This window comes from Mirounga leonina, unplaced genomic scaffold (genome assembly GCF_011800145.1).
Source record: "Mirounga leonina isolate KUSES-001 unplaced genomic scaffold, KU_Mleo_1.0 Mir_151, whole genome shotgun sequence".
In the NCBI taxonomy this organism is placed as follows: Eukaryota; Metazoa; Chordata; class Mammalia; order Carnivora; family Phocidae; genus Mirounga; species Mirounga leonina.
In genome coordinates, this window is record NW_023270377.1 from 43,123,598 (window position 1) to 43,267,776 (window position 144,179).

A 144,179-nucleotide genomic window follows, 5' to 3' on the forward strand; every position below is an offset into this window, starting at 1 on the left:
TTAAATATGCTTTATAGAGTTTTTGAAATATGATTTTTAATGGCACTTTAGCCAAGGCCTCTCGGGTAAGGGTCAGCAGGAGCGCGGGCCGCGGGCAGCTCTCACGGCCTTTCCGGACTCGGTCATGCCCTTCCTCAGGCATACCGAACTAGATCGAAAGTCACCAGTTGCTCTCGCATAGGTCAACGCCGCATGCCTGCCTCTGCCACAGCTCACAACCTGAAATCGGCTGCTGGACACTTGGTTTTGACTAGCTCACTGGATTTTAATGCGTCACGCAGCATTTGCCATCCACGGATCTTCCGTCAGGCGTCTGTAAAGATGACTTAACTGTAGGATAGCATGTAGTTAACAAATAGGGAAAATGGAGGTTACCCACACAAGGAATAAATTTGAATTGATTTAGTTGTAAGAGATTCCTAGCACTGTATTGCATAATCTTATTTTTGTGTTCCTTTTAAATCATTAACTAGTATGAGTTGTTTGTACTTGTCTTAGAAAAGATTGAACAACCCTCGTGAAAACAAAGCATGTCTATGACTTTTTTTTAGATCTGAGGTAGAAATCCTTAACATTTGTGATAGAATGTTACAACTTCGTGAGTTTTCCTTCAGCTACAGTGCAAACTTACTGAACTATATAAACTAGTGAGAACTGGATAGCTATTGAGGCTACAAGTGGCTGAGGTATCAAAAGCAAAGGATAACTTTTCAGAACAAGTCATGCAGGTATATTTATAGGCATTTTCCAATGCATGGGCATATAGGCTTCTGCCTAACAAAATTTTTGGGCTTAAGTATTTACCTTCATTCTATCACTACACACACACACACACAGAGTGTATATATGTTCATAAAATGGGAATTATATGTATTCCCACTTACTTTTCCACAGACATGTTGCTAGATGTAAAATATAGTAATTGTCAAAGTCTTGAAGTATATGGATCCTTAGGGTCTCAGCTCCCCTCTATCTCAATTAACGCTGGATTAAATTAAATTAAATTAAATGCTGGAATCCGAGAGCCAAAAGTTCAGGGAAGGGACACTGGATTGCCTTCTCCTGGGCTTCATTTGAACATTGCTTAGTGAACTGCCCAGCCCAGCCCCTGCTTATTAGGTGTACAGTGTTCTGCTGTTCAGCACAAAGGTTACCCGCTGGAGCACGCATATTATCAATGAGTCATTTCCTCCAATTCTTAAACTTTCCTGGATATTTTCTTGTTTTCTTTAGCTATCCAGAGAAAACCTAAAATCAACTTACTGTTGGATCTTCCGTGATACTCTTTAGTTTGTAAGATCATTTTATTGCATACTTTGTTATCTCAGAATATTTACATCCTGATTGCTTATTCCTTTTGTGTACTTTGCTTTGGAATAAGTTTGCCTAGCTTTATTTTTAGAACTGTTAACAATTTCATAATTATATTTTGGATATTACATGACAAGGATGATTATGACATTCATTTCATAGGGAATAGGACATTAAACATCTTTTAATTTTTTAGGCATTCCGTAATAGAACTTTAAGAGGCTTCTTTAAAATGTCTAACACCCAGAATCAAGTTCTTTTCCTAAGCCACACCCATATTATCTGCTCCATACATCATATTACCAAATCATTCTGGTAAAAACTTAAGCCAACATGAGACTGGAAAAACAAGAGGAGACAAGAAGTGGATCTATCATATGCTGATTATACTGGGTTTTTAATTTGTTAAATAACTTCTTTCTCTGATATTTAAGTGCCTCATTATTTAGGTAATATTTGGAGACCTATATTTGGGCACATGGGACTGTGCTATGACTCCTAATACCTTACAACTTAAAAATAATCCTAGCTTTTAAAATGTCTTCACAAATACTAAAATCTGACCCTAAATGATTTTCACAAGCGTTTTTATAGAATGTGCTGACACTGAAATGTTTGCTTACTGTGACTAATCTCGAGTTTCCACAAAAGAAATGTTATAAATGGAAAGAAAACCTTGGAAAATTAGAAAGAACATACATTTGTCTCCTTTTTTTTTTTTTAAATTTATTTCACAGTTTCTTTCTTCATGCAGATTTTTCCCCCTCTTTTTCCACAAGAAAAGTTAAATATATTACCTGGCAAATACAGTTATATTTTATCTTGGAAATAATAGTAAATGCAGTTCCACAGATGCCTCTGTGAGGACCAGTGAGTTAAGTGAAAGGGGCAGATCATTGCTTGACACCAAGATGAGGAAAAGGAAGTGAATTCCCAGCCACCACGCACTTCTCCACGCCATTTCTGGCCTCCTGGCTCTCCAACACCTTTCAAGTGAGTGTGGACGTTCTGTCCTAACACACTCTAGAGTCTGCGAGCAGGTCAGCATACTGCAGCAGCTGTCTCTAAGTTGTTGTCCTTGGAGTCACAAGTTAAAACTTGGAAAAAAAAAAAGAAATCTTTGATGTTACCATTTACCATCATTCTTTGATCAGCTGCAAATTATTTCCTATTTCATCCACTCTGAATCTTAAAAACACATACCAAACATTGCTGTCTTGCCTTCCACCATCTGTTTGCTCTAAGCAACTCTCTTGCTCCTAAATATAGGCAGAAATTTCACAAATTTCCGTTGATTTTACCACTAATATCATGGGATGAGTTATTTTTGTTTTTTTGATTTAGGATTTGGAGGAAAGAGCCTTGAAGGAGGGATTTTGAGCATTGTAGCTGCAAGAATACTGATAATTACAACTTTCTTTCCTTAGCTCTTAGGGAAAGTGAATATAGTATTAAGAACATAGAAGTCTCACCAGCTGAGCATCAGAACAATATAAAAGTGACCCTGAAAAGGACTCAAAGCTTTCCTGTATGAGTGAAAAACCGTATTATTTTGACATTCATTTGATTTATTTCTCCTCCCCAAAAGAGATACCAGATATTAGGGAATCTAATGTTCATCAGAGGAAAGTCTATGCATACTTTAACACAAATTTTAATCTACTTACATTTTTATAATTATTATTGCTATGTATGCATACATACAAACAGTTTTAGGGAAACCCAGGAGAGTTTAAAGGCCATAATTGTTACAAAAGATCTTCCTGATTACACAGTTCCCTGTGGGACTTGCTAACATCACAGAATTTGTAACCCAACTTACCAAATTTATGACAGATCATTTACTCATTTACTCATTTCAGGAGGTAATTTTAAATATATATTGCTAAACTGAGGTCCTCAAGACTGTACCTATATAATATACATATTTTTAAATAATGAAGATAATTTGACATTGTGTATTAGGAATATGCCAGTTATTAGAAATATGCAAATAGACACTGTGCTTTTACTGTGTATCAAGGCCTATGTTTTTTGCATTCTTTACAATGTTAGTATTACATCTTATGTTGTGTATGTGTTATGTATATATTCTTAATGAGAGATATAATTTGACATGAAATATATCAGAATCAAGAGAAGTATTAAAGCTTTTTCTTCTTTTTAAAATTTTCTTATTTTTTAAGTCAAATGCAGTAGTGAGATGGGGAAAGAGTAGAACAAGGAGTTTGATTTGTAACTTGACTATAAACAATTGAGATAACTCACTAGCTTCAGACCAGCCGTATTAAAGCTTTTCTAACAATTTTATTTGGAGAGACTATTTTATGGAAAAAACATAAGCCTTTCAGTCTTTTTTTTTTTTTTAAGCCTTTTAGTCTTCTTTGATATGGTACATTCACCACCTGGTGGCAACTCCCTAGAAATCCAGTGCATGTAGTAAAGAGAAAACTTGCCCAAAAAATATTTTGAGAATTACTTATAAAGAAAAGTATGGTAGGTTTTATGAGTATTTGTTATTTCCTTAAAACTACTTTTTAAAAATAAAACAACTGTTCTCATGAGAAACAATAGAAAATATAAACAATTATAGAAAAGTACTGAGTCATCCATATTTTCACCACCACCTAAGGTTAACTGTTGTTAACATTTGGGGTAGATATCCTTCTAGAATGTTTCTGTGCACATTTTTTTTTCTTACAGGAACCATTTTTGTTTTTAAACATTTCTATTTTATTAATGGTCCTATCTTTATCGGCTGCTCTTTGAATCATTACTCTGGGCATGGAGACTGGTTGATGATCTGAGAAATAAGCCATCCTTCCCTGCCAAACCCACATAATCTTGGAAGCCATGAACATCCCCAGTATTCAAATAGATGATTAAACCCTCTCCCCCAATCCCTTATCCAAGGTGGCACATTCACAGCTCAGAAAAGTTAAGGTAGGCTAATCAGATTGCTCTGCTGAGTTCAGAAAATGAGAAATAGATTGGCTAGTTAGCAAATGTGACAAAAGCAGAAGGAATATGTAAATAAATAGCTATTAAAAGCTGTATTGTGAGATGATGTCATGAAATACAGTTGGGATCAGACAAGCCAGGGCAAATCAAAACTTCTTGCAAGTCAAGTAAGTATGAAGGTGCAGAAAAGATATAGGGAAGGGTGCGGGGAGCCAGACATGTTTTCTCTGATCCACTGGCTGTACTTCAAAGTGATACTGATAGAACTAAAATCTGATTATGTCATATTTCTGCTTAAATACCCTTTAAAGGTGGCTTCATGAGCCCTTCGTGATCTGATCCCACCCTACCTCTCTAGTGCCACTATCAGAATCCTGGAGTTGCATGCTCTGTTCTATCTATGCAGAGTTTCCTATGTCTCAAACAGTCACTCTGAGAAGCCTTCTCTGATTTCTAGATTATAACAGGTGGCCTTACTAGGTGCTTCCATAGCACCATGTAATCTCCAAGGCTGCAGGGCCCAACACCTAACATAGTACCTGGATTATAATAGGCCCTCAATGACTAGACAAAGCACCAGGAGAGAAGCAGGCATTGCACAAGTCTGCATGAGATTGCATGTGGCCAAGAAAAGGGAGATAGACAAGAAAGGGCACCCAGATGTGGTTCTACTTCTGAGATTTTTCTGATCCAGCTTTGGTGTATGTGGTCCTTGCAGTAACCGCACTATGATGGGCATAGTCCAGTCCCGTTCGTTGGGTGGCATGCAATGCGTAGCACAAACGTACAAAAGGGCAAGGGTACTGGTCAAGATATGGCAGAGCTATGGTGCACTGCAGCGCTGTGAGGGCAGCTCTGGGGTTAGCCTGCAGCAGGTGGTCTCAGCCAAGGGACGGGCAGCCTGATGGCCACCAGGCACATGCCTTCTGGTACACAAGCACTATTATCTTCCCGAAAAGGACTTGGCTCACTATGAACACATGGCAGTGCGGTCTAGTGTGGACAGCTGTGGTCTGCTGGCTGGCACGTGCCAGGTTGGTTTTCTCAGTGGCGCCCACCTGGGGTTCTTGGGGCCAGATTGACCAGATTCGCTGACATGGACAGTGGGTGTTTATTGATTGGTTTAGAAGTATTTCAATGTCTTAACAATCATGTGGCCATACTGATGCTTATTTACTGAATATTAACCTTGCAGAAGGGCTTATTTAACTTACACTGGGCACTGAGCAAGAGGAAAGGGAAGGGACCCAGATTTCATTATTCAACCTTGGGCATCTCCAGAACTCTGAGGGTCTATGAGGCCACTCATCCTGCCTATAGTACAAGGGAGAAAATGGTTAACTACCTTAAGAGAAGTGATCTTGGGTCACAGGCTCTACCGTATCTCATACTGTTCATCTTGTTACATATAAGAGAGAATGTTGATACCCTTTGGGATCAATAAGTTGAGATCAGCATGATCATTGGATCAAGATCTGTTTTCTGCCCTGCTTGTTAGTAATAGCTGAGCAATGCCTTGCTTCTTGGCCTCCAGTTGTATGACTCAATTCCTTTTGTTTGGGAAGACAGCTGAGACTCTGTGCAGGTGGCCTATGTGCTATGCCTCCTGTGGTCGGTGCTGGCCAAAGGGTTACACTGAGACCATTACACTTACACAGCCTTGGGTTGGGATCAGTGAGATCGTTCTAGGTCAGGCTTTTTCCCTGGGGCTTGGCACAAAACAAAAACAAAAACAGCGTTGGCTCAAAACACTCTTCCCACAAAAGGCCACTTTTCAAAATTTTCGTAGTTCAGGAATGAAAAGAAGGTGAAACGAGTGGGTTTCAGTACTCTTCCAAGAGGTCTGATAGAAAGGGGTGGAGGATTGAGCCTTAAGACTTCCTACGTAGCTCATGGGTAACGGAGCAGGGTAGATCTGACCAGTTGGCACAGCCTCAGGCTGGTTAGAGTTAAGAAAAGGTACAGCTGCGGAGGCTGTCCTAGAAGTGAGCTATTGGGACGGTCAGAGTAAGCAGCTCATCTCTGGCATTGAAGAGATCTTTGTCTAGTGTCAGGAGTGAGGGGTGGGGGCTTGGCGTGCTGAGGGACCCCAACCCAACAGTAGTGACCTTTTGGCAAGCTTTTCAGAGCCTTTCATTGATCACCAATCATTGTTTCTGACAGGAAAAAGCAGGAGGAGTCACTTCCTTGTCATTCAGTGCTGGTGTTGGCTTCTGGATAATTGCTCACATGTTGCGGGTACTTAATTTGTCTGCGAGGAGCATCTGTGTTTTGACAAATAAATTTTACAACCTTATTTTTCCATACCAGTGCCAGGTTTACACTGATCAAAATACACACAGAGTTATTTGTATACAAAATCTCTTTCCTAATTAGTTAATTAGTATATCAAATTTGTATGGCTGTTTATCATGTTTCCAACACTAGGTTTTTGAAAAATTCAGACAACATATAAGATACAGTTTCTATCCTCAAGGAATGTATAATTCGAGAGAGAAAATTAGCATTCAACAAATAAGCAAGAAATGAGTGATGAAATATGATGCTGATTAGAAATATAACTCAAATTCAGGGAAAAAAAAAAAAGGAGCCCAGTACAGGTTAGAATAAGAGGCTATTGCAGGAAGATAAGACTCAAGATAGGTCTTCAGGATGGAAAAATTTTAGAAGAGGATAAAAGAAGAACAGCTTTCCTGGCCTGAGGAATCACGTGAGCCAAGGTACAGAGGCAGGAAATCAACATTATGTCCTTGGGGACATCCAGGAGAGACTGTGACAGGAACGAGGAGGGCAGGTTACATGGGAAATAAATTTGGGTAGTTAAGGCAGAGCCCTGTTTCTGTTGCCTCAAAGGTCAGTCAGTTTGAACTCAATATTACAGACCACTGCTGTTCAATAATAATGCCACATATGTAATTTAAAACTTTCTATGCCACACTAAAAAAATAAAAAGAAATGGGTGAAGTTCATTTTAATAATATATTTTCCCTAACCCAATATGTCTAAAATATTACCATTTTGACATGTAATCAATATTAAAAATGTTTTATACTGCTCCAGTTGTTAAATTTAAATTAAGGAAAAATTTAGTTCCTCCATTGCATGGACCACAATTCAAGTGTTCAATAGCCACATGTGTCTAGTATTGGACAACATAGCTTTGGACAATTGTGAGATGATTTAGCAGCTGAATAATAAGCCAAAGATACATGGATTTGTTGTCAGTGAATTGAAGGGTGTGATGATTGTGGGAGAAGAGAGAAGTTAGATCTGGAATGAGTTTCATGTGGGTACTAGAATGGTAGTAGTGGGGCATTAAGAGGATGGGGCAAATCTGAGAGATGCTTCAAGAAATAACTGGCATGCCTTGATGACTGTTTGGTAATGAGAAAGGAAAAAGAATTCGAGAGTAGTAGCCAGCTTCCAAACAGTTCTCAATGATCCCAGCCACCTATTCATACCCTGGTGTAGTCCCCTCCCACGCTGTACCGGGTGTGGTACACGTGACCAATAGAATGAGGCGGTGGTGATGCTCCATCACTTCCAAGATTAGGTTATAAAAGATACTATGGCTTCTGTTTTGGTGGTTCTCTCTCTTGGATCACGCACCCTGGAGAAATGGAGCTGCTACACTGTGAGCAGCCCTCTCGAGAGGACCATGTGGCGAGGAACTGAAGCTTGCCAATGAGCCCATGAGTGAGTTTGGAAGGGGGTCCTCCTGCTTTGGTTGAGCATTCAGATGACTATAGTCCCAGCGAACACCATGACTGCAACCTCAGGAGAGACTCTGAGCCAGAACCACTTCTCAGCCTCTCTCTGATTCCTGAGTCTCAGAATCTGAGAGAGATAATAAATGTTTATTATTTTAAGTTGCTGAATCTTGGGGCAATTTGTAACAGCATTAGATAATGACTACATCAAACAACAATAAAAAGATGACCTAATTTAAAATGGGCAAAAGAATTGAATAGCCACTTTACCAAAGAAGATAATAAGCATACAAAAAAAGTGTTCAATATCATTAGACACCAGAGAAATGCAAATTAAAACCACAGTGAGACACAAATCAACAGGCTAAAATTAAAGATGGACAGCACAAAATGTTGATGAGGATGTGGAGCGACCAGAATTCTTTTATTTTATAATTGAGATCTAGTTCACATACCATACAGTTCACCCATTTAAAGTATATCAATTCAATGGCAATCATCACCACAGTACATTTAAAAATATTTTTATTACTCCAGAAAGAAACCCAGTACCTCTTAGCTGGTACCCTCCAATTATTCTACCAACCCTTCTGACCCCTAGGCTACTTTCTGTCTCTATACATTTGCTCATATTAATGAAGTTAGCTGTGGTCTTTTGTGCTTGGTTTCTTTCACTTAGCGTAGCGTTTTCAAGGTTCATCTATGTTGTAGCATGTTTAGTTTTTGTTCATTTTTTTCATTGTCTAATATTTCATTATATGGATATATCACTTTTTTTAAAAAAGATCTTATTTATTTATTTGAGAGAGAGAGAGAGAGCACAAGCAGGGGGAGGGGCAGAGGAAGAGAGAGAAGCAGACTCCCCACTAAGCAGGAAGCCCGATACGGGACTCAATCCCAGGACCCTGGGATCATGACCTGAGCTGAAGGAATATGCTTCACCGCCTGAGCCGCCCAGGCACCCTGGATATATCCCTTTTTAAATTATTTTTTTATTTTTAATTTTTTTAAAAAAATATTTATTTGAGAGAGAGAGAGTGCATGCAGGAGCAGGGTGAGGGGCAAAGGGAGAAGCAGGCTCTCCGCTGAGCAGGGAGCCAGACGTGGGGCTGGATCCTGGGACTCCAGGACCATGACCTGAGCCGAAGGCAGATGTTAACCAACTGAGCCATCTAGACACCCCAGATACATCACTTTTTAAAAATCCATCAGTTGATACACATTTGAGTTGTTTCCACTTTTTTTTATTTTTTATTTTATTTTTTTTAAAGATTTTATTTATTTATTTGAGACAGAGAGAATGAGAGACAGAGAGCATGAGAGGGAGGAGGGTCAGAGGGAGAAGCAGACTCCCCGCTGAGCAGGGAGCCTGATGCGGGACTTGATCCAGGCACTCCAGGATCATGACCTGAGCTGAAGGCAGTCGCTTAACCAACTGAGCCACCCAGGCGCCCTCCACTTTTTGGTTATTATGAGTAGCTATAAACATTTGTGTGGACTACTTTCATTTCTTTTGGGTATGTACATAGGAGTGGAATTATTAGGTCTTATGGTAACTCTATATTTAACCAATTGAGGGATTGCTAGATTTTTTCCAAAATGGCCATAAAATTTTACATTCCCACCAGCAGTGTATGAAGATTCCTATTTCTCTACATCTTCACCAACACTTCCTATTTTCTGCCTTTTTGATTATAACCATCTTAGTGGGTATGAAGTCATATCTCATTATGGTTTTGATTTTCACTTCCTTGATGGCTAATCATGTTGGGGATTTTTTCACATGATTATTGATCATTTGTAGATCTTCTTTGGAGAACTGTCTATTCAGATCCATTGCCCACTTTGAAATGGAATGATTTTTTAAAATTATTGAGTTGTAATAGTTCTAGGTACAAAATCCTTATTAAATATATCATTTGCAATTTTTTTTTCCTATTCCGTGGGTTGTCTGCAACTAGAATTCTTAGTCCAAAATGATATGAACACTTTTGAAAAACATCTTGGGTTATATAATTTGCCCAAGGTCACTAAACTATTAGCATGCTAGGGACAGGACAGGACCGACTACATAATTTGTAGACCTGTCTATAGCAAAAAGAAAATGTGGGACACCTTGTTAAAAAATTGTTAAAAGTAGAACAGGGCCCTTGTAAGCATGGGGCCCTGTGAGTCGCAGGTTCCATGCACATGAAGCTACAGGAACAGGGAAGATTTGAATCTTGGGCTGTTTAACAGGAAAGCTCATGCTTTCCAGTAAACCATTCTGGGTTGAATGATCCGTTCATTTTTTGGGCACGCTGAATGAGACATGATGGCAATGTCAGATGCTGATGTCAGATATTGATGTTCCAGAGCTGGTTAAAAACTGAATTATAGGTCAGTAGTTCCTTCTCTGATGCCTGTTTGTCTTCTGTTCAGTGGGCATTTTGTAGTTATATTTGACCTAAGTTAGAAAAGTAATTTTTCATCAAAGTCTTGATAGTATCTTCTTAAATGTTAACTTGCTAAGACTAATTCCTTTTACTTCCCTCCCTCTGAAATTCTTCACTGAATTCCTTTTTTCTGACAAATGTGTCAATACTTTAGTGGTGATGGAATGTTTGCTGCTGGACATCTGGGTGTATCTGGATACAGAGAAACATTCTTCTGAATCGACTCCTCATGGATAAGATAAATCTTGATTTAAGAGTAAGCTACGTTTGGAATATAATTATGCTTTCACTGATAACAGTAACTTTCAGTTTGTTGGTAAAGATTTATTTATTTATTTGAGAGGGGGAGGGGCAGAGGGAGAATCTCAAGCGGACTCCCCAGAGAGGGGAGCCCAAGATAAGGCTCGATCGACCATCCTGATCCCAGCCAAAACCAAGAGTCTGATGCTTAATCTACTCAGCCACGCAGGAAACCCTCTAGAGAACAATTCCTTTTCTCCTCTTCAGCCGGCTCCCGCTCCCTACCGCTCCATTAGCCCTGCCCCACCTCGCCCTCCGCCTGCGCCTCAGCCCCGCCCCCCAGCCAAGCCCCAGCCCATCCTCTCACTCGCCCTCAATCCATTTCCTCCCGCAGCGGTTCTCGCCCCGCCCCTCAGCGTCGCGCCGCTGAAAAACATCCCGTCTAGGGCCTCTCTGGCCGCCTGGAGGACTTGTCATCTGTGTCCGGCGGCGCTGGGAGGAGCGGGGCGGCTGTGGGTGGGTCTGACGTGAGGCTGCACGAGATTCTCCTGCGCGCCGCTTTCTACTACTTTCGGCTCGCGGGTGTCTTTGCCATGGGGCTGCCGCAGATGTGGAGGCTCGTGTGGAGGTGAGTGAGCGAGCTGTCTAGCGCAGGCTCCTGGGCTGCCCTCGCCGAGGTTGCAGAGGGTCGTGCGCCGGTGGGGACGGTCTGCCTCGAAGTTTCTAGTGACGCTTGGAGGCGCCCCTCTTAGAGCTGAGCCCGGCCCCTCTCTGTGTCTCGCTCTGTGTTTAGCACCTTTGCAGCATCCCCTTCGTTTTCTGCCCCTCTGGCTCTTATTTAGCCTTGACGCCCCCCCCCTACTTTATGTACTTTTGAGCCCCATTTCCTTTCTTCAAAGCTGAGTATAGTTTGGGGGACAGGCAGGGTTTCAACGTGGAGGAATTTTTTGTTGTTGTTGTTAAAGATTTTTTATTTGAGAGAGAATGAGAGAGAGCACGAGAGGGGGGAGGGTCAGAGGGAGAAGCCGACTCCCCGCTGAGCGGGGAGCCTGATTCGGGGCTCGATCCAGGGACTCCAGGATCATGACCTGAGCCGAAGGCAGTTGCTCAACCAACTGAGCCACCCAGGCGGCCTCAACATGGAGGAATTTTGTGGCATGTTTTGTGCAGCTAACAAACGCTCCTACTTTGGCAGTTGTTGCACCTGCGCTCGTGGTGTGACTATTGTTCCGCTCTGTCGGATGGCTCCAGCCTTAATCCAGGTGTGTGGAACTTTCAGGCTAGTGTTGTGGACACACAACGTGGCTTGGTGGAGTGTGTGTGCAAACATCGTGTTTAACTTTTGAAAGTGCTGCTGAATGCTGCTTGAGCTCTGCAAAGGAAATCTGGTAGTAATGAGTTTAGGAAGTTAGGCTGCGTTAGTCTTGAGGCCTACTGCCTGCCCGTGTGCATTCAGGTGGCAGCTGTGACCACTTGAAGGGAGAACCGTGTTATTTACTCCATAACTTCAGTTGCTGAGTTCTTTAGCCTTTAAGTTCGCCTTGGGGGAAAAGGATGGAAATGTTTCTTTGGTTTAAGAAGAACAGTCATTTCTCTAGAGATAAGCTCTGGTTGTTTAACATTGTATCCACAGACCTGGGTCTCAATCAATGAAGAAAAATGGAAGAGTTGCTTTCCTTCATTTTTTTTAATACCTCGAAATTAGCTGTTCCTGTGTCTCTGAACAGCTCAGAGAGAGACGGCAAATACTAAGAAAATCACATGTCATTGCTGCTGCTTTTTGAAGTTGTGAGTAAATACCAAGTTATCTGAGAAACAAATTGGGAAGACCTGCTAACAAAATTAACTGACTTGGGAAAAAATCTGTCATCCCCAGAATTCAGGCTGGCTTTATTCCACCCCTCATCTTATGGTGCAGACTGATTAGGCGAGTCCTGGACCAGTTTAGGGGTTTGATGAGGGATGCCTTTTTCAGGGCTTTGGAGTGGGTATTGCCCTAGCAAAGGAGAGACCTGAGGCCAGTGTCACCTAGTCTACAATAGCCTAACCCACAAGTGTATTAAGGAATAGGGTGCCACAGAGTGTTTTGGAGAGGAAATAAGGCCTCTGTGCTGTGGTTGACACTGTTGGGCAGTTCCTCTTGAACTCTGGTCTCCCTTGGCTCTCTGGCACTGTCTTCCCCATGTACCTCTCCACTAATTCTTGTCTTGTCATGGTACCAGTACAGACCCTGGGCATTTTGGGGGGGGAGTTCCCAAATAAAGTACCTCTCTGAAGAGAACTCTCAAATTTGTATGTCTAACCTTGATTTATCATAAATGATAGTGCAAGTCACAACCACCTGAATGTCTCATTTGCACCTCAAGTGTTAATTTGCACATAAGTGTAACCCATACTCATCTGCACTTTCAACTTCTTGGAACTATTATTCTTCTAGATTTTTAAAGTTATCTATGTTCTTCCATACTCCCAATCCTTATGTCTTCGTGCTGATTCGAATTTGAACAGTCCTCTCAAATTTTTCAATTGTTCATTTTGCAGAAACTTGATGGTGGATTTCTTCCCAATTTGAATAGCTTCTGCATGCGACTGCCAGGTTAATCTTGCTAAGTTCACTTCAGGGCCTGCCATTCTTCTCCTAAGAAGTTCTTAGAGGTGTCTTCCTACTTATGGAATTAAATAAAAATTTCCCAGCCTGATTTCAAAGATTTGGCCCTAATTTACTTAATGAATTCTATAATACTTAGTGTTATATTCTAGCTTCTGGGAGTTCTAGGCCCTTTTGTTACCTTGTAGCCAAGCTGGACTACTCGCTCTTGTTTCTTATTAAGGCCTTGAAGTCCCAAAAGAAAGCAGACAAGAAACAAATATTTAAACAAAAGTAATACTTAGTTACAAACTCTGATAAGTGTCTTAAAGGAAAAGGACAAGTAGGAGAGATTTAGAAATGAAAGAAAGGGGTTGGGAAGCTCTTCAAAGAGGCTGATCTTTTAAGTTGTTAGTAGTGCTCCTTGCTTTCTCCATCTGCTCTATAGTGGGCTGAACTACACTGTTTTGGTTCTTCTTGAGCTGCCTCTTTTTCTTCTACACAGTTGTCTCCGAAGGCTCAATATTTGATTTCTCTGTTACATTTTTTCTGTGTTAGGAGTCACAGCCCCAAATGCAGAGGCTAAGAAGGAAGCATCTGGTAATGCTGGCTAGACAACAGCAGTGGGGACTGGTAGGAAACTTGTGAGCTAGAGAAAGGGCTCTGTGTAAAGGAGCCAGCTTCTCAGCCCCAGGCAGGCGTTGTTGCCATTATAGAATGTAGACCCAAGGTTTCTATGACTACTACTTTTTCTGGGAAACTGAATTTTTTGGTGAAGTCTTTTGATTTTAAATGTCTGGTTTTAAAACACTGCTGACCAGACAAAACACATCCACTAATTTTCAGCTGCAGCTTTTTCATTCCTCAAGGACAGCTGAGACTTTCTTATGCCTCAGTGATTATCTGTGCATTTAACTGTGACATAGCTTCAGTTCTGACTTTTCTTTCAAACTCCAGTCTCTCTGCTTGCTGTTGAATGTTTCCACTTATGTCAATACAGGCTCAAGAAACTGAAAATGGACTTTATATTTCATTCTACAAACCAGCTAGTTTCCTGGCCAGCTTTTTCAGTACCTATAGCGTCTTAGCTGCCCTAGCTTGAACTCTTAGAATTGTTATTAACAAAGTTCTTTTCCTTTTCATTGAGTTTTAACTTCATAATATCTCCTAAAAATCATTCCTTTGTTTCTGCAGCTGCTGTTCATCAGTTCATGCCTGAATTGCTTGGCCTTGGGTTTGATTTTTCTGTTCTGTTCACCTTCTATCTTGCCTACTTCTGCTGTAATCTTCATTAAGCACCATTTTCATTATTTCGTCTTAAACAGTTCAATGAAAAGTTGTTTAATTTTGTAAACTCGTGTGTGATTTATTGGAGGATTGCAGAAATCTCCTAAATGATAATGTTCTCATCCTTCCAAGACAGTTGTTTTTAACTTCAGCATATATCAGACTCACCTGGAGGGTTTGTTAAACACAGATTTTTGGGCTCATCCCACAGTTTCTAATTCAGTACATCTGGGGTGGGGCCAACAATTTGCATTTCTGACATGTGCCCCTGGGATGCTGGTGGTGCTGGTCCAGGAACCACACTTTGAGAACAGCTGCCCCCAAGCAGATAAGTTGACCCTCACCTGAAGGAAGTAAGTCTAAGAAAGTGATTTAGTAAATTAGCAGTAGGTGGAAGGTGCATGTCCTCTTCCCCTCCACCAGATGGCAGTCCTGGAGCCAACAGGAAGGAAAGGGAAGACCTTCAATTCAGAATTATTTGGGGACTCTGAATACTCAAATACATTTTTGAGATGTAAAAGTTAACAGCAGATTTTAAATAACGGTTGAGTAGAAATTGGAACAAATAAAGTTAATATGATTATAGAGTCTGGTAAGGAACTTAGTTGTACTTAGGTTTTTCTGTTTTTTAGCAATTGGTCCAGAGCTTTTGGGATCTTTAAAATACTGTGCATGGTGCTGTGCACTTGCATTTGGTAGGTTTACATGAACTTTCTTTGAATGAGCTAAAATTCTATCTCACGAATGAAAGTAGGACTTGAAGTCAGGTCCGTGTGTCTCTATGCCATAGGTGGTGCTTGAGCTGTTGGAAAAGACTTGCCAGTCTGGTAGCATGATCTTTAACCTTGAACTGGCGTTTGGGTACCGGTCTCATTAGGGAATTCTGGGTTATTCTGGATCTAAAGAAATTAGTGCTTAAATTTTTCATTCTTAATTCAATTTTATCTTTTCGGAAGTTTTTAAGTTCAAAAAAATTTTTAAAAAAAGGTGCTTCAGGATAAATATAGCTCAGATATTAAAAGTCTATATGAAATCCCTATTTAGAAAATACCCCAAATAAGCTAGTATCTGTCACTTCAGCTTAATTTTTATAAAATATTGATTTTAATGACAGCTTGTTTGTGCTTTGGAATCATTTGGGGGAGCTTCAAACAAAATACTTATGCCTGTGTCCCACCTCCAGAGTTTGAGTTAACTGGTCTTGGGTGTGACCTGGGCTTTGGAATGTTTATTAGAGTTTCCAGGTGATTCTAATGTGCAGACAAGTTATGGAATTACTGGGCTAGAATATTTTACTTGTGGTAAGACAAATTCAAAATATGCTAGTCTAGAAATGTGAAGTGTGACTGATTTAAACAAATCAGCGATTTCCCTTTTTGGGGGGGGTAGTAGTAATCAATTTAAATGTAATATAAGAGGAAAGTAAGACTCCTGGAAAGATGTATTACAAATATTTTTATAAATTCAGTCACCTAAAATGTAGCTACAATGGTGACAATGGGCATATTACCTTTTTTTCATGGCTCAGCTAAACAGTTGTCCCTCAACTCTCAAAGTAGCCTTGAAAAATTAGTAAATTGGTGATTTATGAGTTCCCTTTGATAGTATGTGTATCTATACATGTGCATGGTCCTTAACCAGCCTGCTGCTGCTACAGGTTCCACCTTTGACTTGACTTCATACATCTCAACTTTCACTTGTTTAGCATGCATCCCAGTATATCTTAATAACACTATTTTTATATGCATCTCTCTTCACTATACTTTGAGTCGCTTGAAGGCAAGAGCAATATCTTTTGGGGGACTTTTTAAAAAGGCCTGAATCGTAGGGGCACCTGGGTGGCTTAGTTAAGCGTCTGCCTTTGGCTCAGGTCATTATCCCAGGGTCCTGGGATCAAGCCCTGCAATGGGCTCGCTGATCAGTGGGGAGCCTGCTTCTCCCTCTCCTGCTCCCTCTGCTTGTGCTCACGCTCTTTCTCTCTGTCAAATAAAATCTTAAAAAACCCGGAGCATAAAAATACAATTTGATGAATTTTCACAAACCGAACGTATCCATTTCACTGGCACCTGGATCAAGAAAAAAATGATAGTACCAGCATCTCAGAGGCCCTCCTCATGCCCCTTCTAGTCACTGCCCACCCCCATGCTGCTTTTACTTATTTAATTGTAATGTACATGAAGTACTGAAATGTACTATTCTGAAGTCTGTAGCTCAGTTAACTTTTGCATATGTATACAGTCCTGTAACCATCATCTGGATAGAGATAATTTCTGCCACTCCAGATTTCCTCCTGCCCGCCCCCCCCCAACTTCCCCCATTCTCCACCATTTTGACTTCTATTATTACCGATCACTTTTGCCAAACTGTGTCTTAAGCTTTGTATGCCTAGCCTAACAAAACTTAGAAGTGTGTTATATTTTATAGCTTGCTTTCTTTTGTAATTTCTATCATGACTACTTTCCATATCATAAGTAGTATTTATATATTTTTAAATAAATATTTTTATTGGCTTTGTATTGGTTTTGTATAGATGACCGTTTATAAAATATTACTAGAGGCGACTGGACCAAGTTGCTGCCTGCACCCTTTGCCTCCCCCATCCCCAACCCCACCAAGGTCAATAAAAAGGAACTCAACTTCAACGACAGTAGAGCCCATGAGACCTCGGAAAAATAACAGCAAGGAGCAGTTGAATACATTAATGAAGTACAGAAAGCAGTAGACTTGAACAAGCCAATGAGATTTTGAAAGTAGAATAGACATACAACACTGCTGACCACTTTTTTCAGAAGAGGTTGGAATTGATTGTCCAAATCCTACATTTTTGGGTTAACATTTGTCACTCATCCACAACTGTCTGCACTGCATTATTTGACAAGAGTTGAAGTGACAGAATTTGAAGATATTAAATCAGGTTACAGAATAGATCTTTATTTTGATGGAAAACCTTACTTTGAAAATAAAGTTCTTTCCAAAGAATTTCATCCAAATGAGAGTGGTGATCCATCTTCAAAGTCCACTGAAATCAAATGGAAATCTAGAAAGCACCTGACAAAATGTTCAAGTTAAATGCAGAATAAAGCCAGCAGGAAGAGAGAGCATGAGAGACCCAGAGAGCTCTTTCTCTGGTTTACTGATGATTCTGATGGAGGTGCAGATGAGTTCAGGAGAGGTCATCAAAGATGATACTTGGCCAAATCCATTATAGTGCTACTTGGTTCTTGACATGATGATGAAGGAGATGAACATGATGATGAGTGGGAGGAAGGAGAGGAGGATGAAGGAGAAAGGATTAATGGAACTCTAATGGATTCTAACCTTTTTAAATTTTCTCCAGGCCCCTGGAGCAAGTTACAGTCTTCCCAACTCCCCCACCTCTTGTGTTCAGTTGCTCTGTTTTTTTTTTTGAGTTCCCTTCTCCTATCTTGGTTTTCAATTTATTTTGGGGGAAAATACCTTGAACAGAATACAGTGGGAAAAGAATCTCTACCCTTTTTTGTTCCAAATTCATTTTTTTTTTTTGTAATACCTTTTAGAAGAGGCTAGAACAAAAGGAAATATGGTATTTATACATTGAGACATGACTACCAACGTTACTGTGTTCATTGTATTCTACATTTATTTCAGGTTTAATTCATTCAAAAGAACTGATATCATACTGCAACATTTGGTAAGTTTGGATTTTGTTTTGTTGGCATTGTTAGATTATGATGTGCAAGGTAAAATGTCATTGTTAGGGAAGTAGAGGAATACTGGCAGATTTTGTTGCCCTTCATGCACCATGGTTCCCAATTTTATAGGTCAAGACTTGACACATAACTAGGAGATGGTATAAGGTTATGAATAAGAGCATGGACCTTCAAGTCAGAATGCTTGGGTTTAAATAATGGGTCCACTACTTAATCTTGGGTAGATTACCTCACCTCTCTCAGCTTCTTTTTGGACATGATAAGATGGGGATAATAGTGTCTATCTTAGAATGCTTGTGAATAATACATATTTCATTTAAAAATCTAGCACCAGTGCTTGGCATGTAATCATTTTATACTTCCTAGCTACTATTGTACTTATAATAATATTCTTCTAAAGCTTAGATGCCTTTAGTACCCTTTCAGAGCTTAGATGTTTTTAGTTTACCATTTTGAGAGGAAGAAATAATTTTTATTCATTTTTGTATCTCTGTGCTATGGACTGAATCTTTGTATCACCCCAGAATTCATATGTTGAAATCTAATTCCCAATGTGATGGTATTTGGAGGTGGGGGCCTTTAGGAGATGATTAGGTCAGGAGGGTGCTGTTCTCATGAAAGGAATCAGTGACCGCATATATAAGAGAGACTCCAGAGAGCTTTCTCACCTGTTTTGCCTTGTGAGGGAGGACACAGTGAGAAGACAGGCTTCTGTGAACCAGGAAGAGGGACTTCATGAGGCACTGAATTAGCAGGTGCCTTGATCTTGGACTTCCCAGCCTCTAGAATTGTGAAAAGTGTTGTATAAGCCACGCAGCCTGTGATATTTTTCTTATAGCAGCCTAGATGGACTAAAATACTCTTGTGAGGCCTGACAGGTACCTTGCACATAAAAATAAGTTACTCTGATTTGCGCTTACTGTACGCCAGGTGCTCTTCCAAGTACTTGGTATGTATTAGCTTGGTTGATTCTCATTATGGTCCTATAGAGTAAATGCTACAGATCTTTTTTCTACAGTTCTGAAACCTCAAACTCGGAAGTTTGTGGTTAGTTTGTGATAAATGCATTTTGTGACAAAAATCTGACTTGAACGTACTTGAAGCTCTTTTTTCTTTATCCTAACAAGTGCATATGTTCATAGTTTGATGCAGAAGTGTGAAAGCGTTTTATTGTGTGCTGACTAGATTCCACTTGGGATTTTTTTTTTAATAGTATTAATATGTATTGTGTTACCTTTCCAAAATCTAGAAAATTTTCTGGATTCAAACCACATCTTGACCCAAGGGTTTTTGGTTAAGGGATTATGGCCTTACCCCTATTTAATGGGTCAGAAGTTGAGGGTCAGAGAGGCTATGAAATATGCCTCAATGTCATGCAGCTGGTAAATAGGACGTGGGATTTGAATCCAGTCTGGCTCCATAGACTTTCCTACTGTGCTGTATAGCCTGAGGCAGAGTGGGTGTTAAGTAGCTATTGCAGAATGTGTCTCAAGCCTAAGTGCAGATGAGCAAATGAAGACTGTTACCACCCTTCCTACCCTTAATTATTTTAGTACATTCACATGGGATCTGAGGAGTTTCCTGGAAAAAGAACATGAAACAATGTTGCCGATTCATATTTACACATATGTCCACAGGTAGAATAGAAAGATAAGACAGAATCCAGTTCACCTGGACTATGGTTACCTAAGGCATCAACTATATTGAGGGAAGGAAGGTAAGCTGAACTTTCATCAGGGTCTGAGGGCTGAATCGTCTTGTTCCCAGTGTTGGCTTTTAGATGCACTTCAGAGATAGGCTGTTTCCCAAGCAGTCCTTCTGTGACCCTGATGTCTGCGTCTCTATGACTCTCAAATCTGTTTTCTGTTGTATAATATGCTTATTCTAGGTGGCAAGAATGGTGACACAGGAGAATGGCGGTTACATTCAGGGCTTTCTGAGTATCCGTTATAAGGAGTGCTATGCAATGGTAGGCCTGGAGAGTTTACCCAGGATTGGATGTGGAGAGACTTGAAGCCCATGCCAAATAACTTGGATGTTTTTGAAGTTGATAGCAAGTCATAGACCATTTTTGAATGACAGCGACAGGATTAAAATTGTGTTATAGCAACATTTCTCTGATGGCAATGTGAAGGATAGACCATTTGGCAGAGGTTCTGGAAATCTGCCAGGAAGGAAAATTGTAATAATCCTGCATGGCTACAATATAGGAATAGAACGGAATGGATAGATAAGAGAGTCATTTTAGAAATAGATTTTCTGGTACTTGGTAACTGCCTCAAATTGTTGGCAGAGAGGGGAGGAGAACAAGTAGGAATCAGAGATAGCACCAACATTTTGAGTTTGATTGAGAAAATGGTGATGCCGTAACCTTTTATAGGGAACAGAGGACGAGAGACAGATTTGTTGGGGAGAAATTTGTTGGTAAATTGGTTTTTACCAAATTGAGCATGGGGCACATGTAGTTTCTCCTGTAATTCTAGTAGGCGGTTGGAAATAAGGGCCTGGGCTTCTGGAGAAGTAAAGATATAGATGAAGGTTTGAGCCAGCAGCTTAGAGGTAATAATTGAAGATACAAAGTAGAAGGTATCACAAAAGGTGAAAGAATAGAGCACAGCTCTCTAAAGTATTGCCATGTGGAGGAATTTACTGACCCAGTTTGAAGTCAGGAAGGATTGAGTGAAGTGAGTAATCAGCATTTATTAAATGTTGTTTGACACTAAGAATCTTGTGCTTTGGTGTCCTATTTGGGACATTCAACATTAGCTGGAAATTGATGTAAATCTTAGGAGTGGGAAGGATATGTGATTGGATAAAGAGGAAAGTCACCTGTCAAAAGAAATCATGTTCTGCTTAAGGTAGAATTTTTTGGGGGTCTGTCTTTGGGTTGCAACCTTGTTTGATGGCAGCGGATGTTACATATAACGAAAGGTGTATACTTAAGATTGGGATTTGGGTATCAACAATGTGCAGCTTGCTTTAGGCTTGTGTTATAGCAGGACTGCATCACTAGAATGATGGATTGTTCATTCAGCTTATTAAACATTTTTGGGATACCTGCTGTGTACCAGGTATTGGATTTTCCTCAAAGGAAAGGTTCATTTCTCACAATGTTTATGAAGGCTCTAAAGTGTTTTCCAAAATGCAGCCTGCCAAATACAAATCCCAAGAGGTAAATATTCCATGAAAAAAAAAAAGTTTAATCAAATAAGAAAACTGCTCATTGTATTTTAAAAGTTTACATTTAATATTTGCATGTTAAATACAAAAAAATGTCTTACAGGAAAGAAACTTATTTACGTTGGTTTAAGTTTTTTCCCCAAGCTGATTTGACCATGAGTCCTTTTATCCTTCTACATAGCAGCGGTAATCATCCTTTTTCACACTTTGGGAAATGTTGCTACTATGGATTTTGCCAGAATAGTTCCATGTTCTAGCAGAGTAGTTACTCTAAACTTGTGTGTGTTTTAGGGATTTTATTTTGGCAGACTTCATGTATTCAGTTCAGTAGAGCTGTGTGTTGATGGTGTTCATTCATTTTAGCAAGTTTCCTTCATTTCTCTTTTGAATAGATGTAAATAATGGGTCACTCAGGCCTTACAGGAGTGGAAAAAGTTCTGTGGAGTGGGTTAAAGTGGGTGAGATGATATCATTTGAAGAAGATAATTGGGAGAGTCAGTTTAGGGGCTATAATGGTTAGAGCATTAGTTCTAGAATGAGATAAACCTAGGTTTGAATCTTGGTCCTGCCCCAAAGCTGTGTGATTCCAGGCAAGTGATCTAACTTCTGTGGGCCTCAATTTCCTTATCTGTGGAAAGGAGTTCTTGGTATATAACTCATTAGGGGGGTTTTGAGGATTAAGTGAAGAGTTTAGTCAAATGTTTAGCATAATGTCCATGGAAAACTTAAATAGCAAGTTGAAAATAGGAACAGCTTTTGCTGATTGCCTAAGAAAATATTTGAAAATAAAAGTAAACGTGAACCTGTTGTCTTTTCTGGATGAACAATAAAGATTTAAGGAAGTTCTAATTCCCACCTTAAATTGCTTTTCCTCCTCTAAAATAGCTCTGGCAAGAAGCATTTCTTCTTTCCCTTCTCCGTTCCTCTTTATCCCTTCTGTCTCCCCCTTCTCCCTGCCCCCCAACTTTGGGTTGTATGAGAATTTCATTTCTGACTCTAGTCTCTGTAATCTTTCCTAATATGATAAATTTTTCTCCATAGGAACCTTTTCTAGGTTTTAGTTAAAAATTTGCGATATTTTTGCAAAAGGGATTTTTTTCTGCAGAATTAACATAAATTATGCTAATACTGGAAAGTTCATCTTTTTTTTCTTCTATCCTTTTGCTTGAATGATTTTGATTAATGCATTAATAGTTGTTTTCAGGTTTTGAGAAGGCCATGAATTTTTTCAGGTAGGAAAAAAAATCCTTCTATTTATTCATTTACATCATTCCAGTGGCATTACCAGGAGATTCTGGAATATTCTTTGCTCAAAGTCTGACCCTCTGTAAATGTCCTGCAAAAACACTTGGAGATCCATGCTTAAAAATATTCCTGCATCATTGTAATAGTAAAAATTGAAAATTACTCAATGTTTATCAGTAGGGGGACTGATTAAATTGATACGTAAGAATGCACAGCTGTAAAAAAATAGGTAGCATGCATGTGCAATCAGCAAAATCCTGGGAAATTTTATAGGTTAAGTGGCCTGTTGTTTTCAACAAATTGTAAGGAAAAGAGAAGGATGAAGGGAGAACTTGTAGATTAAAAGACTTGAAAAACAGGGGTTCCTGGGTGGCTCAGTCGGTTAAGTGTGTGACTCTTGATTTTTGTCTCAGGGCACGATCTCAGGGTTATTGAGCTCAAGCCCTGCATTTGGCTCAGAGCTGGGCATGGAGCCTGCTTAAGATTCTCTCTCCCCCTCTCTCCCTCACCCATTTCCCTCTCTTAAAAAAAAAAAAAAAGTTGAAAAATATATCCATTAAAAAAACAGATGGTATGTTTTTGCATGTACACTTTGTGTTTACTGTAAAAACCAGGATAGTTATATTTTTATAGAGAGGGAGAGGGCTGTGACTGGGATGGAGCAGGTGGAGGGCCAAGGGCTTTTGGGGCTGGCTGGACAACATTGGGTTTGGGATTTGATTTTTTTACCCAATTACAAACTAATAGTTAGCCTTTCACTATTTTATGGATGCTGGCAGAAGATGTAAAACTCTTGAGTTAGAGACCAAGGATTTTGTTATTAGTGGCACATGGGGCAGCGTTGAGCATCATGTTTGTATTGGTTTTCCCTTGCTCCCCAAGTTCCACGGGGGGTGATAATATGGAAGGCCCAGATGAATGCTTGCATATGCAGCAGATTGCATTACAGGACAGCAATATTGAATATGGGGAAACTGTTGGTTTGTAGCAGTCTGTAAGCAAGCCTGCTCTCCTGTCCCAGAGGGAGACATCATCTTTTCTTTAAAGTTGCTTGCAGCAAATACAACCCTGAAAATGACCCAGGCAAAGAGAGGTCAGGCCCTTGGGTTCATGACATATATAGCATTAAAGTACAAGGAAACCTCAGGGCCAATGGCAGATAGCTGCTTCTAACAGCCAAGTTAGAAATAGGGTCATTGCAGACATAAATAATAAAATGAGGTCATACTGGAGTAGGGATTACTGGACTAATCTAATATGACCATTGTCCTTATATAAAGGGAAAATTAGGAGATTGGTATACTGGGAGAATGCCATGTGAAGAGTGGAATTAGACTGCTACAAGTCCAGGAACTATCAGAAGCTAGGAGACCAGCCTGGAACAGATCCTTCCCCTAACCATCTTTAGAGGAAATATGGTCCTGCTGATGCCTTGATCTCAGACTTGTAGCCTCCAGACTGTGAGACAATAACTCTGTTGTTGAAGTCACTTAGTTTGTGGTACTTGGTTACAACAGCTCTAGCAAATGAATACAATTCCCATGGTATGTTTGTCAAAATTAAGAACACTGTTATATTATTATTAACTTTAAACTTTATTTGGATTTCACCAATTTTTCCCTTAATTTTCTGTTCCAGGATCCAATCCAGAATACCATATTGAATTTGTCATGTCTCCTTAGTCTTTTCTGGTCTGTGACAGTTTCTGAGTCTTACTTTTTATGACCTTGAATGTTTGGCGGTGGGGAGGGTAGTATTAGCCAGCTAGCCTATAGAATATCCTCTAATCTGGGCTGTGTCTGGTGTTTTTGTTTTGTTTTTAATAATTAGACTGCAGTTAAAAGTTTTTTGGAGAGCATATCACAAAGGAAAAGCCCCCATCTCATCACAGTGTAACAGACAGTATCTGTGGGTTTTGATGAATGTATCTGGGATGGATGACAGTCACATAACATAGCTGGTGATGCTGACCTTTATCACTTGGTTTGTTGGGTTTCTCCTCACTAAAGTTATTTTCCCCTTTTCACATTTTGTTCTTTGGAAGCAAGTTCAGCCCACACTCAGAGGGTGAGAGGAGTAAGCTCTGCCTACTGGAAGGGGGATTTCTACATATATTATTTAGAAATCTTCTGTAGGGAAGATCATTTTCCATTTATTCAGTTATTTATATCAGAGTGGACTCATTGATATTTTATTCTTTGGGTTATACTCTAGTATCACATTATGTTGTTACTCAGATTCTTCTAGCTTTGGCCATTAGGAATTCCTTCATTTTGGCTCTTGTGTCCTTTTGATACAATCCTATCCTTTTAATATATATGTTTTTAACACCTCCTTACTTTTTGGTACTAGAAGGTGTGCTCTGGGCTCCTCATGTTTTTCTTATCTGGAGTCAGCCATTTCTCCAAGGAGCCCTGATTGTCTTTATTGGAGAAAAGCATTTAGAAATCAAGATCTGAGCTCTGGGAGTGCTCTTTGATCCTGGGGGAGAGAGCTAGGGTAATGTATGTATGCATAGCAGAATATATAAACACTGTATACTAACCCATGTATCTATCCATATTTATGGTTGTTTCTCTATTCTGTGTATATATAGATAAGCTAAGCATGAGTTCATGCTGATGATGTCCCCAGTCCCACAGGGCAGAGTTCATTATAGCTTCCCTTCTTGCCTATCTGTAACTTGCCTCTTACTTGTTTCACCTCAGTGTACATGCAAGGCAGTTTCAGAATTGTTATCCACCCCCCATGAAAAAACGAATCTACCAACTAGAGCACAGTATTGATGACAGTTCCTTTTGTATTCCGATGACTGTTTTCCAGAGTCACTTAGGCCAGCTCCCCTGCAGCTACCACCACGATTGCTCAGTGAGGTCATGTCCTACATGTGTAATTCAATTAGATTTGTCACAGTCTGCATTCCGTGTTGGAATCCCCTGACATCTTAGCTGTCTTCAGTGTATACAGGCTATACAAAAGAAAAAGGTTTACTTTTTGTGATGTACATGTCTGTGGGTTTTGACAGATGCATAAATCATGCCACCACCCCAAGACCATATAAGCAGTTCCATCACCCTAAAACTTCCACTGTGCTTCCCCGTAGTCAGCTTCTCCTACCCCCAACCACTGACCTGTGTTATACCTCTATAGTTTTGTCCTTTATAGAATGTCTTATGAGTGGAATCATACAATATATAGGCTTTGGGGTTTGGATCCTTTCACTTGACAAAATGTATTTAAGATTCATCTATGTTGTGTGAATTGATAACTTGGTCCTTTTTATCACCGAATGGTATTCCATTTTGGCATAAATTGTCCATTTCTGTGTTGAGCGTTTTGGTTGCTTTCAGTTTTTATCAATTATGAGTGAAGCTGCTAAACATTTTTGTACAGGTTTTTGTGTGAACATAAATTTTTAATTCACTTGGGTAAATACGTATGGTGCAACAGCTGGGTTTTATGGTAAAATTTATAAAAATTTGCCAAATTTTCTCCCAAAGTGGTCATATGATTTTACATTTTCACCAACAAAGAATGAGCGTGTCTGTTGTTCTGTATCTTTGGCAGCGTGTTATTGCCTGTTTTTGGATTTTAACCATTTTAATGTGTGTAGTGGTATCTCATTGTGGTTTTAATTTGCATTTTGCTAATGATCCTGTAATTTTTGAGCATTTCCTGTGTTTGTCATCCTTCTATGTTTGGTGAAGATCCTCAGATTTTTTTTGCCCGTTTTAATATTGGGTTGTTTTTCCTACTGCGGTGTGTGTTTTTTTGTTTTGTTTTTCAAGAGAGCGAGAGGGGGGAAAGAGTATGTGAGTCCGTGGTGGGGAGGGATAGAGGGAGAGGAAGAGAGAGAATCTTAAGCAGGCTCTGTGCCCTGCATGGATCCTGACACGGGGCTCAGTCTCCTGATCCTGAGATCACGACCTGAGCCAAAATCAAGAGTCAGACGCCTAAGTGACTGAGCCACCCAGGTGCCCCCTTTTTACAAAGTTTTAAGAGTTGTTTATATATTCTGGATGCAACTCCTTTATGAGATACGTGAAAGTCAAGTATTTTCTTCCAATTTCTGGCTTGTCTTTCATTCTCTTAATAGTATCTTTTGCAGAATGGAAGTTTTTAATGTTGATGAAATTCAGTTTATCAGTGTTTTCCTTTTATGGATCATGCTTTTGTTGTTGTATTCCATTAAGCCTTAATGTTTGGAAGGCACTGTGAACCAGAGTTTCAGGGATGTGGCCCTCACAAGTGTTCCTGTCTCTCCTCCAGGGATAGGCTGCTTTTTTCCTCCTTTTCCTTTGCCCCCTGTTTCTTTTCCCCAGTTGTGGTTGGTAAACACTGAAGTCATTGGCAATGTTTTTAAGGTGCTTCTCCCTTGAGATTAAGGCTTTTATTTTGTAGGCTTCCATATCCTTCCCCCACTTAGTGAGGCTCCACCAGAACCCTGGGCTACAGGCTTTGAAGTCCTTCCTCACTCCCCTGCAAATTTAGCCTTTTGTATGGAAGATGAGGGGAAAGGATTTAGCTGTACCTGCTGTTTCTCTACCCCATCCAACACCACATAGAGGTGCCTTCTCCAGTCTTCCCTGGGAGAGCCTGGTTGGGTTCCAGGAGGAAAAGCCAGCCAGAATGGAAATCCCTGCATAACTGTAACCCCCAGGAGCTTCATACTATTACATTTGCCCACACTTGGCCTCTAGCAAGTTATCAAAAATTCAAATTAATCTTCCTGAAAGCTTTTGCCTTCTCCCTGAAGGCACCTGTCACTCTCCAGATTTTATTGCAGCCATTTGCCCTGTCACCTCAGTTCTCTGAGTTTACCAGAAACCATTACTTTGCAGTCTGTTCAGCTTTTTTCTTGTTACAAGGTCAGGATGAGCATCTTTTCAGCTCTCAACATCTCTGTCTTTTCATCTCTTAACATCGCTGAGCTGAAACCAAATAATAGAGTTTTAAAGGATTGCCTCTGGCATTGTGTGATAATTTATATAAACTGTTCAGTGAAAATGATCCTGAAACATTTTTTTTTTTCTTTTTGGGCAGGGGGCTGGTAAATCTGACTTGGTTCAAACAGAAATTTAATTAGTATGGAGAGAAAGTTTATTAATACTTGTATTTAACATGTTTATATGATATGAAAACTTTCATCTGTATTTTAAGATTTAGAATGATGTGGGTATCTAAAGTGCAGCTTTTATAGTGTATCATCTGTCTTTTCATATGAGTAAGGGTTAATCCAGGAAATAGAACCACTGTGGGTATTGAAGGAAAGCAATTGCCTCTTCCTTTGAACACAGCTAGGTATCAAATCATTCCAAACACCCAGGAAGTCCATCTGAAGACTGAAAGAACAAACTGCACAACCAGAGGGAAAGGAGAGGCCACGTAGTGGAAGATAGGAGGTGTGGAGACCTGATTTGGGGGAGAAAAGAATCATGGGTGCTTTGGAGGGGAGGGGGCCCTGATTAGGGAGAGAGGAAAGAGACTGAGTGCGAGTGCAAGTGTGCACACAGGGCACAGGGCATTGCACAAGAAGAGCACTTCCCCAAAACAGAGGGGCTGATAATCGCAAGTTTTTTTTTTTTTTACAAGCAGCAGAGCTCAAAGTCTGAAGTTGTAGAAGTTCGTGCCATCACTGGGGTGGAGCCTGGGGGGTATAGAGGTGCTATATGGAGAACGAGGGCAGAGGCACAGGAGAGGACAGCGTGGTCTGAGGATCCCCTGGGTTGCACTGGGAGACAGTTCCCCTTCTTGGGGTGTATTTGGGAGACATGGCACTGCCTCTCCAGGGACAAACGAGCAGTAGGCGCCATTGAGCTGCCCTGTTCATTAGCATAGGAATAGAGACAGCTGCTGAGGGCAGCTAACCTGGAGGTCGGCTTTTTGCTGCATTTAACCATAAACTCCAAGCCCCTGTGCATTCATGCAACTGTCCTTCTGGGACAAACTGGCACCAGCCACAGCCCAGTGAGAACCTCACCCAGAGGATCAGCGCACATTGGCGCCATGCTGTGTCCCTAAAATGTGGAGTTTTGAAACCCAGCCAGCATGCTTGAGATAAAACGGAGCACTGGGCCACCGGGTGGGCAGACAGCTTGGACAAAGACAGGGTGAAGGCAGGGATCTGAGGGAAGCCTGGGATAAATGAGGGGAGACTGTTTTCTCTTTTGTGAGTGTCTGCTGAACAGAGGCAGGCATGAGCTCCCCTCTCTGAGGTCAAGAGAGCTGGCTGATGTCATTTTCACCCCCCACCCATCAGCACCGACGGGCTTCAGTGAGCAGCACAGTGCCCACAGTGGAGGCTTGAGCCGCATACACCAAGCCTCGCCTCCCTGCGCAGTGCTTTTTTCACTAGGGCAAGTGTGCCTGAGAGAGCAGCAGTGAGCCCCTCCCCAAAAGACCCCCCCCCCCCCCCCCCGCCTCTCACCTCCCAGTCTGTTGACCATAGAGTGCTGCAAAGCTTCAGCTCTAGGGGAAATAGGATCTAGCTGCTTTTAAGAAGCAGACCAAAACACATCGAGTTAAAACTTGCCACACAGTGGACGAAGTCCGAATATTCCCCACTGTAGGCAAGGAGAAACTCTGCAGAGGACTGACCTGAAGAAAAGAGCAGTGAAAACACAACAGCAGAGTGCATACAGCATATACCAGAAACCCTTTCTGAAGTGTCTGGCCCTGGGCAGTATATGACCTCTTCTTAATAAAGCCATTACTTTCGGGAGCAGAAAGCATAACAGGCTTTCCTAACACATACACAGTTACCTAGACAAAATGCCAAGATGGAGGAATTCATCCCAAAAGAAAGAACAAGAAGAGGTCATGGCCAGGGATCTAATAAAAACAGATAAAAGTAATATGCCTGAACCAGAATTTAAAATAACAATCATAAGGCTACTAACTGGGTTTGAGAAAACCATAGAAGACTCCAGGGAGTCTCTTACTAAAGAGATAAAAGACCTAAAATCTAGTCAGGCCAATATAAAAAATGCTATAGCCAAGATGCAAAACTGGATGTAATGACCACAGGATAGAAGAAGCAGAGGAATGAATAAGTGATATAGAAGATAAAATTATGGGAAATAATGAAGCTAAGGGGTGTCTGGGTGGCTCATTTGGTTAAGTGGCTGCCTTTGGCTCAGGTCATGATCTCAGGGTCCTGGGATAGAGCCTTGTGTTGGACTCCCTGCTCCGTGGAGAGTCTGCTCCCTCTCCCTCTGCCCCTCCTCTTGCTTGTGTGCACACGTGTTTGTGTGCTCTCTCAAATCTTTAAAAAAAAAAAAATTGAAGCTGAAAAGAAGAGGGAAAGAAAAATATTGGATCATGAATGTAGACTTAGGAAACTCAGCGACTCAATAAAGCTTAATAACATTCATATCATAGGAGTCCCAGAAGAAGAAGAGAGGGGAAAAAGAGACAGAGGTTTATTTGAGCAAATTATAGCTGAAAACTTCCCTAACCTGGGGAAGGAACATATCCAAATCCAGGAGGTACGGAGAACCATCAAAATCAACAAAAGCAGGCCAACACCAAGACATATCGTAGCAAATTTGCAAAATACAGAGACAAGGAAAGAATCCTGAAAACAGCAAGGGAAAAGAAATCCTTAACCTACAGGGGAAGATAGATAATGTGAGCAGCAGATCCCTCCACAGAAATTTGTCAGGCTAGAGGGGAGTAGCATGATATATTCATTGTGCTGAATGGGAAAAATATGCAGCCAAGAATACTTTATTCATCAGGGCTGTCATTCAGAATAGAAGGAGAGATAGAGTTTCCCAGAAAACAAAAACTAAAAGCATTTGTGACCGCTAAACCAGCCCTGCAAGAAATATTAGAGGGGACTCTCTGAGTGGGAAAGAAAGACCAAAAGCAACAAAGACTAGAACAGAGAAAATCTCCAGAAACACCAACTTCACAGGTAATACAATGGCACTAAATTCACATCTATCAATAATCACTCTAAATATAACTGGACTAAATGCTCCAATCAGACATAGGGTATCAGAATGCATAAAAAAATAAGACCCATCTAAATGCTGCATACAAGAGACTCATTTTAGACCTAAAGACACCTGCAGATTGAAAGTGAGGGGATGGAAAACCATCTGTCCTGCTAATGGACATCAAAAAAAAAGCCGGAGTAGTCATACTTATGTCAGACAAACTAGATTTTAAACCAAAGACTATAACAAGAGATGAAGGGCACTGTATCATAATAAAAGGGTGTATCCAACAAGAAGATCTAACGATTGTAAATATTTATGCACCCAACCTGGGAGCAGCCAAATATATAAATCAATTAATTATAAGCATAAGGAAACTCATTGATAATAATGCAATAATAGGGGACTTTAACACCCCACTTACAGCAATGGGTAGATCATCTAAGCAGAAAATCAGCAGGAAACAATGGCTTTGGATGACACACTGGACCAGTTGTACCTTACAGATATATTCAGAACATTTCATCCTGAAACAGCAGAATACACATGCTTTTTGCATGCACATGGAACATTCTCTAGAATAGATCACATACTGGGTCACAAATCAGGCCTCCAGTTCAAAAAGTGAGATCAAATCATGCATACTTTCCAATCACAACGCTATGAAACTTGAAGACAACCACAAGAAAAAATTTGGAAGGACCACAAGTACATGAAGGTTAAAGAACATCCTACTAAATAATGAATGGGTTAACCAGAAAATTAAAGAAGAAATAAAAAAAATACATGGAAACAAATGAAAATGAAAACATGATGGTCCAAAATCTTTGGGATGCAGCAAAAGTGATCATAAGAGAGAAGTATATAGCAATACAGGCCCACCTCAAGCAAGAAAAGTCTCAAAGGGGAGCAGAATATACCACCCTTAAAATCTGTCACTTTGGCATGTGAATTATTTTGAGTTGAAGGCAATCAAGATCCAGCAGACTCCGGAAACACTTTTTCCCTCCCTCTCAACTGCCTAAAAGAAATTAGAAAGGAGGATTGTACCAGGAGGATAGCAGGGATACACATAGTATAACTTATCTGCATGGCAGAGCAAATATTAAATAAATATTAAACTAAACATTTGCTCTTTTTACTTCCTGGTGAATTGCTTTCCTACCCCTTTGAAGCCCCAGACCCTGTTTCTTTCCTTAGCTCAGGATGGTTTATGAGCCTCAGTTGCTTGGCTGCCTTTGGGTCTCACATCTTTGTGGGGCCCCCTTAAGAAATGAAAATTTTCTACTGTTAATCTGTCTTTATTACAGGGGGGCTCTTAGCTAAGAACCTGGAAGGGTAGAGGGAAAATTATTTTTTCTCCCCTACAGTTTTATGGAATAAAAGGTAATGGGGATAAGATCTTCCACAATACTGACAGAAGGTATGAAAGGGTCTAGAGGAGGAGTAGGGTCAGACCACAAGTGGGTCAGTAGGAACTTGGAAGAAAATCTGAGAAGCCAGGCACTTCCAACTGGTAGAGTCGGACTGTGAAAGAGAAGGTGATAGTGAAGTCTGGCGGAAGGCTTTGTCTGCTTGTGGACTTGGTATCCCTTTTGGTCTGGTTTCTTTTGTGATTTTTGTGTATAGTTTTCTTTTACCACTTTTTTTTTTTTTTTTGTACCAATAAGGTAAGAAAACAAGTCATATAGCTTAGTACTTTTTTTTTAACAGATTAAAAAATAGACTTATTGTTATTTCTAAAAGTCAGAATTTAGAGGATGAATAAACACAACAACAGATGTATAAGAACATAAGTAGAAACACTGTTTTACAACAGTGTGTACTGAAACACATTTATGTACTGGAAACTATGAAAAATAGCTCTCTTTAAATGATTTAACATTTGCTCTTCCTTATATACAGTTGGATTTCCAGTGGGAGAACAAATATGCTCATGGCTCTCTGGGCCTTCCTTCATGAAGGAAGTTGACTCCATTCATTCAAAAATTAAAAGATTTAATTACTATGTGTATACTTTGTATATACTGTGTATACACTTTTGGTATGTATATTTTGCTTATCTACAGAATCTAAATAATTTTAGAAATCTTTGTTGGAAGTACCTAGTAATCCATTTGATGAGTTACCATTGTGTGAAAGATTTGCATCGATGTACAGGCATATATCATATTATTGTGTTTTGCAGATACTGTGTTTTTTACAAATTGAAGGTTTGTGGCAACCCTGCATCAGTAGAGCAAATCTATTGATGCTATTTTTCCAATAGCATTTGCTCACTCTGTGTCTCTGTGTCACATTTTGGTAGTTCTCACAGTATTTCACATTTTTTCACTATTGTTTTGGTGAACAATGATCAGTGATCTTTGATGTTACTGTTGTAATTGTTTTGGAGGCACCATGAACCGTGCCCGTATAAGATAGTGAACTTAATCAATAAATGTGTCTGTTCTGACTGCTCCATTGATCTCCTGTTCTTTCATCTCCCCCTCCGTAGGCCTTCCTATTCCCTGAGATACAACTGCATTGAAATTAGGTCAATTAATAATCCCACTGTGGCCTCCAAGTGAAAGGAAGAGTCACATGCCTCACACTTTAAATCAAAAGCTAGACATGATTAAGCTTAGTGAGGAAGGCATGGCAAAAGCCAAGATAGGTCAAAAGCTGGGCCTCTTGCACCAGTTAGTCAAGTTGTGACTGCAAAGGAAAAGTTCTTGAAGGAAATTAAAAGTGCTACTCCAGTGAACACATGAGTAAGAAAGTGAAATAGTCTTTTGCTGATACGGAGAAAGTTTTAGTTGGGATAGATCAAATCAGCTACAATATTTTTTTAATCCAAGCCTAATCCAGAATAAGGCCCTCTCTTCAATTCTATGAAGGCTGAGAGAAGTGAGGAACCTGCAGAAGAAAAGTATGAAGCTAGCAGAAGTTAGTAACATGAGGTTTAAAGAAAGGAGCCATCTCCATAATGTAAAAATGCAAGGTGAAGCAGCAAATGTCTAAGATGCAGCTAGTTATCCAGAAGGTCTAGCTAAGATAGTGAAGGTGACTACACTAAACAAGATCTTCAGTATAGTTGAAACAGGCTTCTATTGGAAGAAGATGCCATCTAGGCTTGCATAGCTAGAGAGGAGAAGTCAGTGGCTGGCTTCAGAGCTTCAAAGGACAGGCTGACTTTCTTGATAGGGGTTAATGCAGCTACTGACTTTAAGTTAAAGCCAATGCTCATTGACCATTCTGAAAATCCTAGGGCCCTTAAGAATTATGCTAGATCTGCTTTGCTTTATAAATGGAACAACAAAGCCTGGATGACAGCGTATCTGTTTACAACATGATTTACTGAAAATTTTAAGCCTATTGTTGAAGCCTACTGCTCAGAAAAGAAGATGCCTTTCAAAATACTGCTAGTTGACAATGCACCTGGTCAGCCAAGAGCTCTCGTGGAGCTTGCTCACACAGCATCTGCTCTGCAGCCCTGGGTCAAGGAGCAATTTTGATTTTCAGTCTTACTATTTAAGAGATGTATCTCATAAGGCTATAGCTGCTATAGAGAGTGATTTCTTTGATGGATCTAGGCAAAGTAAATTGAAAACCTTCTGAAGAGGATTCATCATTCTAGATGCCATTAAGAACATTCATGATTCATGGGAAGAGGTCAAAATATCAGCATTCACAGGAGTTTGGAAGAAGTTGATTCCAATCCTCATGGATGACTGAGGGGTTCAAGACTTTAGTGGAGGAAATAACTGCAGAAATGGTGGAAATAGCAAGAGAACTGGATTTAGAAGTAGACCTGAAGATGTGACTGAATTTCTGGCAACTTCATGATAATTTCATTTAATGAATGAGAAGTTGCTTCTTAGGGATGAACAAGGAAAGGGGTTTCTTGAGATGGAATCTACTTGTGAAGATGCTGTGAAAATTGTTGGAATGACAACAAAGGATCTAGACTGTTACATAAACCTAGTAGATAAAGGAGCAGCAGGGTTTGAGAGGATTTTGGAAGTTCTACTGTGGGTACAATGCTATCAGACAGCATTGCATGCTACAGAGAAATTGTGAAAGGAAGAGTCAACCAATACAGCAAACTTGACTGTTGTCTTATTTTAAGAAATTACCACAGCCACCCCAACCTTCAGTACCTTCCACCCTGATCAGTCAGCAAACACCAACATTGAGGCAAGACTCCACCAGCAAAAAGAATCTGACTCACTGAAAGTGTAGATGATGGTTAGCATTTATTAGCAATAAATTACTTTTTTTCTTTTCAGAATGTCACCTTTATTCAGTCATAAAGCAAGGTTAACGTAATTATCAAGCAGGTTCTGACTTCCAAAATTGATGATATTTTACTGCATGTTTAACTTGGCTGCTTCTTCAATGTGGCCTCTTCTCTCCTTTTAGTTATGGAGTTTGTTCTCTCAGTCTTCAGGTTGATTTCTGGGGTACTTAGAATGATTTGATTATTATCTAGTTGTGTTTGTGGGACAAGATGAGCCTAGGGATCCTCCTACTCCATCATCTTCCTCTCAATAAGTTACTTTTTAATTAATATATGTACATTGTTTTTCCAGACATGCTATTCCATACTTAATAGACTACAGTATAGCATAAAAGTAACTATGTGCATTGGGAAAACAAAACAAAAATCATTTGACTTTATTGCAACATTTCCTTTATTGTGGTTGTCTGGAACTGAACCCACAGTATCTCTGAGGTGTACCTGTATGTGGTTTGATGTTGGCTTGTGACACAACCTTAATGCATTTTATCCTAAAGTTTTTCTTTTTTTACACAGAGAATGTCTAAGCACACGGAGGCAGCAGAAGTACTATTGGAAAGAAAAGGTTGTGCAGGAGTGATAACACTAAACAGACCAAAGTTCCTAAATGCACTGAATGTTAGTATGATTCGGCACATTTATCCACAGCTGAAGGTTTGTAATTTCCCTAAAGAAATTATATGGATCCTTTTAGAAGTGTATCTCAATAGAACATTTCTGGTATTCTCTTCCATAGAATATCTGGGATCAGCACCCAAGCCCTGTTGATTTCTTGTCTTCTGTGCTTTCCCTGTGTGATTATCCTGGAGCCTCCCTAGTGACAGGGAGTTCATGGCTTCCTGAGATAGCCCCTTCCACTTTTACATAGCTCCACGTTTCTTTTCTGTGTTTTGCCACTGTACTTCTCTGACCTTTTAACCAGTGGTACTAGTTCTGCCTCTTGGGATATGAGTATACAAATCCAATCTTCTTACATGTGACAGCTTTTTTTTTTTTTTTAAATTTTATTTGAGACAGAGTAGAAGAGCGCTCACAAGCAGTGGGGAGAGGGAGAAGGAGAAGCAGACTCCTCGCTGAGCAAGGAGTCCGTTGTGGGATTTGATCCCAGGACCCTGAGATCAGGACCTGAGCCAAACGCAGATGCTTAACTGACTGAGCCACCCAGGCGTCCTGATCGTCCCCATGTGACAGCTTTTTGACAGCTGTTTTTGAACTGCTTGGCCAGCCTATCTTAGAGGCTATAAGCTTTTCTATTCTAAGTGAACTACATGGTGCAGTGGAAAAGCATGACTTACAGTCCGACTACTTTATTTAAAACTTGGATTTCTTTTTATTAACTGTGTAGTTTGGCAGTGTTAATCTCTCTGTTCGTCATTTTCCTCAGCTGTGAAATGGGGATGATTATATCGAACAGGACTGTTGTGGAGATGAAGTGAAATAGTATACCTCACATGGTCAGCCACAAAGACTAACTCTCCCCTGGTTACCAGTTCCTTAATTTTCATTGATGAGTCTCTCTTCCATACTGTTATGTCTGTTTGTGACACCATATAATATGTCTTTAAATGTAATAAAGAGAAATAAGCCAAGTGTTTCAGATTGGAATTAGACCGTATAGTGGAGGAAAGTAGAAACTTCCATGTTAGAATTTCATATTTCTGTTAATGTAGTCCAATATTGCATTAGCCTTTTGGACAGCCATATCTGTCCAGCTACATCTCTTCCAAGTAGGTTTATATTTCTATTCGCAAGTGTAGAATTTATAGAGCTCCTGTTGATTTTTTAGTCTGTTGTTGTCTTTTGAATTTCCATTGGGTCTCTTGACTCTTTCATCCTACTTATTTATTAGCTGTCCTTAACCAACCTCAAATCACTTCAAGATTTGATCAGTATAAGTGGTTTCACTCGATTGCTTATAAATTTGTGAGTAGGACAGAGCCCTGTATCACCGCAATAGAAAGGTTCTTGCTCTGTTTTTTCACCAGATATATAAGCTTCTGTAACATATTTTTAAGCCCATATTTTTTTCATTTTGGTCTCAAAGTTGTCATGGCAAAGATTTCAGATGCCATCCATGCAATTTGGATCACAAGATATATTCATCTAGCAACTTGTTGAGATAGTGTCTAATTTATGTCAGAAAAGAAAATGAAGTTGGGATCCATTCTTCTGGATGTACTTTATAAAGCTGGTACTTTATATGTATTGATACATATCTATCTATATAGATGTATATATGTACATATGTATGCATATATATGCATATAGATTTTTTTTGTAGTTAGTATTTATAATATGCTTTTACCATCTTTTACTTTTTCTTTTGGATAGAATTGGGAACAAGATCCTGAAACTTTCCTGATCATTATAAAAGGAGCTGGTGGAAAGGCTTTCTGTGCTGGGGGTGATATCAGAGGTAAAAACTACCCCCCCCAACCTAAATGTTTCCCTCCCTCCAATAGACTGATTAATAGGAAATTTTTGTAATACTTTGTAATTTGCTTTACATCTAAGAATTTTTTTTTGTTATAATGACTTAGCCATTGTAGTTAAATATTAGAAAAATGAGAATAGCTTTTTTTTTTTTTAACTACATATGTGCCCTTCATATATCCTGTCTTTCTCCCTGAATCATCCTAAACAAAATGTCCTGTTATGTGAGTCCACTTTTTATTTTAGGTTAGCTGATGTTCAGTTTAATTTGTCCTATAACCTGACAATCTGGCCATGTTGAGTGACTTGTCATTCTCCAGATATGACATTCCTTCACATGTTTCCTTGACCGTGCCTGTGCTTTCCCCCAGTGCATGATCCCAAAGCAAGAATGTACTTAATTATAGAATTCATCCTGTTGTTAATATATTTTTACAGGTGTTTATATAAACATGCCGAGATGGGATAAAAATAATAAAATAAAAATAGTTTTATATTTTTTTTATAAAAATATTTTCTAGTTCTTTAGTTCAATCTGTATACATTTAACTATTAAAGACAAAAGAGAGAAGAAATATTTGGTCTCAGGATCAAAGTCATGTACCTCTCACCACTGGTTGTCAGTATTTTATATATACTGAAAACTGTTTCTGCATTTTGTATTTTGTTTGTTATGGAACTGATTAGAGTCCAGGGATGGTTTTTTCTTTGTGTGTTTTTTTTTTTTGTATTTGTATGTGTGTATATATGTGTATGTGTATATCTATATATCTCTATACACGTATATATAAATATATATATATTTTTGTATTGTGTTAAAGGCAGTATGGTTTGGATTGATCTATTTTCCAAATTTACAAGTTTACATAAACCATTATATTTGGAATGGGAAGAAACAAGCTTGATTTAGGACGTAATTTCAGATACCTATTAAATTTAAAGTAACTGAATTTTAATGTTTTAATTCTATCAATTTTTATTCTATTTTTAATTCTTAAATTTTTTAATTGCTTAGATAGATTTGTTAACCGAATTGTGTTTGGATTTGTTTTGCCCACAACATGAATATTTTTAAAATATTGTTTTCCAGCATGAAGCTAACCTTTCTTCTGGAGTTGGGTCTGTGATCTTGTCAGTTTACGGATGGGCAGAGCCTTATGTATTGTTTTTAGCTTCTTCTGTGAGCTATTTTTGCATATAGGTGTAACTTTATATTGATGTTTGGAAACACAGTTACAAATTACAGATTTATTTTAGTTAATGTGTATAAAGCAGTGGTCTTCAATTCCAGGAAATTTAGTTGCTTTAAAGATCATAGTCCAAGATGATAAACGGGCACTCAGAAAAAAATTTTTTAAATGTGATTATGAATGTAATTTATTTTAACTTCTGTGGAATTAATTGATTAGAATAAAAGAGTAAATCAAAGAAGATTTTTGAGGTAAAAGAGCTTCATTCCATAGGCATTATGATTTGCACTCTTGTCCTTTTAGAATTGCTAAGTAGTGGTAAGGACTGAATAAGAAACAATAGATATGAGGGTTTGGGGGTGTACATATATCGGTGAAATCCCCAGAAGGACAAAAATAGACACCAAATCTTTCTTTTAAAATCCAGGAAAAGAAGTGAACATTTGGAACATTTTGAAGGCTGATATATCAGACTTCTAAAATCAGTCTAAAAATCTGTAGTCAATAATTTTTATGTAACTATTTCCCATAGAAGAAGAAATATGTTTATATTTTAATTTGTATTTTAATAGATAATTCTCCTAAGATTTAAAGACAGGAAGGATATGAGCTTGCAGTGTATGGGAGAGAATGGTTTGATAGTAGTCATACCATTGACTGGAATAGGAATACAGTAGATGCTCAATAAATGTTTTATGGTGAAATGAATGTGGCAGAAATACTTGACTAGATGGAATATATTGTGGAGCTGGGAGTGTATGTACACACATGCACACATGTACTTATATTTTTCTGTATGTATAATGTGCTTTGTGTTAAGCCATATTACCACTGAAATGTATATCCAGCAAATGTTTATTCAAGTGCTACAGAAAAGAGTCAAAATGAATTTTGTAGCAATATATAAGTTCTAAATGAGGTATAACACTTTTTAAGAAGTCCTTAAGAATTTTTGCCTTGAAGTTTTGACAATGGACCATGGATCTAGGGCTAACTGTGTCTGTGGCATGGACACTTCAAAACTTTAACAAACCATTCTAGAGTTTCCCCAGGACTTAATATCACAAGATTTTAAATTTATTCTCTTTGTATTAACTAGAAAGCACTTTTTTTAAAAAAGATTTTATTTTTAAGTAATCTGTATACCCATCATGGAGCTTGAACTCACAACTCTGAGATCAAGAGCTGGCATGCTCTACCAACTGAGCCAGTTAGGCGCCCCACTAGAAAGCACTTTTTAAAAAATTTGTAATCTTTCCTTCTTCCCCTTCGTTCCTTCCTTTTTTTTTTTCTTGTAGCGATCTCCGAAGCTGGAAAGGCAAACCAGAAGATAGCTCAAGATTTCTTTAGAGAAGAATATATGCTGAACAATGCCATTGGTACGTGTGTTCCACTGAGAGCTTTGAAAATGGAATCAAGAAATAAGCTGCATAATATTAATTGTTAAAAATATCAGACACTCTTATTTACTCTTTTATGTACTATATGTCAGGCATAAGTAAAGCTGATTATTCGGCTCATTCCAGGACAATTCACACTTAATATTAGTAAGCTATACTTAATTACTATTTGTCCTACAATCAATATGAAAACATGGATTCTGATCATACAACTGGCTTTTTTGGAAAGCAGAAAACTTGGGTCTCAGTTTTCTATGTAAAATGAAATACCATTTCTTAATTCTTGAGGAACTCTGGGATGAAAGTGTCTTCATAGTTGATGTTCCAGATTTCACTGGAAGTGAAGCAGTACTTTTTATCAAACGTGTTTCAAATGTTAAATTGCAGGGAATAAGATAATAAATAGTTATGTTCCCACCAGCCAGGATGAACAGATATTAATATTTTATTTTTGCTTGATGTTTTAAGATTTATTTGAAAGAAATATAACACTACAGGTTTTAAACTTCAGTACACTTTGTTGCTTTCCTCAGTGCCATTTTTTTCCTCTCCCCAGAAGCAACCATTATCTCTCCTTAAGAAGTAACCATTGTCATTAATTTTTAGGGTATCCTACTAGACCATACTTGGTATTTTTGCTACATATTTAGATTTTCTTCTCATTCTTTGTTCATCTTTCTGTTGGATTGTTTGTCTTTTTCTTATTGATGGTATAGGTCTTTATATATTCTGGATTCCTCACTTTTGTAGATTATATGTACTATAAGAACACTTCTCTTTGCTACTTTATCTTTTGGTATATACACGTTCTTATTTGATGAGTTGAAATGTATCCATTGTTTTCCTATATGATTTCTGCTTTTTTGCATTTAAAAAAACCCACTTAGTAACACTGAGGTTATTAAGATGTTCTCATATTTTCTTTTAATAGCTTCGATATTTTGCTTCTTTATACGCTAAGTCTTTAATGTACTTGGAATTGTTTTTTGCATGTGACATCATTTAACTTTTATTTTTCAGCTAGAAAGCCAGATGTTGTAATGCCTTTTATTATAACGTTCATGCCTTTTTCACTGATTTTAATGATACCTCTGTCATATATCAAGTTCTTATATGCGACTTGGTCTGTTTCTGGGTTACTTTGTTCACTGGTCTGTTTGTACTTAATGATGAAACTACAATGTCTCCCTTATTACAGCTTTAAGATATGTTTCTATCTGGCAGTGTAAGTTGCTCTTGTTTTCTTTTGGAATTGTCTTGGCTGCTCTTGGGCTTTTGATCTTCCATATGAGTTTTAGAATTATTTTTTCAGGCTCCACAGAAGATTCCATTGAGGTTTTGATTGGAATGACAATTATAGATTAATTTAGGGTGAACTGACATCTTTCATATTGAGTCTTCCTATCTATGCATGTGGCATATCTCTTTATTTATGCAGACTTAAAAACTTGCAGAATCATAATTTACATACCATAAAACTCACCCATTTCAAATATATAATTCAATAACTTTTAAGAGTCTCATGCTCTACTGACTGAGCTAGCCAGGCACCTAATTCAATAACTTTTAGTAAACTTGTGTAACTATCACCCTAAACCAGTTTGGAACTTTTAATCAGATTTGAGTTTGTATGTCCTTTAATAATGTTTTGTAACTTTATCCATAAAGATGTTGCTGCCTTTTTTTTTAAGTTTTATTCTAAGGTAGCTTACTTTTTTTATTAGAACATTTAATGGTAATTTTACTGTTAAATTTTGTAATTTACTGTTTTTGGCATATTGTAGAGTTTGTTCTTCTATCCTGCAACCCTGCTGAAATTTGTTATTCTAATGATATTTCTGTAGATTCTCTTGGCTTTTCTACATAGGCAATTATACCATCTGCACATAATTTTTTTCACTTCTGTCTCTCCAGTCTTTATATTATGACTTTTCTTATATTTTGGCTGGGACCTCCATTGTAATGTTGAATGATTATATGTTGTCTTATTTCTGATGTCCATAGGAAAGCTTTTAAACTTTCAATTTTTAGTATAATCATTTTGTAGGCACATTTTTACCAAGTTACAGATATTACTTCTATTACAAATTTGTTAGGGGAGTTTTTTTGTTCTGTGGTAGTGGTGGTGCTTATTATCTGCTTGAGCATCCATTTTCTTTGGCTTTTTCTCTCCCTTTCTTGGAAGGAATTTATTCACTTCCTGGCTCAGCAGATGGTTTTTCTAATCATGTTTTGTGAATCTAATAGTTCCCAAGAATGAACTTTTATGCAGGTAGTCCATTTCGTAAGTTATGTGGGCCAGAATTTATTTCTGACTCAAATCAAATACACGTTCACTCAAAGTCACTGGCTGTAGCTTCACTCAGCTATTGATTTTGAGTTTATTCTGGCACTGGTGGATTTCCTTTGTTTGGCTTTGAACTTGGATGTACATTTAAAAAAAATTTTTTTTTTCATAGAATTACTATGTATTTGAAGTAGGCATGGGAAAAAAGGCTACTTCTTGATTTAGCTCAGTGAGCCAGATTGAATGGATATCTCTCACTTCTTTAAGTCTAAAATTCTACGTATCAGGTTTACTTAGAGTGGCTTATTCATGTGGCTAATGAGAACTTGAAATGGGGCTAGTGTGAGCAAGAAATTTAATTTCAATAGCTACATTTGTCTAGTGGCTACTATATTAGTGCAGTTCTATACTAAATAAAAGGAGATGGGAGAAAACCTCTAAGGAGTTTAAAGAGTTTGGTTAAATATTAATATACAGAGAGAAAGCCTTCAAGGTTTAATTTCTATACATTGTAATGATATATTGTGTTTAATAAGGCATTTGACAGATTCTGGCTTTATTCCCTGCATCAGTTAGCTTCTAATATTTTATATCTGAGATATATATATATATATATAGCTGAAATGGGGTGTGTGTATGTATCTCCATCCCAATCAATAGAGAAATTTCTTTCCATAGTTTCTAGGGAATTATAGTTTCCTAGGGAATTACAGTTCAAGATTGAAGGGAATTATAGTTCAAGATTGAAGGCTATAGACGTTGCAAACTGGCAAATATGAGTGAAGCTCATTCTAGAATTGTGACTTGATGGCTCATTTGGCAAGCTGGAAATACAGAACTGCTAGATGGATTGAAACTGCAGTTTTATCCTTCCACATTGCATGGAATATTACTCAGCCATAAAAAAGAATGAGATCTTGCCATTTGTGACAACACGGGATGTATCTAGAGGGTATTATGGTAAGTGAAATGAGTCAGAGAAAGACATACCATATGATTTCACTTATATGTGGAATCTAAAAAACAAATGAATAAACAGCAGAAAACAGACCTGTAAATACAGAGAACAAACTGATGGTTGCCAGAGGGGAGGGAAGTGGAGGGATAGGTAAAATGGGTGAAGGGGGGAGTGAGCAATACAGTCTTCCAGTTATGGAATGAGTAAGTCACAGGAATAAAAGGTACAGCATGGGGAATATAGTCAATGGTATTATAATGGCATTGCATGGTGACAAATGGTAGCTACACTTGTGGTGAGCATAACATAATGTATATAAACTTGTTGAATCACTATGTTGTACACCTGAAACTGATGTAACATTGTGTCTACTACAATCAAAAAAAAAAAAAAAGTCCAAAACAGAAACCCAAAAAACTGAATTTTTATATTGGTCTTCAGTAAGGAAGTCATATTGGCAACAAGCAGTAACAGAAGCTCAGTGATTTACATTTTTGTTATGTTATAAGCAACTCCCCCTCTCAGAGGAAAAAGAGGAAAAGGAACACAGTAAAATTTTACAGAACTTTTGAGCTGAAAGGCACTTCTGAGACCGTATATTTAATCTCATTATTTAATAGATGAGGAAACTTACCTATAAATCATATACATACATATGATATGCACATATATAATACATTAACGTGTGTGTATAAATGTGTATATACCTAATGCTAGTATATATATTGAATTGCCAGTATTTGCGTGTGTGTGTTTGTGTGTGTGTGTGTGTATATCTCATGCCAGTATATATATTGAATATAGTTGATTTGCCAGTTAATGACAAAGATGAGACTGGAATCTGGGTCTTCTAACTCCCAGTCCTTGCTTTTTACTGTATGCTGCACTTCTCTTTGTATTGAAAACAAATTAGGTTCCTTAAAATACAACTGTGTACATAACATCCATGGCTTATAAGGTAAATCTTAATTATGTTTTTAAATAGCTGAGTTATAAAAGGCTTTCATTGAAGTTGAAGTGTTGAGTTGTTAAATGATAATAGACAATCAGGATTGTGTAGGGATTGACATTTTAAAAAGAACGTATTTTAGAAGCCATATATTTAGCCACTTTGGTATTTCTTGCAAAAATTTCCTAAAGAAATTATTCAGATTTCATGTAACATGAGATTTTTGGAAAAGTGAATGTATTTTAAACATTGTAATTAATTATAGCTCTGTTTTTTGTTCTGTTTTGTTTTGTATTTTAGGTTCTTGCCAGAAACCATATGTTGCACTTATTCATGGAATTACAATGGGTGGGGTAAGTAGGCTACCTTACTTTCATCATTGATATGTGAGTTTACTAAAAATAATCATTATTGATCAGAAGTGAGGCAATGAATGTAATATAGTAGAACTCATTGAAACAAAATCCTGTTTGGATTTTGGATCCTTGCAGGTTTAGGATATAGTATTTGCTTATAACACTTTTAGACGATCTCCACCCAAAAGAATATGTCCTTAATTATGTTATATACTATTTTAGCTTCTTGAATTAGCAAGCTTTTTTAACCAACAGAATGGATTGAATTTTCTGTTGCTGTTGTTACATAGAGCCCTTTTTCTACTTAAAAGTAAACTGATTGCTTCCAAAAGCTTCAGAAAAGAAACTGGAATGTTAAGGGATTCTTAGACTGAGTCTTGGGGATGTGTTTGCCTAAATTGTATCTATTACACAAAATCTCACCTTAGTGAAAGTGTCTGGATACTTTATGAAGTTCTCTGAAAATGCATTTCTTATTAATTGACAAAGTATTTTATTTCTGTGTAATTTCAAAGAAGTGTTAAATGTTTCTGGCCTTGAATAACTTGATGTAGAGTTGGAAAAACATGAAATCATAACAGAAAAGGGGAAAATTATATGACACTAGCTATACCAAAGACAAGCCTTTAAAGAAGTGAGAGGTCAGAATGGGTCTTCATGGCAGGAAAAGGTAGGATTTAGGTAGGTAGTAGGAGGCCGAAGGGAAGAATTTCAAAGATACCACGTTCAGGGTTTCAGAGATTTAGTCATTGGGAGTACAAGAAGCCCCCCTCTTTTTCTGATAGAACCAAACTAGATAAAGCCTCTTGGGCACTGGGAGTTGCTTAGATCTTGCATGTCATTTTGGGAAGGGATTCCACTAGCAGCTGTGGTTAGAAAGCAGGATGAAGGGGCAACGTGTACCTCTTGACTCGTTAACATTTACTGAACATGAGTTGATTATGCTTTTTTTGTCAAGGAAGTGTTACCATGAGGAAAATACTGAAAAAAAAAAAAATCTGAAAAAATATTGCAGAATAAGGGGAAGGAAAATAATTGAAATGTTGAAGGAAGAGCTGCCCTGTGAATGTGAAAGGAAGCAGGAAAAATGAAGATAAAAACAACATTGGGCATATTTAATAACACTTAAAAAGATGTAGCTCCCATGAAATAGGAAGGACAGCCCATCAGGAGACAATAAGCTCAGATGAAAGGGCAACAGGCAACATAAGGAAGGGTGAGGGGAATAGCAAAACTGACGTTCCCCTTAGGGCAATAGATTAGAAGGAGTTGAATTTAATATTACAGATAATGAAGCTGTATCTGTGGAGGACAAACTTGAAAAGCACTAATCGTAAAATGACAAGAATGAAAATGATGAGAAAAAACTTTTGAGGTAATTAAGGCGAAAGAAGGATACTGGGAACCCAACAAAGGAATGATATTTCATGGAAAGTAAATCTAGCACTTGGAATAAAAATAATGGCCCGATATAAAGATGACTTTCTTTAATTAAAAACAAAAAACTCTCAAACTTGTGGTATGTATAATTAAGGGAAACACACTCTTTCAGATAAAATCATTGAAAAGAGGTCCACATCTAGATAAAAGCTTAGGTAAGTTTTTCTAAATTACAAGTTTTGAGGAAAAAACTGTAAGTGTTCAGGCTAGGGAGTAGGGGTGAAAGAGTGGTTAGTGAATACAAGTTATATACCAAGGAATGTAAATCAGTTCTGGTTTCAGAGTTTGTTAAGTGCCAGAAGTCAATGGATTGAGAAAGTTGTGAAATCAAGTCGTTAAGAGTTTCCTACCCAACCAAGTTGTCATTTAGTATAATTGTAAAAGAAAAATATTCTCAGAAATGAAAGGGCTTAGAAAGTATGTTGCTGACATACCATTATTGAAAATATTTCAATAAATACTTGGTCTAGTTGACCAAGAGATCACTCAAGTTTAATAACACAAGACTAATTTTGATATGAAAGTATGGGTGAACTGCCCTTTTTTACTATCAGTGAGCAGAAATTCCACTTTTTCATAGGAGCCTGAGAAGAATTATTGCTCTAGCATACTACATTTGAGTGAATTGACTGCCTTTTGGCCTCCATGACATGTATGAGTTGGTACGGTGTTTGCATACATTCCTATGTATGTTTCAGTCAAGAATACTCCATTTATTTCTTCAGAGAAGAGTGCAGTAAAACATACCAAGATGTTGCCTTGAATGGAGGGAGTAAGGGCGATGCTGCTTTTTTCTACTGGTCTGTTTTCTGTATTTAATGAGTGTGAATGACTTTCAAAATAAAAATGAAAATATACTTTATATCAGCCTTAATGAGAATACCACCAGAGAATTAAGTCTTAGTGCCCTAAGGCAATGGTTTTCAAGGTGTTATTTTTGCACTAACAGTATCAGCAGCATTTAAGGATTTGTTAGAAATACACAATCTGGGGCCTTACCTCAGAGTCAGACTCTGAGGGTGGGGCCCAGCAGTCTGTTTTAACAAGCCCTCCAAGTGATTCTGGGTCATGTTAAGTGTGAAAACCATGCCACAAGGCATCCATTGTATGTAATGAATTAACTTCTCTTATATCTGTCTTGTGTTTCTAGAATGGTACCAGTTATGTACCATCCTTGGGAAAATTGACAAAATAGTCAAGTCATGAGAAATCCCTCAGTGAGCAAGGTTCTTTTATGTTACATTATTATCAGTCCCCTCCCCCTCCCCCCAAAAATCCAGCAACCCCCTATGTGTCTTTTCTCCCATCAGGTCTGCCCACCTACGTGCCTCACAAATACTCTTTATGTAATTCATTCTTTTTTTTTTTTTTTAAAGATTTTATTTGACAGAGACACACACAGAGAGAGGGAGCACAAGCGGGGGGAGTGGGAGAGGGAGAAGCAGGCTCTCCGCCAATCTTCCGACGTTGGGCTTGATCCCAGGACCCTGGGATCATAACCTGAGCCAAAGGCAGACGCTTAACGACTGAGCTACCCAGGCACCCCTATATAATTCATTCTTAAAGACTGAAGTTCTAATCTATTTTTTGACAGTCTTAAATACTACTATGATTAAATGTGATTTCTTCTTCCATTGACTTCTGCATTCAATCTGTACCTCAAATTTGGCATTTATACTTTGTTACTTATTATGAAATAAGCCCAGGTATATTAGATGGTCTATAAGGGCAAAGGCTATCATGTCCTCTTTTTTTTTTTTAACCCTCTCAACAACCAGAAATGTACAGTATGTATTTTCTTATGTAGCCTTTGAAAATGTAAAATTTACAGACTTGAAGTGAACCAGTTCTTTTTTTTTTTTTGTAACGATATTTTGAATGTATCTTGGTTTTGAAGGCTAGCTTTTCATGTCTCATTTCAAACTCCACTTAACTAAGACTCTTAGTGAACTCTTCCTTTTGAAAATACAATCCTCTAGATACTGGCTTTCAACCTTGGCTGCATTTTAGAATCCCTTGCGAGACTTACAGATTCCATTGTCCAGGCTTTACTCACCTCACAGAACTATTAAATCAGGTACTGGAGTGGGACCAAAGTATTTTTAAAGCTCTTTGGTGATCCCAGTGTGTAGCAAAGGTTATGAACTACTGATCTGCTAGTGATTCTTGAGAGAGCTTGTTTGGAGGTTCTAGCAGGGGAGCGCAGCTACTCGTATACCCTTGACCGAAGAACGGTCCTCCTCTATCGGGGAAGGTCGTCCTCTTCGACCGAGCGCGCAGCTTCGGGAGGGACGCACATGGAGCGGTGAGGGAGGAAGGGGACACCCGCCTAGCCAGCCAGATCAGCCGAATCAACCCTGGCGATCAATGGGGTGACAGATGTCGCAGCCAGATCACCCTCACATCCATCTGCTAGTGATTCTTAACTATTACCTGTGGACCTTTTTCAAAATCCTGTGGGACATGGTTTTTCACGGGTTAGCTTGTATCAGAATCACTCTGAGGGCTTGTTGAAATCAGACTCCTCCCACCCTCACTTCAGTTTCGTCCATTTGAAGTGTGGTCCAAGAATTTGCATTTTTTTTTTTATGTTCAGTTAGCCACTGTGTAGTACATCATTAGTTTCTGATGTAGTGTTCAGTGATTCATTAGTTAAGTATAACACCCAGTGCTCATCACAGCACGTGCCCTCCTCAATACCCATCACCCCAATTTGCATTTCTAACAAGTTCCCAGGTGATGATGCTGGTGATAGTGGGGGTAACTCACTTTAGGAACCACTACCACAAGGTGTTGAGAACATGTAGTGTGTTACTTAAAAAGGCTTTATTTTCAGAATTGTTAGTAGAATTTTAATATTATATAAAACTATTCAATATAAATATATCTTAAATCCTAATACAGAAGTTTAGAATAAGATAGAGCAAATATGGCTTAAGGTGTACAGATAGTAATTGTTTGTTTTTATCTTGATACTGATCCATAAATTGTTTCTTATAATGTAAGAAGGAATTTTGTTAAAAAACTTGAACAGTCCAAAAGATGGCACCATAGAGCTTGTTTTTGTTTTTATATTTTTTTTTCTTTTTACTATAGAAAAAGTTTTTTTCCATCAAGGACAAGAACAGCTTTACCATCTTTTGTTATCTATCGTGAGGAGTAAGTAGCACAGCACTTTGTAGAAGGTATGGCTAGATTCCATTATGTTTTAGATTTCAGATTCGACCATTTACTCAATATTTTGGTCTTTGGTAAAATAAAAATGAATGTTTCTGAGTGTTTCTTCACTTGGCTGATCAAAATTACTTGAGATTATGTCATTCCAATGTTTCTGTAAGAGATAAACAATTTTTTAATGAATAAAAATGTGAAAGAATAGTTCATTGTATTTCTCAGAAAGATTTTTAATTCCTTTCCCCTTTATTTTTAAATATCTGAATTCATATTTTCTCAAGTTAATATATATAGAAAGACAAATTATTAAAAATCAATATTAATTTTTAGTAGATATAGAACAGAACAGTCTTTAAATTTTTACTCTGTATGTGTGGTTCCACCCATATTTCCCTCTCAACTGAACTGGGTTTAAAGATATTTCAAATTTCTTTCTTCCTTCCTTTCTTCTTTTCTCCATTTCTTCTTTTCTCTTCTCCCCCAAAATGCATTTTACAACAGAGATGAGGTTAGCTCCCCCAAGCCAACTCAAAATATGAGTGTAATATGGCATTGTTGTGTGTCTCAAAGTAGTAAGATGCTGCTAGCAAAAGGTTTTGTAATCAAAATAATGGAAAATTTAAAGTTGTAAGGCATACTTTAGAAAGGGGTATGTTCTAATGAATAGAGAAGTGGGCATTGGAATGGGAAGAGTGAGTGTAGACAATACCCACGTGACTTTGTGGGACACAAGCTAGCCACATGGAAAATTGACTAGTGCTCAATTACTGAATCAGATTAAGTTTAACCACTCATAAATGTCATTGAGACATGTCCTTTTTTAATGAGAAGAATTAACAGCCCTCAAAGATTGAATTATATTAATGTACTACAAAGGTCTGTGAGATAATAGTTGTATCTTCACTTTTAAAAAGTATTGTTTTAGTGATAATTGAATAGATGACATTTTAAGAAACCATTTTTTTATTATAAAATACTGGTTTTTTTGTAATACTCATTAGTTACGTAAGAACCTGAGACTTTATGAAAGAAGAGATGCAATGATTTTATTAGCTAAGCTAAAGAAGTTTTTTTTGTTTTTTTTTGTTTTTTTAAAGATTTTATTTATTTGACAGAGACACAGCGAGAGAGGGAACACAGTAGGGGGAGTGGGAGAGGGAGAAGCAGGCTCCCCGCTGAGCAGGGAGCCTGACACCGGACTCTATCCCAGGACTCTGGGATCATGACCTGAGCCGAAGGCAGATGCTTAACGACTGAGCCACCCAAGCGCCCCAGTTAAAGAAGATTTTTAAAGGAACTTTTGAGTTCAGCTTACTGCCCCCCACCACATCATTTAAATCTCTTGATTTTAAAAAAGTTATAGTATTCTTTAATGTGTTTACATTGTTTAATGAAAACACAGAGACAAGCATAGGCCATGCCTTTTTCTTTTTTCTTTTCTTTCTCTTTTCTTTCTTTCCACACTTAGGGAGGGGCAGGGCAGAGGGAGAAAGAGAACCTTAAGTGCGCTCCATGCCCAGCTCAGAGCCTGACATAGGGTTCAGTCTCACGACCCTGAGATCATGACCTGAGTGAAAATCAAGAGTCGCATGCTTAACCAACTGAGCCATCCAGGCACCCTTGGGCCATGCCATTTTTATTTATTTAATTTGTATATTAATTTTTTAAGATTTTATTTATTCGAGAGAGAGAGAGCTAGAGAGCATACACAGAGGGAGAGGGAGAAGCAGACTCCCTGCTGAGCAGGGACCCCCCAGGGACAATCCATTTTTTATTTTTATTTATTTTTATTTTTTTAAATTTTATTATGTTATGTTAGTCACCATATAATACATCATTAGTTTTTGGTGTAGTATTCCATGATTCGTTGTTTTCATATAGTACCCAGTGCTCCATGCAGTATGTGCCCTCCTTAATACCTATCACTGGGCTAACCCATCCCCCTCCCCCCTCCCCTCTAAAACCCTCAGATTGTTTCTCAGAGTCCATAGTCTCTCATGGTTGGTCTCCCCCCTCCAGTTTCCCCTCCTTCATTTTTCCCTTCCTTCTCCTAATGTCCTCCATGTTATTCCTTACGTTCCACTAATAAGTGAAACCATATGATAATTGACTTTTTCTGCTTGACTTATTTCACTTAGCATAATCTCCTCCAGTCTCATCCATGTTGATGTAAAAGTTGGGTATTCATCTTTTCTGATGGCTGAGTAATATTCCATTGTATATATGGACCACATCTTCTTTATCCATTCATCTGTTGAAGGGCATCTCGGCTCTTTCCACAGTTTGGCTATTGTGGACATTGCTGTTGTGAACATTGGAGCGCATATGGCCCTTCTTTTCACTGCATCTGTGTCTTTGGGGTAAATACCCAGGAGTGCAATTGCTGGGTCATAGGGTAGCTCTATTTTTAATTTTTTGAGGCACCTCTACGCTGTTTTCCAAAGTGGCTGTACCAACTTGCATTCCCACCAACAGTGTAAGAGTGTTTCCCTTTCTCCACAACCTCTCTAACATTTGTTGTTTCTTACCTTGTCAATTTTTGCCATTCTAACTGATGTAAGGTGGTATCTCAATGTGGTTTTGATTTGAATTTCCCTGATGGCTAATGATGATGAACATTTTTTCATGTGTCTGTTAGCCATTTGTATGTCTTCTTCAGAGAAGTGTCTTTTCATATCTTCTGCCCAGTTTTTGACTTGATTATTTGTTTTTTGGGTGTTGAGTTTGAGAAGTTCTTTATAGATCTTGGATACCAGCCCTTTATCTGTAGTGTCATTTGCAAATATCTTCTCCCATTCTGTGGGTTGCCTCTTTGTTTTGTTGACTGTTTCCTTTGCTGTGCAGAAGCTTTTTATCTTGATGAAGTCCCAAAAGTTCATTTTTGCTTTTGTTTCACTAGCTTTTAGAGATGTATCTTGAAAGAAGTTGCTGTGGGTGATGTCAAAGAGGTTACTGCCTATGTTCTCCTCTAGGATTTTGATGGATTCCTGTCTCACATTGAGGTCTTTCATCCACTTTGAGTTTATCTTTGTGAGTGGTGTTAGAGAATGGTCGAGTTTCATTCTTCTGCATGTGGCTGTCCAATTTTCCCAGCACCATTTATTGAAGAGACTGTCTTTTTTTCCATTGCATGTTTTTTCCTGCTTTGTCAAGGATTATTTGACCATAGAGTTGAGGGTCCATATCTGGGTTCTCTATTCTGTTCCATTGGTCTGTATGTCTGTTTTTGTGCCCGTACCATGCTGTCTTGGTGATCACTGCTTTGTAATATAGCTTGAAATCGGGTAACGTGATGCCCCCAGCTTTGTTTTTCTTTTTCAACATCTCCTTGGCCATTCGGGGTCTTTTCTGATTCCATACAAATTTTAGGATTGTTTGTTCCAGCACTTTGAAAAATGTCATTGGAATTTTGATCGGGATGGCATTGAAGGTATAGATTGCTCTGGGTAGCATAGACATTTTAACAATGTTTATTCTTCCGATCCATGAGCATGGAATATTTTTCCATCTTTTTGTGTCTTCTTCAATTTCTTTCATGAGTGTTTTGTAGTTCCTAGAGTAAAGATCCTTTACCTCTTTGGTTAGGTTTATTCCGAGGTATCTTATGGTTTTCGGTGCTATTGTAAATGGAATCGTTTCTTTAATTTCTCTTTCTACAGTTGCGTTGTTAGTGTATAAGAAAGCAACTGATTTCTGTGCATTGATTTTGTATCCTGCCACATTACTGAATTGCTGGATGAGTTCTAGTAATTTGGGGGTGGAGTCTTTTGGGTTTTCCACATAAAGTATCATGTCGTCTGCGAAAAGAGAGAGTTTGACTTCTTCTTTGCCAATTTGAATACCTTTTATTTCTTTTTGTTGTCTGATTGCTGTTGCTAGGACTTCTAGTACTATGTTGAACAACAGTGGTGAGAGTGGGCACCCTTGACGTGTTCCTGATCTTAAGGGAAAGGCTCTCAGCTTTTCCCCATTGAGGATGATATTCGCTGTGGGTTTTTCATAGGTGGATTTTATGAGCTTGAGGAATGTTCCCTCTATCCCTATACTCTGGAGAGTTTTAATCAGGAAAGGATGTTGTATTTTGTCAAATGCTTTTTCTGCATCAATTGAGAGAACCATATGGTTCTTCTCCCTCCTCTTATTAATGTGTTCTATCACATTGATTGATTTGCGAATGTTGAACCACCCTTGCATCCCGGGGATAAATCCCATTTGGTCGTGGTGGATGATCCTTTTAATGTATTGTTGGATCCTATTAGCTAGGATTTTGTTGAGGATTTTGGAATCCATATTCATCAGGGATATCCGTCTGAAATTCTCCTTTTTGATGGGGTCTTTGCCTGGTTTGGGGATTAAGGTAATGCTGGCCTCATAGAATGAATTTGGAAGTTTTCCTTCTGTTCTATTTTTTGAAACAGCTTCAGTAGAATAGGTATTCTTCTTTGAATGTTTGGTAGAATTCCTCAGGGAATCCATCAGGCCCTGGACTCTTGTTTTTTGGGAGGTTTTTGATCACTGCTTCAGTCTTGTTACTGGTTATTGGCCTATTCAGGTTGTCAATTTCTTCCTGTTTCAGTCTTGGCAGCTTATAGGTTTCCAGGAAGGCCTCCATTTCATCCAGATTACTCAGTTTATTGGCATATAGTTGTTGATAATAATTTCTAATAATTGTTTCTATTTCCTTGGTGTTAGTGGTGATCTCTCCCCTTTCATTCATGATTTTATTAATTTGGGTCCTTTTTCTCTTCTTTTGGATAAGTCTGGCCAGTGGTTTATCAATCTTATTAATTCTTTCAAAGAACCAACTTCTAGTTTCATTGATCTAATCTGTGTTTCTGGTTTCTAATTCATTGATTTCTGCTCTAATTTTAATTATTTCTCTTCTAATGCATGGCTTAGGCATCATTTGTTGCTTTTTCTCTAGTTCTTTTGGTGTAGAGTTAGTTGGTGAATTCGGGATTTTTCTATTTTTTTGAGTGAGGCTTGGATGGCTATGTATTTCCCCCTTAGGACCGCCTTTGCAGTATCCCACAGGTTTTGGACCGATGTGTTTTCGTTTTCATTGATTTCCATGAATTGTTTAACTTCTTTGATTTCTTGGTTGACCTAAACATTCTTGAGCAGAATGGTCTTTAGCTTCCAAGTGTTTGAATTTCTGCCAAATTTTTTCTTGTGATTGAGTTCCAGTTTTAGAGCATTGTGGTCTGAGAATATGCAGGGAATAATCTCAATCTTTTGGTATCGGTTGAGACCTGATTTGTGACCCAGTATATGGTCTATTCTGGAGAAAGTTCCATGTGCGCTCGAGAAGAATGAGTATTCTGTTGTTTTAGGGTGGAATGTTCTGTAAATATCTATGAGGTCCATCTGGTCCAATGTATCATTCAAAGCTCTTGTTTCCTTGTTGATTTTCTGCTTAGATGATCTCTCCATTGCTGAGAGTGGAGTATTGAGGTCTCCTACAATTAACGTATTGTTATCAATATGACTCTTTATTTTGGTTAACAGTTGGCTTATGTAGATGGCTGCTCCCATGTTGGGGGCATAGGTATTTACAATTGTTAGATCTTCTTGTTGGATAGACCCTTTAAGAATGATATAGTGTCCTTCTGTGTCTCTTATTACAGACTTTAGTTTAAAATCTAATTTGTCTGATGTAAGAATTGCTACCCCAGCTTTCTTTTGAGGTCCGCTGGCATGGAAGATAGATCTCCATCCTTTCACTTTCAGTCTGGATGTATCTTTAGGTTCAAAATGAGTCTCTTGTAGACAGCATATGGATGGGTCCTGTCTTTTTATCCAATCTGCAACCCTGTGCCGTTTTATGGGAGCGTTTAGGCCATTCACGTTGAGAGTGATTATTGAAAGATATGAATTAATTGTCATCATGTTGCCTGTGAAGACATTGTTTTTATAGATTGTCCCTGTAAATTTCTGTTGTACATCACTCTTGGGGTCTTTCTCCTTTTATAGAACCTCCCTTAATATTTCTTGCAGGGCCGTCTTAGTGGTCACATATTCTTTCAACTTCTGCCAGTCGTGGAAGCTCTGCATCTCTCCATCCATTCTAAATGAAAGCCTTGCCGGATAAAGTATTCTTGGCTGCATGTTCTTCTCATTTAGTACCCTGAATATGTCTTGCCAGGCCTTTCTGGCTTGCCAGGCCTCTGTGGGTAGGTCTGACATTATTCTGATGTTCCTCCCTCTGTACGTAAGGAATCTCTTCCCTCTAACTGCCCTTAAGATGGTTTCCTTGGTTCTAAGATTTGCAGGTTTTACTATTACATGCTGGGGTGTTGGCCTGTTTTCCTTGATCTTAGGAGGGGTCCTCTCTGCCTCTAGGACTCGAATGTTTGTTTCATTCCCCAGATTACGAAGTACTCAGCTACGATTTGCTCAAACACATCTTCTAGTCCTCTCTCTCTCTCCACTCCCTCCGGGATTCCAATTATTCTGATACTGGAACGCCTCATGGTGTCACTTATTTCTCTGATTCTATTTTCATGGATTCTGAGTTGTTTTTGCCTGGCCTTCTCTTTTCCCTTTTTATCTATTATACTGTCTTCTAGATCGCTTATTCTCTCTTCTGTCTCAGTTACCCTAGCTGTTAGATTATCTAGATTGGATTGGATCTCATTGATAGCATTTTTAAGTTCTGCCAATTCACCTTTTATTTCTGCCCTTAGAGACTCTATGTTGCCATTAATTGATTTCTCCATTCTAGCCATTGTCTTCACAATTGCTAGCCTGAATTCCATCTCCGACATCTTGGTTATATCTGCATCCATTTGTAAATCTGCAGCATAAGTCATAATCTCCGAGTCTTTTCTGTTTTGGGGGCTCCTCCTCCTAGTCATTCTGTTGATGGGTGTTTGAGGGAATGTATAGAGTCCAAATTATTGACCAGAACCCAAGCAAGATGCACCTGTTTTCTTGGGACCTTAGGGTTGCTGGCCTCTTGTTTTCCCAGCCTGTCTTCTGCGGAAGGGGCCTGCTGCGCTGTTACTCAGGCAACCCTGTTTGGGCGGAGTTGCCCTGCCCCCCTGTGGCGGGGGATGGGCTCAGCGGGAATCAGTCTTTGGGGCTTTTGTTCTCTGGCGGCTTTCCCTGGTGGCTTTCCGGGTCTCTTCCGAGAGTCAGAGCAGAAGAGACTGTTTCCAACCCTCCTCCTCGGAGCAGAGAGATCGCAGTCTGTCCTTCAGTGAGCTTCCAGGCCACACTATCTCTGTTTCTGTCTGTGCTGCTATAAACTGCAGCGTCCTGGGTTGTGTGCCCCTCAGCAGCGCTCCCAGCCCTCACCTCCAGGTCGGAGCACATCTCTGCCCTTTGTGCTTCTAAAACCACCAGCCGCCCCCAGTTCACGCACGTGGCCCCGCTGCTCCAGGTTTCCATCTGAGGTGCTGCCCTAAAGTCCTTTCCCCGCTGCTACCAGTCTGCGAGTCTGTGCCCCCGTCCCCAGCGCGGGAGGCTATCACTCACGGGAGGTGTAGGATCCCCACGACCAGGCTCCCTTCTGCTGCCGTTTATCCTCTGATATCTTCCCAGGGAATCACGGCTCCCCGCTTCGTACCTCGGAACCAACTGCCTGCGATAATTCTGTTTGTAGAGATCCAGCTCTATCTACTTACATGTCAGGCTGATTTCGTGGGTGTTCAGAGTGGTCTGGTAGACATCCAGCTCAATTCTGGGACTGGTTGGAATAGGGTCCCCTACTCCTCCGCCATCTTTCCCCCACTCTGGGACAAGCCATTTTTAATGGAATATCCAAGAAGCTTTCAAAAGATCAAAATGAATTGATTAACAAAGCCTGATAATAGGCTTATATGTATGCTAAGCTACTCTCTCTCTAAAAGAATGATTTTAGAATGACCAGCCTTTCTTTGTCCAGTGAGTTGGAATATTTTTATGAGAGACATAAGAATCATAATTATGATTAGACATAATGTTTAGTGTTCTTTTTCTTCAGGTTTTTATTGAGGTATAGCTGACAAGTAAAGTTGTAATATATTTAAAGTGTACAATGTGATGATTTGACATACGAGTACATTGTGAAAGAATCCCCACCTCAGACCTTATTCATCTTGTAACTGAAAGTTTGTACCCTTTAACCAGTCTCTTCTTATTTCCCCCATCCCTCCAGTCCCTGGCAATCACCGTTTTACTCTCTCTTTCTATGAGTTAGACTTTACACACATATATACACACACACATATATAAATATATATATATTGGATATATATATATTTATATATCATCACATTTTGTTTATCCATTCATCTGTGGGTAGACCGTTATTTTCATCGCTTGACTATGGAGAATAATGTTGCAGTGAGCATGGGAGTACAGATAACTCTTGGAGATGATGATTTTTTTTTCATTTGGATATATGTCCAGAAGTGGAATTGCTGGATCATATGGTAGTTATATTTATCCGCTGATGGACATCTGGGCTCTTTCCATATTTTGGCTATTGTGACATTGCTTCTATAAACATTGGGGTGCATGTACCCTTTAGAATCACTCAGACCTCAGAGGTTTAATACTAACTAAGGTTCATTATGATTTTAGCTATTATTTGAGATTGTTCTCAACTATTTCACCCAACCATTAAAACTTATTGGATATGTGCTATGTGCTAGATACTGGTTAGGCTCTGGGGGTAAAATAGTGAGCAAGGCAGATATGTTTCTTTCCTCATGGGGCCTCTTGTATAGAGAGGCAGGTACAGGGTATTCTGGAAATACACAAAAGAGTACCAGTCTCAGCTGTGTTAGTAGGTGTGAGTATTTTATTGAAGGGGATAGTGTAGGGGAAGCATCTTGGAGGAAGTTATATAAGCAGCCAGGAGGGGCGCCTGGGTGGCTCAGTTGGTTAAGCGACTGCCTTCGGCTCGGGTCATGATCCTGGAGTCCCGGGATCGAGTCCCACATCGGGTTCCCTGCTCAGCGGGGGGTCTGCTTCTCCCTCTGACCCTCTTCCCTCTCGTGCTCTCTGTCTCTCATTCTCTCTCTCAAATAAATAAATAAAATCTTAAAAAAAAAAAAAAAAAAAAAGCAGCCAGGAAAGAACAAGTTGGGAATAGTGGAGAAATGTGATATGGTTGCTGTTCATGTGCAAGGGGTTCATGCAGTATGGAAGGACAGTGTGCAAATGAGAAGATATCAGCCTGTGTGAAAATGAGTTGAGAAAATGAATGTATGTTTGGGTAAAGTTCAGTATGCCTGGATTTTGGAGTATGAAGGAGATAGTGGTTGAAGTCTAAGGCCAGAAAGGTAAACAAGAAACCAGATCAGTCCTCTTATATAAGATATGTTGAGTAGTTTATCCTGAAATCAGTAGGGAGAGCCTTTTAAGTGCTTTTAGGTAGGGAGATGGCTTGAACAGACTTGCATTTTAGAATGATAAGTCTTTTGTGTGAAGAACAGATTGGAGGGGGTTAGAATTGAAAGTAAAGAGATTGTTTAGGAAGTGATTGCAGAGATCCAGATGAAAGATTGTGGTGATTTTGAAGTAGGGTAGAGATAATGAAGTAACCAAATATTAGATTTATGGGAGATATTTAGGAGGAGACTTGGGATATGATGAGGGATTGGACATGGGGGATAAAGAGGAGAAGGAAGCAAGCATGACTTCCAGGTCTAGACTGGGCACTGGAATCAGTGGTGGACTGTTCACTAAGATTTTGGAGGAAGAATGGCGGGGGTATGGGCTGGGAAGGGTAAAGGGAGATGAGTTTAATTTTGGGCTTGTTAAATGTGAAATGCCTGTGAACTCTCCACGTGGGTGTGTTTTGTCTGAATAAAAGTGTTGGTTATGCAAGTCTGAAACTCAGGGTGTTGCCTGGGCAAGAAGTGTAAGTTTGGGACTCGTGTAGGCACAGTATGCTTGACAGTGTGGGCTTCTGTAACGTGAATTAGCTCATAAGGGATTGGTAAATGGTGAAATAATGTTAGGATAATGTAAAGGTGTTGGTTCATATGCAGTTTTTTTTTTTTCTAGGCAAGGGGAGATAGGATAAGTGGCAATAAATATATAATCAACTGGGCAGAAAAAAGTGCTTAGCTCTGTTGATGTACAGTGAATAGGAATTCTCTTGTCTGTATTTTAGGAAAATTAAATACCTCTTCTTTGGGCAACCTCTAAGATGAACTCCCTACACCTGACACTTGGATGTCTAAGGGCAGAACCCCGCAGACTTATAGCTGCACTTCTACCTGCTTTGTCTCTGCACGTGTTGGTCCTGCCCTGATTAAAGTATTGCCCTTCTTTCCACTTTATTTTTATGCCTTTTAAATATCTGCTGTGTCATTCTTTGTTCATAATGAGATGCCTGCCTAGGTTGTCTAAATCAGGTCTCTGGGACCATATAGTTTTTATTATCACTCAGATTACAAAGTTACATAGGTTTTGAGCAGACTGCCCAAACTCTATTTTTCCTATAAGCTCTGTGCAGTTTTGCAGAACCTGAGGATTTTTTCATGAATTCGTTATCTTACAGCAGAGATGCCTTGTATTGAAAATTAGTCAGTAGAAAAGATTATGCGAGGAAATGTGACAGAAATAGAGTAACAACCAAAATAAGTCCAGAATGGAATCCTAAAAACAAAACAAAACAGGGACACTTGGGTGGCTCAGTCACTTAGGTGTCTGCCTTTGGCTCAGGTCCTGATCCCAGGGTCCTGGGATCGAGTCCCAATCAGGCTCCTTGCTCAGCGGGGGAGCCTGCTTCTCCCTCTACCTGCCACTCCTGTGCTTGTGCTTGTGTGCTCTCTCTCTCTCTGACAAATAAATAAATAAAATCTTTTTTAAAGATTTTATTTATTTGTCAGAGAGAGAGATAGCGAGAGCAGGAACACAAGCAGGGGGAGTGGGAGAGGGAGAAGCAGGCTCCCCGCCAAGCAGGAGCCCGATACGGGGCTCGATCCAGGACCCTGGGATCATGACCTGAGCTGAAGGCAGACACTTAACGACTGAGCCACCCAAGCGCCCCAATAAATAAAATCTTAAAACAACAACAAAAAACCCCACCCAATGTCTATTGGTCAGCAGCAGAACAGGAGCCTATAGGAGACCCTGGAAAAAAAAAAGGAGTACAGAAGAGGCAAATCAGAAGAGTGGGAACCTTCAAGTTGGTTTCTGTGCCCCAGAAGTCTTTGACAGTTTCTTTGCTGTGTGGTAAAGAACATATCCTAGGTTCTTCTTGTATGTTGTGTTCCCCAGACCTACAAGTCAGCTGTTTCTCCAAGACAGCCGTGATTACTTTTAGTAGAAAATGGTAGTTAGCAATAACAGTCTGGGCACTAGTTAAGTTGGTAATTGTTTCTACACCTTTTCAGTGAACAAAGCTAAGAGTATAGATCTTGTTTTTAAGAAAAGATAGATCCTGAGTTTAATACATCCTATTCAAATTTAGATTTTTACTTCTTTAATATTTGTATCTTTTTATGTTGAAAAGTTTGTTTTTTAAAAAATAACATTAATATTGTTTCAGATTTGCTTTGTCCTAATAAATACAATAGTTTTAGGATAACAATAACACTGTTTTTACTAAAGATAAAGCCACTGAAATAGTTGCTGTCTTTGCCCTATACCAATTTTTTAGTGACTTGTCTTTTTCATATTTTTTTTCTTTTTCATATTTTCCTATTCAACCTGGTTCTCACTGAAGCAACTCTATTTTTTATACTCCTATCAGTTTATGATGAATAATATTTAAAGTACATACTTACCATAACAAGTACAACTGAAACAGATTGGAAATACCTCTAACATTTGGTAAACTCTAAACTCAGCAGATCAGAAAAATATACAGTTGTATCAAAAAGTAGCCAGAGAGTAGCTTTCAGGATGCTAGTTAATACGGACATTAGTTAACATATTTTACAGAATTAATGAAAATCTTTGGTAAGTCAGAGGTGGATTAAGAGTATTCCTATTATAATAATACTTTTTGTGTGAGTATATGATATAAAGCAATGGCTTCTTAAACTCCTTTTTAAACTTAGAACTCCTATATTTAAACTATAAATATATATATTTAAATATAATAGGTGATATGTATGTTATAGTTGGACACATATACATATATAATTGTAAATATGCTTATATTGGGGGTTGTGCTCATTGAGGTAAAAAAACCTTGAGTGTGAATCTAGGAGATGTGTATTTTTAAGTTATTTCGAATTTATGCTTTAATGTATGACATACTAGAATTTTTCTATTCCCTGGATTTTAAAAAATTGAAATATAATTGACCTATAACATTGTATTAGTTTTAGGTATGCAACATAATTATTTGGTATGTGTATATACTGCAGAATGATTACCACAATAAGTTAACATCCATCACCACACATGGTTAACAAAATTTTTTTTTTGTGATGAGAGCTTTTAAGATTTATTCTTTTAACAACTTTCAAGTGTCCCCCTGGCTTTTTTATTTAAAACTATACCTGAAGAATGGTAAGCTGTTAATATATAAATAAATATTTCTACCTCAGTTATTTGTTTCTGCTGAATATCATTTTCATCCAAAAATAATATGAATTATGCATCAAAAGCAGGGGGGAATTTTTGTTTAGTGCTGATCTCTGCAGTCTATTAAAATACATTAACATTATATAATCAGTATATTAGTATCATTAATACGCAATACTAGCCTATTAATATTAATGTGAGAAGCATAATAAAGTCTTTGTTTTTACTGTGGAGACTGCTGATCAGACTGCTAATCTAATGCATGTGGTCCCACAGAGACATTATGAAACTTTATAGTTATGATATTAACTTTTATACTGTAGTGAAATAATGTATGATGAAAACCTATTTGAATTTCTAACAAAAATGTGTACCTATTTCAAAGCACTGTTTATAATCCTGAATGATGATGAGCGAGGACTCTCCTATAACTCTGATACTGTGATGCAGTGTTCATTCTGGGCAGGAGCTTACTCATTCTCCCTGATTAGAATTTAAATCTATGACTCTCTGTGTAAACATTAGTCACATCTCCCTGTTGTATGCCTTTCTGAATTAGTTGCTTTCTTAACTGTGATTGTTGGCTCTGTTTACTTTGTAACATTTATTTTTATTTTTTTAATTAAAAAACCTTTTTGTGAAACAACTTCAAATTTTACAGAAAAGATGCAATAATAATACAGAGAACTTTTATATATTCTTCACATTCCCTGTTATTTCCACATTTGTTTTATCATTCTTTCTTCCTCTCTCCTACATCTATGAAGAATTTCTTTTTCACGATTTGAGAGGAAGTTGAAGACGTGATAACTATTGTTAAATTGTTCAGCGTTTATTGTCTAAGAATAAGGACACCAAAATCAAGAAATTTAACACTGATCCAATACTGTTATCTGGAACATTTCTTTTTCAAGTACCAAATTGTTCCACAGGTGTCCTTGTTTGCTTATTGGGGAATTAATCTTGCCATTAATATAAATCTTGGCATGGTTGACTATATCTTAAGTTAACTTTAAATATCCTTAAAATTATCAGGGCACCTCGGTTGCTCAGTCGGTTAAGCATCTGACTCTTCATTTCGGCTCAGGTCATGACCTCAGGGTCATGGGATCAAGCCTGTCCACGGGCTCACTGGGGAGTCTGCTTGAGTTTCTCTCCCTCTGCTCCTCCCCCCTGCCCCCTGACATTCCCCCTGCACATGGGAGCACGCCCGTGAGCTCGCTGGCTCTCTCTCTGTCTCTAAAATAAGTAAATCTTTAAAAAATCTTTATCCATTTTTTTAAAATGTTGCTTTTTGTTTCAAATAGTATATTATCTGGAAATATAGAAATGCTTATTTCAGTGGGTAATTAACATATTTTCATTTTGAAGGATTTAACTGTGCTTTTAAAGTAATTATAATAAGATCTTTTTTAAAGTCTTAAAGCTACACCAGCCTTTTCCCTTTACTGAATAGTCTAAAAACTCATCTGTGTCTCTTAACCAAAAAACAGTCTTAGATTGCCTAAATTTTACCTTTAAGGGTTATAAAATTAAGTACATTGTCATTCTTGTGACAGTGTGAGTTTAGCTACATTCATATATTTTAATTATTGTTTATCCATATTAGAATTTTTATACTAGATTATAAAAATGGATCAAATTAATTTTACTTTATCAGTTCAATGTTAGCTCAGTCCTGCAGTGATGATTGTTTACTAATAATACAAGTAAAGAATGTCCCCCCCCCCAAAAAAAAAGAATGTCAGTGCTTGGGACACCATAAATAAAAGGAACAGAAGAGTTAAATGTAAAATAGAATGATACCATACCAGCAGTAAACTGAAAGAAAGCTGATATATTTTAATAACAAATAAGGTAAATTTTATGACAGACTTTAATATAGAAGGACATTCCATAGTTATAAAATGGTTAGCTCTAATAAATCTAAATTTGTATGCCCTATGAATCTATTGTGTATTGTTTCTCTTTGGTGTTAGCCCTGTGGTATATGTTGGATTATTTCGAATCAGGTGCTAGTTATTTCTGACTGGCTATTATTTGAACCCTAGGATGGCATTATCTTCCTCAAAGGAAGTACCTTTGTTTCTAGTAGGTGTCTAGGCGGAGGGCACTAGTAATTCCAGATCATCTAGATCCAGTTGGGAATGGAGGGATTTGTAGCTGAGCTTCACTTCAAGTGAGGCCTGGTCTGAATTCAGGGCATTCTAACTCCTAGGGTGTAGCATTTGGGGGCCCAGTTTGGCAAGCCCTAAATTCCATTATTTGTTCCCTTAGCAGGGAGGGTTTAATTCAGTCTGTTAAACTCTGTTCAGATCTTCACCCTCTTAAGATCACCGAGGTCAGGGGCACCTGGGTGACTCAGTTGGTTAAGCATCCGACTCTTGATTTGAGCTCAGGTCATGATCTCAGGGTGGTGGGATAGAGCTCTGAGTCGGGCTGCCACTGGGTGTGGAGCCTGCTTAAGATTCTCTCCCCCTGCCGCTATGCTCTCTCTCAAAAAAAAAAAAAAAGGTCAAAAAGATCACTGAGGTCAGATTCTGAAAATTTTATTGACCTCAATCGACTGTAGAAAGATAGTTTATAAATATTTGTTTGAAACTCTCAGTTTATAACTGAACATGAAGCTAGCTGAACTGAATTAATGAGTTCCAAAGCATGCAATATGACAGTAGTGCTAAAACTGAGAAACTGTGGGAACAAACCTCTATCTGAAATAACTCTACTGGTGTGATATTGTCAAACATTTAAAAATGTTTGGATCTATGCAAAAAAGTAGAAAGTCCTAAAAGGGGAAATAGACAAAACCACAATCCCAGGAGAAGAGTTAACATGCTTCTTTCGATAATGGAGCAGACAACTGCTCAGTGTAAGTACATATACATGTACGTGTGTGTGTGTGTTTATACACACACACATTTTTCATGCGTACACATAATTTGAACATTGTCCAATAAACTTGATCCAATTAACATGTACTCAGTAATTGCAGATATGTTCATTTCATGTGTGCATGGTACATTTACCAAAATTGGCCACAGAATTAGTCTCAACATAAAAGGATTAATCTTGGGACGCCTGGGTGGCTCAGTTGGTTAAGCGACTGCCTTCGGCTCAGGTCATGATCCTGGAGTCCCGGGATCGAGTCCCACATCGGGCTCTCTGCTCAGCAGGGAGTCTGCTTCTCCCTCTGACCCTCCCCCCGCTCATGCTCTATCTCATTCTCTCTCTCAAATAAATAAATAAAATCTTTAAAAAAAAAAAAAAAGGATTAATCTTACAGACTGTTCTCTGGCCCCAGTGGAATTAAGCTAACAATCAATAATAGTAACTAGAAAATTCTGAATGTTTGGAACATATACTTATTGGCTGTGCCTTGAGGGTAGGGAAGGATTACTTTAAATAGTACAGGGGCGCCTGGGTGGCTCAGTCATTAAGCGTCTGCCTTCGGCTCAGGTCATGATCCCAGGGTCCTGGGATCGAGCCCCACATCGGGCTCCCTGCTCTGCGGGAAGCCTGCTTCTCCCTCTCCCACTCCCCCTGCTTGTGTTCCCTCTCTCTCACTGTGTTTCTCTCTCTGTCAAATAAATAAAATCTTAAAAAAAAAAAAGTACATAAATGCGCCATAAACAAAAATGACAAATTAGACTTAAAAACTAAGAACTTCTGGGGCGCCTGGGTGGCTCAGTCATTAAGCATCTGCCTTCGGCTCAGGTCATGATCCCAGGGTCCTGGGATCGAGCCCTGCATCGGGCTCCCTGCTGTGCGGGAAGCCTGTTTCTCCCTCTAACTCTCCCCCTGCTTGTGATCCTGCTCTCACTGTGTCTCTCTCTGTCAAATAAATAAATAAAATCTTAAAAAAAAAAAAAAACTAAAAAACTAAGAACTTCTGTGCATTCTTGACATCCTTGAGAATGAAAAGGCAAACCATGGACTGGAAAATAAGTCTTGGAATGCATATATCTGAGAAAGGAATCCTATCCAGAATGTATAAAGAATTTCTGTAGTCCATACAAAAACCCAGTGGAAAAATGAACAGTAGATGAGAGTAGACATATTACAGAGATATCCAGATAACAAATATAACAAAACAATCAACTGCATTAGTCAAGGAAATGGAAATTGAAATCACAATGAAATACTAACATATACTCATTAAAATGGCTAAAATTATGAAAGACAAGTTCAAGTATTGGTGAAGATGGGGAGTAACAAACTCATATAATGCTGGTGGAGTAGAAAATTGGTACTACTGCTTTGGAAAATTGTTATTTTTAAAAGTTAACTGAATTAGTTTCCTTTGACCCAGTAGTTTTACTCCCTGGTATATACCCAAACAAAATATGTGCACTTATGCACCAAAAGACATGCATGAGAATGGTCATTGAATCATTATTTGCAGTAGCCCCAAGCCAGGAAACCTAACTAGCTATTTACTGTAGAATAGATCAATAAGTTATTTGTACAAAGGAATGCTGTATGATGAAAAAAAATTGCACACAACGTGAATGAATCAGCCATAGAGTTGACTGAAAGATAAATAATATATACTCAATGATTCTAATTATATCAAGATAAAATCAGAAAGCATAAATCTTATTTTGTTGGAAGTCAGGATAGTGGTTGCCTGAAGGATGGAGGGAATGATGACTGACAGGCACATAAAATAATTTCTGGTAATTTTTATCTACATTTTGGTTACATGAGTCTGTTAACTTTGGGGTAATTCATTGGACCTGTATACTTACCATTTGTAACTATTTGTATATTTTTGAATGTGTATTATATGTCAATTAAGAAAATTTTTTAAAAAGCCAAGAAGATGTGGTCCATATATACAATGGAATATTACTCAGCCACCAGAAAGGATGAATACCCAACTTTTGCATCAACATGGATGGGACTGGAGGAGATTATGCTAAGTGAAATAAGTCAAGCAGAGAAAGTCAATTATCATATGGTTTCACTTATTTGTGGAACGTAAGGAATAGCATGGAGGACATTAGGAGAAGGAAGGGAAAAATGAAGGGGGGAAATTGGAGGGGGAGACAAACCATGAGAGACTATGGACTCTGAGAAACAATCTGAGGGTTTTAGAGGGGAGGGGGGAGGGGGATGGGTTAGCCCGGTGATGGGTATTAAAGAGGGCACGTGTTGCTTTGAGCACTGGGTGTTACACGCAAACAATGAATCATGGAACACTACATCAAAAACAAATGATGTGTACTGTATGCTGACTAACATAAAAAAAAAAAAAAAAAAGCCAATGTGGCGGACCTGAGTGCAAGTGAGGAAAGTGGAGAATGGTAAACTCCAAGATCAGGGAGCTAGAAAGAGACCAGATCATGGCCTTATCAGCCATGGGGAGGAATTTTGGTAATATTTTAATGTAATGGGAAGTCACTGGAGAATTTTGGGCAGGACAAAACCTTAACCGAGTGACACTTAATAAGCTTACTTGGCTGCTGGGTAGAGAACGGATTGTGGCAAGGACAGAAGCAAGAGGGACTAGCTTAGGCAGGAGATACTTGTGACTTCAACTAGGGTTGTAACAGTGGAGATGTGAACAGTGGCCCGATCCAAAGTATATTTTGAGGTTAGAGCTGTAAAGACCCGTTCATAGATTAGATTGGGAGATCAGAAAGAAGATGCTGCTGAAGTTTTTGTCCTGAGAAGCTGGGTGAATGGTGGTGCTGTTTACTGAGGGAGCAGCACATTTAAAGAGATATCAAGAGATTTACATCTGATGTATGAACATTGAGAAAGATATTAGATATTTAAGTGGAAACATTAAGTAGGCAGGTAGATATAAAATTCTAGAGAAATCAGGATGGGGAAATGATTTAAATCATTAATGTTATGGTGCTTAAGTTCCTGGACTCCTGGAAGACGTCACCTAGGAGGCGAATGTAGAACGAACAGAGTGTAGGTGAAGTGGAGTAGAGGGATGACACCTGATCATTGGTGGGGGCAGATCAACATTTGGATGTCAGGGAGAAAGGAAAGAGCAACTACTAAGATAGAAGGAAAACCAGGAGGGTATGGTGTCTCAAAGTTAGGAGAAGTGTTTCCTGAAGTAGGGACTAAGCAACTCTGCCAAATGTTCCTGAGATATCCAGTTAGAGGAAATGAGATTTGAATAGTGGGTTCGGTAGGATGCAGGGAGAGTATTTGAGAATTAGGAATTAGAATGACATCTTACATTTGGGAAATAAATCTATATAGTATAACCATTAATACAATAAAACTTGAAGACTTTGAAGCCGTTTTAGTCTAGCAAAGGGTACCAGCTCAGGTTAATGGTTAAAAAGTATGTAACATTAAATTTTGAAAGTTTCAAGGGGGACTTATTGTAAACAACCTGTAATGGATTCTTTTATATAACATACAAAAATTATATCTGAATCTGCCATGAAGGTGCTACATCCTTTTCAGTGCTGATCAGCATTTATATTCTTAGTACTTCCAAGTGCAGTGGCTTGCATTTTTTCCAGCCTTCCTCTTAATTAAAAGGTTTTTAAAATTGGCTCTTAATGGTACTTGTGTCAAGCATCTCTTATTCTGAAAGCTTATTATTAATAAGTTCTTCCTAAAATCTTGAAGTCTTTGATTTCATTTTATCAGCTATGGGTGAAACAAAATATATTATGTAATACAAGATAAAGAACTGAATCAGTGAATATAGGATCTGTAGTTTCTTTGTCAAAGAATATGGGGCTCATAAATTTCTCTTTGGATTTCAGGAGGTAGATAAAGGCCCTCTATAGAGAAGTTGGGCTGTTAAGTGGTTCTCTTGTCAAGTAAGGAGGATTTCAGAAGATGTAATGGAGTGACTTGGATGAGCAGTGTTTGCAGGAAAAGGCATACAAGGCAGCTTATATTGTGTGATGCTGAAGCATGACAGGATGTAGATCTGGTTCTAATTGAAAATGTAGCAAGAGACTTTTTTAATTGAAAAGAATATGGACTCAAACAGATCCAGAAAAGAGAATGGAGCAGTTATTAGACAAATGTGGGGATCAAATGGGAATCCCTAGACAAAAACTGGCAGCATTGCTTGTCTTCCTGAAAATTGAACTGCCCAAGCTATCTCTGCTGTTTTTTGTAGGTTTGCTTTTTTCTCTGTGCTGTATATGGGCTGCATGCAGCCTTCTCAGTTTATTCATCATCACCCTGTATATTTCTGCTTTAACTTGGCTGTCATGTCTTCTTTGGCTCAAATTTCAAATGACCTTTAAGCTTTGGCTGTCATCAACTCACAGCAGCCCACTGTGTTTTAGTTTAAATACCTGAGAGTAAGAATCTTGTCTAACACGCTTTTCTTTCTCTCCCTTTGCTCCCTGGGCCTTAGAGCTCTGGTTAGCCTTGATTGGCTACCCTTGGGTGCCCATCCCTAGTTCAGCCACTGCTCAGGGAAGGGCCACGTCTTTGGGTAGAGAAAGGGCAGTGATGGGGCAGACTGTGGCCTTCTCTCAGTGTGTCTTCCTCACTTTAAAATTGTATGATTAATTGAAATTGTAAAGTCTTGGGATTTTGGAGAAATGGCATGAAGGCACTATGGTTGTTGGAATAAGCATGGCAAGAGTAGTGGTAGAGGTAGGCTGGGCCAGACTATGTAGAGCCTTGCATGCTATGAATGAGTTTGAAGTGTGTGTTTGTGTCTCATAAATATCCGCGTTTGTTCAAATATGTGTTAGAGATACATAGGGAAAAATCTGAAGTGTTACATACCAAATTAATAATAACTGTTTCTCTGGAAAGAGGGAGGAGACTAGGATTGGGGTTGTGGTCAGATTTTAACCTTTATATATAAATATTTGGTAAAGGGGGATATAGTCATTGCTGTTTGTGGAATTCAGAGTTAATTAAAAGAGGTAGGAGGCAATGACCAGAGGAGTATGGTTTGAAGCAGGTTCAGTCTGTGAGGCCTGGAGATCTACCTACTATGCAGCCCTAGGGAGGCAGTTCTGAGCCCTAGGACTCTAAAGAACAAAGTCGGAAAACTGGGAATCCAGTCCAACTCTAAGTTCTTAGCAAGATATTCCTGAACATTAATAACTCTGAGCTATAATGTGACAAACTAAAAGTTAGAATATGAATCAAGGACCTCTAAAATAATGTAATAAATTAATACTAAAACTAGTAATGCTCTCTTCATTAAAATTTGTAAGATTTCATAATCTTGAAGTATATACAGTCGAATTTGGGTCAGTATTGTCAGTTGAATGTGTCATAGTAGAATACCTATAACATGATATTTGCCTGTATGAAGAATATCCCAAACATTGTGGTTTTAACTTATAAGTGTTGACACCAAAAGATGTATGTAGTGGCTGAAGAATTTTATTCATTTTCATGTTTATTTACATGGTCTTCTAAAATTTAAGTTTAGCATATAATATATAAAATTTATAAGAAATTGCATGTGTGTTTTAGTGTTTCTTAGGAGGGTTTTAAAGTTTAAAGAACTTTTTTTTTTATTATTATTCTTAAATATTTTTAAGTAGTCTCTACACCCAACATGGGACTTGAACCCACAACCCCAAAATCAAGAGTCACATGCTCCACTGACTGAGCCAGCCAGGTGCTTCCCCACCCCCCATCCTTTTTTTTTTTTTTTACAGATTTTATTTTTTATGTAATCTCTATACCCAATGTGGGAAAAGTTTCAAGAACTTTTAAATGGCTGACCTGAGTATGAAAACACTTGAAAGAGTTGAAGAAATTGTAATGAAAGATTAGAAGAACAAGATACAAATGAGGCCCTTTCTGTTTAGTTAATGCTTACAGAACTCTGAAGTGCCTGATACTGCCCCACTTTATACGTTTTTAACTCATTTAATACTGTGCTGACAAAGATAGACTACACTGGTTAAAAAGGATCAAGAATGAGAAACTAAAACAGTCTGACAGAAGTTCTGAATAATGTGAAAAGAACATAACATAGGAAATGCATGTTACAGTGTGAACATTGGTGTTAACTGGATACTTTGTCATCACATGTATACCTCTTATTTCATTTTATTCAAATATGTTTTTTTCAAATATGTTTATTCAAAGATGGCTATTAAGTTTTCCCTTTTCAGTGACATGCAACAAATTAGAGATAGAGACTTTCAGCCAAATCTTATTTTCTAAAACTTATGTTTAGTAATTAGTTTTTAAGAGGTGTACAGTTGGCCCTGTTAAATGTTGTATCTGAGAAAAATGATGTTACTAATGTTATGAACTGTGTAATAAATGATGAAATATGTGAATAAATGTGTTAATATTGCTATTCAAAGCCACTGAAATTAGCTAGAATGGCTTGATTGTGCTCTTTTGATGACTTGTTCCACTGATGACAATACTCAGTGGTTCTGGGAACAGTCACTATTCTATAATGCTGTACTGGACTTGAAATGAGAGGGAATGGGGGAAGAGGACATTAAGTGTAACACAAAATACTGATTGAAAACATCTTAGTTAAAACAAATCTATTCCAGATACCCGGGATACGCATATATTTTTTGTCCAGTACTCCTGAAATTATGTGTTTTAGGGTTTTTCTCCAGTGTGTCTCCTAAAAGAAATTCTTGTAGAATATAAAGATAATTTACTTGGTTTAAAATGTTTGTGTGTGTATGAGTTTGCTTATATTTTTTTTTTTTACAGTATTTTTAAACAACTTTTTGCCTTATATTCCTAGGGAGTTGGTCTCTCAGTTCATGGGCAATTCCGAGTGGCTACTGAAAAGTCTCTCTTTGCGATGCCAGAAACAGCAATAGGTAAAAACCCTCAATTTTTCATAATCACATCTAGAATTATCTTTGGATGCATTTCAGATTACACTGTTGTTAAAGAAATTGCTGGAATCTTGCTGAGATACAGCAATGAAAGAATTCTTAAAAAGAAATTAGGAAGATACCTGAAAGTTATATTAGCTCAGTAATTGTATCTGAAAACACAAAAGAATATTTAACTGGCAACACTAACACACTGGTCATTAATTTTAGATAAAAGATTATTAGAAAATAGTCTTGTTTTGGGCGCCTGTGTTTTGGCTCAGTTGTTAAGCGTCTGCCTTCGGCTCAGGTCATGATCCCGAGGTTCTGGGATTGAACCCCGCATTGGGCTCCCTGCTCCGTGGGAAGCCTGCTTCTCCCTCTCCCACTCCCCCTGCTTGTGTTCCTGCTCTCGCTATGTCTCTCTCTGTCAAATAAATAAATAAAATCTTTAAAAAAAAAGTCTTGTTTTCAGATCTCTGATCCATTTTGATTTTTTTTATTTTTTTATTTAAGAGAAAGAGTGTGCCTGAGTTGGGTGGGGAGGTGCAGAGGGAGAGAAAATCCCAAGCAGGCTCCATGCTCAGCTTGATCTCACAACAGTGAGATCATGACCTGAGCCGAAATCAGTAGTTGGCCACTTAACCGACTGAGCCACCCAGGTGCCCCCATTTTGAAATTTTTGTACATGGTGTGAAATATGGATCAAAGGTATAGATCAAATTTTATTATTTTGCACATGGAGATATAGTCATTCACACACTACATTTTGAAAAAGCTGTTGTTTCTCCACTGATGGCTTTTGTACCTTTATATGTGTTATATTGGTGCCAACACTACAGTCTTGATTATTGTTGCTTTATTGTAGAAATCAGGTAGCAATAATCCTCTCATTTTGTTGTTTTCCCTAACTTGTTTTGGCTATAAAGATCCTTTGTATTTCTATATGAATTTTAGAGTCAATTCTGAATGATAGCCTTGCTGGATAAAGTATTCTTAGTTGTAAGTTTTTTCCTTTCAACACTTTAAATATATCCTGCCACTCTCTTTTGGCCTGTAAAATTTCTGGGGAAAAATCAGCTGATTGTCTTACGGAGTTTCCCTCTTATGTGACTATTTGTCTTTCTCTTGCTGCCTTTAAGATTCTTTATTTTTAAGTTTTGCTATTTTTAATTATTATGTCTTGGTGTGGGTCTCTTTGGGTTCATCTTGTTTGGGACTTTCTTTGATTCTTGGACCTGGATGTCTGTTTCCTTCCATGGGTTAGGGAAGTTTTCAGCCATTATTTCCTCAGATAAGTTTTCTGCCCCTTTCTTCTCCTAGGGCCCCTATAACATGAAATATGTACACTTGATGTTTTCCTAGAGATCTCTAAAGCTACCCTCATTTTTTAAAATTCTTTTTTCTTTCTGCTGTTCTGATTAGGTAATTTCTACTATTCTGTCTGCTAAATGCTGATTTGTCCTTCTGTATCATTTCAGTGATTCTTCAGCTCTGGTTCTTACATTTTCTAACTCTTTGTTCAAGTTCCTTCATTCTTAAGTGCAGTGAGCATCTTTATGACTATTACTCTGAACTCTTTATCAGGTGGTTTACCTGATAAATTACTTATCTCTGTTTCATTAAGGTTTTTTTCCCTCCCTAGGGTTTTATCTTCTTTTGTTTGGAACATATTCCTCTGTCTCCTCATTTTGTTTGACTTTCTGTGTTTGTTTCTGTGAATTAGAATAGCTGTCTACCTCTCTTAGTTTTGAAGGAGTGGCCTTGAGCAGGAGCATCCTCTGTATAGACTGGTATGCCTGGCAGCTTTGGTTGGTTGAGCTGGAGCAGAGATGGGCCACGAGTATGCTGCTCTGGGGTTACCTTGACAGGACAGGTGGGGGGATGGGGTGGGCACCTTCAGCAGATAGCTAGAATTCATGTGGGCTAGGGATCTGGGACTTGCTAGGGCAGCCCTATAGATTGACTAGAGTGCCTGGACCCTGCTCCTGTCTGCACTGTGAAGGTGGATTGGGTTGGGGGGAGGGGGGGTGCAATGTAAAATGTGATGCTTGTTGGCACCTCTGACCCTAGAGAGTTCCAGCAGTCCCTTGCCCATTTGGTGGGATGCTGCAGGGTTAGTAAGTGGATTTTCCTCACATTCTAATTGCTCTTTAAAACAGCTGTGTTTGTTTTGTTTTGTTTTTTTCCACTGTGCCCAGAGTCGGTGAGTCTGTGCAGGGGCCCCTCAGTGATATCCCTCCTTACTGTAAGGCATCACATTGGGAGTGGTGTTTCCGTGGTTACTGCCTGTATCTCTGTCTCTCCTGCTGTTGTATATGTGGTTCCCCCCATCACTTTATGTGCAGAAGCTGTTCAATTGGTTCTCAGTTCTTTTTCAGCAGGAATTGCTCTCTATGTAGATGTAGATGTGGTGTATCTGTGGAAGAAGGTGAATTCAGGGTCTTCCTAAGCCACCATCGTGGACTGCCACCTGAAGTACAATTGATTCTGTATTGACTTTGTGTCCTGCAAACTTCCTAAACTCATTTATTAGTTCTAGTGGATTTTTTTTTTTTTTTGGTAGATTGTACTAGGGTTTTTTTGGTATAAATAATTACATTATTTACAGATAAAGTCACTTTTACATTTTCCTTTCCAATCTGGATACTCTTTATTTTTCTTGCCTTACTCCACTGGGTTAGAACCCCCAATACAATGTTGAATAGAAGAAGTATTGAGAGTGGGCATTCTTGCCTTGTTCTTGATCTGAGGGAAAACATTCAGTCCTTCAATTAAGTGGGACGCTGGGTATAAGTTTTTCATAGGTGCCCTTCATCAGGATGAAGATGTTTTCTTCTATTTCTAAATTGCTGAGGGTTTTTATTAGGAATGCATTTTGAATCTAAAAAGCCAAAACCTTTTCTGCATCAGTTGAGGTGATTATTGGTTTTTCTTTTTTAGTTTGTTAACATGGTGAATTACTTTGCTTGATTTTTTCTAACATTAAACTAGCCTTGCATTACTAGGATAAATCTCACTCTGGCATGAGGTGTTATACTTTTTATATGTTGTTAGGTTTGATATACTAAAATTTTATTTGGAATTTTTGCATCTGTGTGTTCATGAAAGACATTGGTCTGTGGTTTTCTTGTAATGTCCTTGCTTCCTTCTGGTATGGGGGTAATGCTGGCCTCATTTTCTGGAGGAGTTTCTGTAGAATTGGTATAATTTTTTTCTGTGTTTGGTAGAATTCATCAATGAAGCCATCTAGACCTGAAGTTTTCTTTGGGGGAAGGTTTTCAACTACAAATTCAAAGTCTTTAATATATGTAGGGCTATTCAAATTATCTCTTTCTTGCACAAACTTTGGGAGGGTGGATCTTTTAAGAAATTTGTCCAATTTATTAGCATCAGGTTCTTCATAAAGTGAAAACTTTTGTGGGGGACACAATTCAGTCCATAACAGGGACTTATCAGCATATAGATGTTATCTAGAGCCATAAGTGCTAAGGAGATGTGTGTGTAGGGATAGCCTAAGATCAAGCCTAGGCACAGCAGCATGTAGAGGTCAGGCGAAGGAAGCAGACCCAGCAAGGGGGAATGGAAAGAAGCAGCCATTGAGACAGGGGCAAAAAAAAAGAGAATGTAGTACCCTGGAACAGAGGAACATATTTCAGGACAGACTGTGTTTTGACTTGGGCAGAGTGCTGCTGAGGCTGTGGGGCAGGTAGTATATAGCGTAGAATGCATGTAGAGTGTAGAATGTTGGGGAACTGAAAGAAGAACAGAGGGGCTGGAATGTAGTAAATGAGTAGTAAGAGATGTACTTGAAAAAGTGATTGGGGGCCTTGAAGACTTTGATAAAATGTTGGTTTTAATCTAATAGAAATAGTTATGGCATAGTTTGGAGCAGTAGAAGGCAACACTCTTATCAAGATTTGTGTTATTAAAAAGATCACTCTGGCTATTGTATGGAGAACTTTCAGGAGAAGGAATCAATAGGTCATAGTCACTGGTGGGTGTTAAAAGGGTGGTATGAGAAGAGGATGTTAAGACTGGATGGTTGTGCACTTTTTGAGGTAAGTGATACTAGAAGACAGACGATAGGAGTCTGGGGAAGTCATTAGTTCAACTTTAGACCTATTAGAATGCTGCTAATTCTTTCAAGTCTAGGAACTTTTTGTCAAGTAGAACTGGAAAGAATTTGAACGCTTGTGTTTTTATCTCAATTTCATTAAATGAAGCAATCTTAGAATAGATATCTGGATTATAAAACTAGAGGGTCACAATTGTTTAAGGAGTTCTTAAATACCAAAAAGTAGTGTACTGGCAAGTATTTGCATATATGCTATTTTCAGTTGTTACCACTAGAGAGAGTAAGGGAATTTAAAAAAAAAAAAAAAAAGATGGCTAAGAAAAGAGTAAATGCAAGTGATTTTATTAGGTATAAACATTCTTGGTGTAGGACGAAAGGTTATTGCATCACTTTAAATATCTTGAATATTAGATAATTGATTAACAGAATAGACTATGATTTGAATGGTAATAATGAATTTTCACATAATACAGCTTTAGATTATGCATATTTTTATCATTTGAAAGAAAACATTTTTTTTAATTTAAATTCAATTAGCCAACATATAGTGCATCATTAGTTTTTGATGTAGTGTTCAATGATTCATTTTCATTGTTTACTATTTCAGAGATTATTAAAAATAGTGATAAGGAAATTTTAGGTAATATTTAATGAGTACAACTTATATACAAAAAGTTATGCCATCAAATACTTTATTGACTTCTATAGAAATGAGACATGAAAATTTTGAAAAATACTCAAGTCAGAACAATTTAATAACAAGTCTTTTGTGATACTGATTGCACTGGAAAGTACTTAGTAATATCTTTAGTATAGATTCAAGTAATAGAGAGAAATGGCCATTTGATCTCAAAGAGTTATAGTCATCTTTTTAATTTGAATCATTATTATCTCTTTTCATTATTTAATACAGGACTATTCCCTGATGTGGGTGGAGGTTATTTCTTGCCACGACTTCGAGGAAAACTTGGTTATTTCCTTGCATTAACAGGATTCAGGCTGAAAGGAAGAGATGTGTATGCAGCAGGAATTGCTACACATTTTGTAGATTCTGAAAAGGTAATTACTTGGATTATTGCATTTTGTGTTATTGGAATAACTCCTGTTGCATGGGAAGGCAGTATAAGTGGTTGGGATCCCAGGCTTTTGGTTAGATGTGGGTCTGAATCTGGGATCTACTGTTTAAAGTTGTGTGACCTTTGGAAAGATAGTTAAGCTCTCCAATCATGTTTCCTCATGTGCAAAATGGAGATAATTATGTCTGGATTCAGGACTGTTTTGCCTGGCACCTTCAGTGAATATCTTTTCATGAATAATTACACTTTGGTTAAAAAAATACCTACTTCAAGAAAATCTAATATATAAGAATCTAAATTTATATATAAAAAGATAGGCTTTTATTTTACAAAAACATTTTTGAAAGGTCCTCTTGGTTGTGAGTTTCCCTACTAGTGCATTTAAGAGTTACATTTGTAAAATATGGTCTTAAAAACTTTTCTAAAGGCTGTTGCAAGGGACACATATTACTTAGCTTTGTCTTTTTTTTTTTTTTAACAGAAAATTTAACAGTTTTCTTAGCACAGAATAGCACAGTGGCAAAGAACGTACAGACAGACAGCTTAGGTTTAAATACTAGCTTGAGTTTAGCCTCTTTATCCCCTAGTTTGCCCATTTCTATATGGGGATGGCAGTTCCTACCATAGTAGTTGAATATTTTTGTGGTCAATGTAACAGAAAATCCAGTTCAAGGTGATTTTGCCTCAGAATTTCCAGCAAGAAACTTGGGATTTATTCTGCTTCAACTGGGAGCTCACCCTCCTCGAACTGGCTTATATTACCCTTGAACCCATGAGCCATTTAGCCTACATCAACTAACCCACCTTGCTAATGTGTTCCATATCTGGAAGTATGGGGTGAACTTAGCTTTCTAGGAGGAAGCACATAGATCTCCAGATGCATATCTGATCTTGAGAGAGGGATGTTTTGGGATAGGAGGAGGAATGTTACAAAAAAGTATGAGAACCTTCTATCACATTGCTTGAAGTTTCAGATCTTTCTCCATGTTACGGGCATCCACAGTCACACTGAGTAGGTGTCTGTCCCATCCTTCCCGTGAGCTGTAAGAGGAAGCAAACATGGGACTCCATTATGTACTCTTGAGGGACACCCTTTGTTAGAGTGGAATTTAGTTAAGAATGGGAGAGAGCGCTGATCCACAGCTTAATTCCCTTCTTTGTCGGCCTGCTCAGTAATAATTTCTACAGTGTGTAGGCTGCCATCCACAGGACCTGTACAAGATAACAGAAATGAGTAATGAATGTTGGGGTTGAGACTAGAGGGGGTACAAAAGATAAAAGATTAAATAACCATCTGTCTCATCTGACAAAGTAGAATATGAGAAGTGTAACAAAGAATATAGAGAAGGTACTCAATGGATTGAAAGGAGGGAAAACTTAAAAGGCTGGAAGTTTTCTCGTAGAGGTTGCAGTTCAGCTGGGCCTTCAGATGAGTACTGTCAGGAAAAAGCATTCTAGATAGAGGAAACATGTAATGAGCAAACCAGCGGGCAAGAAAGCTTAGCTATGTTTTGGAAACAATAAAAAGTCCCATTTGGCTGAGCATAGAATAGTATGTGAGGGATATAGATGGAGATTAAGTGTGGTTATATTATAGAGCTGTGCACTGACCATAGTAACCATTAGTCACATGTGGCAATCTTAAAGTTAATTAAAATAAAATTTATAATTCAGATCTTTGTTGCAGTACTGCATTTCAAGTATTTAATAGAGAGAAACAAAGATGAATGTCTCTCCTCTTTAGTTTCTTCCATCTTTATCTAATTCCTTGCAAGGCAACATTTGCTGTGTGGGAATGTGTGTGCATTCAACTTCAGAGAAAATTTCCTTCACTGATTAGCTGAAGAGAGCACATCATAATTTTAAGACAAGTATTTTTAAAAAGAGTATATAGTTTCTTTAAAAGAAAGTCCTGGTGCAGCCACTCTGGAAAACAGTTTGGAGTTTCCTCAAAAAGTTGAAAATAGAGCTACCCTACAACCCAGCAATTGCACTACTGGGTATTGACCCCAAAGATACAAATGTGGTGATCTGAAGGGCTATGTGCACCCCAATGTTTATAGCAGCAATGTCCACAGTAGCTAAACTGTGGAAAGAGCCAAGGTGTCCATCAACAGATGAATGGATAAAGAAGATGTGGTATATATATACAATGGAATATTATGCAGCCATCAAAAAACCCGAAATCTTGCTATTTGTGATGACATGGATGGAACTAGAGGGTATTATGCTAAGTGAAATAAGTCAATCAGAGAAAGACATGTATCATATGATCTCGCTGATATGAGGAATTCTTAATTTCAGGAAACAAACTGAGGGTTGCTGGAGTGGTGGGGGGTGGGAGGGATGGGGTGGCTGGGTGATGGACATTGGGGAGGGTATGTGCTATGGTGAGTGCTGTGAATTGTGTAAGACTGATGAATCACAGACCTGTACCTCTGAAACAAATAATACATTATATGTTAAAAAAAAAAAACAAGGTAGTAGGAAGGGAAAAATGAAGGGGGGGAAATCAGAGGGGGAGACGAACCATGAGAGACTATGGACTCTGAGAAACAAACTGAGGTTTCTAGAGGTGAGGGGGTGGGGGGATGGGTTAGCCTGGTGATGGGTATTAAAGGGGGCACATATTGAATGGAGCACTCGGTGTTATACACAAACAATGAATCATGGAACACTACATCAAAAACTAATGATGTAATGTATGGTGACTAACATAATAAAATTTTTTTTAAAAAGCCCATGTTTGTATTGGGGTTCAGATCTGTTTTCTTTTTTTTCCTCTTTTAGTTGGGCATGTTAGAAGAAGATTTGTTAGCCTTAAAATCTCCCTCAAAAGAAAATATTGCAGATGTCTTAGATGCTTACCATGCAAAGGTAATCTTGTCAGTATTCTCACTTCAGATTTTAATTCATGGGGAAGGGGAAATGATTGAAAAATTAGCAATTGGTGAATGTTATAGTTTGTGGATATAAAGATGCTGGGATTTATTAACTTGAAAGCTTGATGGAAAGTCAGAGCTTCAGAATTGTTAGGATAGCCATCTAAGAAGATGACTTCTTTGCCGCACAAGAACACAGCTTATCTTCTCATTGCTGGTGAATTTCAGCGTGTAGTTTTGTGATTGGCCCTTGCAACAGCTTTTTGCAATGCACCATGACATTTCTGTAATGGATGGTTCAATGTTGACCCTGTTGAGCTGCTAAAGTGAAACTCTGATGCATATCTAAGTATAATGATAAAGTATACTGCATAATGATAAATTATATATCATATATAAGATAAAGTATATATTGTTCACTTTTAATTCCTGACTTGTGTAACTTAAATTTTCTTTTAAGAGCCAAAAATCTATAAAAATGTTACATGACCGGATGCCTGGGTGGCTCAGTTGGTTAAGCAGCTGCCTTCAGCTCAGGTCATGATCCCAGGATCCTGGGATCAAGTCCCGCATCAGGCTGCCCGCTTAGCAGGGAGCCTGTTTCTCTCTCTCCCTGCCATTCCTCCTGCTTGTGCTTGCTCTCTCTCTCTCTGACAAATAAAAAAATAAAATCTTAAAAAAAAAAAAGTTATATGACTTCTGGTAAAACATGATGGGTTCAATATATGCTCCCTTCTAAAACCCCACTAAAACTGTAATAAAGGAATAAAAAAGACACAAATCCACAAATAGAACAGAAGAGGAGACAACGGCAGGTATGAGATGTCAATATTTTGGAAGCTTGAGAACAGAAGGACGAGGGCAGCTACTTTAGACTTGAGAACGCTGAAATATCTTATCCTTTAGTAGGGGAAGCCAGGAAGAAGCAAACCAGTTTTTGCTCTGTACCCTCTGTAAGGTACCAGAGTCCCCTGAAACTGGGATGTGGAGGTGGGCAGAAAAACAAAAGATCCCTGCAAATTTTTATAAGGTGCAGTTAGGCCTCCAGAAGTCTCTCCCCTGTACCACCAGCCATCCTTTCATAGTTTGGCTGAGAGTAGAAATTTACTACTTAGGTCAAATCAGACAGACTAGCTGATCATGGGGGAAGGCGAAGTGAAGTGCTCTACTAAAAAGAGTCAGAACATACTAAATAGGAAGACCTCTAGCCTCTTTTCCTAGTTAGCTTCCAGGCTATTAAATATCCTCTATCTTAGTTTGGGCAACTATAACAAAAATACCACATGGCTTAAACAATAGAAACTTCTTTCTCACAGTTCTAGAGGCTGGGAACTCCAAGATCAGGTGTCAGAAAATTAGATTCTTGGTGAGGACCTGTTCCTGGTTTGCAGATGGACAGACGCCTTCTTTCTAAATCCTCACACAGCAAAGTGAGCTCTCTCAGGTCTCTTCTTACAAGGGCACTAATCCCATCATAAGGGCTCCACCCTCTTGACCTAATTCCCTCTCAAAGGCCCCACCTCCCAAGTACCATCACTTTGGGGATTAGAGTTTCAACATGAATTTTGGGGTGACACAAACATTCAGTCAATAGCACCATCCCACTCCTAAGCAGTACCTTTGAAGAAAAAGGAAAAAGCCTGTATTTGAGGACATCCCCCCTGCAACAATGAAACATCCAGGTCTTTGCTTAATCTTTGCTTAATTTATAACTCATCAGACAATTGACAGTCCTATAACTGTGATCGACTTTACACATAAAGCTACTTAATTTTAGTACTTCATGCTAAAATTTTTTTATGCCAAGTATAAAAACAAATTGGTCAGAACAAAAAAAGCACTTGAAGCAAGCTGTGCAGGGAAAGGAAACTTGAAAAAAAGAAAAACTATAATTGTTAAAACTGTAATTGTTCAGGTCAGAGGAAAATACTTCATCTGTGAAATAACAGATGTAATATAGTAGTCAAAGAATAAAAAAGAATGTGATAACAGAAGGGAAAAAACCGGCAACAAATTAGATTAAAATTGAAGGTTGAGGAAAACTATAAGAGGACAAAAAGGATAATAAGATGGAAAATGGAGAGAAAGGAACATTAGAGGTCTATATCTAATTATTAGGAATTCATAACAGAAGAGAAAGGGGAGGAGATATTTAGAAAAATAGTATAAAAATTTATTCAGAACTGAAGAATATGAATATGGATTGACAGAGCCTCTGAATACTCAGTGCAATGAATATGAACACAGAGCACATGAGGATTTCATCAGATTTTGTCAAAGCATTTGACAGTCTCTCATGTTGGGTAAATATAGCATGGATTAGAGTGGGTGGGAGTTGAAGGGCCTTACCAGAGAGTACTGCTAAACGTGTGGGTATTAGTCTATAGATAAAGTCATCTTGGCCTTTTTCAGCTTTTTTTCTCAGTGATTTGGATGAGAATGTTGACAGCATTTTGATCAAATTGATTTGAAACTAAGAAAAAAAATTAGGTAAAAGAATATGGATTAAAAAACCCCTTCAAGTTTATAGAGTGATCTGTTTAATAAGATCAGTGTGAAAGGTAATAAATGTATAGGAAAAACACTCCCTGTGTTTTCTCATACTACCACATTCACAACACTTCTGACACCAGATGTGTGGGTTTTCTACACATCAAGCAATTCAATGCAGCCCACCTGGGTGTCCTATAATTCATTTCGGTAGTGACACTATCTACCTGGATAGATATCTGCATCAGATCCCACAACCTAAGAGCTCAGTCCCACAAGACTGACCCCACTTCAGATGCCAGTCACAAGTCCTAGCTTGTCACCTGTACTTCTGATTGACCATAAATTGGGGTTCTCATGACCCCTTCCTTGGGTTCAATAATTTGCTAGAATTTCTCACAAAACTCAGAAATACTTAATGTTTGTTGGTTTATTACAAAGGATACAATAAAGGATATGAATGAATAGTCCAGTAAAAGGTACACAGGGTAAGGTCTGGAAGGGTCTCAAGCCCAGGAGCTTCTGTCCCAATGAAGTTGGGATGTACTACTCTCCCTGCTTGTGGATGTGTTCATTAACCTGGAGCTCTCCAAACTCCATCCTTTTGGATTTTTATGGAGGCTTTATTACATAGTCACTATTGGTTAAGTTATTAGCTATTGGCGATTGAACTTAATCTCCAACCCCTTTTTCCTTACTGGAGGTAGAGGGAGGGAGGCGGGAGGTAGTGGCAGTGTTGGGGTGGGGCTTGATTAGAAGGTGGGACTGAAAGTTCTAATTTTCTAATCACTGGTTGGTTCCCCTGGAGACCAGCCCCATTCTTAGGAGCTTTCCAAGGGTCACCTCTGTTAACATAACTGTGATGGGAAGGGGCTTGTTATGAATAACAAAAGGCCCATTCACCTTAATTTGGGGACAAAAGACCAAATACAACATACAGCAAAAGATGCTCTTCTTAAAGAAATTTCAAGGTTTGGGGGAGCTGTGAGCCAGGAACAAAGAACAAATATATGGGCAAAGACCAAATATGTATTTATTATTTTATTTTATTTTTAAGTAATCTCTATTCCCAATGTGGGGCTCAAACCTACACCCCCAAGATCAAGAGTCGCATGCTCTACCAACTGAGCAGCCAGGTTTCCCTGTATTTCTTATTTTTAATTTTTTTTTAAGATTTTATTTATTTTTTAGAGAGCGAGCAAGAGAGAAACAGCATGAGAAGGGAGAGGGTCAGAGGGAGAAGCAGGCTCCCCGCTGAGCCGGGAGCCCGATGTGGGACTTGATCCCAGGACCCTGGGATCATGACCTGAGCCGAAGGCAGACGCTTAACCATCTGAGCCACCCAGGCGCCCTATTTTTTTAAACTTTTTATATCTGAGTTTGTTTTTTTTTTTTTAAGATTTTATCTGAGAGAGAGAGAAAGAGAGAGCTTGAGCGGGGAGGAGGGGGAGAAGCAGACTCCCCGCTGAGCAGAGAGCCCCACCTGGGGCTTGATCCCAGGACCCGGGGATCATGACCTGAGCCAAAGGCAGACGCTTAACCAACTGAGCCACCCAGGCGCCCCTGTATTTCTTATTTTAAATCACAGGGTCACAATAGAGATAAGTGAAAATTTTGGATTTCAGTCCAAAGTACCAAATTTTTAAAGTACAGCATCGGGAGAAATGTAGCTTACAACAGCACTGGTTTAAAAAAAACAAAAAAACCAAAAACATAATAGTACTGCCCCCAAACTAACTCAGACTTAGTCCTATTAGTAAAAGGGTTATATCCAAACAAGGGTATGTGGAGTCCTGATGCACTTTGCTATGATTCGGTCATACCTATAGCTAACGTGTACATTCCACACTTGATAAACTGGAACTTGTGCATAAGAAGGACCTGATTGTGAGGGGACACAAAACTGCACTCTGTGAGAAAAGAGGTGGAAGCAGGATTCACTAGAACTATAAACGTGAGAGGACTGACCTGGCCCAGAATTTAAAAAAAAAAAAAAATCCTAATTACAGTTACTCAAGCACTGTGAGTTCCTTCTCAAGCTACTGTTTTCTCTCTCTGGAGGTCAGTGCTACACAGATATCAGGGATGTGGTAGGAGTTTTATGTATCAAATGGAAATTTGGGCAGGATGACTTCTCAGGTCCCTTATAATCCTTAATTCATTGCCATACTTTAATGATGTAGCATATATAATAATATATAAATAAAAATAAAAGAACATATTTTGCCTTTGGCACTTTTAAGAACTAGTCTGGAATAACACCATCTGAATTTTGAACATGTGGTAGCTATTTATAAGACTGTTGGATATAATTTGAAAGTGATAATCTGTCACAAAGTGTATTATTAAATAGGATGACATTTTAAAGGATTTTTAGATTTGGGTTACTTCAAGTGAATTATAAGATTTTTCTTTTTTAAATAGTCCAAGATTGATCAAGACAAGTCTTTTATACTTGAGGAACACATGGACAAAATAAACAGGTACTTAAAGAGAGGTCTCAGTACATCTCTTCTTTTGGAAGGACTATATTAAATTGAATTTGCTAACATTGTAATTACATTGTGTTTAATGCACTGAATTTGAGATCAGATAGAGTGCTTTTATTTTTTCTTTTTAAAGTAGCTTCTTGCCTACTCTTTCAGGGGGGAAATAAGTCCATTATACTGAAATAATCTATCGTGCTGATTCATTTTAGTGTAAAACTTTTTTTTTTTTTAATGGGAAAGAGAGGCTAGAAAATAACAATTGAATTATCTTCGTAAAGTCATTTTTTTATGAACGTCTTATGAAGCTGATCAAAAGATTTTTTGTGCAGTGATTTGAGAGATTGATAGACTGGCTTAAGGAACAGAAGAGGAGGGATAGAAACTATTGGAAAATAAGACAATTATCTCTACATTTTAGAAGCATCAGTTTTTCACAGTTAAGATATTTATATGTAATATATACAAAAAAGCATAAGAGAAAATTTAGGCTTTATTTTGCATTAATAAAAGTAGACTGCAAACACTTACCCAGAGAAGCAAGGTTTTATTTCATCATCCTGTAAAATAGCTTGGAAAATTTTTCATTATTGAAATGGGGTTTGGGGAAAGCCTGTGTTTAGATTCATTGCTATTTTGGAAAGAAGAAATCGCTTGCAGCTTGGTGAAATCATGTGTTTCCTTTTTTATAGTTGGTTCTCGGCCAATACCTTGGAAAAGATAATTGAAAATTTACAGCAAGATGGTTCATCTTTTGCCCTAGAACAGTTGAAGGTAATATATGGATCATTTCTGTCCTGAGCGTGGTGAATCCTTGTGGTAAGGAAGCCTCTTTGAAGCCTCTTGTGTCAGAACTCTGTGGTGGTGACATAGACCACTGCACAGGTTTTTGTTTTTTTTCCCCTGAACTCATTTGAGCCTCAGAAAGCATTTTCACAAAACCTTTATCTAAACCCAAGTGCCTTGTCTACCTGCTGGATGTTGACAACAAAGCTGAGCTGTTTTTAGGTCCTGTGAGTGTAACAGAGAAAGACTTAAGGAGGCATGCCTCATCTCCTGGGAGTCCTCTTTGTCCTGGGGAGAAGCATTTAAGAACATTTTTATTAGAAGGGTTGGGTTACTGGAGTATAATCTTTTTTCTTTTTTCTTTTTTCTTTTTTTTTAAAGATTTTATTTATTTGACAGAGACACAGTGAGAGAGAGAACACAAGCAGGGGGAGTGGGAGAGGGAGAAGCAGGCTTCCTGCTAAACAGGGAGCCCGATGCGGGGCTCGATCCCAGGATCCCGGGATCATGACCTGAGCCGAAGGCAGACGCTTAACAACTGAGCCCACCCAGGCGCCCTGGAGTATATAGTCTTTTTATAATATATTGCAATTCAATTCTGCCATTAATCTATAAATTCAGTTGAATATGCAACAGATCAGTATATGGTCTTTCTAAGCAGTAGGTTTCATTTAAAAAAATGATCCTTTTTAACCTGGTCAGAGGCCCCATCTATCCCCATAGCTGAGGTTTAAGCAGTGTTTTCAGTGTTAGGCACACTTTGGTGTTTCTATGATGTCACTCAACTGGTAACAGCAAAACAAAGCTGTTTTTGTATAAAGGCGTGCATGAGTACTGACATGCTTGGAACTCTAAGTATGAGACTTGGAATATTTCAGACTTCTACACAAAGGAGAGAAAAAATTGTGTTTCCTTTTACTTTATAGAAAAGGTGTTAATAGCTTGTCCTTATCTGATAGTATTTTTTAGTTTATAGGTATAATTGTCACATTTCGGTTGTCAGAAAACTTAGAAAAGTTTAAAGTTTCACCTGTGAAGATGAAAACACTTCCCCATTGTTACTGTAGTGTCTCTTTCTCTTTTTTGAAAGATTATATTTATTTGAGAGCTGCTCTTGCACATCGGGGGTGGGGAGGGGCAGAGGAAGAGGGATAAGCAGACTCCCCACTGAGCAGAGAGCCTGACAGCCCAACAGGTGGCGAGGCTCCATCCTAGGACCCCCTGACCTGAGCAGAAGGCAGACTTAACCACGTAACTGACTGAGCTACCCAGGCACCCCTCCCATTGTTAACTATATTCTTAAGGTGAAAATCCCAAATTAGTCTCTTAGGGCCTTATTTAGTAATTAGAATTCTATTAACTTTCTTTTTTTTTTTTTTAAGATTTATTTATTTTGACAGAGACACAGTGAGAGAGGGAACACAAGGGGAGTAGGAGAGTGCTGAGCAGGGAGCCTGATGCAGGGCTCGATCCTAGGACCCCAGGATCATGACCTGAGCTGAAGACAGTTGCTTAATGACTGAGCCACCCAGGTGCCCTGAATTCTATTAACTTTCAAGGATAGGCATAAATTAGAGCAGATAGACCAGTCATATGTTTTCTTAATTCACAATAGTAAATTAATGTGAGTCTTAACAGCTTTTAGGAATGCTCACATAAATCTAGATGATCATTTTATATTTCAAGGATTCTGATGTTAAACTGGTAAACTTGTTCTCTTGTTTCCAGAGCAGTATAGAAACTAGTATTCCTGGTTTTTTCTCCCCTGAGCAATAGGCTCAGTTAAGTATGAACTTAGTAATTTCATTTGAGAATAGTCATGCAGCACATTATTACCTCATACCTATATGGTCTCACTTTAAAGCAGTACAGATATGCAGGGTGACATACTATTTTAAAACCACTGGCCTACCCCAGAACTGAGGGATAGAACTCAGTTTTCTTTCAATATTCTTTCGATTCCTCTGGTACTACGATTATTCTGCATCCAGAAGAGGTAGGTACCTGGCAAGCCACCCATCACAGCTAGGATCACGGTAGGCTAGGATCACTGTGGGCACTGTCTTCAGAAGGACAGGTTTTGATTTTTATTCAGTTGATCTGTAGCTCAATTGTGGGTCCAAAATATTAGTATCTGCTGGGAACAACATGATGTGAGGATCAAAAAATCCCCACTGAGGCTTCCCTGATAGAGCTTAGATACAGGGTTCATTTTAATTACCTCAACCAGAAACATACATCAAAAAACAGCCCTGAAGGAGAAAATCGCTTTTGGTGCCTCAGTGAAAGGTTTGCAGATCAAATGTTTGGGCAAATTTTTGAAAAGATTCTAATACTTGTGTCAGTAAGCTTCTAGGATTGCTCCTCACCCTTACTGGCCTTTCAGGGACTCCACTCTTCCTTCTGTAGGTCGCAAGGATCCAGTCTTTTTATGGTCAAGTTGCAACCATCTACTCTATGTATAAGGGTTCCTTTCCTCAGTTGCCCATGGCGAAGGACATAATCTTTTCAACATATTTGCTTATCATTAAATAAAAACATGCTTTTTTTTTAAATCCCTTCTTTAGATTTCTAAAGTTTTCACTGCTAATAACTATAGGATAGCATGGGTTAAAAAAATAACAAATATGAGTAACTCAAATTCTTTACAACTGATGCAATTTTCATAGTAGCTTAGTTTATGGCTTCTCATGTCCTTTCTTAGATTTTCTTTCAAAGTTCAATACTTTTTTTAATGCTTGTGGTTGAAATTCCTCTAATCTGCTTTTAATCCCCCTTTTGGTGTAGGTTGTTCCTGATGCCGAACAATCCATGTAAGCTATTTGGGCAATTTAGATGTCGCAATGCATAGCTCACATTAGGGAAAACTTAACCAAAGTCTCCATTTGCTGGTGCTCTTGTGTGCGTGTATGCACGTTTTAAATTGTGGTGAAATACATATAAAATATACCATCTTAACCATTTTTAAATATATAATTCAGTTTTGTTGAGTATATTCACCTGGTTGTACAACCAATCTCCGGAACATTCTCATCTTACAAAGCTGAGTGAAACTTTATACCTATTAAATAACAACTCCCCATTTCCCCCTTACTCCAGTTCCTGGCAACCACTGTTCTACTTTCTGTTGCTATAAATTTCACTACTCTGGATACCTCACATAAGTGGAATCATACAGCATTTGTCCTATCGTGATTGGCTTATATCACCTAGCATAATGTTTCAAGGTTCATACATGTTGTAGCATGTACCAGAATTTCATTCTCTTTTAAGGCTGAATATTCCATTTTGTGTATATACCACATTTTGCTCATCCATCGTTGATGGGTATTTAATTTGGGTTGCTTCTACCTTTTTGCTTTTGTGAACAGTTCTATAAACATGGGTATACAAATATCTCTTCAAAACCCTGCTTTTAGAGCCAAGATGTCCATCAGCAAATGAATGGATTAAAAAGATGTGGTATAAATATACAATGGAATATTATGCAGCCATCAAAAGATGAAATCTTGCCATTTGCAACGACGTGGATGGAACTAGAGGGTATTATGCTAAGCCAAATAAGTCAATCAGAGAAAGACAAGTACCATATGATCTCACTGATATGAGGAATTCTTAATCTCAGGAGACAAACTGAGGGTTGCTGGAGTGGTGGTGGGTGGGAGGGATGGGGTGGCTGGGTGATAGACATTGGGGAGGGTATATGCTATGGTGAGCGCTGTGAATTGTGTAAGACTGTTGAATCACAGACCTGTACCTCTGAAACAAATAATACATTATATGTTAATAAAAGAAAAAAAGAAGATAGTAGGAAGGGAAAAATGAAGGGGGCGGAATTAGAGGGGGAGACGAACCATGAAAGACTATGGACTCTGAGAAACAAACTGAGGGTTTTAGAGGGGAGGGTGGGGGGATGGGTTAGCTTGGTGATGGGTATTAAGGAGGGCATGTATTGAACGGAGCACTGGGTGTTATACGTAAACAATGATTCATGAAACACTACATCAAAAACTAATGATGTAATGTATGGTGACTAACATAACATAATAAAATAAAATAAAAAAAATCCTGCTTTTAATTCTTTTGGATATATACCCAGAAGCAGAATTTCTGCATTATATGGTAATTCTGTTTTTAATTGTTTGAGGAAGCTCCATATTGTTTTTCATAGCAGTTGCACCATTTTATATTCCCACCAACAACAGTGCATAATGTTTGCCAACTCGTTATTTTCTGTCTTTTTTCTACTATCCTAATGGCTATGAGGGGGATAGCTCATTGTGTTTTTGATTTACATTTCCCTAATGATTAGTGATACTGAACATCTTTTCATATGGTTGTTGGACATTTGTATCTTTGGGAAATGTCTAGTTCAAGTCCTTTGCCCATTTTTTAGTTGGGACTTTTTTTTTTTTTTTTAACATGATTAAGCTGTAGGAAATGCTATCCTGTTTCATCTTCCTTTTCTGGTAATAAGACTAGCAGGCTTGCCAAAGTAAAGAAGGTTCTTCAGGACCAATGAGGGAAGTGTTTATTTTTTAGAATTGCAAGTGATATCAATAATCAAAGAAATGTGAGTAGAAGAGATTGAGACCCCCCCCCCCCCAACTGTGTCAGCAAGGACACTAAGCCAAGGAAAGGTATTTCAGTAGGATCACTAATCCTTAGGAGTGCTGGAGTATGAAGTCCATGGCCAGAGAGACAGAGAAATAAGAATAAGGAACAGTGGGTCCAATTAGTATCCAGGAAGGTGTTCCTGAGCAAATGGCCAGGGAAACCAGTGTTGCTTTTGACTTGTCTTTTAGGTGTTTATACTAATTGATATAATATGACATGATTTGATATAATATAATATAATAATATAATAGGGTAGGCTATTGTGTTAAAGGCTTAAAGGGTATATAAGTTCTTTTAATTTTTTTTTTTTTAAGATTTTTTTTATTTTTATTTGAGACAGAATGAGAGAGAGAGAGCACATGAGAGGGGGGAGGGTCAGAGGCAGAAGCAGGCTCCCTGCCGAGCAGGGAGCCCGATGCGGGACTCCATCCCGGGACTCCAGGATCATGACCTGAGCCGAAGGCAGTCGCTTAACCAACTGAGCCACCCAGGCGCCCTATAAGTTCTTTTTTTTTTTTTTTAATATTAGAAGACTTTTTAAATTCTTTGGAATTTCTTCTTTCTAATTACCAGTGTGGGATTTGATTTTGAATGCTCATTTTATGAAGAATAAAAGAAACTCAGTTTTATACTTGAAGTTAATATATAAGAATATGACAAGCTCCTATAAAGAAATCATACACGTGAAAAATTTGGGAAAAAGGAGAACTAAGAATAATTAGGCATAGCTTTTAAGAAAGAAGAGCAGCAAAATAATAGCGAAATTAAGTTTAAAAGATTACTAATCTTTCTGTAAGCATTGAGAATTAGCCATATACTGTATTATAATAAATAAAGTGACAAAAAATAAAGTGACAAAAAATAAAGTGACAGGTGTTCCTGAAGAATTAAGTGCTACAGAAATTGCTCTTCTGTTTTAAACAACTAGAAAACTGGACAAAATATGTGAAACAAGTGTTTGTTAACATTGGACAATGCAGGCAGCACAGGACTGTGATTCCTGAGAGGAAGGAAACAAACAGGAAAGCCCTAAGATTGACTTGGCTTCCTTCCTGCAGGAATTTTCAGAATATTGATCTATATGTATTTTAGGTAAAACTCCACAAGACCAGGGAAAGAACCAGAGGAAAGCAGTAGTTTGAACAGTTAACAAGACTCACACAGGTCCGGGAAGAGTTTGTGTTGCCATCAGCCAGAAGGTTTACATTTTACTAGTGGGGGTAAATTAAGACTAAAGTAAAGGCTGCCGAGAACTCCCAAGATAATTCAGTAGGGAAAAGATAGTCTTTTCAACAAATGGTCCTGGAACAATTGGATATCCATATGCAAGAGGAAAAAAGTACTTGACTCTTTGTAGGGGAGGAGAAAATTCTCCTCTGTCTTCTTAGGGTCTCCATCCCAGCCTAAGAATTAAATCGACATAAGTCAGATAGATTAACTGGAGAAAAACATACAAATTTTATTAAAAATTTACATGTACATGGGAGCCTGCACAAGAGAATGAAGATCTGAACAAATAACCGGAGTAGGAAGCTTTTGTACCTTTTAGACAAATTTGTGAAGAATTGACAAGAGAAAGGAGTTTGGTCTAGTGGTAGTAAATGGTGAAGAAGTAACTGGGAAGATAAGGGTTAGTTTAACAAGGTTTATTTGTATAGATGTCTTGGTCCCATGTTCCCTGTCTCTGGTGATAAGAATATCTTCCTGCTGCTACATGGAGGGCATTTTCACATGGGAGTTTTATTTTCTGGAAAAGAAGGTCATATTGTTTCTCCAGTGCCTTTAACTCAAAATAATCTATATGCCAAAGTGTCATACCTTGAGGTAACATGCTCTGAACTCCTTCCCACCATATGCAATTCAGAGTGGATTATGCATCTAAAGGTAGGAGCTAAAGCTGTACCACTTCAAAAAGAAAACAGAAAATCTTTGTGACTTTGGGTTAGCCAAGATTTTTAATGCAAAAAGCAAGAACTGCAAAATAAAAAAAATGATAAATTGATCTTTATTATAATTAAATACTTTCTTCTTTGAAAGTCATTATGAAGAAAATAAACCACAGTTTAGGAAGAAATATATTTGCAAACCTTGTATCTGATAACAGGACTTTATTGTATATAAAGAACACTTACAAGTTAATGAGAATACAAACAGTACACCTAGAAAATGGGAATCTAGACACTTCACCAAAGAACATGTGTGAATGGCCTTACAGTAACCACATGTAAAAATGCTCAAGATCTTTAATCATTAGGAAAATGCAAATTAAAACCACAGTGAGATGTCACTGTGCATCTGTTAGAGTGGCTAGAATTTACAGTACCAACACCAAATGTTGGTAAGGATATGGGACATCTACAACACACATTGCTGGCAGGAAAGCAGTTCGGCAGTCTCTTATAAGTTAGATGTACATTCACTGCAAGACCCAACAGTCCCACCCCGAGGGATTTACCCAAGAAAAATGTAAACATACAGCCACACAGATGCTTGTACTCACACGTTCATAGTAACTTTATTCTAAGGGCCCAAAACTGGAATACTGCTCAACTGTAAGAAGGGATGAGTTAGCGCTACATGAAATAACATGGATGAATCTCAGAAGCATTGTGCCAAGTGAAAGAAAGCAGACACAACACACAGGACTACTTACTTATGATTTTATTTTTATGAAGTTCTAGAGAACACAAAATTTTAGGGAGAAAACAGATCAGTTACCTGCAGGCAGAGTTGAGGGAAGGAGAACTCTTCAGGGTGATGGAAATGTTCCAAATCTTGATTGTGGAGGTAGTTGCACAACTATATATATTTATCAAAAGTTACAGAACTCTGCACTTAAAGTGAGTGGATTTTATATCTAAGTTACACCTGAGTAAAGCTAATTATTTAAAAAAATCAAAATGACATACCTACTTATATTAAAAAAAAAAACAGTTTGACCTATAGAAGTAGGTATTATGTTTGCTGAAGGTACCCATTACACTGTGCTGTTTACTGCTATCAGTAAGAGTAATTTAATGGCAGTGTTGATGGGTATATATTGTGTCTTTGGGGAAGGAGTACAATAAACCTTAAGGGGAAAATACATCAATTTATGTAAACAGGAAAACAGCTTTCCAGTCCACTGATGGATTATCAGTGACCCTAAAACACTATCAGGAGCATTTGGGATATCATGAAAGAGCAGTACTTGATTCTTTAGACATTATCTTTGAATTTTATTTAAATTGTTAAGGCTTTTAAGAAATTACTGGAAAAGTCTTAAGATTGCAAAAAGCACTCTTGTTGGACTGGCTCTAAGCCTTTGATGTAGATAAAAGAAATACCAGTGCCCATTTCTTTAAAGTGCTATTTGGCCTTTATATAATTTTATGACCCTTCAGAATGATAAAGAATATATTTAAAAATAAAAATATTTCTGTGAAACTGCAGTATACCATGAGTTAGACTGACTTGCTCTAGTTCAGTTATTTTGTATTTCTGTTGGTTTATTGTCAATCTGAACACTTCTGGAAAAGATTTATAGATATAAGTACAAAATATGTAAGATTATTTAGAAGAGTAACCACAGTTCATAGTATAGTAAATATAAATGATCGAAATATACATGAATTCCTAATTGTTGGGGTTCCTTCTTTTGGAGTTAAATCTGACAGAACCTAGATTTTTAGAGAATGTCATAAATTACATCCTTTTTTTATATAGGAAAAAAAAAAAGACTCTAAAGCTCATTTTCTAAGATCACCTAAATCATAGAAGGAGTTGGAGCTTATATGTTTGTATTAGCCCTTCAGTCAACCCTGAGGCCTACTTGGTAGAATTATTCTAATTGTATCATTATAGGCTTGTTGACTACTGTTTTTTAAATTGTATCAATATAGACTTGTTGGATAATGCATGTTAAACTGTATGTTATTGAGTATTCAGGAAGATGCTGAGGGGAGGGACAGAGGGAGTATCCTGAATTTTTCTTTTGTTGGAAATTCCCTAGGATTTGGTAACAAAAGAAGGGTTCCTAGGATTCTTACCAAAAAGGCAATGATTATAATGCTGGTAACACTCTGAATGCAAGGACCATGTCCTGTTCATTGTTGTCTCCTCTGAAGTGTCTAATGCATAGTAGATGCTCACTAATATTGAATTGAGATGAGAATGTGAATTATTTGATACAAATAAAGGAAAAAAGAAGTTGGCTCTTTGGCATACATGAGACAGCTAATTTTTAAAGGGTCGGATAATTTAGTTACAACACTTACCAGTGTTTTACCAGGAAGTAGAAATATGTTCACCAGGTTGTGTGGTTGCAGGATTGTATCCATACACATTTCTGACATAGCTGAAGATCCAAGTCCTAATCATTTATTCAGTTTTCTGGAAGAGTCTCTGTGTTCCCTTTTTAATGAATGAGGCTATAATACATGAGCTCCTTTAACTTTCTTTCATCATCCTTTTGATTCCTCTAACACGTGTCTCACTTTCTTGCCGAGGGAAACATCCCCATCTGTGCTTTCATTCCATCCTTTCCTGCCTCATTTAGGAACTACTTGGCATCAGTCCTCTCCCTCTTTCAGTTATTTTCAAAATTTTACTTTCTTGGGTGAATGCACATTTCCTTCTGCTCTTATTTTCAAAAGCTGTCCTACTCTTACAAAAAGCCTTCTCTTAACAGTTTTTCCTCAAGCTACCATCCTGACTTTGTCTTTCCCCCCTTGCCATCAAAATTACACAAGTAAGTTTTTATTAACTTCTTTCTACCACCTGACAATGTTTTCTCCATCTTTGTTATTTTTGACGTTTCATCAGCCTTTGGCATTGATTACCTTTATAGCCTTGCATGTAGAGAGAAGTAGGCTTTGGAGTTGTCAGGCTTGGGTTTAGATTCCGCTCTGTGTGACCTTGGATACATTCTTATCAGGCTGGTTTCCTCATTTGTACAGCGTGCATACGTGTGAACATCTTTAACTGACAGCTAAGGGAAATGTGCTCCATACATATGCCATCCCTTCCCTTCCCTATTTGGTTTGGTTTCTGACACCTTGCCCTATCCATTTTTGAGGTGGGTAGTATTACAATCTCCATTTTACAAATGAGGAAACTAAAATCAATCATGTAGGAAGTGGTAGAGCTGGAATTCTACCACTGAGTTGTTGGACTCCAGAGTACAAACCCTGAGTCTCTGTGCTAAATTGCCAGTATATCTAAGAATTTTTGGAAACTAGTTTTCCTTGGGTTGTCAATGCACTGTTTTTTTAATATGGTGTCTGTTAACAGGAAATCTCTTTAATTACTAATTCATGAAATGTCTGAACCAGTGGAGCTTTTTTTCTCCTATTATTACTTTTATTTTTTAATTTAATTTTATTATGTTAGTCACCATACAATACATCATTGGTTTTTGATGCGGTGATCCACGATCCATTGTTTTCGTATAACACCCAGTGCTCCATGCAGTATGTGCCCTCCTTAATACCCATCACCGGTCTAACCCATCCCCCCTCCCCCCTCCCCTCTAAACCCCCCGTTTTTTTTCTCAGAGTCCATGGTCTCTCATGGCTCGTCTCCCCCTCCGATTCCCCCCTCCTTCATTTTTCCCTTCCTTTTCAAAGGAAATTTTCTTCCCTTTCTTCCCCTAGTGTATTTATGTGTGTGTGACACAAGCACAAACAACTGGAGCCCTTACATGGCCATTTTTTCCTGTCTGTTTCATCCATTCCTCCACCCACCCTGCCCCCCGACAACCACCAGTTCTCTGTGTTTAAGTCTGTTTTTTTCTCTTTTTCTCTTTGTTCATTTGTTTTCTTTCTTAAGTACCATATGAGTGAAATCATATGGTATTTCCTTTTCTCAGACTTATTTCACTTAGCGTTATATGCACGAGGTCCATCCATGTTGTTGCAAAAGTCAAGATCTCTTTTTTTTTTTTTTTTTAAAGATTTTATTTATTTTTCAACAGAGAGAGAGACAGTGAGAGAGGGAACACAAGCAGGGGGAGTGGGAGAGGGAGAAGCAGGCTTCCCGCCGAGCAGGGAGCCCGATGTGGGGCTCGATCCCAGGACCCTGGGATCATGATCTGAGCCGAAGGCAGACGCTTAACGACTAAGCCACTCAGGCGCCCAAGATCTCATTTTTTTTTTTTTTTAAATGATGAGTGGTTTTTTATTTTATTTTATTTATTTGAGAGAGAGAGTGAGAGACAGAGAGCACGAGAGGGAGGAGGGTCAGAGGGAGAAGCAGACTCCCTGCCGAGCAGGGAGCCCGATGCGGGACTCGATCCCGGGACTCCAGGATCATGACCTGAGCCGAAGGCAGTCGCCCAACCAACTGAGCCACCCAGGCGCCCCGATCTCATTTTTTTTTATGGCTAATACTCCTTTGTATATACATACCACATCTTCTTTATTCATTCGGCTATTGATGGACACTTGGGTTGCTTCCGTATCTTGGCTATGGTAAATAATGTTGCAATAAACATAGGGGTGCATGTATCTTTTCAAATTAGTGTTTTTGTTTTCTTTGGGTAAGTACCTAGTAGTGGGATTACTGGATCATATGGCAATTCTATTTTTAATTTTTTGAGGAATCTCCATAATGTTCTCCACAATGGCTACACCAGTTTGCATTCCTGCCAGCAGTGCATGAGGGTTTTTCTTCACATCCTCGCCAACACTTGGTTCTTATCTTTTTGACACTGGCCATTCTGACAGGTGTACAGTGATATCTCATGGTGTTTTTGATTCACTGCTGATTAGTGATGTTGAATATCTTTCATGTGTTTGTTGGCCATGTGTATGTCTTCTTTGGAAAAATGTCTGTTCATGTCTTTTGCCTGTTTTTTAACTGGATTGTTTGTTTTTGTGTTGAGTTGTATAAATTCTTTATATATCTTGGATATTAATCCCTTATTGGATATATTATTTGCAGTTATCTTCCTGCATTCAGTAGGTTGCCTTGTCATTTTGTTGATGGTCTCCTTCACTGTGCAAAAGCTTTTTATTTTGGTGTAGTCCTGCTAATTTATTTTTGCTATTGTTTCCCTTGCCTTAGGAGACATATCTAGAAAAATGTTTCTACTGTCAGTGTCAGAATTACTGCCTATGTTTTCTCTTAGGAGTTTTATGGTTTCAGGTATCACATTTAGGTCTTTGGTCCATTTTGAGCTTATTTTTTATATGCTGTAAGAAAGTGGTCCAGTTTCTTTCTTTTGCATGTAGCTGTCCAGTTTTCCCAACACCATTTATTAAAGAGCCCGTCTTTTCCCCATCGTATATTCTTGCCTCATTTCTTGTAGGTTAATTGACCATATAAGTGTGGGTTTATTTCTGGAGTCTCTTTCTGTTCCATTGATCTGTTTATTTTTGTGCCAGTACCATACTGTTTTGATTACTACAGCTTTGTAGTATTATCTTAAAATCTGGGATCGTAATACCTCCAGTTTCAATCTTTTTTCTCAAGATTACTTTGGCTATTTGAGGTCTTTTGTGGGTCCATAAGAACTTTAACATTATTCTAGTTCTTTGGAAAATGCTGTTGGTATTTTGATAGGGATTGCATTAAATCTGTACATTGCTTTGGGTAGTATGGACATTTTAACAATACTGGTTTTTCTAATCCATGAGCATGGAATCTCTTTCCATTTGTTTGTGTCATCCTCAGTTTCTTTCATCAGTGTTTTATAGTTTTCAGCATACAGGTCTTTCACCTCCTTGGTTAAGTTTATTCCTAGGTATTTTATTATTTTTGGTGCAATTGTAAGTGGGATGGTTTTCTTATTAAGTGGTCTTTTTTTTTTTTTTTTAAAGACTATTTATTTATTTATTTGACAGAGAGAGACACAGCGAGAGAGCGAACACAAGCAGGGGGAGTGGGAGAGGGAGAAGCAGGCTCCCCGCGGAGTGGGGAGCCCAACGCAGGGCTCGGCCCCAGGACCCTGGGATCATGACCTGAGCCGAAGGCAGACGCTTAACGACTGAGCCACCCAGGCGCCCCTAAGTGACCTTTTTAATGAAATTAATTGGTAGCCAACTAAGGAAGTATAGCAAAGACAGAGTTTATGTTTTGAGAATTCTAGATTATATGTAAAGTGCCAAACCAAGAAAGAGGACACAGGCAACTAGCCATGATAGTAGTTCTGAGGTACATGATTGTGGGTTATATACTATAGCCTTTTGGAAAGGGAATCATAGCTTCATTGACTTTGTAGACTAGAAAAGATAGAAGGTGGCTGTGTCAGTCCTTTAAGTTCACCTTTCAGCATTGTGAATGAAGTTCTTCCAGCTGTTGACCTGTGATCATGTGGGCACTGCTCTTGCTAGAGAAAACTAGTGGTTTTGTCAGCAAAATGGACCCCTTGTCTATTGCTGGAGAGGAGGGGCCTCCTAGCACAGTATGCAGACTGCGGTACAGGGGCCATCATCCTCATGGTCTGTAACCAGAAAGGCGAGACCGTGGAGTGGGATTGCTCCAGGGGCATTAAATGAGATCATGTGCATACAGTACTCAGGGCAGAAGGGTGAGTTCCTATGAAGATGAATCAGATGCATAAAAAGCCTTAATTGCTTTTCTCTGTTTCTCACCTTTTTTTTTTTTTAAAGATTTTATTTATTATTTATTTGAGACAGAGAGAATGAGAGAGACAGAGAGCACATGAGAGGGGGGAGGGTCAGAGGGAGAAGCAGGCTCCCTGCCGAGCAGGGAGCCCGATGCGGACTCGATCCCGGGACTCCAGGATCATGACCTGAGCCGAAGGCAGTCGCTTACCCAACTGAGCCACCCAGGCGCCCATCTCTTTCTCACCTTTTCTTCGGCTTTGTGACTGTAGGTAGGAAACTGATCTTCCTTGAACTTTTCCTGTACAGTTGTCATCTATTTAAGGTTTAGCAGCTGCTAGGTAAAATAATGCCCTGTCCATTCAGTCTGTTCTCTGACTCTGCATGCCACACTTGAGGATGCTACAAGGAACCTGGAATCTTGATGTGGGGAATTCTTTGAACTCAGAAAGTAAAATTTCTACCTTTGAGGCAATAACTCAACAACAGGCCTGAAAACTGTATATAGCAATGATAAAGAAGAGGGCAAGCATCAGATTTACATCGCATATAATGGGAGCTCTTGCAGCAGCTATTGGTCACAGTCATACACGTGTGTCAGAACACTAGTAATAGCATCTTTAAATTCAAAAGGAAGGGGCGCATGGCACTGTGGCCAAGGAGTCAGGCCTGGTATTCTTACTTTATTAAATATTTAAATACTATAGAACACCACCTCATGGTATCGTGAATTGTTTTCTCTCCTTACTTTTAAGGTAAGTAGATTTATTTATAAAGTCTATAGTTCAGTTCAAACACTTCTCTGTAGTCACAAAATGGGAAGGAAAGAGCTATATTTCTACTCTACCTTCTTTATATTATAAGCTAAAATGTTCTCTGAAATCTTAGTTGTTTGTAAGATGTGTATTAATTTTACTTAAGCGTAATCACTGTTTGCTTACCTAGTTGGGATCATAATTTATGTCAGGCAGTTACAAAGTATAGATTTCTTTTATTAATTTATGGGTACAGCATTTATTCCACTGGTGGAATGATCTGTTTTGTTATTAAAAGAGATTAGAAAACCATTGGTGCTTTGACAGGATGAGGCTACAGCATAATCTCACTTTTATGAAACTGTCATGTGAAAGTACTGTTTAAGGAGCAAATTTTAATTAAGATTTATATCAAAACTCAGCTAGTTTGTTATAGACAATAAAGGAACTCTTGGGCTAAAGCTAGTAAAAAATTTTTTTTCACTCATAGGTAATTAGTAAAATGTCTCCAACATCCCTAAAGATCACACTAAGGCAACTCATAGAGGGGTCTTCAAAGACCTTGCAAGAAGTATTAACTATGGAATATCGGCTGAGTCAAGCTTGTATGGTAAGAATTTTAAAAATATATACTTATTTTCTATTTATGAAAGTAATAGATGTTCATTGTAGAGCATGTAAAATGCAGAAAACTATAAACAAAAACCTTAAGACTACTTGTAAATATACTCTGGACACACAACAGACCAATTAACTTAAGGTATGTGGAACTACTGCTCTCACATTGTTCTTAAGCTCTTACGAAACAGCAGCTATATTTGTGTGTAAGTGTAAGAAAGCTTCTAATCTCGGGCGGAATTCAAAATAGAAATTAACCATTTTTCAGGCACGGTCTCTGACCTTGAGGCAAGAAGCATAAACTCTGTAAATCTGAATTCCCTCATTGGTAAAACGAGGAATATATGTATATATAAACTGTATGAATGGGTGTTTATTAGTTTGTTACATATGTTAATTAGTAGTTTAGCATTGAAAATACCATTGTAAATGCACTTAAGATAGACTAATCACATAGAATATTAATTTTATGAAACATTTCGGAGTCTTAGAGATTTCTTCTTCTAGGTGAGAAACTCTGAAAGCAGAATCATTGCTTTTGTGTTATATGTAGAGGACCCTTAATTTATGGCATAAAGGAAATATTTTGTTTAATAACTAGAAAGTAGGTCTCCCTAATGGACTTTCATGTCTTGAAATAGTTATTAAGGTATTCAAAGTAGTTCATCTAACTATAAATAAAACTCTATTAGTCACTTGAATCTTAAAGTCACTCCTAGTAGGATGTAAGTAGCAGCTGAGGGCTATTGTTAAGAGAAGTACTGTGACAGGCATTTTATATGTATCCTCTCCATTAAATTTTACACTATTTCTAGAATGATAGGTACTATTCTTGTCTCCACTTTACAGATGAGGAAACTGGCATAGAGAAGTAACCTGCCTCAGGGGGTATAGCTATTTTTTTTTTTTCTTAAAGATTTTATTTATTTATTTGACAGAGAGAGAGACAGTGAGAGAAGGAACAGAAGCAGGGGGAATGGGAGAGGGAGAAGCAGGCTCCCCGCGGAGCAGGGAGCCCGATGCAGGGCTCGATCCCAGGACCCCGAGATCATGACCCGAGCCGAAGGCAGACGCTCAACCAACTGAGCCACCCAGGCGCCCCAGGGGTATAGCTATTAAGTGGCAGACACATGGGGTGTGAAACCAGGTGGGCTCACTCCAAGGCCTGTACTCTTGACCACTACCCAGTATACCTCACGGTCTGTGTTTTCTGCTGTACATTTATTGCACTGCCTGGGTTGATCAGTTCCTTCCTTCCTTCAGCAAATATGTTAGCTATGTTGCCAGGCACCGTGCTAGGTGTTACGTTGTGGGAAGAATCACCAGTCCTTGTTTTCATGGAATTTATAGTCTACTGAGACTATGAAGAACAAGTAAACAAACTAAGTAAAATAAGTGCAATTGTGGTTAGTGCTCCAAAGGAAACATACAGGTTGATGATAGAAGAGGATGATGCAGGGACAGGAGGGAGTAGGAGAGACAAAAGGAAGACATCTTTGAGTTGCCAGCTCCTCTGTGACCTAAAGCGTAAGAAGTGAGTATGTTGGGAAGTCTTGTGGGTTACAGCAGTGGATGATTTGGTTCCATTTGCTTTAAGAAAGTAATTATTGCTGCTGGATGGAGATGGGGTTGGAAGGGTTCAAGAGTGAATGTAGAGACCAGATATGAGCTTATTGCAGTAATCCAGCTGCAAAGTAGTGGGGCTTAGACAAGGGTGGTGGCCTAGAGAGAAGTGAATGGTTTCGAGGACCAGTGTAGGAGATAGAACTGATAGGCCTTGATGATGAATGCGAGGGAAGGAAAGAGTGCATTTAGGAGTGGGAGCTTGGAGGTGTGGATTAGAGATTTAAGTCTGAAAGACATTAGGACCACTTTTTAAAAAAAGAAACTTTGGAGGGGCACCTAGGTGGCTTATTCGGTTAAGCATCCGCCTCTTGATTTCAGCTCAGGTCATCATGGGTCATGAGATCCAGCCCTGAGTCCCCGACTTGGGCTCCGTGCTCAGTGGTCTGCTTGAGATTCTCTCTCTCTCCCCCTCTGCCCCCCCTTCTCACGTCCATGCTCGCTTGCTCTTTCTCTCTATGAATAAATAAAATCTTTTTAAAAAAACCTTTGGAGATTTATTTACTTAATAAATTTACTTACCACATGCTAGGCACTGTTAGAGGCACCAAGAATGCGTAGGTAAACAAAATAGACAAAATCCCTGCCCTCGTGGAACTTACCTTCCAGTGGGGGGGATAGATTGTAAACAGGTAAAATTGTAAAATATATAGCATATGATTATAAGTACTAAGGAGCAAAAGTAAAGTGGGCAGGAGGATATGGCATAAAGGGGTGGGGTGGGGGGATGTGGCTGAACTTATAGATAGGATTTACCAGAGAAGACCTGACTGAGAAGATGTTGTTTGAGTGAAAACCTGAAGGAAGTGAGGGAATGAGCTGTGCAAGGCTCTGGGGAGGAGCATCCAGGCAGAGGCCGGTACAAAGCTCTGAGGCAGGAGTGTGCCTGCCTGTCCTTGGAGCTGCAGAAAGCTGTGGATGGAGTGGGCAGAGAAGGGGGGTCGGTGAGTGAGAGAGATGAGGTCAGAGTTAACAGGGTAGAGAAGGGCTGTGCAGAGCACCTATAGCCTGGAAGGTCTTCGTAAAACTTTGGCTTTTGTTCTGAGTCAAACGGGAAGCCACTGGATATTTTTGAGTAGAGGAGTGACATGATCTTATAACAGAATGGATAAGATCGTATAGAGGGAAAATGAGAGAGCTGGATCTGAGCCCCAAGAAATCCAGCATTTTGAGTGGGTTAGAGGAGAAAGAGCAGTGGAAGAGAAAAAGGACAGAGGTGGGAAAACCAGGAGAGTGTGGGGTCGTGAAAGGAAGAAAGGAGTGTTTCAAGGAGGAGGGAGTATTGTGCCAAGTGTCTAGTAGGGTAGGATAAAGACATCTTTAGCATATGGCAACACTGAAATTACAGGGGATTTTGGCAAGCCATTTCAGAGGAGTGTTGGGGCAGAAGTTAGAGTGTGGCGAGTTGGAGAGTAAATGAGTAAATGGGATATGGACAAGTGGAGGCTATATGTACACAACTTTTTCTTCTTGAAACAAATAGGTAGAAGCTGGGACTGTGGAATCAAGTGAGATTCCGTGTTATTTTGTAAGGTGGAAGATACTAGAACATGTTAGGGAATGACCCAGTAGAGAAAAAAGATGATGTTGATACCAATAGTAGTTAACATTTACTGAACACTTACTATGTGTCAGACACTGTGCTGGGATGTGCAGTGAGATAATCCTCCAGTGGATGTATTGATACTGCCATTTCATAGAAGGAAACTTGGCATTAGGGAAGTTACTAGGCCAGGGTCACGTTGTTACTGTGTAGTTGAGGCAGTGGGTGAGCCCAGACATTTGTTGCTTTTTTTTAAATTAACATATAATGTATTATTAGTTTCAGAGGTACAGGTCTGTGATTCATCAGTTGCATATAACACACAGTGCTCATTACATCGTGTGCCCTCCTTAGTGTCTATCACCCAGTTATTCCATCCCTCCACCCACCTCCCCTCCAGCAACCCTCAGTATGTTTCCTGTGATTAAGAGTCTCTTAAGGTTTGTCTCCCTCTTTGGTTTCATCTTGTTTTATTTTTCCCTCCCTTCCCCTGTGATCCTCTCTTTTGTTTCTTAAATTCCACATATCAGTGAGATCATATGATAACCGTCTTTTCTCTGACTGATTTCGCTTAGCATAATACCCTCTAGTTCCATCCATGTTGTTGCAAATGGGAAGATTTTTTTTTTGATGGTTGAGTAGTATTCCATTGTATATATATACACCACATCTTCTTTATCCATTCATCTGAGCCCAGACATTTGAACTGCAGTCAGTCATTGAGTTATGCTGCCTACATTGATGATGCCAGGGGAAAAAATAGAGATAGATAACCTTCTCAAGCACAGTCCTTAAGAAGAGGAGATGTGAGTGGGAATGTGGGGGAGAACAGGCCTTTGAAAGAGGGATGGTCCCTTCCTCTGTAGTCAGGAAAGGGAAAGCATGGTACAGATGGGTGTAGTTGGGCTGCAGGTATTTTAGGGGTGGGAAGAAGAGAATGTTCATGGCTCAGAGCTTCTCTTTTTGTAATGAAATAGAAGGTTAAGTCATTAGCTGAGAATACGGTGAGAGTAAAATTTGCGAGGGGTAGAGGTTGAGAAGGCAGAAGACAGTTAAAATCATTATCTTGGGAAGTGGAGAAGAAAACATGGATCATTGGGCAGTTCTCCATGCCCGTTTGAGATGTGTGGTCATGAATTTTAAATGAAACCAATCACAGATTTTTGTGCAGCAAGATTTAGCCCCTCGAAAGCAGGCAGAGGCAAATGGTAGGGGCAGCTGGTGCTGGGATTTTGCCAGGATGGACTGAAGGGGAGAAAAAGCCTCGAGGGAGATGAGGGCATTTTCAAGGGAAAGTGACCACAATAAAGTAAGTGGTGAAAAAATTGTAGGATCAGTGGCAGAACAGTGAATGTGCTTGAGCAGATGAGAATCGGAGGTGGTGATCAAGAGAGTGGGTCATAAAAGTGGTCCAGTCTCTGTTTATTTCAGGCTGTGGCTGTGGGAGTGGAGGAGACAGATCATCACTGGGCATAAAGATGCCTGGAAATCCACCATTTAATCTCAATTTTCTTTCAGGGAGGCCATGATTTTTATGAAGGTGTTAGGGCAGGTAAGTGATGATTGTTTTCTTCCTGGCTATTATGGAAATAGGATTTGTAAGCATATACTGTTAATCAAAGAGGATAGTTGTTTTATTAGTGAAAATTCCACTTTGGTAAAGTTTGCAAAGTTATTGCTTTTTTATATTACCAACTGGCACATAAGGGAATATCAGTCTTTGAAACCAATATGGTTTGAAAAATGCACCTAACCTGTGTCACTGCTCCCTAATTTATATGTAAGAGGTAATCCTGCTTCTCCAATCCCATGGACTGCCTCTGCTAAGTATAGCTGGGCTTGAAAACTCATTCTGCTGCTGGAGCCTGGGAAAAGTACATTTATTCCCTTGCAAGAAGCCCTCAAGTCCCCTACCCCTCCTCTCTCTAGTACTGGCCTGGCCGTTCCCAGCAGCGTTGAACCCTACCGTAACCTCTTTCCCTGTACCCAAGTGGTTAAACATGGACATTGAGAAAAAACATAGGACATAATTAGTAACATCTGCTAATGTTCTTATTAATTTGTTTTTGTTTATCATCTCCAAAGTCAGCATAGTTAGAAAAGGTAAAATAGTTTTTTTTTTGTTCTTAGCAAATTTGCAGAACAGTTTACGTGTAAAGCCCATATCCTCATAAATAATAGCCGTTATTTATGTTGCACAAAATGAGTTTTCCCCTTTGCATGTGTTTTGCATATCTAATGTTTTAATGTTTTTATTGTTCGCTTTAATGTAGAGATTCTGTATATACTTTATCTGAATAAAAGATTCTCTGAGCTGTAAGCTTTGATAAAGACTGGTCACTGTTGTAGAATGCTCTTAACTTACGGCATGATATAATATCAGAAATAAGCAGGGGTCCAAATCCTTTTAGACAACCCAGGGAATTGAGTCAGAGGAGATGGCTGTATGTTTTATAAAAACAAGTAAAATATGCATTTTTCACACTAATTCCCTGCAAATTCTTGCTGCATGTGGATCAGAGCCTAGACCTCTGATATTAGGAGGAACTGTGTGCTACTTGGGTTTCAGTGCATCATTTTATGTTGTAGCAGCCCTCTTAAACTTAAAAAACAAAGATACTGTTTTCATATATACTGTCAATTATTTAACGGAAACAGTTGGGACCAAGCTGCATCAAAGTTATGATTCATAACACAGGAGCTTATCAAGCTACTTTTTAATGAAGAGAAAGTATACTGCCTCATCTTTTAGCATAACCTCCCTATTTTGCAAGCAGCATCTATTCTGGGTAAAACTGTTTGGTGTCCTTGCATAATAACCAAATGTTTGCTACAGTTTGCTAATTATAAAATACGTTAGCAAATTAGATAAAATAAACTAGCAAATTAGGGGAATGGTTGTCAAAAATTCTTACTCTTAACAGCTAGAATAAGCTACTTCCTGGTTATAGAAGAAAATAAATATAGATTTCAGCAGAACTAGAGAGTTACCAAAAGGAATTTGAGTGGGTGCCTCATGAGACTTGAAAAAACCTGAGCTGTCTACATGGCAGGAACTTGTTATTATCTGTGCTAAGTAAAAAATTATGTCTGTGTGAAAAGAACATATAGATTTTATTAATATTCTTTCCTTTTGCCCTTCAGCAGACTGTCAAGGAGGTAGATAACATGACAGCATTGGCCAGAGGGCTTAAAAGGGAAGAGATTCTTGAAGAAAGAATGTTCCAGAATTGTTTTTATTTATGCTGTTCGGGGAATGTAAAACTGTCAAATTGGCAGGGATCATAATATCAGTGTTACCACTGATCTGGTACTAGCCAGAATCCTGTAGCTAGGCGGCCCAGCCTTAAAAACCTCCAGTGTGGGGCACCTGAGTGGTGCAGGCAGTTAAATTATTCGACTCTTGGTTTGGGTCAGGTCAGATCTCAAGGGTCGTGAGATCGAGCCCTGCATCAGGCTCCACCCTCAACGGGAGTCTGCTTGAGATTCTCTCTTCCTCTCCTGTGGCCCCTCCTCCCCCCTCGTTTGCTCACTCTCTCAAATAAATAAATCTTAAAAAAAAAACCCTCCAGTATCCACAAGAATTATGCACATTTTAAGCATGGTTAAAATTCTCTACCATAACCATACTAAGGATAGCCCCCTTCTCTTTTTTTAAAATTTGAGATAATTGTAGATTAACATACAGTTGTTAAGAAATATAAAGATCCTGTGTACCTTTCACCAAGTTTTCCCAAACAGTAACATTTATATAACGGTAGTATACTGTCACAACCAGGAAACTGACAGCCCTTCCCTTTTTATTTATTTTTTAAAGATTTTAAGTCATTTGACAGAGAGAGACACAGCGAGAGAGGGAACACAAGCAGGGGGAGTGGGAGAGGGAGAAGCAGGCTTCCAGCGGAGCAGGGAGGCTGATGTGGGGCTCAATCCCAGGACCCTGGGATCATGACCTGAGCTGAAGGCAGACGCTCATCGACTGAGCCACCCAGGCGCCCATCCCCTTCCCTTTTTAAAGGAGAGGTTTGCCAGTTGCCTCATACTTATGATCCGATGGGGATGCTATGCGGCCACACTAAATGATGACTACACTGAAATAAGAGAAGTAGTTTCTTAGGATAACGCAAAGGTGGTCTGCTATTTTAATTCAGAGCTGTGTGAACTAGAGGATTCAGCAGAACAGCAGTATCCACATTTAATTATGCATAAAGTCATCCCCCCCTTCCCTCTACTTCAAGTAATTTTCCTTTCAATTCAATGTGGAGGAGTTTAGAAGGCAGATCTGGGCCCTCCACCCTCCCCTGCCTTCCCTTTAAACCAGACCAACTCTGGTTTTAGCTGTTTTATAACAGGAAGATTTCATTTACGATTTTGTTTGAAGAAGGCTAAGGCTTAAGCCACATTAGTAGGCTGTATTCAAGCTACGGGCATTAGACTTAGCAGGTTGGGAAATAACCCCATGGATCATCATCAGTACATTACTATCCATCCAAATCCTATAGGGCTTTAACTTAAAAATGGAACACATGCAAAAATTTTTAACTTTGCAGAAAAAAATGGGCTATAGAAAATATGCCTTGTGTAAGGTAGTTTCTGTCAATTCAGTAATTTAAAATCTCGTAATACCTGAAAAAAATGTACTAACATTTCTTATGTCTTCACTTGACAGTTTTAATAGATAAAGACCAGAGTCCAAAGTGGAAACCGGCTGATTTAAAAGAAGTTACTGATGAAGATTTGAATGATTACTTTAAATCTCTGGGAAGTAACGATTTGAAATTTTAAGGTGACTAGATTTTTAAGGGATTATTTTGGAGCAAGTGTCAGCAAACCAAAGTACATGGGCCAGATCCGGCCTGCTGCCTGTTGTTCAGTTTTCCACAAGCTAAGAATGGTTTCTGTATTTTTAAATGGCTGAGGGGAAAAAAAAAAAAAAATCAAAGACTAATATGTCATGACGTGTGAAAATTACATGAAATTCAAATATCAGTGTTCATAAATAAAGCTTTATTGGAACATCACTGTACTCAGCTGTTTACATATTGTCTATGGCTGCTTTGAGTAGTTGCAAGAGAGACTGCAAAGCCTAAAATACTTACTCTGTGATCCTTTTCAGAAAATGTTTGCCAACCCGTTTTATAGAAATGGGAAAATTTGAAGGTTTTAAATATCTAATTGAAATGAGAGCCTTATGTTTTGGCTTTGGGTAGTAGTTTTTATGTTGATTAAATAAACTTATGTATAGATTATTAAAAAAATAACCCTGAAATTTTTTTGGCTATTGTGTTAATGCTTCAGAGAATTTCCTGCATATATAAACCTGTTTTAAAGTAATTATAAGTTACTATAGAAGTGTTCCTTTTATAATATTAGAAATCTCAGGCAAAGAGAAAAGGTTTTTATGAGGTTGTCTCTCTAGTATTATTAACTCAGCTTTGGTCTTCTCTAAAGTTAACCAGGATCCCTTCCTATGGTGAAAGTGATGGTTGTTTTGTAGGATTTGTTAATCTGAAAGAATGAGGAATTAGGAAACTCCAGTCTCTAAAATAGAGACACATTGCTTTCTGCAATTTACATTAAACTTGTGTGTGATAAGTTATCTGCTGTTACACAGAATAATTCAGGAGGAAAATAAAAAGGGCTTTTTGTTCAAAATAGAAATATGTTCAAAAACTGTTGACAAAATAAGTTTTTCTTAAGGTACACAAGAAACTGCAGGGTGTTCCAGACTTGGGACATTAAAGTCAAGGTAAGAATAATCTTTAAAGGTCAGTTTATCATTTATTTTATGACTTATTATAGTTTTTCCTCCATCCCAGACCATTCAGAAACTAAGAGAATTTCTGGTTTTTAAGAACAGAAAGTGGCAGAACTGAAAAAGACGTCAAAGATCATATCCTGCACCCTTCTTATAGATGAGGAAATTGAAATCTAGGAGTTGCTTTAAATTTTCTAAATATTTAACATGAAGCATTTTTCCCCAAAAAAAGTCAAGAATAGATTTAGAATACAGATGGCATGATAATGGACATGTTTACATTTTCTTAAAGCTCTCAAATTGGACCTGAATGATCCAAGAAATTATTTGTATCAGTGGATTTTTATCCACTTTGTATTCATTAGAAATGCAGAAAAAATATTAAGTTCTTTATATCAAAAAAATTGACAGTACACAATATTGAAAGGCATTTGCTTTAATCAGAAATTGTAACTGGTTAATGGCAACTAGACTTTTATTGTATGGTTAGGAAAAAGGTTTTCACAAAAATATTTGGAAAAATACCATTTCATAGCTAAGTCTTACAGGGAAGAGAATTAATAAAACTTGAGTTTTGCAAAGTAAGATATAGGGAGTACATCTGAGCTTGTGCCCACTGCTCCAAGGAAGATATGGTGTTTGGCCACACAAATACAGGATGAGGGCATTATGATCAAGCAAACAATATATTTATTGGAACTTTGTTTTTAACTTACTATTCCTTGACATTATTTATCATGTGTCTTTGATTTCTAAAACTATATAATACAAAAAGTATAGTTCCCTCTTCTCATAAAATGCCAGTGATATTAAGTAGGATGAGTGTCATGCTGTCTCCTTCATTCAATGTGTCTGTTTTTAATACTAATAAGGCAATTTGACACAAATTATTCCTTTGAAACTAAGATCATTTTTATCCCCTTAAATTGTGCTTTAAGTGCTAATGACCACAGGTCGTTTGCAAAGAACAGATAAGGCAACTGAAAATTGAGAACTCTGGGATCAGAGGCTTTGCAACTGAAAGGTAAGAGCACACAAGACACCTTTACCTGGTGAAGGGAGCAGTGAAGCACGGTTGTGGGGTTCAGTGAGGGACTGGCACACTTCTCTGATAATCCGCTGCGTTTACAGTTGCCATCTGAGGTTCCTGGTCACATGGGTGGCAGCTCATCTGCCTCTATCCTGGATGTTCTCAAGGGAGAAGATTCAGGGGTTGGGCACATGTCCGTGTGGTAAAGAAAGGAACTTGCTACTGTGCCCCTTACCTTAGTCGAGAACACTGGAGACTTGTTTTTGCAGTGTGTCCTCTGATGGAGCCTGACGTGAGTGCTGTTTCTTGGGCCCTTTTTTGCCCGGTTTCCTTTCCCTTATAATTTGGCCACTATTATTTCATCTGTGTTTATGATGTGTAAGTTGGAACAAATGTTTCCCTTTCCGGTAGCTAATAATTCTTTGCCTTCTGTTTTATATGTTCCTTCCTTCTCAAATAGATCTTCCATTCTTTTACTGTTTGTGAAAATTCAAAATGAAGTAAATCCAATATTTAGATATGAAGGTATGAAAGAAGTTATCCTATCAAAGATGTTCTCATCTGTTTTGTCATCAAGGCCAAACTATATCTTGATGATTAGCACATGCAGCACAAATTTGTTTATCCGCTGCTTTTTCCTGCCTGCCTCCAACTTGGATTATTGACTAACTCACTGATTTGGTTTGACATAATACAGCGTATATTTCCACGATAATTCTGTTGTAAGATCTTATACTCTGTTAAAATGATTCAGGAGCGAGGGGTTGATGCTTGGTGACAAAACCATACTGTCAGAGTGGCAACAGAGGTGAGAATTCTAGTGAGATATGGATCTGACAGGCATCCCTGCTCCAGCCCTGGGAAATAGGGGCCCAGGCACAGAACCTGAGGTTAAATATTTATAAGAAAACTCAACAGTCTACATCCCTGTGTATGCTGAAAAATTGAGTGTGGCTATGGCTTTTGTGTTCTCTTATCTTTTAAATAGTAAATGACTTTGCAGCAAGAGTGGCCTGATGTGAGATACAAAATGAATGAAAAATGGCAACGTCTAGGCTTTTGTCTGAGTCATTAGTATACTCAAAAACCTAAATTTTTCTTCATGAGCTTGAAAGATATTTTGCATTTTGAGAAGACTTTTGTTCCTTAGCCTTAGAACTTCAGATCCTTATATAAACAGGAGAGGTGGTTTTTCTACTTTGTAAGTTTCTAGATTGCAAGTACAACAGGACAGTTCAAATCTTGGGACTAGGTGAAATGAAAGTTCAGGTGTCCAAGGGCAACTGAAAGATGGCACATGACTCACTTCAAAGTATTCTCTTTGTCCATGCAATTGGGAGAATTCACTCTGTTTGCGGGTTTCAAAGTATAGTCGTTAAAATTAGAGGTAGCATTTCTGCCTTACAAGGCCAAATATATATTTATCTCATTAAAGAGGTCACAAGTCTTTCTGCCTTCCTTTAATTGTCAGTGACAAGTGTCTATTGAATCTTAATAGAATTTAATGCACACAGACTTAAATAATTCCCTTTCCAACTAAGTGTGTAGCAAATCTGGACGAAAAGACCATTCTAGAGACTGAGTCCCAGTTTTTCTACAGGTTATGTTTTCTCAGTATCTTCTTCCACTCCCAAATTCTCTGTTACCATTAATTTTAAACAGTACTTAATTCTTGGGGGGGGGGGAAAAAACTTCCCCAAAAAGGTAGCCAAATTTAATACGGCTGTAAATGCCTTATGTGCATTGTTACCATAAAAAAAAAAAAAAAAATACACGAGTACTCTCTTTGGAGGAGTGTTTGATCTTCTGTTTTGTAATGCAACTGGATAGCCTCATGCATAGACTGGTCCCACAGTAATCTGAAGAGGGACTGCCCCACTAGTCAATAATAAAAATGGAAATGAGTGCCCATTATACCAACCCTCTATATCTGAGACAGTAAAATTTCATATACATGCAGCACTGCAAACAGGTTCTGCTTTCTACCTTGACTAGGGCTTCTGTTATTTAAAATTTACTGGATTGCTGTTTGTAAAAATTCTTGTTTTATCACTGGGCTGCTTAATTCAGTGCCATAAACATTAATGTCATGACTTTGTATCCTGTTCAGATGCCTTATGTGCAAAGTCTTGAATCATCCAATAACAGCTGTGGTTAGTTAGGGCCCTGAGGTTCAAGGTGGTAGTTAAGGACAGGTTTCAAGATGGACTACTTCTACAAGGGATGCTTTCTGCTGCTTGATCATTTGTGTTAAGTAGGGATCCTTGACACAAATGGTTTTGACAAACGACCCATTATTAATTACTGGGGCTTAAGTGCCATTTCCTTGCCAAGGCATCTGAAAAATCCTTTTCATAACTTGTGTGTGTAAATTAACAAATGGTTATTTTAAAGACACTCCTTTTAAAATAACTATTTGATTTCTTTGGTGATACTATTAGTGCCTCAGGAAGAAAGTGGTGTGACATACAGCTGATTACTGTGGTGCAGGACCTATGTTTAGCCCTTTAAATGACTCAAATCCGAGACCAAGCAGATAGAAATTGCTATCAACATAAAAGTGCTTAACATATTTCATTTTAGATATTCCTATACTCTTATCATAGACATTTTTTTTTACATCCAGATGGAGTTATTTGTATTTATTCACACCAGTTTTTGCTATTATTTCATGTGTTTAAACTAGCACCAACTTTATCCACAATTCAAGAAAGTTACCATCATCATCCTATGGCATCAAGGCCCCTCGCTCTCAATGTATGGGATGTCATAGTACTTGATGTTATTGCCTGCCCACTGCTGCAAGGCATCACTCAAGATTTCCTGGGATAGGCGGTGTGCAAATTCGAAGACTACCATTTCGGGCCCTGGTGGTTCCTTCACTTCCTCTTCGACATTAACTGGAGAAGGCATCCTAGGTAGAAATCTCTCTTCAGACATAAAGCTTTCTTCACTTGCATGCCGCTTCTCACTCTCAAATGTGGTAGGAAATGGGAAAGTTTGCTTTGATTTCATGCAGCCCATGTTATGAAGAGCTTTGAGTGAAGAAAAGCAGTAGCAAAGACTACTTCAACAGCATCTTTGGAAAACACTGAGCTTGTCCACGTGATACTGACCAGTGCTTTTCCTTTCCAGGCACTTCAGAAATCAATGTTTCTTTTTACCAGTCTTCACCTGTAGTGTTTATCTGTGAAAAGAAAAGTTTCATTTTGATCAGGTAGCCTGTAGTAGCAGTCCTCTTTACCACTTTGGTCACTTGTGAGGTAACAACAGCTTTATCTTATCAATAGAAAGAAAACCACTCAGTAAAACTGGCAATTTACAAAATAGGAAAATCTGTTTTTTATGAAACTAAAAACAGTTTAACTTTTGCTGCTTAGATTTATTTATGTACACCGGGATTCAGCAAACTCTAGCTTTTGGGTCAAATTCTAGCTGTTTTTGTAAATTAAAGATTTTATTTATTTGACAGAGACAGAGGGAACACAAGCAGGGGGAGAAGCAGGCTTCCCGCTGAGCAGAGAGCCCAACATGGGGCTCGATCCCAGGGCCCTGGGACCATGACCTGAGCCGAAGGCTGATGCTTAACGACTGAGCCACCTAGGTGCCCCATAAATTTATTAGAACACAGCTATGCTATTTGTGTGTGTGTGGGCTATGGCTACTTTCATGCTACCATGGCAGAGATGAGTGGTTTTGACAGAGACCGTGTGGCCTGAAATTACTATCTGGCCCTTTATAGAAAATGTTTGCCAACCCCTGATCTGTGCTGTGAAATAAGCAAATAAAACATTTGTCCTGCCTCAAATCTCATGAGCCTACACATCTTGGACTCAGGGTCAGGCTCTGGCCCCTGGTTAGATGTTTACAATTAAAGAGACCTCTTTTTTCTTCTGAATTAGATGCTCCCTATGAAACTATATGAAAAGCTCAGATTAAAATAAGGTTAGAGGTTTCCTCCCTTAAATGTCTCTTGTCTGATGTCTGGTCAGTAAGTAGGCTGCAGTGCTCATGATGTACCTTCTAAGCTCCGCAACTGGATGCTGTCACTGAATGACCTTCTCTTAGGACTTAAGGGTAGCTAAATACAAAGCAACTTCACAGGAGGGAGTCCAGCCATAAGAAAGCACAGGTGAAGTCTCTATAACACTATGATCCCAGATTGTAGCGTAGTTTTTGGACCAGAAAGTCATAGCTCTAGAAAAATTCATAAAATCAAACTCAGTTGACTTATTTCTGAAATTACGATCTTAAGATAAAAATGAATTTAAATGCATGGTAGTTTTTAAGTAGTAAAAGTCCAGAAAAGGTGACCTTTGCCATTTGACAATATTTAGATTTCTATGAAGTCTACCCAATTTCTCCCATAATACTACCCCTAATAAGGATTATATGGTCGGGGAGTGGAGGAAGTCTAGCCTTTTGCTTTTAATTACCCTTAGTTCCGTATGTCTTGCTAAAGATGTATTTCAAAAACGAAGATGTTTGGTTTACTAGACAACTCCTTGAAGACAGGAACTGCCCTGGTTGTATATCACCAACATGTTATCTATTTGTACATGAGGCATGGTTAAGGGAATTGTACATAGCCTGAAAATGATTATTCAATGAATGTCAATAAAAGGCAATGAGTAGGCTACCTGGGTGGCTCAATTGGTTAGGAGTCTGCCTTCAGCTCAGGTCATGATCCCAGAGTCCTGGGATCAAGTCCCACATAGGGCTCCCTGCTTCATGGGAAGTCTGCTTTTCCCTCTACCCTTCCCCCCTGACCCCCGACTCGTTTTTTCTCTTTCAAAATATTTTTTAAAAAAAGGCAATGAGGAGAATCATCATAATCTGTTTTCTAGGATCTTTGGTTTTGCAAAAGCAGCTTTCAAAGTAGTGCCAGATTTACTGTCACCAAAAACTTTAAACCTGGAGAAAATATATGTGAAAAACAGCACAGGACTGTGAACCTCAAGAGAAGGGAAACACAGAACGTTAAACTCCACAATTCAGCATCCTGCCTGGGAACATCTTCCAGCATTATCTTGGGGAGGTTGGGCCCAAGCAGAGTGGCAGCCCTGCTGAGTTGAAGAGGTTGGAATCCTAAAGGTAGATGAAATTTCAAGAGGCAAGGGAGCTGTGGGGAAAGGCAGAAATGGGGTCTCCCATTTGATAGGGTCTCATCAAGACCACCTACAGGAAAAGGATTTGTAAGACTTAGCACTGAACGATTATACCATAAGTTAGTGCTATGGAATCCTCGGAGTTCCAAGACCAGCCTCCGTGGAGAAACCTCACAGAAACCTTAGGAGTCAGGTGTGAATCCTAGGGCAGGGGTTGGCAAACTTTCTTAAGGGGCTAGATAGCATAGAATTTAGGTATGTGAGCCATATGGTCTATGTCACAACTATGCAGTTCTGCTCTATAGTGCAGAAGTAGCCATAGAGGGGCACCTGGGTGGCTCCGTCGGTTAAGTGTCTGACTCTTGATTTTGGCTAAGGTCATGATCTCAGGGTTGTGAGATCAAGCCCTGGGTTGGCTCCACACTGGGCGTGGAGCCTGCTTAAGAGATTCTCTTTCTCCCTCTGCCCCTCCCCATGCTTGTCCACACACTCTCTCTCAAAAAAAAAAAAAAAAAAGTGGGCAGTGGCTATGTTACAATAAAACTTCACAAAAACAGGCTAACCAGCCATAGACCATATTGGACTAAGTTCAAACGGAGAATAAAACAATACCATTTAAAGGAAGATGACATAATCCAGACTCCTTCAAGGGTATTATCCACAATATCTACCCTAGAATATAAAATTACTTGCTGTGCAAAGCAGGAATGCGTGCCCCACGTCCAAGAAAAAAGTTATTAGAAATAGAATCCCAGATGACCCAGCATTTGGTAATTAACACAACTTACTTAATAGAACTGTAAAGCTGTTTATGTAAGGAAGGGGCACCTGGGTGGCTCAGTCATTAAGCATCTGCCTTTGGCTCAGGTCACAGTCCCGGGGTCCTGGGATCGAACCCCGCATCGGGCTCCTTGCTTGGCAGGAAGTCTGCTTCTCCCTCTCCCCCTGCTTATGTTCCCTCTCTGTGTCTCTGTCAAATAAAATCTTTAAAAAAAAGAAAAAAGTGATAAAGACTGAAAAAGTAGAATCTCATCAGAGCAATGAAAATTGTAAAGAAAAAACTCAAGAACTAAAATGAAAAACTCATTGGATGAGCTATTGGATACTTAAGGATTAATGAACTTGAACATACATCTATAGATCTGTCCAATCTGAAAAATGGGGGAAAAGATAAAGTATGCCTTAAAAACAATAAGGAGTTTGACACATTGAACCCATAGAACAGCAGGAAAGGAAGAATATAGGAAGAAAAAAGCAAATGGGACAATTAGAAAACAGTGAAGTGGCTGGCTTAAACCCTTACATATAAAAAATTTGGAAGGAAATGGACTAAAATTTTCAGCTTAAAAGGCAGGCTAGCTAAAAAGTAATATTCATGCCACACAAACGTAGTCAACAGATCTTTGGCAAAGGAGCAAAGGTAATACAGTGAAGCAAAGATAGTCTTTTCAGCATGTGCTGGAACAACCATATAGCCACATGTTAAAAAAAAAAAATCTAGACACAGACCTTCTATCCTTCACAAAAATTAACTCAAAATGGATCACAGACCTAAGTGTAAAACATGAAATTATAAGACTCCTAGAAGATAGCATTTAGGAGTTATAGATAAATCTAGATGACCTTGGGTTTGGCCATCACCTTTGAGATACACCACCAAAGGCATGATCCGTGAAATAGAGAATTTGGACTTCATCATGTTAAAAACTTCTGCTCTGTGGAAGACACTGTCAAGACAATGAGAAGCCACAGACTTGGAGAAAATATTTGCAAAACTATATCTGATAAAGGATTATCCATAATGTACAAAGAATTTTTTTTTTTAAGATTTTATTCATTTATTTGACAGAGAGAGAGAGAGAGAGAGAGAGAACAAGTAGGCAGGGAGAGGGAGAAGCAGGCTTCCCGCTAAGCAGGGAGCCCGATGCGGGGCTTGATCCCAGGACCCCGGGATCATGACCTGAGCCGAAGGCAGTGGCTTAACCGACTGAGCCACCCAGGCGCTCCAATGTACAAAGAACTTTTAAAACTCAACAAGTAAACAACCTGATTTAAAAATGGGCAGCAGATCTGAATAGATACCTCATGAAAGAAGACCTACAGATGGCAAATAAGCATATGAAAAGATGTTCAACATTCTACCTTAGGGAACTGCAAATTAAAACACTGAGAACACTTGGTGAAAATCCAAACACTGATGACCTCAAATGCTGACAAGGATGGGGAACAACAGGAACTCATTCATTGCTGGTGAGAATGCAAAACAGTACAGCCACTTTGGAAGACAGGGTGGCAGTTTCTTACAAAACTAAACCTAAAAAACAAAAAAAAACTACCCAAATGAACTGAAAAATTGTGTCCACACAAAACAACATATGGATGTTTATAGTTTTATTCTTAATTGCCAAAAGTTGGAAGCATCCAAAATGCTCTTCAGGTGAATGGATAAACAGTGATATATCCAGATAATGGAATATGATTAAGTGCTAAAAAGAAGTGAGTTATCAAGCCATGGAAAGAAAAGAAGGAACCTTAAATGCTTATTACTAAGTTAAAGAAGCCAATCTTTCCAACTATCTAATATTCTGGAAAGGGTAAAACAATAGTGATAGTTAAAAAATCCAGTGGTTGTTGCCAGGGGTTAGAGAGGAGGGAGGGTTGAAGAGCGGGAACATAGAGCATATGTAGAGCAGTGAACTACTCCGTATGATACTAAAATGGTGGATACATACCATTATACATTTGTCAAAATCCATAGAAGGTACAACAAAGAGTGAACCCTAATGTAACTATGGGCTTTGTGTAATGATGGTATGTTAATGTAACAAGTGTACCACTCTGGAGTGGGATATTGATAGTAGGTGAGGCTGTATGTGCGGGTGCAGGGGCTATCTTTACTGCCTGCTCAATTTTGCTGTGACCCTAAAACTGCTGTAAAAAATAGTCTTTTTAAAAAATCCAACTATATGCTACCTACGAGAGAGGTACTTTAAATATAAAGGTGGCAAGCAAGAGGGTTAGAACGGATACACCAAGCAAATAGGAAGCATAAAAAATCCTGCTGACATTCAGACAAAGTAGACTTCAAGACCAGGGGGATTACCAGATATAAAGAGGGATACTGTATGTGTCAATGAGGAAGACATGACAATCATAAATGTATATGTAACTATTAACAGAGTTCAAAAATATATGAAGGAAAAGCTGCCAGAACTAAAGGGAGAAATGAACATTGCTCTCTCAGTAACTGATAGAATATCCAAAGGAAAAAATAAGGAATTCAAGTTTTGAACACTACGATTCAACTTGAGCTGACATTTATAAAAGGCTATACCCAACAGCTGTAGGATACATATTCTTAAAATAGACTACATGGTGGTCTCAAAAGATTTCAAAAGCTTGAAACCTTAAAGTGTATTTTCCAAACACTAGATTTAAATTAGAAATAAGTGGCAATAAAAAATCCAGAAAACCCCCAAATACTTGGAAACTATCACATTTCTGAATAAACCATGGGGCACAGAAGAAATCATAAGGAAATTAAAATGTTTTCAACTAAATAGAAACCATAACATACCAAAATTTTTTTTTCATAACATACCAAAATTTTTTAAATGCACCACGAAAACTTAGAGGGAAATTAATGATTTAAATGCTTGTAGCAAAAAAGGTTTAGTTTAAATCAGTGATCTAAGCTTTTACAAAAAGAAGCTAGAAAAAGAAAAACCCAAAGTAAGTAGAAGGAAATAATAAGGATAAGAGCAGAAATCAATGAAGAAAAAGGGGCAAACAATAGAGAAAAGTAATGGAACCAATGCTGGTTTTTAAAAAAGATTTAGTAAAATAGATAAGTCTCTAGTCTGATCAAGAAAAATGACAGGACACACATTGCCAAGATGTATGTAAGAAGAGAGACATTAATACAGATGCTATATACATTACCAGACCAACAAGGGAATCTTATGAACTTTATATCAATACCAAATGACCAAAACTAGCATGAGAAAATAGTCTGATAGCTCTTTATCAATTAAAGAAATCGGATTTGTAACTTAAATCTTTCCAAAAAAGAAACCTCCAGGCCTAAATGGCTAGCTAGAGCTCTAAATTCTTTCAAATACTCCAGGAAAAAATACCAATCTTACTCAAGCTCTTCAGAAAACAGAGAAAACACTTCTAAATTTATTCAGGATTACACTGTTACCAGAAGCTAAGACACTGGAAGGAAAAACAAACAAAAAAAAACCTCTACAAGCCAATATCCCTGATGAACATAGACACAGGTCATTTTTAAAAATGACAAATTGAATTCATATATAAAATGGTTAATACATCATGACCAAGTGGGATTTATAACAGGAATGCAAGAAATGTACCATTCAAAAGTCAAGAAATATAATTCATATATTAACATAAAAAAGATTACCATAACTAGATAATCCTCTCAATAAATGCAGAAAAACATCTGGTACAACCACCATTCATGATAAAAATTCTCAGCAAACCAGCAATAGGAATTTCCTCAAACTACTGTTAAATTTAATGGTGAAAAACAATACTTTTTCTATGACAGGAACAAGTCAACAATGTTCATTCTCATGATTGCTGTTAATATTGTACTAGGGAGGGAAGAAATTCACAAAGACTGTCAGAAAGAAAAAGGAAATTGCCTTTATTTGCAGATGACATGATTGTATATGTAGAAAATCCTAAGGATTATGTATATATACAAAAAATTAGAATTTTAGCAGTCTCAAGATATAAAATTGATATACAAAAATCAACCATTTATACTTAGTGAATAATTGGAAGATGAAATTAATGCCACTTGCAGTTGGGTAAAAAGTAAAAACAGGGATAAATGTAACAAAATATATGAAAGAATTACATTGTATATTGTGTATTTGTATATTTGTATGAATACTACAAATTGTTACTGAGAAAATCTAACCAGGGATGAAGGGTTTATGATCTCAAAGGCAATACTGTTAAGGTGTCACTCACTGCTCTCCAAATTGATGTATATATATTCCTAGGTATTCATCTAAGACAAATGGAAACGTCTGCAAAAAAAACCAAAAATAACTTGTATACTAATGTCCAAAGAAACTTTATTCACAGCAGTCAAAGCTGGAAACAGCTGAAATGTCCATCCATAGGCTTAATGGATAAGCAAATTGGGGATCTCCACAAAATGGAATACTAGTTGACAATAAAAAAGAATTAACTGTAGATAATGCAACAACATGGGTGAGTCTCAGAAATATGTTGAGCCAGATACAAAAGGCTGATCATATTTCTATGAATTTTAAGAGTGGACAATATTAATCCCATGAAATGACACCATAGGTGGTTCTCTTTGGGTAAGGGCTGCTTGGAAGGGGGCATGAAAGAATTTTCTGAGTGATGGAAATGTACACCTTGATTAGACTATTGATTACATGGGTATTTACATTTGTCAAAACTTGTTAAATTGTACTCATAATATCTGTTATTTCAGTGTAATTTTTACTTCAATAAAATATACTTAACAGTTTTTGAGACCATTCTGGGAGACCTAAATCCAGGGGACTGATATATTTATATCTGAAAAGGGCTGCCTGCTTGAATTAGCCACACCAAATTTTAAAATCAGTCTAAAATTATAGCTCTTAAAGTGGTGGGGCAGCATCCAGAGCACAGACTAGCTCATGGTGCGTATGATTCCTATAATAGGCATGTGGTTTCCTTTGTTCTCACACTGGCCTAAATCAGCCTAAACCGAGTGGTCATATTCTTTAGCACCTACAGGAAAGCAAGAAGCCACCTTCTACCCACCATTGCCAGTTCAAGGGCTTTATCCATTTCTTACTTCCTTTGGGAACTTGGGAGAGTGCTTTGGGTTGGAATAATGTCAATAAAAGAGAAATCAATTTGGAAACTGGATGAGGGTCTTTTGTTCTTATAAGTATTGTTCCTGAACTTGTAGCTAAAGGGAGTGGAGTGAGGAGAGGGATATATAACTTTACCCAAAAGAACTAGATTAAAGAGTGTTGTAAGGGATGGAGTATTACTAGTTTGAGCACATCTCTCAAGTGTCTACAGGACCTCAAAGTACCTAGACAGTAAGATATTTATGTCATAACTTTCAGCTTGTTCAGCTGTAGTGCTTCTATCAAGGATAGAAGACTACTGTTCCATAGTTGCTTATCACTTCAATTTACTAATTATGTTTACCATCTCCTTCTTCCCAACTAATAGATGAAATGGCAAACAGGTGTTATTTCCCCTTGCAGAGGAAACAGAGAGGTTACATGGCAAGTAATCATGGAACTTCCATCCCTAATTCAAGCTCTTCTTGGAGTAACAGTTGCTCCAGCAATACCTTATCCAATCCTAGCTTATGTTTTTAAGTATTAAACATCCTCTTGAATTTATAGAACTTCACTGAATTATATTCAAAACTTGAATTACAGAACTAGTTTTGAAGTTGATTCTTGCCAATAAAGACCAACATGGTTCCTTTCCAGGATCTTGTTACTTTGCTCATTGCCCCAGCCCTTGGCCTGGTCTCCATCAGTAGGGACATTATGGCCCAGAGCTTCCCAGTCTCCTAAACAGACCACCACCATAGGACTAGCTGTCAACTCTGGCCTTCAGGTCTTGTCTTGGGTAAAATGGCATTGATATATTCATGTCATTAGATAATCAGCCGATCCAATAACTAATGGAATTGCTCATCACATCCTCAGAGAAGATGCAGTTGCCCTGATAGAATGGGTTTGGTAAACTGCCCCACACTTTGCTTAATCAGATTTTAGTTCTGCAGTTTCTATCCCACAGAAGTCTTTTGAGGTTTATCATGAATAAGGAAGTGTGATCCTTAAAGGAAAGTCAGCCAAAACCAAAAAGTTTATGCTACTACTGTTTATAGTAGCTATTCAAATACTTGATGGACATCTTAAAAGGCAATTACAATTAAAGAATAAGCTTTGTATAATTTTAATCTCTCCTAATAAGTTAGTTGATTCACAACAAAGAAAGTTTCAACAGTGTTAGTTATTAATACAAGTCAGTAGTTCAGCAGATCATCCAATTAGCTTTCTTAGGATAGCATATGGGATCAGCTGTCCTAAGTTAATTTTAAGGCTATGTTACTCATTTGTCAGGTTAGGAAGTTACTATGGCTAACAGTTGAAGGCATAATACAATAAATGCTGGATATTAACCAAGAAAAGTATTTTAGCTCTTGTCATTTTAACTGGCTGGCTACAGAAATATAAAATGTCTTAAAAATACAATTTTCAAAATTGAGCCCAGAAATAAACCCATACTATATGGCCAATTAATCTTTGACAAAGGAGGCAAGAATATACAATGGGGAAACTGAACAGCTACATGCAAAAGAATGAAAGTGGACCACTTTCTCACACCCATATACAGAAATAAACTCAAAATAGACTAAAAACCTAAAACTCCTAGAAGAAAACATGGGCAGTAATCTTAAAAAAAAAATTTTTTTTTTTTTTTTGAGAGAGGAGCAGGGAGGGGCAGAGGGAGAGGGAGAGAGAGTCTGAAGCAGACTCTGTGCTGAGCACAGAGCCCAACGTAGGGCTTGATTGGACACTTAACCACTGCACCACCCAGGCGTCCTGGCAGTAATCTCTTTGACATCAGCTATAGAAACATTTTTTTTAGATGGGTTTCCAGAGACAAGGAAAACAAAAGCAAAAGTAAACTATTGGGACTATATCAGAATAAAAAGCTTTTGCACAGCAAAGGAAATCATCAACAAAATGCAAAGGCAACCTACTGAATGGAAGAAGATTTTGCAAATGATATATCTGAAAAGGGGTTAACAACCAAAATATATAAAGAACTTCTATGACCCAACACAAACAATCTGATTAAAAAACCTGAATAGACATTTTTCCAAAGACGACACACATGGCCAACAGACACATGAAAAGATGCTCAACATCATTAATCATCAAGGAAATGCAAATCAAAACCACAATAAGATATTCACCATATACCTGTCAGAATGGCTAGAATCAAAAAATAAGTGTCGATGACGATGTGGAGAAAAAGGAACCCCTGTGCACCGTTGGGAATGCAAACTGGTGCAGGCACTGTGGAAAACAACATGGCAGTTCCTAAAAAAGTTAGAAATACCACAAGATCCAGTAATTCCACTACTGGGTATTTACCAAAAGAATACAAAAACGCTAATTCAAAAAGATATATGCACCCCTATGTTATTACAGTATTATTTACAATAGCCAAGATATGGAAGCAACCCAAGTCTATCAACAGATGAATGGGTAAAGAAGATGTGATTTATGTTTACACACACACACACACACACATGCAGGAATACTATTCAGCCATACAGAGAAATGAGATCTTGGCATCTGCAACAACATGGATGGACCTAAAGGATATAATGTTAAGGGAAATAAGTCAGAGAAGGACAGTACCATATGATGTCACTTATATGTGGAACCTAAAAACAAATGAACAAAGAAACAAACAAAAAACAGACTCTTAAATACAAAGAACAAATTGGTGGTTGCCAGAGGGGAAGTGAGGGGGAGGATGGGTGAGATCATTAAGGGCATTAAAAGGTACAAACTCCCAGTGATAAATAAGTCATGGAGATGAAAAGTACAACACAGGGAATATAGTCATTAATACAACACTGTGTGGTGACAGTAACTACACTTATAATGGTGAGCACTGAGTGATGTATAGAACTGTTGAATGTTGTACAGCTGAAACTAATATAACATTGTATGTTAATCATACTTCAATAAAAATATTGAAAATCTTCTTTTACACTTTAGTTTATAATCTTAAGATATGCAGAGTGGGGCGCCTGGGTGGCTCAGTCAGTTAAGTGTCTGCCTTTGGCTTGGGTCATGATCTCAGGGTCCTGAGATCGAATCTGCCTTGGACTCCCTGCTCAGCGAGGAGTCTGCTTCTCCCTCTCTCTCTGCCCCTCTCCCTGCTTGCGCGTGTGCACGCGCGTGCACACACACACACTCTCCCGCCCCCCAAATAAATAAAATCTTAAAAAAAAAAAAGATACACAGCTGTCAATAAGGGATGCCTGGGTGGCTCAGTCTGTTAAGCATCTGACTCTTGATTTCTGCTTAGGCTATGATCTCAGGGTCATAAGATCCAGCCCCACGTCCTTGCTCAGTGTGGAGCCTGCTTGAGATTCTCTCTCCCTCTGCCTCTCCCCCAACTTGTGCACACGCTCTCTAAATAAATAAAATCTTAAAAAAAAAAAAAATAGTGAGGACATTCCTTAACCATCCAGCCAGTCTTTAATGAGTCTCTACTATGTGTTCAGGCCAATGTCTGTAAGTGATTTCAAACTTACTGAACAAAACAGAGAGTAAGAATAAGATGGCAACTTACTCAGGCTCTAAGTAGTATAGATTTCCAGAGAAGGTCCTTAATTTATCTTTGCCTTAATAGGTGATGTGGCCTTTTTTTGTTCATGCCACTGGCAGCTAAATAAGAGAATGCCTTTCCTCCCACCACACCCTCCCCTTTACCCCCCAAATCCCGACACACACACACACACACACACACACACACCCCACAGGCATACATAAACAAAAGAAAGCTCTTTTTACTTCTTTCCCTCAATGTTACTTAGGAGCCTCAAAGCACTAAGTATATAGAGTAAGTCAGGCCATAGCTCCGGCACTTCCCTTAGGAATAGGTCTGGCAGCTACTGGGTCTTCTATTGGATCCTTCAAACAGAAGATTTAAATTACTGCAGCCCATCATTCTGTGTCGTTCACTTTAGAGGGGTGCTCCATCCTGAATGCAATGTCATCAAATTGAGCCTTGTGAGTAAGCTCCTTGGGAATATGCCAGGGAAGGTGTCAAAAAAAGTCATAACGTGAATATGAGTCAGGCCCTAACATAGAGCTCTAGCCAAAAACTAAGTAACTTCTAAAATATGCTCTGGAAATGAATAGGCCTCTAAGTCCCTGAAAGTCCATCATAAATACTAGATTAACAGAAATGGTTATTACTGTTATCCTGCTTTATATCATATTCTGAGCCTCTAAGCAGATTTTTAAGATGTTTTATATCTCAAGTTATGATTTTAAAATGAGCCCTAGCCTTGAATTAATGCAAATCTCTATATAATTAAAAAAATAGTCTTTAAAAAGAAGTCTTATGCATATATATACTATTTTTCGAATTTCAATGTAGATGCAATTAATAAATGCTAATTAAAAAATATAAGAATTCATTAAAAAATAATGGAGTTCCTAATAACATTTGTCATTATTTGTTCTCTAATAACAGGTACTAAGAGTATATTTTCTTTCTTGTAAGGGGTCCATGAAAATTGGACTTTGAGCAGAGATCTTTGTCCTGGTAATACTGAGAATCACTGACTTAAACTTTAAATTCATAACAGGATCAAATGATACCAGTTAAATTGGCAAATAGAAATAAACTCTACTATTCACATGAAGAAGTAAAAGCTGGAAAATACAGTAAATATGATTTTGGCCAGTTTGAAGATTGCCTAAAGAGCACTACTGTATGGTCTTTGGAAACTGACTAGCTGGTGTCATCCTCAGGCACACAGAACATACGCAGCGTGCAGCTCCTCACCGCAGGGTGGTCTCAGGAGGACTCTTCACGAGGTCACATTTAGGGGCAAATTTTCTCAATGGAGAGGCAGGGAAAACAATGCTGTTAAGTGAAAGGATGATGTTTGAGATTCTAATAAACCTGAGTAGAGCTGCGTGGTAGGACTTCATCTGTGAACTGAGATCTACCCCAGAATTCATCATAAAAATTGAGCTTCTATATGTAAACCATCTAGAGTTGCCTTGGAACATGCAAGTTGTTCAGTAAGTGTTATTTCCTTTCCTTCTTTCTCTTAGATTGTCGCCTAAAACTAATAGTATCAGATTATTTTCAATGTTTTAGTTACTATACTTTATAATTAAGGAAAGAGAATATAATCTAAGAATGCTGATCGTGATTTTGAATCACTACAATCACATGATAGATGTAAGGCACATATCAATGCTTCATCTCATTTACCAAGTCCTGCAGGTGGAGAAGAGAAAGAGGCATTTCTCCTGGCTGTCTGAGCTTTACTCTGGGTGCATGTCTGGCTTCACCTAACCAACCCTACTTATGGCTAGGAATATTGAACTTCACTTTGCAGTAATTCTTCCAGTACTATAAGTCCGAATCCTTGCAGGAAAATGGAGAGTAGCTTCTGACCAATTAGTTGAGAAAAAACTAGTTGAAGAAAAATGATCTAGATCACCACTAAGAATGTAAAACATATCAACTTTATATTCTATACACATTTCTTAGTCATGTCATGCCCCCGCTAAATGACACAGCTGCACTCGTGATGCATGAATTAAGCTCTGTAAAATTCTGAAGCCAGTTCCTTGAGCCACTGTTGGTAAATGGAGGTGGGGCGGTATGAAGAACCAGGTAACAATGTCAAAATATGGTCTTTGGTTTGTTACAGCTGGACTATTTAAATCCTGTAGCTGAAACTAGGAATCTGAGCTTGAATCAGAACATGAAACCAAAAATGAAAGTTCAGTCCTAAACTCACTGCAATCTGAAAATCATGATCCAATCATCCTTATATGCTAAGCCAATTATTCCATAGACTCCTACCTCACATTTGTAAAATGCTTTCTTTTTTAAAAGGGCTTTCTTATCATCTCCCTTCTTCTCCCTAGTATTACTACACACAGATTTCTTCTTTTTAAAGCTTAGCCTTTCCTGAGTGTCCATCTCAAGTACACTTTCTGTATAAAGACCATCTTACTACCTAATACTACTGTCACGCTCTTGGGTTTCCATGATATATTTATCTCCATCACTGTACTTTCCCATTCTGCCTTATTTACAAGTCTGTGTCCATACCAGATGGACTCTTGAAGGCAGGAACATGGCCACAGCAAAGCTTTCTAAAAGGAGACAGGTAATAAGTCATTGTTATTCATCTTTGCATCTCACTTCTATATGCATAGCATAACGAAGGGCCTCAGTAAATGTTAATTGATTTAAATAATTTAACTCTGGATGTTTGAAAGAAATTCCTATAGAGGCCTACCTCAGAGGTACTGCGGGTTCAGTTCCAGACCACTGTTAAAGCAAATATCATAGTAAAGCAAGTGCAAAGAATGTTTTGGTTTCCCAGTACATGTAAGTTATGTTTACAGTATAATACAGTCTACTAAGTGTGCAATTGCTTTATGTCTTTAAAAAAAAAAAAACCAATGTACATAACTTAAATAAAAAATACTTTGTTAAAAACTGCTAACCACCATCTGAGCTTTCAGCAGGTTGTAATCACTGAGCACAGATCGCCATAACCAATAATAATGAAAAGTTTGAAATATTGTGAGAATTACCAAAATGTGACACAGAGACATGAAGTGAACAAATGCTATTGGAAAGATGGTGCAGATAGACTAGCTCAACACAGGGTTGCCACAAATCTTCAATTTGTAAAAAAAGGCAATATCTACAAAATGTAATAAAGCAAAGCACAATAAAACAAGGTATGCCTGTACTCCTATAAAAAGAGCAACAGAGTACATGTAAGTTACAAATGATAACCAAGTATCTGGAGCGTTTCAGAGTAAATTATCTTTTTTTTTTTAAATTATTTTATTTTAGAGCATAGGGGAGGGGCAAAAGGAGAGTGGGGGAGGGAGGAAGAGAGAGGCAGACTCCCTGCTGAGCAGAGAACCTCATGCAGGGCCCCATCCCAAGACCCTAAGATCACCCCTGAGCCAAAATCAAGATCTGGACACTCAACTGAGTGAACCACCAGGCATCCCTATCTATCTCTGTTTCTATTGAGCAGATCACATTTCCAATTTTCCCTTTACTCTTTTTTTTATGGAACAGAAAGGAATTATTTTTCCACATTTTACAAAGTACACTGATGTAGAACTGTATGTAAGCAAGTTAAATATCTTGCCTGGGGAAACATGTGGCCTTGATGAGAACGCAGGAGAGAAAACTGCACTGCCTGTTCTGGAACTCAAATCTTTTGAATATGGCTTCAGGGATCTCACTGCTGTATCACACGGCCTTTCAGATGTCGTGGTCTGTGCTAAATCAGATACACTGTGTATTTATGGAACAATTTATTTTACAAACCCATTCTTCAAAAGAATGGTCTTAAAGGAGATAGGTTACAATGAACACTCAAACACAGATAGTGTAAACCGGTTCAATAGAAGCATAACAATTCATGATAGAAGCTCTAACCCAAATATCCCACTTTCAGAAATCTAAAAGAAATGATCAAAGTTGCCAACCAAAATTTATATATAAAATTTTTCATGGTAGTCTTTTTATAATTAGAATTGAAAATAACCTACATGTACTATGATAGGAGATTTGTTTTCATAGATCTATGTCCTGGAATATTAGGTAACTATTAAATAAGTGTGGTAGGTAGCCTCTAAAATGGCCCCCAGTAATCTCTGCCTCCTGGAATTCCTATCCTTTGTTTAATTCCCTATCTTCTTAGGACTAATGATTCACTTCTAACACTAGAGTATAGCAAAAGTGATGTGAGGAGGGCCATATCTCCTCACATATTTGTGAGGCTTCTGTCTTGCACTCCTTCTCTTACTCTGATAGAAGTCGACTTCTGTGTTGTGAGAAGCCCTATGGAGAGGCCCATGAAGCAAGGAAATGAGGGAAATCTCTGTACAGCAGTGTGTGTAGAAGTGGACTGTTCGCCAATTAAGCCTTCAGATAAGATCACAGACCCAATTGACTACTGTGAGAGGCTCTGAGGGAGAGGCACTCAGTTAAGTTGCACCCAAATTCCAGATCCACAGAGACTATGAAATTAATGTTTGTTATTTTAAGCCACCTAGTTTTAGGGTAGTCCATAATAAATAGATGATAACTTCTGGGGCACCCGGGTGGCTCAGTCAGTTAAGTGTCTGACTCTTGATTTCAGCTCAGGTCATGATCTCAAGGTTGTGAGATTGAGCCCCACATCGGGCTCTGCACTGGGTATGGAGCCTGCTTAATATTCTCTCTCTCATTCTTCCTCTGCCGTACCCTGCCTCAGATAAATAAATACTTTTTAAAAGAATACTTAGTAATGTGAGGATACACTCATGTTAAGCTTTTAAATTACTAGTCAAATGGCTTATTTATGGCAAAACAAAAAACTTAAACTTCTAATAACAAAAATACTGTTTAAAAACATGTAGTTTGTACTCACATATTTGTTATTTGAACTAGTAATTTCCTACATTTCCATTCACTGAAAATATTTTCAAAACTGTTATAAAGCCTATCTTATAATCTCATATAATTTGTGAGTATAATTATTAGCTAAAAAAAGACACCAAACATGGAAAATATTATAATCTGCCTCCCAAAATATGGTAGAAAACTTTACAAAGATTAGAAGACTTATCCAAGTCTTCAGAATTGACAATTTTTTTAAAAGATTTTATTTATTTATTTGACAGAGAGAGACAACGCGAGAGAGGGAACACAAGCAGGGGGAGTGAGAGAGGGAGAAGCAGGCTTCCCGCCGAGCAGGGAGCCCGATGCGGGGCTCGATCCCAGGACCCTGGGACCATGACCTGAGCCGAAGGCAGACGCTTAACGACTGAGCCACCCAGGCGCCCCAGAATTGATAATTTTTAAAGGCAGAAAAACATACATGTATGATTCCAATTTTTAAAAAATTTATATGCTTTTAAAAAATAGAGTTAAATATAGGAAAACATCAACAGAGTTGATCTTTGGATGGTGGGATTATACATAATTTAAATTTCCTCTTAATGCTTTTCTCTCTTTCCCAATTTTTTTCAAAAACACATATTATTTTTATCAGAATGTCTTTTTAAAAAATCAAACTTTTAATTTGGTGTAATACACTTTAGCTGCTTCAAACCCAGATTTAACACTAATATGAGATTCACCACTTTGTGAAGAACGAACAGCACTGGACCCACCAATCCAAGTGGTAGTACTTAATTAGCAAGTAAAAATAGTCAATAGGACTATAATACATCTAAATTAAAAAAAAAAAAGAAAAGAAGCCACCAAGCTAAGTCAAAATGAGAGGGTTAAACTACTGCAAAATTGGTCAGAACCAAGCACACGTTTGTGAGGAGATATGGTAGATGCCTTCCATGGCACTGGTTCCAAAAGATCAAGGTTTACAAATTAGAATATTAAGAAGCTGAGCAACCCCTGTATCTCCCATAAATTCAATATTTATCATCTGTGGTTTACCTAAATATTCCTGAATCTTACATTCTACCCCACCTTTGGGGGGCAGCACAGTTCTATGTGCAGTGTAAAGTGTGCCTTTTATTAATCCTAACACTACATGTACAGGAGGAAGGGAAAAGTTGTTTGAGATTTTAGGGTTTGGTAAAATTATCTTTTTGTGAAACTATTCCTCATTTCTTCAGTGCAGACTGGTAGTTCATCCAAGATCCTGACCAAGTTTCTTAAAAAAAAAAAAAAGACACCTTGAGGCTTTCAGGGGAGATGACAGAGTAGAAGGATCCTAAGCTCACCTCATCCCATGGATACACCTAAATAACACCCACATCAGTAAAAGTAACCCCCCACCCCCGCAAAAAAAATGACCCAAAGACTGGCAGAACAGACTCTTCACAAATACACATAGAGAAGAGGCCACATCAAAAATGGTTGACAGGGTAGAGATATGGTCAGGAACCAAACTGACCCACAAGATTGTCCACAGGAGAGAGGGACACCACTCCAGGCATGGAGAGGGAAGAGAAGACCCCGCCCCAGGCATCTGAGGCATGGGGGCCCACACTGGGGAGACAAATACCCACAATATTTCACTTTAACAACCAGAGTGGCATAACTTCGCAAGTTCTTACAATCAGTGAGGCTTAACACCTGGAACTTTAAAAATCAGCTGGTTGGCTCTGGGAGACCCAGAAGGATATAGGACACTGAGTCCTTACCCTTAAAGAGACAGCACCACAAACAGCCTTGACACACAGCACAGAAGCAGCAGTTTGAAAAACGCCTCAGATATATAGGAAGGAGATTTATTTACTAATCTCAGAACATGTGCTGGAGGGGCAGGGATCTTTAGGAGACTTCTCTAGGGACAGAAGAGCTGGCAGGCACCATTTTCCTCCCCTGTCCCCCAGATACACAGCCACCTGTGGGAACCAACATGAACATTCTCTAACCTAGCTTCCTAATAGCATGCCCCAATCCTGCATTATTCTCAGTCCCACCCTCTTCAGCCCATTCTCCACAGGAGTTCTGCAGAGGGGCTCAGGTCTTCTCCCACAGCAGACCAGTATAAACCTTGCTAACACCACCCACCCCACTGCATACTCCTATGGACCTGTCCCACCCAACCTGCCCTGGACAGGAGTCCATCTAAAGCAGAGCCCAAGCATGGCATTGTGCAAGCAGCCCCAACAGGGGCCAGTGCCACTCCAAAGTGACTTATGCCCTGGGGAGAAGAGAAGATAACCACACACACCAGTCCAACTGGGGCACCAGCAGTGGGCTGGGGGCAGATGGCTGGTCTGACTTCAGGCCCCACCTACCAACAAAAACCCTGCAGTTTGGTGCTGCTGCAGTCCTGGCAAATGCCTGATCTGACCCAACTCAAGTTCAAGGTGGCCCCAGACTGGCCCACTAATAACAGAGGGACCAAGCCCTGCACTCAAGAGGCAAAGAGAGCCATTGTGGATGACTGCACTGAAGGCAAATGTGGCTCAGCCACAATAGTAGGGTGCATGTGACACACATAGGCGACACCTCTGAAGTGCCAGGTTCGGGTGAAGAGGGGACACTGCACTGTAGGGCACTACAGGACCTCTTCTTCATACGGCCAGTATTTTCATGATCAGGAGACATAGCTGACTTTTCTAACACACAAAAACAGACATAGAGAATTAGAAAAAAAATGATACAGAGGAATAGGTCTCAGAAGAAAGAAGACAAAATCACACCAAGACAGCTAAATGAAATGGAAATAAGTAATACGCCTCATATTCTTTATCTATTAAAGTAATGGTCATAAAGATACTCACTGGACTTGAGAAAAGAGAGGAAGATTTCAGTGAGATCTACAACAGAATGCATAAAAAAGAATGAATAGAGATGAAGAACTCATTAACTGAAATTAAAAATACACTAGTAGGAATAAATAGTAGACTGGGGGAAGCAGAGGAATCGACCAGTGACCTGGAGGACAGAATAATGGAAAACAATCAAGCTGAACAGGAGAGAGAAAGAAGAAAAGTAAGAATAGATTAAAGGAACTTAGCAACACCATCAAGTGTAACAACATTTGCATCATAGGGATTCCAGAAGGAGAAGACAGAAAAGGGGGCAGAAAATTTATTTGAAGAAATAATAGCTGAAGACTTCCTGAATCTGGGGAAGGAAACAGAAATCCAGATCCAGGAGGCACAGAGAGCACCCAACAAAAATCAACCCAAGGGGATCCACACCAAGACACATAGCAGTTAAAATGGCAAAAAGTAGTGATAAAGAGAGAATTTTAAAAGCAACAAGAGAAAAGAAAACAGTTGCATATAAGGGCAACCCCATAAGGCTGTTGATTTTTCAGCAGAAACTTTATAGGCCAGAAGGGGGTGGCATGATATATTCCAAGTGCTAAAAGGAAAAAAACCCTGCAGCCAAGAATACTCTATCCAGCAACGCTATCTATCATTCAGAATAGAAGGAGTTTCCCAGACAAACAAAAGTTAAAGGAATTCATGACCACTAAACCAGCCCTACAAGAAATGTTAAAGGGGACTGAGTGGAAAGGAAAGACCATAAGTAGGAATAAGAAAAGTAGGAAGCACAAAAGCAATAAAATTAAGTATATCTATTAAAAAAAAATCAGTCAAGGGAATCACAAAATAAAAGGTTGTAAAGTATGACGCCATATACCTAAAATGTGGGAGGTGGGGGAAGAACTAAAGAATGGGTTCAGACTTAAGCAACCATCAACTTAGTATAGGCTGCTATAAGCATAAGATGTTATATATAAACTGAATGGTAACCACAAATCAAGAACAAGTCATAAATATGCAAAACATAAAGAGAAAGGAATCTAAGTGTATCACTAACGAAAGCCAACTAATCATGGTAGAAGAAAGCAAGGGAACAGAAGAACTACAAACACAACCATAAAACAAGTAACAAAATGGCAATAAGTACATACTTATCAATAATTACTTTGGAACAGTTAGTCTATTTACATCTAATCAAAAGACATAGGGTGACAGATGGATAAAAAACCAAGACCCATCCATATGCTGCCTACAGGAGACTCATTTCAGATCTAAAGACACATGCAGATTGAAAGTGAAAGGCTGGAAAAGCATTTATCATGAAAATGGATGTGAAAAGAAAGCCCGACAGCAATACTTGTAGAGGTCAAAACAGACTTTAAAACAAAGAATGTAATTAGAGACAAAGCAGGACACTATATAATCATAACGAGAATAATCCAACATGAAGATGTAACAATTGTAAATATCTATGCACCCAACACTGGAGCACCCAAATATATAAAGCAGCTATTACCAAACATAAAGTAATCAATAGTAACAGAATAATAGTAGGGGACTTTCACACCCCACTTACATCAATGGATAGATCATCCAAACAGAAAGTCAACAAGGAAACAGTGGCTTTGAATGACACATTGGACCAGATGGATCTAACCGAACATTCCATCCTAAAACACAATACACATTCTTATCAAGTGCACATGGAACATTCTCCAAAAGTGATATATTAGGCCATAAAACATGTCTTAACAAACTCAAAAGGATCAGTCATACCATGCATCTTTTCTGACCACAATGCTATGACATTAGAAATCAACCACAAGAAAAAAATCTGGAAAGAGCACAAATACATGGAAGTTAAATAACATGCTACTAAACAATGAATAGGTCAAAGAGGAAATAAAAAAAAATATATGGAGACAAACGAGAATGAAAATACAACAGTCCAAAATCTTTGAGATACAGCACAAGCTGTTCTAAGAGGTAAGTTTATAGCAATACAGGCCTACCCCAAGAAGCAAGAGAAATCTCAAGTGAACAACCGGCCTTTACACCTAAAGGAACTAGGAAAAGAAGAACAAACAAAACTCAAAACCAGTATACTGAAGGAAGGAAATTGTAAAGATTAGAACAGAAATAAATGAGATAGAAACTAAAAACCAAACCAAAACTCAATAGAACAGATCAATGAAACCAGGAGCTGTTTCTTTGAAAGGAACAACATAATTGATAAACCTTCAGCCAAACTCATGAGACAGAGAATGAGAGAGGACTCAAACAAAATCAGAAATGAAAGAGGAATTGCAGGGTGGTTCAATATTCACAAGTCAATATCAGTAAGACAAAGAGTAAAAACCATATGATTATTTCAATTGATGCAAAAAAAGCATTTGACAAAGGACAACATCCATTCATGATAAAAACTCTTAATAAAATAGGTTTAGAGAGAACATACCTCAACATATTAAAGAACTTACATGAAAGCTCACAGCTAACATTATACTCAATGGTGAAAAACTGAGAACTTTCCCCCTAAGGTCAGGAACAAGACAAGGAAGTCCACTCTCACCACTTTTATTCAACATATTACTGGAAATCCTAGCCACAGCAATCAGACAACAGAAAGGAATAAAAGGCATCCAAATTGGTAAGGAAGAGGTAAACTTCAACTATTTGCTGTTGACATGATAGTGTACATAAAAAACCCTAAGAGGGCACCTGCGTGACTCAGTCCGTTAAGCATTGGCCTTCAGCTCAGGTCATGATCTCAGAGTTCTGGGATCAAGCCCCGCATCGGGATCTCTGATCGGCAGGGAGTTTGCTTCTTCCTCACCCTCTGCTCCTCCCTGCCGTTCATGCACTCTCTCTCTCACAAATAAATAAAATTAAGGAAAAAAACCCTATAATAAAAAAAAAAAAGAAAGAAAAGAAAAAAACCCCTAAAGACTCCACCAAAAAACTATTAGAACTGATAAATGAATTCAGTGGGGTTGCAGGGTACAAAATCGACATACAGAAATCCATTGCATTTTTATACACTAATAATGAAGCAGTAGCAGGAAGAGAAATGAAGAAAACAATCCCATTTATAATTCCATCAAAAATAATAAAATACCTAGAAATAAACTTAACCAAAGAGGTAAAAGACCTGTACTCTGAAAACTATAAAACCCTAATGAAAGAAATTGAAGATGATACAAATGGAAAGACATTCCATGCTCATGGATTGGAAGAACAAATCATGTTAAAACATCTATACTACCCACAGCAATCTACAGATTTAATGTAATTCCCATCAAAATACCAACAGCATTTTTCACAGAACTAGAACAATCCTAAAATTTGTATGGAATCACAAAAGGCTCCAAGTAAGAACAGCAATCTTGAAAATGAAAAACAAAACTGGAGGTATCACAAGCCCAGATTTCAAGTTATACTACAAAGCTGTAGTAATCAAAACAGTATGGTACTGGCACAAAAACAGACACATAGATCATAGGACAATAGAAAACCCAGAAATAAACCCAGAAGTATGGTCAATTCATCTTTGACAAAGGAGGCAAAAATATTCAAAGAGAAAAAGACAGTCTCCTCAACAATGGGTACTGGGAACACTGGACAAGTACAAGCAAAAGAATGAAATTGGACCACTTTCTTACACCACACATAAAAATAAACTCAAAATGGATTAAGGATCTCAATGTGAGACCTGAAACCATAAAAATCCTAGAAAAGAGCACAGGTAGTAATTTGTAATTTGTCTGACATTGGCCAAATCATCGGTCATCACTAATCATCAGAGAAATGCAAATCAAAACTACAATGAGATATCACTTCACCCCCATCAGAATGGCTAAAATTAAAAACACAAGAAACAACAAAGTGTTGGCGAGGATGTGGAGTAAAAGGAACCCCTGTGCACCGCTGGTGGGAATGCAAACTGATGTAGCCACCATAGAGGTTCTTCAGTATGGAGGTTCCTTAAAAAATTAAAAATAGAACTACCGTATGATCCAGTAATTTCACCACTGGGTATTTACCCAAAGAATACTAAAACTCTAATTTGTAAAGATATATGCATTCCTATGTTTATTGCAGCATTTTTATAATTAGCTAAATTGTGGAATCAACCTAAGTGTCCATCAATAGATGATGGATAAAGGAGATGTGGTGTATATATATACAATGGAGTATTACCCCACCATAAAGAGGAATGGAATCTCCATTTGCAACAACATAGATGGATATAGAGAGTATAATGCTGAGATAAAGCATTTAGGGAAAGACAAATAACTAACATATGATTTCACACACATGGTATTTAAGAAACAAAACAAAGAAAAAAAGAGACAAAAACCCAGACTTTTAATTATAGAGAATTAATGGTTATCAGAGGTGAGGTAGAAGGGATGGGTAAAATAGGTAAGGGTATTAAGAGTATATGTATCATGATGAGCACTGAGTGATGTATAAAATTGGTTAGGAAAAACAGAAAGCATTATAGAAATGCAGCAGCTATTCTGCTACTATTAATATAAGATCATTATTGAATTGATAATGAGGTAAGAGGAAGGAAGAAAAAATTGAAAAGGAAGGAGAAGCTGGCATTTGAGTGGATTGTTTTGGATAACTCATGCTCCCATGTTCTGAACAACTCTCCCAATTCCATTCACAAAAGTCTAACCCACAAGAAACACACGAGATTCCCCAATCTCTAAATCTTCCTCAAAGGTGGAAGCCAAATACTCCAAAAACAATCCTAAAAATGTCAATCCTTGTGTAATTCTATTATAATATAAATGCATCTTTCCACTGGGATGGATGGTATATTTGTCCCTCTCACATGCCTATGAATTCATGGAAGGTAGAGACTCTGCCTTACTCAAGCCTGAACTTTAATAAGTAGTTTCTAATCAAAGTTGATCCAAAATCCCTAAATCTTAGTCATTTTAACGGATCAAATTATCTTAAGTGACATTTTTGAGTCCTTAAATTTTATTTACCTCAAATGCCATTAAGGAATTTGAAGGTCAGAGTTTGCCATCCCAAAATATGCCACAATGGTATAAGGGTTGTTTTGAGCCAAAGGCAATTAGCTCTCTACCCTGTTTTTGTAAAAAAAAAAAAAAAAAAAAAAAGTCCCCTTTGTAAAGCTGTCTCTACCTCCTTTACAAGAAGAACTTCTCCAGAGACAATTCTTATCACCTGAGACCTTTTATCTGCTTAACAAACCATATGAAACAATCCTTATTTATCATACATTTCCTAGTCACTTACCATAATTTACCTCCAACCCAGGAGCCCCAAACCCCTTTTCATTTGTCTAGCCTCTTTTCCACAATTTATCACCCTTTCTTAAGATGATATATGTCTCCAATTCTGTTTCCCTGAAGCACATTTCTTTGTGACCCCCATAGGTACATGGGTAATCATTTTTTCTTTTCTCCTGTTAATCTATCATCAGTTTGATTTGCAGACCCAGCCAATGAACCTAAAAGGGTAGAGGAAGAGTTTTTCTCCTTCTCTACAGATTCAAGATTAGTCTTTATGTTACATAGTGAAACCAAATATTTTACAACAAATAGGAGGCATAAATAATAAATTAAGTGTATTAAGTGCTATCACTGAATTAAATTCCAAACAGTAGTATATGTACTTCTGAATACTTAAAAGAACTCATTCTTATGTGGAGACATAGGAAAACACAGAGTCCAACCCATTCAGACTCTAGGTCAAAAGATCATGAATTCAGAAAGTTTTGCTCTTTAAAGTTTCATCATTCTTTCATGATACATATACCACACTCCTAAGGAGTCATTATAGAGTTCCTATTTTCTGTAGCTGATGGTACACTATTTCTGGGTGGGGTTGGGGATGAGGTGGGGGCAGAGGTACATCTAATTTAAACATTCTTAAGAGCCCTCTTTTTCCTATTGGATTTCTCACTCATCCCAGGAAATTTTCCCTCCTATCAAGTTATTCTCCTTACTGTACACACCCATGCTCATTTTCTCCCTCTAGTTTCCCTTATGTTGCAGCACATTACCTCTCTCTTATCTCCACCCAACACTCCCTCTTCCCTGCTTAAATTAAATCTGTACTATCTTCATGGCTAGGGAAGCCCCATCTCCCTTGTGCAGACTTCCTGGAACTCCTCCAACCCTTACTCAGAATTCTCTTTTTGAACTGATGTCCAGTTCAATGGTCTAATTTTTAAGTGCTGTCTCCCCAAATGACATTAAATATTCCTCAAAGGCAGTAGTCATTTCTCCTTTTGTTATTTTGCACAGAACAGTTCTTACATGAGCCACTTAATAAATGCTAATTAAAGCTTGGTTATTTATTAAATATCCATGTGCTTCAAAGTGTGTTAGATTTTGGGAATAAAACTGAACTCTACAGAGTTCTATTTCTTTCAGGGCGCTTAAAAACAAAGTCCACAAACTCATGATAGTGTTGGGCTAGTGTTTTGCTTGGCCAGTGCAATGTTTAAACTGTTCTGAATTAGAATAGTTCTAAGCGGGGCATTCAGGCCCCAGTTCACAGGGCTCTGTCACTCCCTTGTGTCTAGCACCTAGCCAGCTTCCCTAAGTTACGTTACCTTAAGCCCTTTGTGAAACATCTGAAAGGGAGAACACAGGACCCCAAATTAGGCCACTTTTCTTGTAGATTATTTTGAGCTGTAGGCAATCAAGACCCAGCAGATTCAAGAAACACTTTGACCTCTCCTTTACTCAAAAGAATTGAGATGGGAGCCTGGTTTAAGAGAGCTATTACCAGAGATAACTTTTATCTGAGTGACCTATCTATATGGCAGATAAACATCTAATTGCCAAATATCTGCTCTTCTTATCATCCTGTCAATTACCCTCCTTTCCTTTAACCTGAGGCCCCTACCCCATTCCTTAGCTCAGGATGGCACATAAGCTTCAATTGCCCAACTTATTATTGGGTCTCATACTCTTATGGGGTTCCTGTACAGTTGTAATTAAATTTGTTTTTCTCCTGTTAATCTGTCTTATATCAATTTATCAGCCAAAGAACCTAGAAGGTTGGAGGAAAAAATGTTCCTAACACATTCTTAATTTCACAACTCTTAATTTATAAGCAATAAATTAAGTCTTAAAGTACAGGCTCGTCCTATATCAGACACTGACTTCTAGGTAACTATACTAAGTACTTTATCTTATCTCATTTAATCCTCACGATAATTCTATAGGTAGCTAGAGTATATAATCATTCCCATTTCACAGACAAGGTAGCTGAAGCTCAGGGCTCTGAAAGGCTATCAGTAAGGGGGACAAGAGTCTTAACTCTGTACCACTTTAGATTTTTCATTTCTTAACTATTTTTTGGTCATAGACTCTTTTCAAATGGATAAAAGTTTTAGATCCTCTCTGCTGAAAAATTTTCCATATAATTTCCCATGTTGGAGGACTACTGGCAAAAGCAAGACCAGAGTTATTTATGACTCTCCAAATTTTCAACATTATAATTTCAACATGATTGGTTATATTTCTCCACCACTGAACTGCTGCATGCTGTTCATAAGTACATTCACGATGGGAGACAGGATCCAGTTAAAAAAGAAATTCCCAAATCCAAGGGCAGATGGTATATTAATTAGAAAAAAAAGCAACAGAACTTCTCAGCAACTATTTTGCTTTCTTAAAAGCAAATGATTTTATGCAGGAAAGGACAGAAGAAACCTCATTAAGAGAGAACCAAGGTACAAGCAGAAGAGGTCACTTTAAAAAGAATTCAGGTCTTCACATCTAGTGAATTATATTCCAGGGAGAGCCTGCAGATGTAAGCACAGAAATATTTTGACAAATTTTGGAAAACATGAAGAAGGAGGGACATCTCATGAAGCTAGAGATTCAAACACTCTTTTTCCCCAATTTTTCAAAATCCAAAACAGAAGGAAATTAGAATTCCTAAGTATTACAACCCAGTTAGTTTAATACTAATTTCTGGCAAAATTCAAGATTTAATCAGTAAACAGGGAATATTTAGAGGGAAAAGACTGGGGATTTCTAGAAACTAGAACTTCACTAAGAATTAGTCATTTTTAAACTAACATCATTTACTTTTGTGATCGATTAGGGATACTCAAGATGTTTATTTTTAGCAAAACATTTGATTAAAATTTTCCTCATGATATGAAAAAAACTGGCCTGTAGGCTAGAATAGTTTAATAAGGGGAGTGCTAATGGAGTTCAGCTGACCACTGACTGGTCTCAGCAGTATCTCCCAAAGGCCAAGTACGTTCCCAACCAGGACTGCACCTGGTACTTTTAGTACATTACTTTGAATTTTAACAAGCACCCTGAAAAGTAGATGTTACTAACCTGATTTTATTGATATGGAAAATCAGTTTCTCAGGTCACAAAGCTAGTAAGGGTCATGGCCAAGCTCCAAAACCAGCCTCCAAAAGTTCAAGACCATTTTCCACCGTGCCACACGGGCTTCTATGTGAGCCTCCATGGCGAAAGGAAGTGTTTCATAGATTATTAATGACTTGAATGTCTGGTGAATAAACTCACCAAATGTGCAGGTGACATAAAACAAGAAGTTACAATTAACATGATGAATGCCACAGTCAAGATTAAAACAGATCTAGCAAACTGGAAATTGGAGAGAGGCTTAAAGTAACACAAAAGAAAAAAAATGTTCAAGAAATTTTTAGGGATATAATTAAAAAGTTAATAAAGCCTACCGTGCTAGCAATGTGTGTGTGGTGGGGGAAGAGAGGCTGGTGGGGTGAGATTTTTAGTCAACTGTGGTGTACTTACTACATAAGGCAATTATGTGTTAGATGATTTAGTTTGAAGATAGGAACTCATTGCACTCTGCACTGTTCAGATTAGATTGAATTATGGAATTCATTTTGGGGCTAAGGATTTTCAGCACAGAGAAGGGTCTTAAGGAACGAAGGAAATATAAAAGCAATGGCTATTTAGTGAAGATAACATACTGACTTCTAGGTAACTATACTAAGTACTTTATGTATATTATCTCATTTAATCCTCACAATAATTCTATAGGTAGCTACAGTATATAATCATTCCCTTTTTACAGACAAGGTAGCTGAAGCTCAGGGGTCTGAAAGGCTATCGGTAAGGGGGACAAGAGTCTTAACTCTGTACCACTTTAGACTTTTCATTTCTTAACTATTTTTTTGGTCACAGACTCTTTTCAAATGGATGAAAGTTTTAGATCCTCTCTGCTGAAAAATTTTCCATATAATTTCCCACGTTGGAGGACTACAGGCAAAAGCAAGACTGTGGAGAAACAGGTCCAAGGAAACAGTGGTCATTTCAGTGTAAGCAAAGCCTTACTAACCGTAACAAAGAAGGGATACCTCAGAAGCGCTGAGCTCCCTGGCACTGAAGTGTTTGATGAAAATGTAGCCTGTCAGAAATGCTATAGAGAAGATATTAAAATGGGTTAGAGGTTGGCCTATGATTTTTAAAGTACCCTTTTGCTATAAGATTGTGGGCCTAATAGGTAATTTTGGCAATTTTTGTTTGATGGCAAAACAAGAAAGTTAAAAACTGCAGATACTGTTTTTCCAGACCATTCTGCTGAACATGTCAAACAGAATACTTAAATGATGTTATTTCCCATCTATATATGTTAGTTATATCAGGCACTCGAAAACGACCTAATCCAAAGGAAAAAAAAAAAAAAAAGGTATATTCAACTGTTGATCATGACGTGATTTATACTTTGTCATAATAAAAGTAGATTCTTTTTTCCTCTGAATCCTTAATTACAACTTTGTCTAAGGTAAATACCATATATACCAGATCCTAAAAAGATGGAGTCTTTGATGGGAACATTTACTCGCTTATAATTTTATGTGAATTTATCTCCATAAAGGATAGGGAGAGAGCAGACAGGAAACAGAAGAGAAACAACTCCTATTGTTCTGCTTTGCTTCTCAGATCCCTTAGCTAATGGCTGAAGGATCTTACAGATCTACTCCGATTTTTTTCCCAATTACAGTATAATTCACCCCAAGATTCAGCCTCCCACAGCTCTACAGAGCACAAGCGCGAATACTTTGCTCACCACAGGTCATGTGGAGCAGCAGCCTGACAGCTTGGCATACAAATTAAGTGTTCATAGGCAAATCTTTTACCTGAAAATCTTCGGGCTCTCTTCAGGTAGGAAGGAGGAGGAATGAAAACTGCGGCTCCTAATGCAGTACCTTCAGCTTGGGGCCCAGAACCAGGTGGAAGGGCGGGGGCTAACTCTCCTCAATGAGGAGACAGACGTGAGGCTCTATCCGAGGCAGCTGGCCCCGAGAGGTCTGCGTGAATTCAAGCCGCCTGGGACTCCCAGGTTTCTGCCATTGAAAAACCCAAAGGGCAAAGCTGACGAGCCGAGACCGACGGACACACGCGCCGGCCGCCCACCTCGCAGGTGTTCACTTACACAACACATCGCCGGGACGGCCGCGGGGCCCGGGCGGCATCCGGCGCTGGGCGGTCCCCGAAGCTCCGGGGGGCGCCGGCCGGCGTTAGGCGGCCGGGTGCGGAGCGAAGCGCAGTCCAGCTGCACGGGCAGCGGCGCCGCCTTCTCGCCGGCGTGCGGCTCGCTCGAGTGGCAGCGTTTGGAGGACGGGGTGTCCTTTGGCCCAACTCCCGGCTCTGGGCCCCTCCTCCCGCCGCCGCCGCGCCCGCCGCGCGCTCCTTGCGGGTTCGCGCCCCGCACCAGGCCGCCCGGGCCCCGCAGGTGGCAGCCGAAGGGCGCTCGGCTCTGGGGCGCGCCCTCTGCGGGCCGGCCGCGCGCGAATCCTGGGCGGCGAAGCCAGCCACGGTCACGTCGGCGGGCCCCCGGTACGAGGCGGGGGCGGGGCAGCGCCGCCCTCACGCCCACCCTCCGGAGTGCTGCTTCCTCCCCGGCAGGAAATTAGACCCCCAAAGTTCCAGGAAGACAGGAGCGAGCAACTCACTTCACCGCCTGGCCCCTTGCCCCTCCTCTGAGCCACCTGAGCTGCTGACTGTTCTGGGCTCTGCCCAGGTAAGAGGAGGGACTGGTCTCCGAGGTCCCTCCACGGCGGGCGAAGCTTGCTCGGGGAGAACAGGTGCTCGCGGCCGCCGCGGTGAACTCGCGGCAGCCTCACCGCCCACTTCCCAGTTGGGGATCCAGGTGTAGCTGCCAAACCCGCTTTGACCTCAAACCCCACACTTCGCCGGGATAGGCCAGGGACTCTGCCCTCCCCAACTAGCTTGCACCGTGAGGATGCAGAGAAAAAGTGCTTCAAGCACTAAATCGTTTAAAAGTACACATCTGTTTTGTAGTTCTCTATCCAGGAATACTCAAGAACATGTTTCAAGTTTGTTAATCAAAACACCTGTAACCAAACACCATTTTCTCACTTTTTAAACCGTGAAAGTCACCATCTCAAAACATGGCCCTAATTCAGTTGTGTTTTCATCCACGTTCCATGTGGTGCCTGCATCTGCCCAGTATGATTCCAAGCTGCAGTAAATGCCCGAGAGAACTACAAAAGAACCATTATTTTAGTTGTGTTCTACAATGGATTGGTCATGCAAAATTCATGCTCGAAGAGATCTTAGGAATAGCTTCACCTGACTCTGCATTACAGATGAGGACACTGAGACTCACAGCTGCAAAACTGTGAAAAAGAGACGAACCGACTCCACAGTCTGTTGACTAACATGAGGCTTCGCTCTCTAAAGTATAACGTAGTAAAGAATACAAATACAGTAGCCCAGAAGTGTAATTTTTCTCCATGATAATATGATTAATGGAGTGGGTACATTCTGACATAGAATGTGAATACACTTACATTGATTTGTCTGGTAAGTGTCAATCTTTAATGTATACAAATTGATTATACTAATATCAGCAAATATTTAGTTCTACATATTTCAGACATATCATGCTAAATAATTATGATCGAAAGCAAGGAGCCACCTTTAGGCCTAATTCTCCACTTAAGGTATCTCATTGCTTGCCCTCTTTCTTTCCCAGCGTTAAGCCTTTACCAGCCTAATGCTGGAATAATCCATGAGACCTCTGGGTTCCATGCTGAGAGATCAGTGTCAGCCCTTCATATGCTCAAGGCAAGAAAAGAGAAACTCAGAAATTTGTTATGTTTTACTACCCGGTTACCAGAGCAGAAGTGGGTGAGGAAAGAGTCTCTGGACTCCATGAGAAGAGAAATAACTTGCGTACACATACAGTCCTTTCTTTCACTCAGTTCAAAGACACCCTGGATCATCTTTGCCAAGGGTTGGTTGTCCTCCACCCCTTTGGTCTCAAGAGTGAATGAGTCCGGGGAGGCGGTTGTGCTGGGCCCTGCGGCTCCAGGTGGAGGGCCCCCGTCCACGGGCTGTTGCTCCGCCGGCCCAGGGCTAGGCTCT

General features: G+C 38.5%; 2 protein-coding genes across 4 annotated transcripts; one reads left to right on the top strand and one right to left on the bottom strand.

The window, feature by feature from the left end:
* The first annotated feature begins 11,105 nt into the window (after positions 1-11,105).
* Positions 11,106-107,735, top strand: HIBCH (3-hydroxyisobutyryl-CoA hydrolase). Of its 3 annotated transcripts, none has more exons than XM_035007535.1 (14): positions 11,106-11,285; positions 18,159-18,201; positions 35,387-35,524; positions 37,202-37,286; positions 39,792-39,872; positions 44,388-44,440; positions 71,223-71,301; positions 76,290-76,435; positions 79,243-79,329; positions 84,249-84,307; positions 85,003-85,084; positions 99,505-99,624; positions 104,317-104,350; positions 107,468-107,735. In XM_035007535.1, exons 1-14 carry the CDS (start codon positions 11,251-11,253, stop codon positions 107,581-107,583), a joined length of 1,158 nt encoding a protein of 385 aa, XP_034863426.1. In that variant the 5' UTR covers positions 11,106-11,250; the 3' UTR covers positions 107,584-107,735. The 3 variants fall into 3 exon arrangements, with proteins under 3 accessions (XP_034863426.1, XP_034863425.1, XP_034863424.1); XM_035007533.1 differs by lacking the exon at positions 11,106-11,285 and adding an exon at positions 12,297-12,445; XM_035007534.1 differs by lacking the exon at positions 104,317-104,350 and having other exon boundaries at positions 11,150-11,285; positions 107,468-107,560.
* Positions 107,736-112,322: 4,587 nt separating this feature from the next.
* Positions 112,323-112,896, bottom strand: CUNH2orf88 (chromosome unknown C2orf88 homolog). The gene has a single exon (XM_035007536.1). It carries the CDS (start codon positions 112,608-112,610, stop codon positions 112,323-112,325), a length of 288 nt encoding a protein of 95 aa, XP_034863427.1. The 5' UTR covers positions 112,611-112,896.
* Between the last annotated feature and the right edge of the window lie 31,283 nt (positions 112,897-144,179).

Excerpts from the sequence above, each read along its gene's own strand:
- HIBCH (XM_035007535.1), top strand. The coding sequence starts at position 11,251 with ATGGGGCTGCCGCAGATGTGGAGGCTCGTGTGGAG. Across the intron at positions 18,202-35,386 it reads ATATCATACTGCAACATTTG|AGAATGTCTAAGCACACGGA; the intron begins GTAAGTTTGGAT and ends TTTTTTACACAG. Across the intron at positions 85,085-99,504 it reads TTGCCCTAGAACAGTTGAAG|GTAATTAGTAAAATGTCTCC; the intron begins GTAATATATGGA and ends TTTCACTCATAG.
- CUNH2orf88 (XM_035007536.1), bottom strand. The coding sequence starts at position 112,610 with ATGGGCTGCATGAAATCAAAGCAAACTTTCCCATTTCCTACCACATTT.